The 101,141-nt window shown below is 50.4% G+C and overlaps 2 protein-coding genes, 1 non-coding gene and 2 pseudogenes across 7 annotated transcripts; 3 read left to right on the forward strand and 2 right to left on the reverse strand.

Annotated features, from left to right (window-relative positions):
• Positions 1 to 7,173: 7,173 nt before the first annotated feature.
• Positions 7,174 to 7,235, reverse strand: LOC120367983 (U7 small nuclear RNA). Its single transcript, XR_005582215.1, has one exon. It is a non-coding gene; the product is annotated as a U7 small nuclear RNA (small nuclear RNA).
• Positions 7,236 to 16,007: 8,772 nt separating this feature from the next.
• VSX1 (visual system homeobox 1) lies at positions 16,008 to 22,632 on the forward strand. Its single transcript, XM_039479639.2, has 5 exons — positions 16,008 to 16,472; positions 18,647 to 18,725; positions 19,214 to 19,337; positions 20,278 to 20,458; positions 21,581 to 22,632. The coding sequence occupies exons 1-5, from the start codon at positions 16,052 to 16,054 to the stop codon at positions 21,868 to 21,870; spliced, it is 1,095 nt and encodes a 364-aa protein (XP_039335573.1). The 5' UTR covers positions 16,008 to 16,051; the 3' UTR covers positions 21,871 to 22,632.
• A 2,244-nt stretch (positions 22,633 to 24,876) lies between these two features.
• LOC120367918 (mitochondrial import inner membrane translocase subunit TIM14 pseudogene) lies at positions 24,877 to 25,391 on the forward strand (annotated as a pseudogene).
• A 2,136-nt stretch (positions 25,392 to 27,527) lies between these two features.
• On the reverse strand, positions 27,528 to 29,081 carry LOC101032823 (eukaryotic translation initiation factor 5-like; annotated as a pseudogene).
• An 11,482-nt stretch (positions 29,082 to 40,563) lies between these two features.
• Positions 40,564 to 97,715, forward strand: ACSS1 (acyl-CoA synthetase short chain family member 1). Of its 5 annotated transcripts, XR_012519280.1 has the most exons (16): positions 40,565 to 40,997; positions 51,232 to 51,328; positions 73,011 to 73,210; positions 74,163 to 74,338; positions 74,714 to 74,866; positions 76,135 to 76,282; positions 77,482 to 77,619; positions 82,458 to 82,550; positions 83,295 to 83,407; positions 83,690 to 83,816; positions 84,528 to 84,655; positions 84,802 to 84,865; positions 88,089 to 88,207; positions 89,737 to 89,912; positions 96,915 to 97,080; positions 97,212 to 97,300. XR_012519280.1 is itself a non-coding variant. In XM_074406160.1 (15 exons), the coding sequence occupies exons 1-15, from the start codon at positions 40,667 to 40,669 to the stop codon at positions 97,354 to 97,356; spliced, it is 2,208 nt and encodes a 735-aa protein (XP_074262261.1). In that variant the 5' UTR covers positions 40,564 to 40,666; the 3' UTR covers positions 97,357 to 97,715. The 5 variants fall into 5 exon arrangements, 4 of the variants coding, with proteins under 4 accessions (XP_074262261.1, XP_074262262.1, XP_003942966.1 ...); XM_074406160.1 differs by lacking the exon at positions 96,915 to 97,080 and having other exon boundaries at positions 40,564 to 40,997; positions 97,212 to 97,715; XM_003942917.4 differs by lacking the exons at positions 96,915 to 97,080; positions 97,212 to 97,300 and having other exon boundaries at positions 40,567 to 40,997; positions 89,737 to 91,436.
• The last annotated feature ends 3,426 nt before the right edge of the window (positions 97,716 to 101,141 follow it).

Below are 101,141 nucleotides of genomic sequence, written 5' to 3' on the forward strand. Positions count from 1 at the left end.
GCCTCCCAAGTAGCTGGGACTATAGACGTGCACCACCACACCTGGCTGATTTTTGTGTTTTTAGTAGAGATGGGGTTTCACCATGTTGGCCAAACAGACTGGTCTCGAACTCCTGACCTCAGATGATCTACCCACCTCAACCTCTTAAAGTGCTGGGATTACAGGTGTGAGCCACTGCACCCAGCCCTTCCTTCTTTTCCTAGTAAATGAATTTAATGTTCTAAACTTTCCTCTAAGCACTGTTTTCACTGCATTCCACACATTTGTTAAGTTGTATTTTCATTTTCATTCATTTAAAGGTACATTTTAAGTTTTCTTGAGACTTCTTTTTTGATCCTTATATGAAATAGAAGTACATTGCTTAATCTCCAAATATTTGGGGATCTTTTCAGCTTCTGGTAGATTTTTGTTTTTGACTTCTCGTTTAATTCCACTGTGCTCTGAGAACATATTTTGTATAATTTCTATTCTTTTAAATTTGTTAAGCTATGCTTTATGGCCTCGAATACGGCCTATTAGATGAATGTTCCATGTGATCGTGAGAATAACACGTATTCCGCTGTTGTTGGATGAAGGAGTCTATAGATGTCAGTTAGATCCAGTGATGAATGGTGCTGTTCCTGATGACAGACTTACTGATTTTATGCCCACTAGATCTATCAGTTACTGATAGAGGAGTGTTGAAGTCTCCAGCTATTAATGTAGTAAAGAATTTTTTATAGCTCATATTTTCCTTGCTGTTTTATCAGTTTTTCCTTCCTGTGTTTTGATACTCTGTTGTTAGGTGCATGCATCTTAAGTATTATATAAACCAAAAATAAACTTCGAAGGCCCCGCCTCCCTACGACCATCTGAATGGGCTTCCTCCTTGTCCAGGGCACTCTCAAATTTAACCTCCTACTTGGAAGCTTCATCCGCATGATAAAACCTTGGTGTCCACAACCCCTTATCTCAACCGACACATTTCTTTCCACTGATAACAACTCTTTCAATCAATTGCCAATCAGAATATGTTTAAGTCTACCTATGACCTGGAAGCCACCAACCCTTTGAGCTGTCCCACCCTTCCAGATAGAACCCGGGTAAACCTTACATGTATTGATTGATGTATTATGTCTCCCTAAAGTGTGTAAGAGCAAACTGTACCCCAACCACCTTGGGCACATGTTGTTGGGACATCCTGAGGCTGTGCCACTGATGTGTCCTTAACCTTGGCAAGATAAGCTTTCTAAATTGACTGAGATCTGTCTCAGATATTTCAAGTTCACAATTATTATGTCTTCTTGGATGGGCCCTTTTGTCATTGTGTAATACCTTCTGTATTCCTGATAATTTTTCTTGTTCTGATATTTGTTTTGTCTAAAAACTACTTTCTTTTGACTAATGTTAGCATGGTATATCTTCTTCCACCTTTTTATGTTGAATCTGTATCTTTATATTTAAACCGTTATTTTGTAGAAATACTCCTGGAAAGAGGTCCAAGAGAGGGTTCTTGGATTCCATGCAAAAAGGAATTTGGGACAAGTCCATAAAGTGAAAGCAAGTTTATTAAGAAATTAAAGAAATAAAAAATGACTGTTCCATAGGCAGAGCAGCCCCAATGGCTGCTGGCTGTCTATTTTTATGGTTAATTTCTTGATTATATGATGAACGGAAGGTAGACTATTCATGAGTTTTCCTGGAAAGGGGTGGGCAATTCCCCAAACTGAGGCTTCCTCCCCATTTTAGACCATATAGGGTAACTTCCTGATGTTGCCATGGCATTTGTAAACTGTCATGGCACAGGTGGGAGTGACTTTTAGCATGCTAATGCGTTATCATTAGCATATAACAGGCAGTGAGGAGGACCAGAGGTCACTCTATTGGCCATTTTGGTTTTGGTGGGTTTTAGCCAGCTTCTTTACTGCAATATGTTTTACCGGCAAGATCTTTTTGACCTGTATCTTGTGCCAACCTCCTACAGAAGGGCTGGGCTCCCGGCTACCCCCCCACTTAAGTCTGAAACCGCAGCCTTAAGTAAAAACAGCTGACTTATTTTTCTGCCCAAATGTTGCCGTTTTGGCCTGCCCCGCCCCTATCCTGTGCCCATAAAAGACTTCAGCTGGCACAGCAACCCAAGCGGCTGAGCAGCGCCGCAGAGAAGCAACTGAGTGTCAGAGACGACGGCTAGACGTGGCTAACCTCAGACATTTGTGTGACCAGATTTTTCCTGGATGCCAGACAAGGACCTGGGTGCTGAGAGGGCAGGGGCTGCCACCCTGACCCTCCACTGAGCGGGTTGGCACTTGGCCATCACCAGATGGCAGAGCTGAAAGAGCTTTGGTTGTAACATACACGGACACTCCCACCAGAGAGGAGCGACTGCCAGTCCAGTGTTCATTCAGTCTGGTTCCCACACTCACGTGCCTACATGCACCCTTTCTTGAGGAGTGGCCAGTAGCGGACTGAATAAAATGAGCCACGCCAGGTCCCACCTCGAAGTGGGTCTGGGGGACTATCCCATCTCACTGTGACTTGGAATGCCCAACCTCCTAGGAATGCAGCCCAGTAGGTCTCAGCCTCATTTTACCCAGCCCCTGTTCAAGGTGAAGTTGCTTTGGTTTAAACTCCTCTGTCAGAAACATATAGTGGAGTCTTGTGTTTTGTTTTTTTTCCTTACTCTGATAGTTGATGTCCTTGACATAATGACTCATGCCTGTAGTCCCAGCACTTTGGGAGGCTGAGGTGGGCAGATCAGTTGAGGTCAGGAGTTTGATACCAGCCTGGCCAATACAGTGAACCTCTGCCTCTATTAAAAATACAAAAACTGGCTGGGTGTGGTGGCAGGTGCCTGTAATCCCAGCTACTGGGAAGGCTGAGGCAGAATTGCTTGAACCTGGGAGGTGGAGTTTTTGGTAAGCTGAGATCATGCCACTGTCCTCTGGCCTGGGTGACAGAGTGAGACTCTGTTTCAAAAACAAAACAAAACAAAACAAAACAAAAACAAGAAACAAAAGAAGTCGATGCCCTTGAAAGCCCACTCTCTGAAAGGCTATGAGCAAAGGGAGTTCCTAGAAGGATTCTTTTTCCTGGCCTTGGCTCTGGGTTGGAAAGTGATTAAGTCATGAGGGTTCTGCTCTTGAGAATGGGATTAGTGCCCTTTTAAAAGAGGTTGAGGGGAGCTGCCTTGTCCCTTCTGCCCCTGTGAGGACACAGCAAGAAGCACCATCTGTGGAGAAGAGAGCAAGCATTCACCAGACACCAGATCTGCTGGTGCCTTGATCTTGGACTGCCCAGTCTCTGGAACAGTGAGAAACAAATTTATATTATTTATAAATTACCCCAACTGAAGTATTTTGTTATAGCACCCCAGGCAAACTAAGACACCAATAAGCTGTAACCACAGCCTGCCATCATGTGGGGCCTGGGTTCTGATTTACACTAACTGATTGCTCCAGGAGCTTCCAAGCCAAAATGAACATGAAACTCAGTCTCCTGTCTACGTGACATCTTCTTGTCATCTAGAAGACGTAAACACAAATGGAGGGTCGGAAACTGAGACACACTTCTGTAAGACGACCACAGATGAAGTCCCCTGGAACATGAGGGCTGTGTTTCATCACCATGGAGCACCAGGAAACACTTCTGTGAGCAGGAGGCAGCAGGAAAGTGGCAGCATTTGACCTCGCAGCCAAATTCTGAGAACTAAAATTGTTTGATGTAGACTCTAAATGAGTGCGTTCAAATCAAACACAATTAAAAATATAGCCACTAAACTTAAAAATACAGTAGATGGTTTATAAAGCAGATTAGGCACAGCATAAGAGAGAATTAGCAACTGTGAAGTTAGATCTGCAGCACAAAGAGATTTTTAAAAACCCTAGAAATACGGAAAATTTGAAAGAGAGGTTTAAGAGACATGGAGGATAGGATAAGAAAGTCCAATCTAAGAATAATCAAAGTTCAATAAGGAAGAATACAAGGAACAGGGAAGTGCTAATGTTAAAAAAGAGAGAATCTGATGATTTCTCAGAAACAAAAGACAGGAACCCTCAGGACTAGAACCTACGATGTGCTCTCAGCAATATGGGGAGTGTGTACTCGGAGTTTCTCTAAGTGTGAGAGGACGAAGAGCATAAATCACTGCAGAATACTTTCCCCTTTGGCAGACAAAAGACTTGATTATAATTGTAGTTTAGGAATAAAATGTCTCAGAATTTGCTATTTCCTGCTCTCTAGGGAGCTGAGCTTTGGATAGTGGCATCTTTGTTGTGTCCAGGAAGGGCTGATTTAATGCATATGGTGGCCAGTGTCTGTGATGGATGGGTCTTCTTCACTGTGGTGCCTTCTCCTTTCTGATTCCTCCTCCTCTTCCTCCACTCTTTCATGAGCATTTCCCTGACCAATCTGAGGATGTCGGTTATTTGTGTGTTTGGGGGGAGCTAGAAGAAATAAGTGTCAGTAATCGGACAAGCACTCTGCAGCGCCCCACTCAGGGTGATGAGTCCACACAGGTGGCTGCTGCAGCCCGCCCTGCCAGAGTCCCCAACCTGCCCCAGCCGTGCTGCCACTTCTGCTAGCCTTCATCAGTGAAAACCTAACACAAACAAAGCAGTGTCAGGGGGGCAGCTCGGTGACATTATTTTCCACACCTTTGTTGAAACCAGTGAACAAAACAGCTTTGTAAATTCCTCAGCCTCTTCCTGTAATATTTTGTAAATTCCTCAGCCTCTCCCTGCAGGAGGTCAGTCCCAGGGCTAGGCTGTGAGAGTATGATGTTGGGGTTCCTTTCTTTACTTTTTTTTTTTTTTTTGAGACAGAGTCTTGCTGTGTCACCCAGGCTGGAGTGCAATGGCGCGATCTTGGCTCACTGCACCCTCTGCCTTCTGGGTTTAAGCAATTCTCTGCCTCAGCCTCCTGAGTAGCTGGGATTGCAGGTGCCTGCCACCACACCCAGCTAATTTTTGTATTTTTAGTAGAGACTGGGTTTCACCATCTTGGCCAGGCTGGTCTTGAACTCCTGACCTCGTTATCTACCCTCCTCAGCCTCCCAAAGTGCTGGGATTACAGGTGAGCCACTGCACCCGGCTGGCTCCTTTCTTTCCTGTTGAGCACTCAGGTCATGGTGGGTGACATGCTCCCAGCCAGTCTTCCTTGGACCAGGCCTTGAACATGAGCACAGGACTGGGGAGAGAACTCCAGATCTAATGTGGAGTGAATGGGGAAGAGCTAAGATTCTCCCAGGAGATGCTGTCAGGCAACAGGCAGATGGTTCAGACTTCTCCATCTTAGGGCCTGTTCCCCTTTGCAGACCTTCGCCAAACACTGACCCTGCACCAGGAGTGTGCGGGACCCTGACACACAGCAGCCCCAGCCCTGTTCTGGAGCTGATAAACAGTCTAGGTTTGCGTTCTCCACAGCAGACTCTGAGACAGGGACTTGAGTGAAGTAAGTAATGTGGGAAGAACCCAGGGAGTCCTGGTAGGGGAGTGGGCAAGGACACAGAGCAGCCGTGACGGTGGTGGGATTTCCCAAGGCTCAATCGCACCAGGACCGCGGTGTCTATTCAGGGTGATTTCTCCTTGGGATTTTCTCAGTCACACCAGGACACGGTGTCTATTCAGGGTGATTTCTCCTTGGGATTTTCCCTACCACAGGATCACTGCACCACTTGGCAAGGATGCCAGGTATACATCAACGTCTGTCATCTGTCAAGAGTGGCTGCTGGAAACATCTCCCTCTGCACCCAGGACTTCAGCCCTAACTGGTGCACTCCTGGGTTTGGGGCATCCTCTGGTCGAGTGATAGGTGCTGCAGGAAGGAATCTGTGGTGTGTGAAGGAACTGTCTATAGAGGCCACAGGTGACCCGGCGAGCAGGCGACCAGCACTGTCAGGCACAGCATCCGGGAGGGTGAACAGGTAAAGCAGTAAACCAGCAGGTGAGTGAACAGTAGCAATTGTGGCAGGTGCCTTGGAGGAAGCTGAGCACAGAGGGAGGAGCAAAAGTCTTTCTGCCAATAGGGTCACAGCTGGTGCCTGCGTCCTCAGAGTCGGTAGGCCCCCAGCAAGCAGAGGCAGGAACCCACAGTCATGCTGCCCTGGCACTGGGAGAGTTGTTCTGACCTTTGCCTAGAGCCTCAGTGCTACCTGTGAGCTGGGATAGGGATCACATTCACTTCTAACTGAGCTGGTTAAAAGCACGTTATCATTGGCCAGGTAGGTTTCTCAATTGCCAAGAGATGACCTAGTGCTTGCTTAACTGGAAATGAAGCTAGCAGCAGCTCCTGGGCTGCCCTTCAGTGGCCCCTGGCATGCCTAGGTGTGCCTCTCCGGTTGGCGTGGCCTGCGTCACCTCCCTCTTACTCTCTTGAGGGCCACACCTGCTTTTGTCTGCCATAGGGGAGAGGAGGAGAGGCAGATCCTTCTGTGCCCTCTGCTCATGACCTTTTCTGCTATGGGGTTGGGGGATGGTCTTAGCTCAGGGGCTAGACGCGGTGTCCTCTCCTGAGCTGAACTTGGCCCTGGGTTCCTTTGTCTTACAGATGGAACTTAACAAGGAGAGGCTAAGGAAGAGAATGGAATAGAGGAGAGAAAGTGAAGAGGCTGGAAAAGGAGGAAGAGAAAATGTTCTTTGTAATTAAAATACTACCTGGATTCTTAACCAGGATTTCCCAATTGTCTCAGGACCTAAAGGGAAAAGACCAGCTGTGGAGCATGTGAGCCTCTGGGAAATCTGCCTCAAGCTCATAACACCATCCACCGACAGCAGCTGGAGCAGCACAAGAGTCAGACCTCCCAGGTCCCAAGTGCTGCAACATGGAGAACAGAACCAAGGTTGAGCCACAGACCAGGCTGTGACGGATGGCTGACCACTGCTTGGCCCTGGCCCTGCAGGTGCGATGTCGTGGGTCCTGTGTCCCACCTTGGATCTGTGTCCTTCCCTGGAATCTGGTGGCTCATGGCTGCTTAGACTGTTCAGCAGGGCCAGTACGCACTAGTGCCTGGGGTACACTGCCCAGGACCTATGCGTCTAATCCCCTTGAATATATTTTAAAGTCAGAAGGAAACACGAATACAGTAAAGAAGAACACACAATAATGAATCTAGACTGGATGATATTCACCTTTCTACCAACCTAGGCACAAAATATCACTTTTTTGTTTGTTTGTTTCTTTCTTTCTTTCTTTTTTTAAAGGGGCTTTCTGGCAAAACCCGGAAAGCGTGCTAGACAAAATTTAAAAGAGCTGTAACACTAAAATATCACTTTTTTTTTTTTTTTTTTTTGAGACGGAGTTTCGCTCTTGTTACCCAGGCTGGAGTGCAATGGCGTGATCTCGGCTCACCGCAACCTCCGCCTCCTGGGTTCAGGCAATTCTCCTGCCTCAGCCTCCTGAGTAGCTGGGATTACAGGCACGTGCCACCATGCCCAGCTAAGTTTTTGTATTTTTAGTAGAGACGGGGTTTCACCATGTTGACCAGGATGGTCTTGATCTCTCGACGTCGTGATCCACCCGCCTCGGCCTCCCAAAGTGCTGGGATGACAGGCTTGAGCCACCGCGCCCGGCAATATCACTTTTAATACTTCTATGGAAGAAGGGGCCCATGAAAGAAAAGTGCCGAGGTTCCCCCAAAGTCATGCTATGGCCCTGCTGATTGAGCATGATGGAATTAATGCTCTGACTTCTGCGGGAGGCCCACAAAGGCTGTGCGGTCTCCGTCTGGTTCCTGTGGGATGCTCTCAACTCCCCTGAGAGCCCACGAGACCTGTCAGCCTGGGCCATGTGAATGAGCCGCCTTGAGCACCCAGCCCGGTTGAGCCCTCAGACAACTGCAGCCCCAGACAGCAACTGCGGGAGGGTTCTAAGTGAGAACGGCTAGCTGAGCTCTCCTCAAATTTCTGAGCCACAAAACCTGTGACCAAAATAAAATGGTTTAAGTAGCTAAGTTTTGGAATAATGTGTTACCTTAAAATAGTAACCAGAACATCCAGCCAAGAAAGGGAACTCGGGGCTGGTGTTCTCATGGGAGTGATGAGAGGATGGACAGCCCTGATCCCAGCACCCTGGGTCGGTTTTATAGGATATACTGGATTGCTGACTCTCAAGAGCCCACTTGTTCACTGACGATGATGTGATTCTGTAGCTTCTTCAGTCACTAGCAGGAAGTTAGGAATTAGCACTACCAGCATGGCAAGTGGAAGCCACTGAGGAATTTGCAGCAAGGAGCAATAGGCTATGCTCAGGTAAGGATCACTGTGGCTGTGGAATAAAGATGGCAGTGGTGGGGCATGGGGAGGGGCATGAAGGAGGTAGGAAGAGACTCCAGAGCCCTGGCCATACCAGCCTAGACAGGATTCTTGGTTGCAAACCACAGAAGTGTCATCTGGTCAATTTACACAGAAAATAACCTTGCTGGCAGAGAGATCCAAGATGGCTGATCCCTAGCAGCTCTGGATTGTAGCTCCCACTGAAAACGCAAAGAACGAGAGGACGCCACACCTTCACATGAATTCTTGTTGCTCACGCACCAGGAGATTCCCAGCGGAGGAGCCCCACGGGTCACCAGCGCGACTCTTGTGACCGGCGAGGCGGTTTTGCCGGCGCCTCGGAGCATCGGTTCTTGGTGCAGAGTCAGAAAGGCACCATCCATCTTAACGTCGCTGATTTGGTCGGCGCAGTGGGTTGCTCAGATTTCGGCGCTGAGAATCAATAAGTTGGACGTCCACTCAGAAACCCAATTACAAAGACGGTAATTATAAAGACCACAGATGGATAAATCTACAACGAAGGGAAGAAAACAGCCAAAAAAGGCTGAGAATACCCAAGATCAGAACGCCTCTCCCTCAGCAGGGGATCCCAGTTCCTCATCAGCAACGAAACAAGGCTTGATGGAGAACAAGTGTGTTCCAATTACAGAAGCAGGCTTCAAAACGTGGATAATAAGAAACTCCTGTGAATTAAAAGAACTTGTGCTAACACAATCTAAAGAAACTAAGAACTTTGAAAAAAGGTTTGACGAAATGTCAACAAGAATACAAAATTTAGAGAGGAAAATAAGTGAATTGATGGAACTGAAAAACGCATTACGAGAACTACGTGAAGTATGCACAAGTTTTAACAGCCGAATTGATCAAGCAGAAGAAAGGATATCAGAGGTCGAAGACCAACTCAATGAAATAAAACAAGAAGACAAGATTAGAGAAAAAAGGATAAAAAGGAACGAGCAAAGTCTCCAAGAAATATGGGACTATGTGAAAAGACCTAATCTACGCTTGATAGGTGTACCTGAATGTGACGAAGAGAATGAATCCAAGCTGGAAAATATGCTTCAGGATATTATTCAGGAAAATTTTCCCAACTTAGTAAGGCAGGATAATATTCAGCTCCAGGTAATACAGAGAACACCACAAAGATATTCCTCAAGAAGAGCAACTCCAAGGCACATAATCGTCAGATTCATCAGGGTTGAAATGAAGGAGAAAATACTAAGGGCAGCCAGAGAGAAAGGTCAGGTTACCCACAAAGGGAAGCCTATCAGACTCACAGCAGATCTCTCAGCAGAAACCCTACAAGCCAGAAGAGAGTGGGGACCAATATTCAACATCCTTAAAGAAAAGAACTTTCAACCAAGAATTTTACATCCAGCCAAACTAAGCTTCATAAGTGAAGGAAAAATAAAGTTTTTTGTGAACAAGCAAGCACTCAGAGAATTCATCACCACCAGGCCTGCTTTACAAGAGCTTCTGAAAGAACCACTACACATAGAAAGGAACAAACAACAGTATCAGCATTTCTAAAAAATACCAAAAAGTAAAAAACATCAATATAATGAAGAATTTACATCAACTAATGGGCAAAATAGCCAGCTAATATTAAATGACAGTATTAAACTCACATATAGCATTATCAATTCTAAATTTAAATTGACTAAATTCCTCAATTCAAAGACAGGCAATTTGGACAAAAAACTAAAACTGTATGCTGCATCCAGACCCATCTCACATTCAAGGATACACAAAGACTCAAAACAAAGGATGGGGGGAGACTTGCCAACCAACCGGAGAGCAAAAATGAATGGATGGAAGGCAGAGGTTGCAGTTTTTGCCTCTGATGGAATAGTATTTGGAGTGGCGGGGATCGGGGGAAGCAGGGAGGGACGTTGTATGGGGATGGAGGAATTAGTGCAGCAGCAGGAGGAGTTGGGGGTCCTGAATATGCGCGCACCCAGTGCAGGAGTGCCCGGACATGCAAGACTTATAAGGAGACTTGGACTCCCACGCGGTAGTGGTGGGAGACTTCAGCATTGATGTTGGACGGATCTATGAGACAGAGAATTGACAGCGTTGTCCGGGACTTGGGCTCAGATCTGGAACAGGTGGATGTGATTAACATTTGTAGAACTCTCCACTTTGCACGGAATATGCACTTTTATCGGTACCACATCATATCAACTTGGAGGTTTAGGCGAAATGTTGGTTGGCTCCTTGTTTGTTGCTCTCTTCCCTCATTTTCTTCCATGTCTCCATTGTTGGGGACAATTGTAGGCATGCCCGTGTTTGGACTGCATTCTGGCCCGGGCGGCAGGGCGATGCCCCCATTCTCTCTCCCTCTTCTTCTTTCTCTTTCTTCCTCTTCTTTGTTCTTTTTCTTATTCTTTTTCTCAAAAAAAAAGAAAAGAAAAGAAAAAAAAGAAAATAACCTTGCTGAATTGCTTCGTTTCTCCCCCATATGTCCCCTCCCCAGACTGATAGACAGTTGGAGAGGAAAGGCAGGGATGTGCAACCCAGGACCCTGGGAACAAGACCAAATCACAACACAGCACAGTAGTGAGCATGCCACAGCATGCAGGGTAGCCACGGGACACCCACCATTGCTGCTGCAGAAAACCCTGCCTCTCCCTTTGTCACTGGGTCAAGGTCACAGAACGGCCAAGGAATGGGACAAGGAAGCCTTTACCGGCTGTTTTTTGTAGAAGCCACTTCTTTAGGGTGCTCGAAAACTCATTTGTATACTTAGTAGCCCTAGACTAAAAACTAAGTTCCACTCTAGCAAGTGAGCAATTTGTCTGAGCCACGCTGTGGCAATGGGTAGTGTCACGGTCTGTTCTGTGCTGCTGTAACGGAATACCACAGACTGTGTAATTCATAAACACTAGATGTTTATTTGGCTGGTGATTTGGAGACTGGCAAGATCAAGGTCAAGGGACCACATCAGGTGAGGGCTTTCAGCTGCCGCATCACATGGTGGAAGGTGTCACACAGCAAGAGAGGAAGAGAGAGCAGAAGAAGGTGCAGGAAGGGGCCGAACTCATGCACCCACTCACACAGTCACTAACCCACTCCCACAACCACAGTGTTGATCCACTCCTCAGGGCAGAGCCCTCCTGGCCTAATCACCTCCTAAAGCCTCTATGTAGCTCTCAACTCTGTTGGATTCACGATTAAGTTGCAATGCATGAACTTCTGGGCACGCAGTCAAATCAGAGCAGGCAAAGGAGAGAAGACCCCTCTTTAGAGGATTTGAAGAGGGATGCAAGGCAGCAAGTGGCCCAGAATCAGTTAGGCCTTGAGCTCACACTGCTTGTATTCAGATCCTGTCTGCCACTGGACAGTGAGTGACCTTGGGCAATTTCTGCAATTATTTGATCAGTTGAAATCTTCATTTCCTCATCTGAGTAGAGGATGATAATCATCTCTACGGGTAGATAATATCTACCCATAGAGCTGTGGTCAGGATGAAATGTGGCCATTGTGATAAGGTGTTTATAATAATAGTTGCCCACAGTAAGAAGCCAAGAGGGGTCGGCCATTGTCATCACTTTCAGTCGTGGGAGGTGAGCCTGTGAGGACAGTGAGGGACTAAGGATGGCACTCGGGATTCTGTGTGGGCCCCGAGGTGGAGGAAGAAGAGACCTGGGGAGGTGCAGGCTGCAGGGGAGGCTGCTGAGTTCAGCTCTGGGTGTGCTGCATTTCAGCACCGTGGGTGACTGGGTCAGATGTGCAGGAGTCCATTGAGATAGCAGCCTGGGCTTCGGGAGTGGGGCACGGACGGGAGAAGATTCCAAAAGCCTAGGCAAGGAGATGGGGATTGCCACCTGAGGAGAAAGAAGGGCTCTGTAGACTCGAAGCCAAGCATTCCAGGAGCACCTGGGGGAAAGTGAGATGGAGACAGGAAGTGTCTGAGCGCAGGTCCCTAGAAGCAGAGCCAGGGACAGGGTCTGGGCGCCTGAGAGATAGTGAGACAAGGTCTCAGGAATGAGAAGCTGAGAGGGGAAGGGAACAAGCTGAGCAAGGAGCTGACTTGGTCTGATCTATGAGGGGAGAGGGGCTTGGAGCAGAAATGCCTCTGCAGGGCTATCCTTTGAAACAAGAGGAGAGACCTTCTATCATTCCTCTGTCAGTGGATGTCACAGTTTGTGTGTCTGGAGGGCGGGGGGCTCTGGATTAAGGGGCCTTTGTCAGCCCAGGGCACTTCTTCCTATTTGAGGTTCCCATACTCACAGCAGCTGGGAGAAGGTGTGACCGTTCCGGAAAGGGGGTCTGGGTAGGCACAACAGCATTTAGACAGGAGACAATACGGAATGCAACCATCAGCAAGTAACTAAAGCTCCTCCTGCTCGGATCCCTGGGAAGCAGAGTAGAAGGTTCTTCTAAGAGTCACTCTGCGCAGGAACGTGTGTGGAGAGGAGCGGGGTGGAGGGGGGTGCTTACACTGCAACTCCCGTCAGTGTTTGACCTCTTACTTCTCCACGTGGTAATTCTTGGCACCTTTGGCTAGTGTGCAGAGTGAGCTCTGAAGGTCACAAAAAGTCCGCAGGTAAAGATGTGCGGGGGCGGGCACTGGAGACTGGGCAGGTATGCAGACGGAGGGGTCAGGCTGGAGGTGGGCAGGAAGAAACAGCGTCTGCTACAACTTTTAACTGAAGACACAAAAGCATCCGAGATGGAGCCGCCAGAAGGGGGAGGAAAATCAGAGGAAGGGAGCCGTGGGGCTCATTTTCGCAGACGCAATGGGAGATCCCTTTCACCCTCTCCGACCATCCCACCTCGTTGTATCTAAGCACTTTATCCCGCCAGCCCCGGCAGCTGCGGCTCTGAGAAGCCTAGGAGGGGTGTTTGCTGAGCCTCCCACAGCCGGTCCAACTTCAGCTTGGCGCGATCAAGGCACATTCGAGCTTGGCGACAGAGGGGCTGGAGACCTTCCTTAGAAAATAATGAGCGGAGAAACCTTTACTGATTAGTTAAATCCCGCCTAATCCTGACTGATGAAGACAGATTCGGAACCCTTAACGGATTTAGGGACCCAAAACGACTCCTGGGGACCGCCCGGGGCGGGGACGCTCGTGGGGGCTGCTTCCCTGGCCATAGACTTGCGGGTGATATCTGGGAGGGCGAAGCTAGAAGGAGCCCTTTCGCGGAGGCGTCCCTTAAACGCGGTAGGTAGATTTGGCAACTGCGAGAGCACCCCAGGGACAGGCGGAGTGTGGGTGAATCAGGGGCCAGCTCTTTGTCTCTTGCAGACCTCTCCTAAACTGCAAGAAGCGCTTCTCTGGTCTTGGCCGACGCCGAGCGGATCCCCGCAACGTAGGGTGCGCCAGTAGATCTCAGAGCCCCGGCAGCAGCTGGGGGTGGAGGCGGGGACACATTAGCGCAGCGTCTGATGGGGGCGTTTCTCATTGCAGGAGGGTGAAGTGAAAGCGTCCTCCTGCGCTGCGCTCCCACAACCGCCACGCTGCGAAACACAAGGTGCCCCAAGACCCAACTTATCCACTGCTGGGATCTTGCCGGCCCCTCCCTGCAAGATCCCTGGCACTGGGGTCCTGAGACGTTAGGAACGTCTCAGTCCAGGAATTGCAAGACCCCTTAGAAGTTCGCCTCTTCGCCATCTCTGAGTCCCCTTAGAGCCCCAACACCGGCTCCTTTGATCGGGTCTCTTGATCGGTTTCGCTCTCCCCACGTCTTTCTCTGTGTTCGATGTGACTGGATTAGTAGTAAGTCTCAGTTGCTCTCACCTGCAAAATGAGTTTAAGACGATTCTTCCCGAGGGTTTGGAAATGGGGATGTTTTTGGCATTGCGCCGCGTAAGTAGTGGTCGAGGCTGGGCTCCTGCCGCCTGGCCTTTTGGTGTCTTTGGATCACTGGCTATCTACTCGGGGTCTGTCACTCCGGTGATCGCGAACCTTCCAGGCGACCTAGGGGAGGGAGATCCCAAGCCCTGGCCCAGGTGAGGCCACTCGGTCGCCACCGGCGCTGCACGTGCGGCACCCGAGTCCGTCCCTGTCTCAGGCTTTCCACTGGCGGGCGACCCCGGTCGGGCCACCTTAGAATCTACTGCCCTGCCTGCCTGACCTGTCGCGAGCTACAAACTGTGTGGAATCGTAGGTATCTCCCTTAATTGCGACCCCAAATTCGGATTTACAAACGACTACGCAGCTGCACTAAGAGTCAGAGCACTTCGTTCGGACCCTGTGTCCCCAACGCCTACTTTAAACCCAGAGATAAATCTGGGGGAATATTGCTCCGGGAGCCGAAAACAATTCTGGCATCTAAAGCGTCCCCCGCTTCCCACCCCGGAGCTGGAGCAATTCAAAAGACAATTATCGCAAAGGAAAGTTATTGTTTTGCTAATCCCGGGAACAGCTTGCAAGGAAAGATTTGGGTCTTCCTTTAGTAATGGAAAGTTAATGCGTAGCCTCCTGTAATTATCCTTATCGGAAGCCCCTTGTTTAATCTGCATGTTTAGCAGAGGCCCTACTCGAACGCCCAGAGAGCGGGAGACCCACTTTTCAGGGCCAGGACTCGGGCTCCAGCCCGGCAGGAGCGCAGGCAGCCGCGCCGGGTTCTCCTGGGGCTCAGGCATTCGTTCCTCTGTCGCTGAGGGACCTCGGACTGTAGGGCCCTCAGAGAGTGGGATTTAAGAGAGATGCTTCCGGAGCTCTGGGATTGGGAAGGGTGGACTCAGGCATCCCAGCGATGAGGGTTGGTTGGGTTCAAAGCGCGAACCAGGAGTGGCTTACCCACGTGCTTTGTGGTCAACTTTAGCTAATAGGAAAATTTCACTGATTATTCAAAGAATCAGGGTTTCTTTGAATAATCGGGAAACCGCACAATAATTTGTAAGCCCCGATGAAAAGATGTGCTTCCCCGTAGACAGACCCACTTTTATTCCAAATTTACCTCCCTCTACTCCTCCCCAATTTAGGGTTGCTGAATAAAATACTGATACTCCTCCAAAAAAAAAAAAAACAAAAAAAAAAAAAGCCTCCTTGTTTATCCGAAATTCACATTTTACTGAGCCTATTGTGTTTTGTTGGTTAAATCTGGTACCCTGCCCGTCACAGCCCGGGGCAGTTCACTCCTGCCTCTACTTCTCTCGCTTTTCCCAGCTCGTGTGAGTCTGTGACCCCCTACAGCTCAGCCCGTGGAGTGGTAGGGACGGGCCTGGGGGTGGATTTGGATGGTGGAAGAATGACCGAAGATTAAGTACACTATTTTCATTCCTTTCCCTTTGGGGATTTTCGGAGAAGACCTTACGGGAAGGCCTTCTTGGCACCGGAGGCGGAAGTGGAGGGCTGGTTGGTGGCTTACTGGTGGTAGCCATGGAAGTGTGGTTGGGAATGGGGTGCTAGGTCTTAATGGGCAGTTGGGTTGCATCAAAGAAGCTTCAGGGCAGCTGGGAGTGGGACCTTCACCCAGAGTTTGGAAGAAAGGAGAAGACCGCGGCAGGACGTAGAACTTGCGGCTTTTCCAGGGACAGGGAGACAGCGGAGTCACTGTCCCTTCCCTTTTTCCCTCTCCTCTTTCCTAGAATGGGGGGTGGGGTGGGCTGGAGAGAAGAGAGGAGAAGGACGTGACTGAGAGGACTGCAGCTGGGAGGGCGGTAACCGAGGGGAGGAGAACTGGTGGCGTCCCCAACTCGCGGGGTCCTGAACGGCGACGCGCCCGCGCCCAGCTGATTGGAGCCCTTCAGGCCTCCCGCGCCCGACCGGCAGCCCAATCGTATAAAGCTTCCTCTAAGCTGGGCCCTCCGCAAACGGGATCCATAGAGGCTCGCGCCTTTTTGCTAAGGAACCATGACTGGCCGGGACGCGCTTTCCGACGGCCGCACCAGGAGCAGGGCGCTGGTGCCTGGCGGTTCTCCCCGGGGCTCAAGACCCCGGGGCTTCGCCATCACGGACCTGCTGGGCTTGGAGGCCGACCTGCCGGCGCCCGCCGGCCCGGGGCAAGGATCTGGCTGCGAGGGTCCGGCGGCCGCGCCGTGCCCTGGCCCAGGGCTAGACAGCTCCAGCCTGGCGCGTGGGGCCCTTCCGCTGGGGCTCGGCCTCCTCTGTGGCTTCGGCGCGCAGCCTCCCGCAGCCGCTCGAGCTCCCTGCCTGCTCCTAACTGACGTGCCGTTCCTGCAGCCCAGGGGCCCCGAGCCCGTTGCCCCGAAGGCCCCCAGTCGTCCGCCTGCGCTCGGCCGCCAGAAGCGCAGCGAGAGCGTCTCGACGTCCGGTAATCAGGCCCGCGATTCCCGCTCCTGCCCCGGCCCCCTAGGCTCCGAGCCGCGCAGGGGTCATACACCATCGCCCCACTACGCCCCGGCCCCAGCAGCGCAGATCTAAGGGAAATGGGGAGCCCAGAGCTAGGCCGGGTCGGGGGAGGAGCATTCGCGGAGCTGCGCCCCCTGCCCCTTGCTGCATCCCAAACCCCTGCCTCTCATCCGGGATCCTGTTCCCTCAGCAATGCCTGACCGCCACCACCTGGTGCCAGGTGGAATCCTTTTATGAGACCCTGGGGTCTTGGCACCCCAACAACCATCCCCAGAAGGCCTTTTTTATCCTCAGCGCCAGGCGCCAGTCTCGGCCTCTGGCAGCCGCGTGGGTCGGGAAGGCCTGGGGCCTGTGGTGTTCACCAGCAGCACTGAACCTGGTACCAAGTGGAAACGCGGGCGGGACTGATCGAATGATTGACGGCTCCTTGAAGAGCGCCGGGCCTCGAGCCCAGGAACTGTCCGTCCCTCAGGGTGCTGAAAAGAGAGTCTCGGTTACCTTGCTCCTCTGCTGGCACCACGAGCAGGAGAAAGAAGCAACCTCGGGGATTCATTACGCCAAGAGTTATGTAGTTAGCCTAGCGATGTGTTCTCTGCCTACGCATTTCCTCAAAGAAATCCAGGCAGGTGGCAGGGAAAGAGAAGGAAGCAATGAAATTCTGTAAAGGACAAGGGCTAAGAAATCGAGTGGGTTGGGGTGTGGGAGAGAAAAGAAACAATTACGAAAGAAAGGGTGGACTAGCGAAGGTACGTGGTAGAACCTAGAGCTGAGCATCCAGGCAGCCAAGGAAAAAAGAGTTACATTGGGTGTCCTGATATTAAAAGGAAGCTTATCAGATCAGCAGGCAGGCTCCACTCTAAAAGGACTTAATTTCATGAGCTTCTACGTAAGACAAAATGAAACTTCCTATCAGTGTCACTAAAAATGCAAAAACTGTCTTCATGGGATGAGTTCATTCTTCTATGAGCATGGACAAAATGAAAGGCAGCTAAATCCTATTCTGCGGGCGTTTCTGAAGATCTGGAGCAGAGCTGTCCAAGTGAGATGTGATGTGATTATATGTTTGACGGAAATTTCTCACAGTCGCATTAAAAGTGAAATGAATCTAAATACTGCATTTTAAACCGACAATAGTTGTAAATATTATCATTTTACACATAATCAACACAAAAACACCTTTTACTTTTTAGGAGCACTAAGTCTTCTAACTCCATTGACTGATTTATGTCTACAGCAGGTCTTGATCTGATTGGCCACATTTCATGTGCTCAATAACCTTATGTGTCTCATGGCTATCAGTTTGGACAGCCCAATACAGAATGTTTTAATCCAAGTCAGGTTTCTGGTGGACTAATTGATGTAGGATGTAATTGATGTAATAAAACTATTATTATTTAGTTATTTTTACCTTTACTCACTTAAAAAATATTTTGAGGAAATTATTCTTTCTTGCAATGAATCTCACCATAGTTTGGTCCTCTAACTTTCTTTTCCATCTAGACTTTTTGATATAATGAGTATAAAAAGTTAAAACAGAGCAGAGTGGTTCTCAAACTTTTAAGGGCAGCTACAAATCATCTGAACACACTTGTCAAGAAGGAGCCTCCTAAACCCCACCTCTAGAGATTCTAATTTGGTGCATCAGGGCAGGGGTGCAGTTCTGGCATGGGTTCAGATGTCACAAGCCCTGGACTTCCTTTGGGAAATGTTGATGTAGAGGTTAAGATGATAAGGCTGTGTTTGGAAGCAGTGTGGGGATAGAAAATGTAATCAGTGGCCGAGTAGCTTTGGCTTCAGATGATCTGGGACTTGAATCCCAACTTCACCATTTACTACCTGTGTGCTCTTGGGCAAATTACTTAACCATTCTGTGCCTCAGTTTTCTCATCTGTAAAAATTGAATGGTAATAAAATAGCAGCCATTTTGTGTTTTAGTATTTTATTAAGAATACTCGAGATAACACATGGACAATATTAAGCACAGAGCCTGGGATCTAGTAGGTGCTAAAAATGCTAGCTCTTATTGTTAACTAATACCTGAGAGGTTCAGAACTTCAGTCCTTACATTAAAATCCAGGAAATAAAGGGGAGAATATGATCACCTTTAAACCCATCTTCTTCTTTTTGTGCCAGCAGATGAGGACAGCCCATCTGAAGACAGGAATGACCTAAAGGCGTCCCCCACCCTGGGCAAGAGGAAGAAGCGAAGGCACAGGTACAGGGCCAGGCAGTCCTCTCTGCCTGCCTTTCCTTGGGACACAGCCCAAGGTGTCTGGCACTTGCGTCTGAGAATTTATGGCCCTGCATGATGGCAGGCCTGATGGCCTCCTGGTTGGCAGTGGGAAGAGCACAGAAGCCATTTGGGAAGATAATTCTGTAGTCTCAGGAGGTTGGGAAAATGCTACAGTCTTGGTAGTATATTTTTTGATAGCATTTTAAAGACACAATTTTGTGGGTCTGTCAAATAGATTTTGTCAGAATGAATGGATGGAATTCATTAAGAAAGAGCTAAAGGACTGTTTTTGTTTGAATCAAACTTCGGGACTACATCAGCTAATCATTCAGAGATGGGGTGTTCTGTTATCATGAGATGGCTTCTGAGGTGTTGACAGCAGGGGAGGCAGGCACAGTGGTCCTTAAGGTCAGGGAGGCTGCTTTCCCCAGGGGACACGTGCCTACGTATGTGTTTTGGGGTCCTTGCAGGACAGTTTTCACTGCTCACCAGCTGGAAGAGCTGGAGAAGGCATTCAGCGAGGCCCACTACCCTGATGTGTATGCCCGAGAAATGCTGGCTGTGAAAACCGAGCTCCCTGAAGACCGGATACAGGTGTTGGGGTCCCTTTTCTCCTTTTCAAAGACACATAGAGAACATGTCATTCCCACAGTCAGCCAGCCAATCAGTAGTCCCTTCTTTACGGCTTCCTTCGCACAGAAACTGAGGGTCCCTTAGCTGAAGGCACCACAAGAGCATGTCCCTGTGACCCTCATGCCTTTTTTTCTTTTATTATTATTGATATCAAATTATTCTTTAAAATCACGCAACAATGTGTGTTGCAACTAGAAACTATATAAAGATATGCCATGGCGGGGGGTGGGGGGCGGGGGGTGGGGGAGGAAGACTGCCTCTCCATCTCAAACCCTGAAAGAAATCAACATAAATGCCCGAGGAGACCTTTCCGCACTTTGTAGAGTATATTACCTGCCCCTGCATATGTATGCGCATACACATATCTACCTGCATATATATACGCTCACATGCATAGGTAGAAGTTTGCTTTTGTTTTTGTCAGAAGATATGTCACTAACTCTTTTTTTAACAGCTACACAGTATTTCACGATAGTCTTTTACTAACATAATGTTTTTAACGAGAAATATCACCAGCAATCCAATAGCCTAAGCTTGGAGGGAGCGATTGCCCCCGTGAACTCTTTCTAATCAATGAGAAAGAACAGAAACACTGTAGTTGACCTCTTCACACAGTGTGGGAAAAGGGAGTTTGATTCTTTAGTTTTTTCATTCCTGACTCTATGGAAACTTCAGCGGATGTGGTCACTCGTGTCCCTACCGCGCTGAGTGCCCGTGGGTCGGGAGCGCACGTGGGCGCCCCTGGGGGCTCCTGGGTGCGCTCCCTGGGGGCTGCTGGTTGGCCCTCAGGAGCATTTCCTTCAGAAATAGCATGGGATCGTGCTCGAGAGGGGAGCCCAGGGGCGCTCCTCTTCACTGTCTCTTCTGTGTGCCCTCTGCTTTTCCTCCTGCCTCCAATCAGGTCTGGTTTCAAAACCGCAGGGCCAAATGGCGCAAGCGGGAGAAGCGCTGGGGCGGCAGCAGTGTGATGGCCGAGTACGGGCTGTATGGGGCCATGGTGCGCCACTGTATCCCGCTGCCCGACTCCGTTCTCAACTCCGCCGAGGGCGGCCTGCTTGGCTCCTGCGCGCCCTGGCTCTTGGGTAAGAAAGGGCCCCCGGGAGCGTGCGGTTCCTGGTGTTGGGGGAGGAAGGGGGATCCCCGGGGGTTCCCACTGAGGCAACCATTTCCAAAGCAAGGCAACGTCAATTTACTGAGATTCAGGCCCAGAACCTCACTTTTTATTTTTAATTAATAACAAAGCTTGCAGCATCTGGACGGTTGCCTCATTTTTTACAGAGACTGTCTAGGCTCTGTGAAAAAGTCTCACTGGGCAACGTATGCTAAATATGTATTTGGGATTTAAGGGTGAAATTACATCATTGCATTATGTGAAATATGTTTCCCAAGTCTTGAATGCTGTTAGAATTTTTAGACCATACAATTTAGGGCAGTTGGTAATAGGAAGTAGGGCGGTGCCGAGCAGCGACCCAGGGAGACAGTGAGCCCCTCCATCTGAGTAACGGGGGCTGGCTGCGGGCTTGGTTCTGCCATGAACAACCTGCTGTGTGGCTTTTATGTCCCTTAGATGTTTGGTGCTTCAACAGTCTCGCTGCTGAGGTCCAGACTTTGGGGTCGGGCACTCTCAAGAGGCTCCACCCTTGTTGCTCTGTTTGCTGTTGCCAGAAACTAACAGGCAGGGATGACAGATTGTGGGAATGAGTCACAGATGAGTACCTCCGCGAGGATTAGTTATGAGGATCATGCTGGCGTTTTAGGTTTGGATGGAGGAAGGTTTTTGCTCAGCGAACAGTTTTGGAATGAGCAGCCCTATCCTGGGCACTGGAGCTCCCAATCATAAATATGTCTTGACTTTGCTCTCAAGAATTGAGAGGGCATTGTGGGCAGCGACCCAAGCCAGCTCATCTGAAATTGCACAAGCAGGTTGGGGAGGGCACATACTGGCATCCGCAGGACCGCAGCCTTGGGGGAATTAGACCCAATGCCAATCACCGTGTCATCCAAAGCACCTTTGCTGGATGTGACCCAGAGGCAGACTCCTGCTTTCAACCTCTAAGGTGGGAGTTACCTACCTGCCTCTCCTGTAGGCTCCAGAGACAGGCGCTGACAAGGATAATTCTAATGGGATTTAGAGAAGAATAACAATAAGAAAATTTACTTCATTGGTGAATTTAAATTTTTATTTTTTCCTTTTTTGTTGCAAGGGATGCATAAAAAATCCATGGGGATGATAAAGAAGCCAGGAAGTGAAGATAAGTTGGCAGGACTCTGGGACTCTGACCACCTCAAAGAAGGTTCTAGCCAGAGTCAGGCAGGACCACAGAGAGGCTCAGATAAAGTGAGCCCTGAGAATGCCTTGGAAGATGTGGCGATGGACCTCTCCAGCTCTGCCCGGCAGGAGACCAAGAAAGTGCATCCAGGGGCTGGTGCTCAAGGAGACTCCAGCTCCACGGCGCCGGAGGGGTCCCAGCCAGGGAAGGTGGGAGCCATATGAGACCAACAGATTTCACCGTCAAAGGCTGCAAATGTGCATATTCCTCACTGGCATTTTCAAAAAGACAAAAATGGTCCAAGGCATATACTCTCAATTCGATTTTCTTCTTACAATGTCAAGGTAAAATGCAATGCCACTTGCTCTAAGAGGACAGATGAGTGACCTGAGGAAAATTCTATTTCATTCTAGAATGGAAACGGTTTCTTAATGCAGAACTTTTGATTCTTTTTTGTAACTTGAGCAGGGAGGAACTGAAGTTTAAAAAGCATTTCACTGCCGGGCATCATTTGAGATGTGTGTTTCAATGTACTGTGTAGATGAGTAGGTCAGGCCATTCTCAATTAGAAAATATAAAATTCTTTAACCTCCAGAAAAATCTGATATTATTGTAGTGAAGACTCCATGCAGACACATGAATGAATTATATTGTCTTTACCTTGAACTTGGCCTTGGGCATTTCAATTTTCATGTTAGGCAGCAATTTTGTGTTTTCCTGAATGTCACTTGATAGGCTATGCATCTTGGGACTCAAAGAAAGCCGTACTCCGGGCGTTTCTGCATTTCCTTCCGAAATAGCATGAGATCATATTTAAACAATTGTTGGATATCTGGAAACAGTGTTTTAAGTCAGACCAGGCTTTTGGTCTTTTAAAATTTATGATTGAAAGCACTTTAGTGACTTGGATTTTGTGAATGTTTCCTTTCCTGAACTTCCTTTGCCATTTATTTACTATTTAAAAATAAACGTTTTGTGGTGTGTTTGTTTCTCAAGGCACTCCCTGTATTACACATGTGCACATCTCCACTATTTCTAATTTCAGCCAGGCTCTCCCCTCACCCCTTCCCAATCTGGGCATGTGTGGCCTCTGTTATACATGTGCACATCTCCACTATCTCTGATCCTGGCCAGCCTCTCCCCTCACCCCTCCCAATCTGGGGGCATGTGGTGCATTTTATTCATTCTTCAGGCTGCAGCTCTTACCATGTATTGCTTTGTCAACTCCTCTGGGGCAGCAGCTGTGTCTGATTCACTCTTTGGAGTTTAGAATCCAGAGAGATATCTTCTAGTTGACAGGAAAATATGGCGCTTCATGAAGACGATAGGGCAGTGCAAGGAAAGTTGGAACTGCTACTTGTGAGGGCTTTCTCCGGAAACTGGCACGGTGATCTGTCAGGCGAAGCTCGATGCTCCCGTCTCTGCTGGTGAGAAAACAGAAGCTCCCTCCCTTTGGTCTATGCTAGTACCATACTCTTGTGAAAATTAAAAATCACCAATTCCTTCCTGTAGCAACAGAAAATGATGAGCCCTATGCTCTTGTATTCATTCTGGGTAATACAGATCATAACAGGCCTGAGACTGCACCAATAATGAACAGTTGGTATGAACTCTAGAATTTCTGTCTTTCCTGTGTAGGGACAGCAGCCCTGGCTCTGGGCTCTGTGGCCACACTGATTCTGCCTCCCAGAGGGTTCTCAATACATTTCCTCTTGTTTACTCCTCAGCTGTTGCATTCATCCCTCTTCCTTAGCTCACCCGGGATTGAGTTTGGCAGAGGGAACCAGTAAGCTTTGCAACTTATAAACAACATCACACTTAGGCAATCCAGGCAGCCACTAAAATTGTAACATAAGGCATATTTATTAATGTGGAATCATGCCCACAAAATGTTGCGGAGTAAAAAAATCCCTAAATAAAAGAAAAAAAGATAGAATTAGAAGTAAACACACTTGTAAAGCAGAATGAAAATGAAATAATAACCTTAACAACTGGTTTTGCATACAAAATATACAAGTGGTGGACAAATCTCTGTAATATTACAAAGAGAAAGGAGAAATAGGAAGTGGCACAAGAGAAAGGGGCTAGCAGCACTGAAGTAAAAATGGAAGGATGCTTTCTTAACATAAGGAACTCTCTTCAATGCGGCAGATTAATATTTTATAATGTGTACATACATATGAGTGTATATGTACATATATGATATGAGAGCGTTGTCTTTGAGGGGGCTTTGCCACCTCTAGCCATGTGACCTTAGATGAATTACACCACCTCTCTGATCTCTCGGTTTTTCAACTGTAAAATGGGGATGACAGCAGAATACTCATTTTTTCTGAAGATTAAATGAGATGACATGAGTAATGTATTTAGCTCAGGTTCTGGTGTAACCGAGGAAGGAGCAAATTTATATATTAGCTATTTTTACTGTAATTATTGGCATTTCTATTAATATCAAAAACCACATGAGAAAGTTTGACAATATGGGACTAACAAAGTAAATCATGGAATAATAGCTTGCTGGAATGGTCTGAGTCAGTAACTCCAGAAGAACTCTAGGAGTACTTCACACAGCAAAACGTCATCCTAAGAGCAGAGCCCGGTGTATCCTTGGGCTGCTCTCTCCCTGGCTGTGCAAGGACCGCGAGCCAGGAGCTCAACTGGCCACGCCCCACAGAGGACAACCACTGTCCTGTGTGACTGGAGGCTGGAGGTAAGAACTCTGAGCTGCTGCAGATCATCATCAGGAACCCAGGTGATTTCTGTCCTTCTGCCTCCATCCTTAGACTTTTCTTCTCAAGCTTGTCCCTGCAAGGTCACTGGAGGCTCCCGAAGTCCAGACACTGCAATGGAGATGACTTATGGCCACACTTTATCGAGGAGTAAACCCCCACCTGCAAGCAGGCTCCCTCTTACTCCTCATTGGTCAGCACCGCATATCACGCTCAGGCCTAAGCCAATCATCATCAGCCAGGTGGGCAGAATTCCTTGCTTGGTTTAGTCCAATCAAAATTCACCTCTGGTGCTGAGGTTGCGGCCAGCCTCCCCTACACTCTTTTTTCCCATTAACTAATGTAATTGGGCCCCTTCCAACAAAAAAGAAAGGGGTATGACTGCTGATCAGCCAGCAATAGGTCATCCCTATGGAGGAGGTAAAGTAGTGTGTGTGATATTAAAAGAGAAAACAACAAACATGTGCATAAAGAAGACAAAAGACAAAAATTCTGGTGCGGTCGCGGGGGTGTCGCTCTGCTCCCGGCGTGCGGGCGGCGGCCGCGGCCTCTGCGCGGGAATGAGCCGGGCTCGCGGCGGAGGCCATGGCCAGTACAATGGTAGCAGTTGGACTGACCATTGCAGCTGCAGGATTTGCAGGCCGTTATGTTTTGCAAGCCATGAAGCATATGGAGCCTCAAGTAAAACAAGTTTTTCAAAGTCTACCAAAATCTGCCTTCAGTGGTGGCTATTACAGAGGTGGGTTTGAACCCAAAATGACAAAACGGGAAGCAGCATTAATACTAGGTGTAAGCCCTACTGCCAATAAATGGAAAATAAGAGATGCTCATCGACGAATTATGCTTTTAAATCATGCTGACAAAGGAGGATCTCCTTATATAGCAGCCAAAATAAATGAAGCTAAGGATCTACTAGAAGGTCAAGCTAAAAAATGAAGTAAATGTATCATGAATTTTAAGTACATATTACTTTATGTATATGAGTATTAACTTTTTATAATAAAATGCCTTAGAGTTACAGTTAAAAAAAAAAAGACAAAAATTCTTTAAAAAGTCATAATATTTTTCAGATAATGGACAAATGGATACTTTCAATTTTTAAAATATGTTCTAAGTTTTGTAAAATTAGTATGTAAAAATAAAATAATAATATTATAAAACATTAACACCACTTTCCCAATATAGGGTTAAATTCACATGAAACAAAAATACTTTAAAAAATATCATGTGGGCTGGGCACGGTGGCTCATGCCTGAAATCTCAGCACTTTGTGGGGCTGAGGTGGCCTAATCACCTGAGGTTGGGAGTTTGAGACCAGGCTGACTAACACAAAGAAACCCGTTCCAGTTAATGAAAGCAAATCGGCCTCGAGGCAAAGAATTTTAAACCTAGGCAACATTGAGTTTGAAGAAAAAAAATCCTCTTTGGTGTGACAAAGCACATTCCCTCCACATATATGACTCCTGCTCCACTCACACCACAATCTATCAAAGGCAGCTGGAGGCCTGTTCTTGTCTCTCCCGTAAGATTGCTAGGTTTCAATTCCTCAAAATATCAAGCCAACAAGGGTTTATCACATCAAATGTTTGTATCATTTCAGTTTTTTACATCTATTTGTTATTAAGGGCTCATCTGTGAGATGTCACAGAAAAACAAAGAGGTAAATGATATAAGCCACTGCTCCAAAATTAACCCTATTGATTCTCAATTCCCACCGTGCACCTTCGTGAAAACTGCCAACAAGTTTAACCTTGAAGATGATTACTCAAACACAGTCAAAACCCGTGTTGAGTTCAGATCAGGCAAGGCGTTCACAAGCAAGTTATTGACTCGTGTGTGTTCGGATCTAAAGCCTTGCGTGGGCTCTGTCAGGTCCCTGTCACCTGCACTCAGGTGGCCATCAGACTTCTTGGGTGCCTGGTTATATTCAATGTGAAGTAATAAATATCCCAAGGCTTACACCAAAACAGAGACTCTGACTTAGAAGTATACTTTTAGCTTTCTTTTTACATAAGACATTCTGGAAAAAAAAAAAAAAAAAAGAAAAAGAAAAAGAAAAAGTAAGAGAAGTCAGAAACGCAGTAACACTTATATTTGGCAAGATAGTAACCAAAATCTACAAAGCATAAGCTGTGTGTCCATATGTAAAAGGCATTAAAGAACAAACGATAAGGGGGAAAAAGCTATACTGAACAAGAAGATATAGTATGTCTAATATTTTGGAATTGTAATTTAAACCCTAAGGGCAAAAGCTGAAAAATTATGCTTAGGTTGCTAGTAAGTGTACCCTTCCCTGCGTCTTCCAAATAACATCAATTTATTGTTTCATTGCACCCCAAAGCAAGTTCTCTCAATACAAAGTAACTACTACATACACACAAAACGCTTGTTAACGTAATAATTTCCCTGGCTCATCCAACGTGCAATGTGTATGACTTCAAAGACTATGATTTGAGGCAAGTGTACATGAAATGAGAAAACAACTCTCCACGTTTCTAAACCAGCTCTTAATTTATAGGACACTCAGGTCATATTTACTTCTTGGTAAGATGTTTCATTGTTATTTATCAGTCTACCTCACAATGTACATTACCAGATGCCAATTTGAGGGACTCGACATAAAACTTTAGTGGGACTAGAGATAAAACTTTAGTACTGTATTTCTTAATGTGCTGAATAAGGTAATTACAAGTAAGTTTGCTTTACATTCTGTTGAAGACTTCTTTACAGCCTCAGCACCTAACAGTAGCCAGCAGGCTCCAAGAATGCTCATCAGGAGGAATGATGGCACAGCATTTCAAAACGGAGCCAGTTGCTTCCACTTAAGTTATTCAAAGCCAAACCTCTGTAGAATGACCAATATCAAATTTTTATTTGATATTGGTAAGTGTATAACGGTGATTCAAATGTGTCCACCACTAGTTCTTCAAAAAGAAACATGCTATAAATAAGCAAACTACATCTGCTCACTGATGTGTACCGACTCCCTAGATGTCTCACTGGGCTTAGAGACTACTCAGAGTAGTAATTTTTAGTGTAAAGTGTAGCATGACATTAAGCTATTTCAGCTTTGTACATACATGTTGCACTTCTGGCTGATAATGGAAAAAAGTTTGCAGCGTTACACGGTTAAGTTAGGTTGCATCCATCCCTTAAATGGCATCAATATGAGTGTCATCCTTGCTGTTGGACATTATGGTTTCAACTTTCAGCACACTTGCACTCTTTGAATATACCACCTCCATGTTCTCATCTTCATCTTCTTCTCCACCACCAGAGGATTCTTCCTGTGCCTCTTTTAACCATTTCCTAAATGGTTCTGCTTTGACACGAGTCTCTCTGGCAAGGTCTTTGGAGACATATTTCTTAGAGGTCTTTTCCGACCAGCTGATGCTGACCTCTTCTTTTAAAAGGTCTGCATCGTACATCTCTTTCAAGATACATGGAATCTTGGAGATACGCTGAGCTTGATGCATTGCTACCGCACATTCCAAACCATGAAGAAGGTACTGTTGAGCTCTTTTGTTGTGACAAAATAGTAGGAAATGGCGCCTATATTTCTTAATTTGTTCTCTAATCTCATTAAAAGGAACTTCAGTCAGAACAAGAGAGCCCATGGCTTTCACATCCAGTCTTTCTGCTTCAGTAACAATGTCTTTGTCAGATGAATCAATAATACCCTCTTCTTTCTTCTTAGCAAAATCAAAGATGATATTGACCCGCTCCGTAACTGTTCTCTCCAAACTATCACCGAGAGTCAGAACTTCTGAGCTTTCTCAGTTGTATCTTCTCCCCAGGCATCATCCTCCTCTGCTTCCACTGTACATGGAGAAGGACTAATTCCATTTGGTGGTGGTGGTGGCGGCGTCTCACTGTTGGATATGGAGTCATTTTCCTTGTCTTTGTCCTTTCTGTTTTTCTTTTCTTTTTCTTTCTTTCCTGCACCACCGTCACTATTCTCCGGCGGGCTTTTGAGAATGAATGTGCAGAGTTTATGATGTGTGTCAAGCATGCCTCGATAGGCACAGACTTTACAAGAATTGTTTCCTTCTTTGGATTGACATGCATATCTGTTTCAGAATTCTCACATTCAGGACAGAGAACAATTTTTTTTTTTTTTTTTTTTTTTTTTTTTTTTGAGACGGAGTTTCACTCGTTACCCAGGCTGGAGTGCAATGGCGCGATCTCGGCTCACCGCAACCTCCACCTCCTGGGTTCAGGCAATTCTCCTGCCTCAACTTCCTGAGTAGCTGGGATTACAGGCACGTGCCACCATGCCCAGCTAATGTTTTGTATTTTTAGTAGAGACGGGGTTTCACCATGCTGACCAGGATGGTCTCGATCTCTTGACCTCGTGATCCGCCCGCCTCGGCCTCCCAAAGTGCTGGGATTACAGGCTTGAGCCACCACGCCCGGCACAGAACAAATTTTTTTAATGAATCCATCCAACATGTCTTATTCACCTCATGAGATCAATGGACAATGTAACCATCATTCTTAACATCAAACTGGGTCTGTGCTCCCAGATCACAACCAAAATATTTGGTGGGATATGTTGGAGACCGATTAAGCACCTTTGCAATGTCAACCATGTTAGCTATAACTGTCTTGATTCCATTTCCTTTGCACTCAACCTTGGCAATCAGGCAGGGCATCTTGTAGTGATAGAACTGGTCTGACATGCTGCGGTTGACGTTGACAGACATTTTGGCTTATTAGTGGCTTTATCAATAAGGTGAAGAGATCTTTGACTGCAACTTTTTGGTATCTTCTGTCTGGAGAAGAAGGGATGAGATAAAGACTACAAGAGTTCTCGGTCTCTGACATGAAAAAATTTTTGCCATTGAGGCTGTAAACTTCTCGCTTGTATGCTATGTTTCTCCAATATAGGCACCAATAGCTTGTTTCCATCAAATAAAGACATAAACCCAACACTGCTCGCCCGGGACTGGGATAAAGTGAGGCGGATACAAACCTGAGTCCAAGTTTGAGGAGGCGGAGGTGGAGCGTAGCGAGGAGTGGCAGGGCCAGGTGGCACCTCTGAGTAGCGGGGAGGGGCTGTCCCAGTGACCTCTGCGGTCCACACCTGGTGACCTCTGGAATGTTCTCCCTCTGACTCAGGTTTTTCTTTTAACACTGCCCTGGAGCTTCTCTTACTTTGTGTTGTGGACGCCTTAGGTACCCTTGCCTGGTACTCCCACCGGTGGACCCTGAAGGACTTCCTGGAAGAAGTCCATAGCAGGCAAGGCAGCCCAGGACCAGTCAGGGGAGTCCTTGTGATAAATGCTCCTCTTCTGTGTCTGTGATGGAGACCTCTGAAGTCATTCTATGCAGCAACGTGAAGATTCCGGTGGCACTCAGCCTGGCTGCCCTTGGCGTGACAGACTGGAGAAGGGACGCTTGCTGGGCATTCTGTCTGTCCCCTCTCCCACTCCTCAGTCCTGCATCCTCTTCCATGTCGAGCCACCTGCCCACGAGCCCACAAGACTGGGAGGGAGTGGGAAGGATGCCAGGGACAAACCCCAGCCATGAGTGAATGCATCACAGGATCTCAAAGAACTAATATGACCTAAAATTCCATCTACACCCATGAACTGGTTTTACTGAGTTTAATTTGAGGATCAAATTTTCAGTTTCCCCTTGTATTTCCACAACTTTTGCACATATTTTTGGAGTTGTATTATTAGGTATCTGCAAGTTAAGAACTTCTTGATCTTCCTGGTGAACATTTATCATACAGTTTCCCCCTTTAACTCTTCCTTTTCATTTTGTCTTACTATGCTTTTTGTCTGATATTCATTTCATATTGATTTGGTAAACATTTTCTATACTTTTACTATCAATATTTCTAAGTATGTTTAAGGTTTAGATTTGTCTCTTGAGGAGGATATAGTTGAGATTTTGAAAATCCATTCCAAAAATCTTTGTTTTTAACTGAGCATTTACTCCATTTACATCAGTTATAATTGTTGACATTTAATTTTTATTTTAATGAGTTTTTTTTTGTGTATTTGCAAATGTTTTTGTTATATGTAAATTTTTTGTGCTGCAAAAGAAGTAGCACTTGAATATAAATTTTCTCAGCAAGGCAATTTTACTTTCTGCAGAAAGGGTGCTACTTGTCAGCAATCTTGCCAGGGGAGAGCACTGAACAAAAGAGATGCACGATTATTTATTCCTTATGCACTGGGTTCTTACTGCAGTGTCTTATCTCCATTGGTTGGATCTGGACCTCACAGTCTAAGCTAAATCTGATTGGCCAACAGCTTAAAACTTTCTTAAATAGATAAAAGCAATGAAGAACAATGGAAAAGAGGAAGTTGCTTGTGAAAGGACTTAGAAAAGTAATAACATTTTCAAATAAGGAAGGGGCATGGGCTGTGAGCTGGGACATGCCTGAGAATGTCCAGAACAACTATCTTGGTTAAAGTACAAGGACACAGTATGTACTCATTCCTTTATAGCTAACAACTACATAGGACAGTGCTTAACAAAGAGTTATTAGCAAAAAGCAAGAAGGCTTTGGAAGAAGTTAGTCTGTCTTTAAAAGAAACTATTATTTGTAACATTTATTGTTTATTTATTTATTTATTTATTTTATTATTTATTTTTTTTTTTTTTGAGACAGAGTTTCGCTCTTGTTGCCCAGTCTGGAGTGCAATGGCACAATCTCGGCTCACCGCAACCTCCGCCTCCTGGGTTCAGGCAATTCTCCTGCCTCAGCCTCCTGAGTAGCTGGGATTACAGGCACACGCCACCATGCCCAACTAATTTTTTTTTTTTAGTATTTTTAGTAGAGACGGGGTTTCACCATGTTGACCAGGATGGTCTCGATCTCTTGACCTCGTGATCCACCCGCCTCAGCCTCCCAAAGTGCTGGGATTACAGGCTTGAGCCACCGCGCCCGGCTATTGTTTATTTTTTAACAAGAAGGGAAACTTTGAAGAGGAACTTTCTACTTTCCACAGTTTTCTATGCTTTCTTTTAAATCTATTTCTCCTTTTTTCATCTTTCAAACTACTCACTGTTCTTACCCCATTTCTCCCTCTACTAGATTAGAAGGTTTATATTCTGCTTCCATGTGTGGTTAATCTAGAAAATTTGACACGCATATTGATGTAAACGTAAAACTATCCTGAACATTCAAGAAATTATAGGATGCTACTTTTGATTTCTTAATCACTTTCTACACTCTTGTTCAGAATTTTTCTTTTATCCTGTTTCTTTTTCCCATGATGCAGGTGTTATTGCTACACTTTCATATCACTAGCGTTTCTTAGATTTACCCACAAGTGAAACACTTTCCTTTCTTATTGTCTTTCCGTTGCAGGCACACCACCCTTATTACCCTCATTTGGGGCACAATTTTTCTTCTTCTGGAAGTAATCCTGAAGTAATAGGGTGAAAAGCCTATTAGTTTTTGTATGTCTGAAAATGTGTTTTGTACTTGTTCTTGAAAGATGATTTCACTAACTACACTATTCAAAGATGACAATTATTTTCCTGAAATACTTTAAAGATTTTACTCAACTGTCAGCTGTCAGTCTAAACACCATTCCTGTGTAGGTAATCTGTTTTCACTCTCTGACTTTTTAAAGACTTGCTGCTTATCTTTGGTTTGTAACAGTTTCACAATCATGTGTACAGGTGCTGCTTTCATTTTTATTTAGCTTGACTGGAATTTGTGTACTTCCTGAGCCCGAGTATTGTGTTTCATTAATTCTAGAAGTGTCGCAGCTTTTAATTTATTGAATATTTCCTCTACCTATTCTCTCCTTCTAAAACTCTAAATGTGTGTGTCTGTGTCTGTGTGTGTGGTGTGTGTGTGCATGCATGTATGTATGTGGTGCATGTGTTTTGTGTGTGTGGTGTGTGTGTGCACATGTGTGGTGTGTGGACACATATGGTGTGTATGTGAGCAGGTGGGTATGTGTGCACATGTGTCTGCATGTGTGTGTGCTTATGAGTGTGCATGCACGTGTGGTGTATTTGGTGTGTGTGCATACATGTGACATGTGGTGTGTGTACATATGTATGTGTGACTGTGAGTGTGGTATGTGTGGGGGCCTGTGTGTGGGTGTGTGCATATGTGGTGTGTGTGGCATGTGCATATGCTTTGTGTGGTGTGTGAGCCATTGATGTGGTTGTGTGGGGGTCTGTGGTGTGCACATATGCGTGTGTGGTATATGTGTGGGCACACGTGTGGTGTGTATATGCAATATGTGTGGTGGGTGTGAGGTGTGTGTGGTATGTGTAATGTGTGTGTGGTGTGTGTGCATGTGGTGTGTATGTGTTTGTGGTGTGTGTGTGCAGGTGTGTGTGTATTGGTGCGCACATGCGTGCTGTATAGTGTGTGTGGTGTGTGCATGGGTGTGTGGAGTGTGGTGTGTGTTTGTGGTGGGTGTGTGGTGTGTGCATGTGTGTGGTGTCTGGTGTGTGTGTTCAAGTGTGTGTGTGATGTGTGTGTGTGGTGTGTGTGGTAGGTGTGTCTGTGTGTGGTGTGTGTTTTTGTGTTATGTGTCTGTGTGGTGTGTATGCATCTGTGGTCTGTGGTGTGTGTGTGTGGTGTGTGTCTGTGTGTATGTCTGTGTATGTGTGTCTGTGTGTGTGGTGTGTGTCTCTGTGTGTGTGTCTGTGTGTGTGTGATGTGTCTATGTGTGTGTGGTGTGTGTATGTGTGTCTTTCCCATGCCCCATGTCTTGCATCAACCTTTCTAAATTTTCTTTCTTTTTTACTCTATGCTACAATTTCTATTTAATGGGAACATTTAATTAATTCAGTTATTACTGATATGATGTATAGACATGTCACTTGATCTTATTTTGTATTTCCCAACTTGGCATCCTTGCTTATTCCTTTCCTACTCCACCTTTTCCTGTTTTGTTTTTAAAAAATTGACCAACTTTTGTTCCATTTCTTTCACCAATGGTTTGGAAATCACATACTCTTTTTAGTTTTCTAAGAATTACACATAAAAATTAAGCATACCTAGCCGGGCGCAGTGGCTCAAGCCTGTAATCCCAGCACTTTGGGAGGCTGAGGCAGGTGGATCACGAGGTCAAGAGATCGAGACCATCTTGGTCAACATGGTGAAACCCCATCTCTACTAAGAATACAAAACATTAGCTGGGCATGGTGGCGCGTGCCTGTAATCCCAGCTACTCAGGAGGCTGAGGCAGGAGAATTGCCTGAACCCAGGAGGCAGAGGTTGTGGTGAGCCGAGATTGCGCCATTGCACTCCAGCCTGGGTAACAAGAGTGAAACTCCATCTCAAAAAAAAAAAAAAAAAAAAAAAAAAAAAAAAAAATTTAAGCATACCTAAGAAACATATGTTTCTATCACTATCTAGAGTTAGCCAGATTTCTATCATTTCTCCATCCAGACAAAAACTTTTGCATGGCTTTACTTCACTTCTACTTCTCCCTGGTCCACAGCCAAAACACCTGATGGTTTCCCCAGAGCACCTTCCCAAAGCTCCCAGCTGCCCTCTAAGCCACTGTCCAGGTCTGGCCGCCATTCTCAGAAGCTATGGACAGGAAATCTATCAAAATGTCAATGCCTGCTTGCACGTGAGTTCAGGATAAAGTTAATTCTAGTTGAACTAATGTGAAAAGAAAACCACAGAGGGTGTTCCTGACTATATCCCTCAGCTACAGTTTCTGCCTTGAATTCCAATCCATGGCTGGCTACCTGCCAGAGCCACCTCCTCAGAATTTCTCTTTCACCAAGGGATTCATGTTTTCCCAATTTATTATTATTGTTTTTGAGACAGAGTCTTGCTCTGTTGCCAGGCTGGAGTGCAGGGGCACGATCTTGGCTCACTGCAACCTCTGCCTCTGGGGTTCAAGCAATTCTCCTGCCTCAGCCTCCTGAGTAGCTGGGACTACAGGCCATGCCCAGCTAATTTTTGTATTTCAAGTAGAGATGGAGTTTCACCATGTTAGCCAGGATGGTCTTGATCTCTTGACCTCATGATCAGCCTGCCTTGGCCTCCCAAAGTGCTGGGATTACAGGCGTAAGCCACTGCGCCCGGCCTATCTATTTATCAATGTACTTACTGCACCCAATCTGCCATCTTGTTGGAATATGTATCTTTGCCAGGACAAATAAATTTCTCATGTCCTCACCCAGAGTTCCCTGAGTTCAGGACTATCACACTGCCCTGGCCATAGTCAGTCTGCGTTGATTGATTTACTAAGGAGACAAAGGCCTCATTATTAGGGAAATGCTCCTGGGCTTCCTTTGATGGGGATATGATCTTCAGGAATGCGTTGAATTCTTCTGGTTGGCTTCTCCTGTAGAAGACTTGACTAATTGCTTAGACAGGCTGGAAAGTAGCATCAGTTGCAGCGCCAGGGGGCAGTGTTGGCCAGCTTTACAATTTCTCAGTATTCAGCTCGTTAAGAAATTTAACTAATGCTATTAGCTCTTCATCGATAGATACCCATCCTCTTGGGTTCCCCGCTGGTGTTTTCAAAGATGAGGCCATGTTTAATCTCTCTTCGGGACCCACAAAAACTGATCCCAGAGAAAGCCATGTCCAGCCCTGGTGATCAGCACCTTTGCGGACTAATTCCTCTCCTGCCTGTGGCTGACTGTGGTCTCTGCTCAAAGCTGTTCCTGGATTATAAACCCTCACATTTGAGTTTGAGCTGAGAGGCTGGGAAGCCCAAGAAGTTCCTGAGGCCACAGGCAGAGATGCGATAGCAGTTTCGGTGGCTTTTGCCTCCTCAGGACAGAGCAAAGGGGCCGACAGCTCAGATTAAAAGGCTGTTCCCTGGCTTCCCTCTCCCTCTTGTAGCCTCTTATCATGCAGGAGCCAAGAGACCTGGTGATTGCTGCAAAACAAGCACCTGAGCAACAGCTGCATGACCGCTCAAGCAGTACGTTGGGCTCATCTGGCTCCAAGACCCTCAGGGGACTGCGTGGGCCACCAGCGGGCATTGGGACCCCTGGCCCTGCGTGTGTGGGGGAGCTGATTCAGGTTTCTGCTGGATGATGAAACCACAGGACAAAGCCATGAGGGCAGGTGGCCCCTGGTCTTTCAGGTGCAGTGGGAACCCTGCTGCTGCTGACATCTTTGCCTAGGTGTGGGAGTCTGTTTCTCTGAGCACAGTGTTGAACTTGGCACTCCATCCTTTTTGTCCCCTCCTCCTCTGAGCTCCACACTCTAGTTGTCACTCAAATTCAAACTAAAGCAAACATCGAGTTCTAGCTGCGGGTACCTTTCCTAGCTTCACCTCTAAATTTTTCGTTGTATGCAAGTCAAAATCCAAACCTTCCCAGCCAGAGCTCAGAAGCTACTGGACTGGAAATCTACTAAAATGTCAATGCCTGCTTGCACTTAAGTCCAGGATCACGTTAATTCTAACCACAAAGGGTGTTCCTGACTATATCCCCCAGACATGAGCTTGGATGGCTATGTCTCTGCTCCAGCCCTAAAGTAGTATGAGAAACAGCGGCTGTCCCTTGCCCAGAGTGACAGCTCCCCTTGATGGGGGTGGGGAAGTTGTGAGCAAAAGAAGGCACGGAACCGAAGGAAGGGGGGCAGGAGATCTCCAGAGAGTCCAGTGGTCCTTAGGTAAATCTGCAGAGGGCCCCACACTGGCAGAGACTGTCATTTCGGGAAAGGAGAAGAACCTCTGGCTACTAAGTTTGGCACGTCCTAATTGGGACTCACACACCTCTTGGAATTTTAAAGCTCAAGGATTCAGACTTTGGATCACATTGGTTCATTTTCCAGATGAGAAAACTGAGGCCTAGAGACGTCAGGGGACTTGCCACATGGCAGGTTGGAGGCAGAACTGAGGGCAGAAGCCAGGAGGGGTTCTAGGCCTCTCTCCTGGCTCCTTGTCCAGTCCTGTCTGTACACTCGGGGGCTCCACGAAGGAGGAAGCCACTTTTGAACCACACAGGAGGCAAGATGGTGGCCACAGCTCAAAGTTCTCCACGCTTCACCCTCGGAGGGACTCCAAGGTATCCCTGTGATCTGAGACTTACAGCTCTTAAGTACCTCCAGGCAACTCCAGCAGCAGGAAGTGTATTTCTACGTCACCTAGTTGGTTCTGAAATGTTTGGTTCTGAAATGATCACTTCTTATCTAACCAGAAGGAACTGGTTAGTATTTATTTCAAAATGGAGTTACTTCTATGAACTTTTTTCATTGCTATAGTAGAAGATCTTAGAAATGAAGGTAGTGCGAAGAAGGAGCCGGCCCCGTGCGCTCTCTGCAGGTGGCTGCCGGTGCCAGGCCCAGCCTGTCACAGGTATCAGTGAAGAGAAGTGTGTGTGTGGGGTCACAGGGACGAATGAAGAGAACCGGAAGAGGGAGTGATGGAGGAAAGAAGCAGAAGGGAGGACTTAACCAGCTCCTTGGAGACCACTGAGTGCACAGAGCATGGTGGGGATCCGTTATCAGCCAAGACTGTTTCTTGAGCATCTGAGCACCACAACTTTGGAGTAGCGGGTGAGGCAGGAGCTATGAAGGCAGGTGGCGAAGGCAGTGTTGGTGGGCTCCATCCCTAAAGCTGTCACAAGCAGCGTAGCTGCTGTCGCTTCTGTCACAGAGCTCCCTCCTTCCCCGGACAGAGAAGATAGACACAGAGCTAATAAGTAAGAGCCACGGGAAAAAATTAAGTCAGGGATTGGGACTAGGGAATGAGGGTAGAGGTATGACTTTATGTAGGTGACAGGGAAGGCCTCTTGGGTGAAGGGATGTTTGGAGACACCTGAGGGAGGCGAGAGGGAGTCTCTGTGGACATCTGAGAGGAGCATTCCAGCCAGAAGGGACAGCACGTGTTGGTCCCGAGGTGGGAGCACATCTTGTGGTGGGAAGGACAGGAGCAGGCCCATGTGCTGGAGACCCAGTGAGTGAGGGAGAGTGGAGGAAGAGGGGCCGCTGGATCAGGGAGAGCAGCACTTCTCTAACTTGGATGCGCACCCAGCTCACCCCAGGCTTACGATGCGGATTCTGAGGCAGCAGGCCTGAGACGGAGCCTGGAATTCTGCATTTCTACAAAGTCCCCAAGTGATGCTCCTGGGCCATGGACCACATGTTGAGTAGTGAGGCTGTGGCCTGTGGGCCAGGGAAGGATGCCGCCTTTGCTTTGAGGAGTCAGGAGACTTTGGATTGTTCTAAGCTGCAGAACAAGTTCCTCTAACTTCTGTTTTAAAGGAATTGCACTGGCTGCTGGTTAAGCTGTGAGGGACAAGGGGGAAAGCAACTTGGAGCCTACTGAATAATCCTAAAAAGAGATGGGTGTGGTTGGGATGGTGGCGGGAGGGGATGGTGATGGGGGAAGAGGTCAGTGCTGCAGGAGTTCTGAAGGCGAGCCACAGGATTTGCTGGCAGGCTGTATGTGGAGTGTGAGGGTCAGGAATCTAGGATGACAGGTTATAAGCCCAAACAACAGGAAAATGCCATTTCCATTCACTGACACGGAAGGTCCATGTCAGGGGAAGAATCCCAGGACTTGGTATATTTCAGATGTGAACAAGACATTTGAATACAGGACTGAGATTAGGAGGAAAGGTCTGGGGGGAGGTCCAATGTCTAGTCAGAGACTAGAGAGCCAGCTGTGTTTCCTAGTGGGCAGGGGAGAAAGGCAGATTTGAGGGCTGAGCTCCTGGGAACTTCAACACTTGGAGGACAGAGAGAGGAAAGGCACCCAGTACAAGGCACTGAGAGGCAGAGGTCAGTGAGTGAAAGAACCATGTGTTTTCCAGCCTCAATTGTCGTATCAGTTACCTACTGCCGAGTTACAAACCATTCACAACTCAGTGGCTTAAAACAACGCTGTTTTCCTTCTCACAATTCTGTGAGTGGACTGGGAGTTTCCTTTGCATCCGGGAGTTATCTGGGATCACTCATGAGGCTGCCTTGGCTGGGTCAGGAGCCTCCACGGTGGCCTCATTCCTGTCTGGGAGTTGGTCCTGGCCGTGCAGGGGGCGACTTCGTCCTCACCCTGTGCCCTTTCCTCTGCAGTTGGTCCTGGCCGTGCGTGGGGCGGCTTTGTCCTCACCCTGTGCCCTTTCCTCTGGAAGGCCAGCGCTGCTTCCTCACAGCTTGCAGCCGGTTCTATGAGAGGACAAACTGGGGCTGCAGGGACTCTCTGGGCCTCGACATGAAGCTGTCAGAGCATCCCTCCCACCGGGTTGTACTGGCCAAAGCAATACGGCTGGCCAGGGTCCTCCCCTGGACAGAGCAGCACGCCATCACCTTCAGGCGTGGGAAGGAAGAGTTGGTGGCTGTCTTTGGGACTCCCTGCCCCAATTAGGAGCCTTCTCAATTTACAATTTTATTGACCTGTACCCCTCAGTGCCCTGTACTGGGTGGCTTTAATATTCTATCAAAAGGGGAACTTGCCGGGTGCGGTGGCTCAAGCCTGTAATCCCAGCACTTTGGGAGGCTGAGGTGGGTGGATCACAAGGTCGAGAGATCGAGACCATCCTGGTTAACATGGTGAAACCCCGTCTCTACTAAAAATACAAAACATTAGCTGGGCATGGTGGCGCGTGCCTGTAATCCCAGCTACTCAAGAGGCTGAGGCAGGAGAATTGCCTGAACCCAGGAGGCGGAGGTTGCGGTGAGCTGAGATGGCGCCATTGCACTCCAACCTGGGTAACAAGAGCGAAACTCTGTCTCAAAAAAAAAAAAAAAAAAAAAAAAAAAGGGGGAACTTAGGCCAATGAGTTCCCCACTGGGGGCACTGGTTGCCAGTCTTGCTCTTCCCTTAGCCAATCGCATGCTTTTTAGTAAGTCCTTATTTGTTTGGGCTCAGTTTCCTCATTTGTTCCACCTGGAGTTTGACAGTCGGTGGGAGTGGACAGCATTAGATAACTTTTAAATTAAGTAGACTAGCTGGGTGCCGTGGCACACGCCTGTGGTCCCAGCTACTCTGGAGGCTGGGTCAGGAGGATTGCCTGAGTCCAGGAGTTCCAGGCTGTAGTGAGCTGTGATGGGAACCACTGCACTCCAGCCTGGGCTACACACCCTATCTCTAAAAAGATATCGTAAATAAACAAAGGAGAAAATGCAGGTCAAGTGCCAGCCCTTGGTACACTCCTGCCTTCCCTGGCAGACAAGCGGCATTCCGCCGGCAGGGGCTGGTGGCTGGCCCACGCGGAGGCTCCTCCGACCGCAGGCTCCTCCTCTCTGCAAGCCCTGCAGCTCAAGGGAAAGAACCTCTCCCATCACAAAGAGCTCAACGAACCAGTTTTCCAAAACCTCTCTTTCCCTGTGTTTACCCCTTTGTTATGTATTTACTTCTTGGGTGTCGACATGTTTAAGAACTGGTGCATTTCCTTCGGTCCTTCCTGGCTCCACAGCTGCAAAAGCATCACCCCACCACTGAGCTTGCTCTGGGGCCATGCAAGGGCAGACTTTTGACAGACATTGTCTAATGTGTTCCTTACTGCAGCTTCTCCCCTGCCGTCCCCGCACCCCAGGGAGGCATTACTTCCGTTGTCCCCAAAAGGAAAATGAGGCACCGAGAAGTTAGGGAATTTACTCAAGGTCACAGAGGTAGAAATGCCAGAGTTTGAACTCAGGCCACAGATGCTGGAGCAACTGAAGAAAGGCCTAGTCGCAGCTTATCACCAGCCCATGGAACACCGGACCACGGACTCAGGCCTGCGCATCCTCTTGGCTTCTGGGCTTCCCGCCAGCCCCCTTCTTGTGCCGCCGAGAGGCCAGGGGAGGGGTTCCTTCTCAGGGGCGCACAAAGGCATGAAAACCTTGGCTTCAGCCTCTGAGATGCGGAACTGACCGACCCATTGTCTTGGGATCCACCAGTGCGCCTGGCTGCACCAGCCCCTTTACGTCGGTGCCGGCCCCCTCCCAGCTCCTTCCGCTCCCAGAGGGTCCCCGCGCCCCTCTGCCCCTGTGCTCCGAGCCTGCGTCCTGGGCCGCACGTGCCTCTGGCAGCTCCGCGAAACTGTCGGGGCTTGCAGGAGAGCGCGCAAACTGAAACCAAAACAGGCCGACGCGAGGAGCGTCCAGATGTGACCGCAGACCCGCGGGAGCGCAGCGGCTTGGCCAGCGCCTGGGACCCCGCTCCGCCCCGCGCTCCCCTGCACCCCAGTCACACTGGTCCCCTCCTCCTTAGCTGCCCCCCTTCTCCTGGGCCGGAGAAGAAGGGGTGGGACCGGGGCTGGCTCCGGGAAGGGGCCCGGGAGGAGTGGGTTGTGGCCGAAGGGCGGAGCAGGGGCGGGGCGGACGGAGACTCGAACGGGCGCCGCAGGCTTGAGGCACCCACTCTGGGCGCACAGAGAACTCGGGAAGTCGGGCTAGATGGCGGTGCATAGCTTGGGCCGCGGCGTCGGTCGGCTGCTGGGTAGCCTGCGAGGGCACTTGGGGCAGCCAGTGCGGCCGCCGTGCGGGGTAAGCGCGCCACGCAGGGCGGCCTCGGGTCCCCCAGGCAGCGCCCCTGCCGCCGCCGCCGCAGCGCAGCCGGGCTCGTACCAGGCGCTGAGCTTGCTGGCAGCTCAGGAGCCGGCCGCCTTCTGGGGGCCGCTGGCGCGGGACACGCTCGTGTGGGACAGCCCCTACCACACCGTCTGGGACTGCGACTTCAGCAGTGGCAAGATCGGCTGGTTCCTGGGAGGCCAGTTGAATGTGTCTGGTGAGTGGGCGTCGGGGGTCCCAGGACGCCCCCAACTCTTGCGTCCCAAGGGGACTCGGAGCCTCTCGCCAGCGGCAGCAGTCCCCGGGCGGCGCGGATCGAAGCCCTGCAGGGGCCCCTCCTCCGGTTTTCCGCCGGCTCTAAGCTGTGGCTCCACGTCACCCCGTCCCTTATCCCATGCAGCCCCGTAGGGGCCCCTCCTCCGGTATTCCGTCCGCCCCGCCCGCCCTAAGCCGTGCCTCCACGTCACCCCGTCCCTCATCCCATCGGGCCCCGATACACGTGCCCAGCTCCGGCCGGCGCCCGTGGGAACCCGGTGTCTGCTTGGGACTCCCGGGCTGCTGGCCTTGCCCCGGGCGGCTCCTGGCTCTGCCGTCTCCAGAGTTGCGTTACTGGGTGCACAGCGCGGTGGAGCAAGAACCGGATGGGAGCCGCGGGCTGCACTCCAGCGCCCCGGAGTCGGGACTTTCCCGTTCCAGTACCCGGGCGGAGGGAAAAACTAAGCCGCGGTGGTTGTCACTGCGGGCTGCAGTGCCCGGGGATCTGTCTGGGGACAAGCCCTGCCCACGTAAACAAACAGAGCTGTGGCGGGCGGCCTGGGGAGGAGGAAACTCTGCGTGGCGGCTGGAACCAGCTGTGTCCTCGCTGCGGGCTTGGGGCCTGTGGGCGGGGAGGAAGTAACAGCGGCCTCCCGGTTCTCGTTCTTGGCCTCAGAGAACTGCACCCCAGCGACCTAGGGCTTGCCTTCGACCCGTGGGGCCTGCGGTCCCGGGAAACCCGCCCCAGCAGCCCCTGGTGGTCGGTTGTCTGGAACTTGCTGAGCAGAGGCCACTACTGCTCTGCTAAGATTTGGGGCTGGGAGGAGTACACTGCACCCTCTCTCCCACCTAAGGCGCTGACTGAGCAGCCAGGGGAAGGCCCGGAACTGCAGGCAGGGCTGGCTATGCAGGGTGGGTGCCAAGTGCAGGGCGGCCGCAGGTGCAGGGCAAGCCTGGGTGTGGGGCCTGCGGGGAGGGGCTGGCAGCCACATTTGATCAAAGGCCTGAAGGGTGGGGATAACCAGCTTGCTGGCTTGGGGAGTGTTTAAGAAAGGACCTGAGAGTCTTTATGGCAGGGTCACCTCCCACCCAGGGCCGCGTTTTCCATGTGGCGGCTCTCCAACCCCTGGGTCAGTTGTCTGTGCTCTGTTCCTTTAGGCCTCCGTCTCCGCCTTGTGAGCATGGGGGCAGTGACGCTCAGAGGCTAGACTGAGTGCTGCAAAGGACTAATTTCAGAACTAGCCATACAATTATGGGCAGTGTATTGCAGTGATTTTTCAAAGAAATTGAAAGGAACTTTGGACCTCCCCTCCCCCATACTGTATATTACTTTGCTGGTTAAATTAAAATGAGTCACTTACTAGATAAGTGTTTTCTTTAATATTGAGTCAGCAGCAAATGCACTTGAACTACTGGGAACAACAATAACAACAACAACAACAACAACAACAACAACAAACCAAATCCTTTGGTTTGCAGAGTTGTGCAGTGTGCCCTTGCAGGGGACTCGAGCAGCTGGCCCAAGGACACAGGTGGAAAGTGACCTGCTCTGGACTTGTGAGGCCAAGGTCATGGGGAGCAGCCACAGTTGGCTTGTGCACAGCTGCAGGCTCACTCAGATAAGACAGTGGGGCTGACCTCCTGGGGCCAACAGGAAGGACCTTCTGAACCCCACTCCGTCAGGATCAGGGTGTGGTCCGCAAGCATTCTTCTGCCTCCTTTCCTTCTCTTATTTCTTCTGATAATATGGCATTTATGGCTACCTTCGCCAGAAACTGAGCTTCCGAAAACTTGAAAAACAACTTTTCAGCAGCTATCTCCCCGGGATGTGTGTGCCCACCTGTTCATGGGTCAGCAATATCTCTTTCCTTTGCCGCTGTCTGCAAACTATAGATGGGACAGTATGAAAAAGGGCCAGGTCAGGCCACGACTCCCCTGGGAGCCCCTAGAAAGTGGTGGGGTGGGTGAGAACACATGGGCCTGGTCTGTCTGCCGTGTGTGATAAAGTCAGATGGCTTGTTCCAAAGGAATGTCACTCTTGAAGTTTTCTTCACCCCTTCAAAAATAATGGTGGTTCTCATCACATGATCCTCAGACCAGCAGCATCAGCATTACCTGAGAACTTTTGAGAAACACAAATTCTGGGGCCCATCCTGGACATCTGGAATCAGAAACCCTGGAGTGGGACCTGATACCTGTGTTTAACAAGCCCTCCAGTGCTCCAGAGGACATCTGAGCTTGGGAACCACTGGCTTCCAGGCACTCGCTCCACTCCAGAGGACACTCAGGCTTGAGAACCACTGGCACCAGGACAGATGATGGCACTCCTAAAACAGAATTGGGATTAGTGTCCTGGTCATGGCCTTATTAACCAAACAGCAAGCAAACAACGGGCTATGGATGGCACAACAGAGTTTCATGTCTCCAGGTGTCTTTAGAATCACGACTCGAGTTGATTTCTTGCTTTCCCTTTACTGCGCTTCGCGTGTTTCCTCATCTATAAAACAAGAGCGGTGTGTAACGGAATTCTCTCTGGTTCTCAGATGTCCAGGACGGGCCCCAGAATTTGTGTTTCTCAAACATTCTCAGGTAATGGTGATGCTGCTGGTCTGAGGGCTGTGTGTTGAGAACCACTGGTATTCTTGAAGCCAACTGTTGCTGTTCCCCATGATCTTGGCCTCACAAGTCCAGAGCAGGTCACTTTCCACCTTTGTCCCTGGGCCAGCTGCTCTAGTCCCCTTCAAGGGCACACTGCACAACTCTGCAAACCAAAGGGTTTGGTGTTTTTTTCCCCCACTAGGTTCAAGGGCACCTGCTACTGACTCAATATTAAAGAAAACACTTATCTAGTAAGTGACTTGTTTTAGTTAAACCAGCAAAGTAATGTACAGTGTGGGGGCTGGGGGAGCCCAAAATTCCTTTCAATTTCTTTGAAAAATAACTGCAAGACACTACCTATAATTGTATGGCTATTTCTGATGTTAATAAACTTGGTGGTACTACTGATGTACATCAAACCATCCCTAGGCCTAGTGGCACAAGATAACAACCATTTTATTCCTTGATGAGTCTGTGGGTCAGGACTTTGGACAGGGCCTGATGGGGATGACTTGTGTCAAAGGACAAAATTTTGACAAATTTAGTTTAAAGATCTTAATTGACTTTATTTGTGATTATAGAATTGGGCAACACCCCATTCCATAAAATGGAATGAGCATTTGATGAGCTGAGCAGAGGAGGATGGTTTTATAGACAGAAAGGGCTGAAGAATGCAGACATGGAGAACAAAAAGTAGAATGGTCATTTCAAAGCTACTTTCGCTGTAAAGGTAAAAGCGGAAGGAGCTCGCTTAACATGCCAGCTTATTTGGAGATTTAGTTACCTCTTACTCTCCTTATTTCTTTTTTTTTTTTTTTTTGAGACGGAGTTTCGCTCTTGTTACCCAGGCTGGAGTGCAATGGCACGATCTCGGCTCACCGCAACCTCCGCCTCCTGGGTTCAGGCAATTCTCCTGCCTCAGCCTCCTGAGTAGCTGGGATTATAGGCACGCGCCACCATGCCCAGCTAATTTTTTATATTTTTAGTAGAGACGGGGTTTCACCATGTTGACCAGGTTGGTCTCGATCTCTCGACCTTGTGATCCACCCGCCTCGGCCTCCCAAAGTGCTGGGATTACAGGCTTGAGCCACCGCGCCCGGCCCTACTCTCCTTATTTCTTAGAAGGCCAGATAAACCAGTTAGTTTCCATTTTGTGACATGGCACTTTAACAAGAGTGACTCCATTTTTGTGTGATCTGTTGGGCCTGGTGCAGCTCAGTCCAAATCAGTGGCCTCCTACACATTTTACTTAACAGTTGCCTTTGCCCCCCACCCAGTGTCTGAGGTTGGAGTCATCTGCCTGTTTCTCACTCCTAAGTCTGGGGCCTGGTTTGGGACAACTTGCAGGCTGGCTTCAGCCAGAATTGTGGCCCAAAGCACCTCCTAGGGCTTCTCACAGCATGGTGGCTGGGCCCAGGCAGTGTCCTGCAACCACAGGTCCAAGAGATCAGCACAGATGTTATCAGGCAACTTCTGACCTGGGGAAGGGGACCTGACTGTTTGCATCTGTTTCGTTATCCATGGGAGTATCAGCACACCCATCCCGGGGCTGTTAGAGTGAAATGAGAAAAAGCTTGTAAGGCACTCAGCGCTTTCTTAACACATCATACATCCCCCATCACTGGGCATTTGTTATTTATTAATGAAGCATGTGGGGACCTTGTTCTTGGCCTTCAGCAGTGCTGCTGAGAGAGCTGAGCTTGCATCTAATTGGCCTGGGATAGATGGGGAATAAACTTCAGGGGGCATGCACATGGCTGAGGTGGCTTTCGAAACACCACAGTATCCTGCCCATCCCACAGGTGTGATAGCCAGGTGGGTTTATGGTGCCTCAGGTCCACCAGGCAGGGTAGGCAGAGTCTCTGCACCCTTCAGTGTCTTGCTTCTATTGTGTAAAACTGCCTTGCAGAAGGTTCTTTGGAGAACCAGGTTCTGAAAGGGATTCTTTCCCAACTGTGAATTTGGCTCTGTCCTTTGTAGGGCTCAACAGCTGTTTTTGCCCTGTGGCATATCAACTCAAGATGTCAGGAGGTTGTAAATGCAGAACCAGAGGGTAATGACATTGTGTTGCTTTCAAAACCCACAATTAAGCTCTATTTTTTAAACCCTCAATTTTAAGTGATGTTTTTCAGTGTGCGTACTCTTAAGCAAGAGTGCGGAAAAGCCTCTTTGTAACCAAGCATTGAGCCCTGGGAGATTTTTTGGATGCTTTTTGGAGCTAAATTGCAGGATTAGAAGCCCCTTTGCTGTAGTTCTTTCCTCTTGGTGGCATGCCTCCGGTAGTTCAGAAGGCAGGACCCTGATAGTGGCAAGACGCCACATGCCCGTGCTTCACTTCCCTCCCAGTGATTCCAGTGATTAAGTAACTTTTCTAAGGGTTTCCAGGGAACTCTGCATGAAAATGGAGCCCTAATCTTAGGAGGAGGATTCTCCTGAGGAACCCAAGTCCTTCCTAGCTGTCAGGGGCATGACTTACTTTAAATAACAGATGCTTTGGGAATATTGTCCAAAACAGTTTTTGTGACTGACGTAATATCTCAAAGCGTGCCAGGGAAGATTGCTATTAAAAGAAAGTTCATTGTGTGCCAGGCGCTGTGGCTCACACCTGTAATTCAGTACTTTAGGAGGCTGAGGTGGGCAGTTTGCTTAAGCCCAGGAGTTTGAGACCAGCCTGGGAAACACAGTGAGACCTGCATCTCTTAAAAACAAAAACAAAAATTAGCTGGGCATGATGGTGCACACCTGCAGTCCCAGTTACTCAGAAGGCTGAGGTCGGAGGAGTTCTTGAGCCCAGGAGGTGGAGGTTGCAGTGAGCTGAGATCACACCACTGCATTCCAGCCTGGGCAATGCAGCGAGACCCTGTCTCAAAAAAAAAAAAAAAAAAAAAAAAAAAAGGAAAAAAAACCCATCGTGAATCCTTTTGTGAATAGTAACATAGTAACTCCCTATTCAAATTGAATTTCCATATACTGGGTTCACTTTCAGTTGGGGTGTGTGCATGTAAGGGATGTATTTAAACAACTAACAAGAGTTCTTGAAAATTCCTACGTGTGTGTTAGGTTTATAATGCCAACACTCTTATGGTGCCATTTACAATGAAATGCCAAACCCCTGCCCCGGCCACAGGCATTGGCTGACTGCCTGCAACTGTGTTAGGCCCGGGGACGGGGCCCTGGGCATCTGTGAGTGGGATGGAGCATCCTGGCTGGCCGGTCCTCTGCTCTGCACAGCTGTCTCATCCTCACGGCACCAACATGAAGTGGTCCCATTGCACAGATGTGGAAATAAAGGCTCCAATTTATGTATAGCAATGAATAATCCAGAAAATGCTCAATACCACAGAGCCCACATTCTAACAAGGACATGAACCATAAGTCAGTAAATGAATAAGTCCACACTGGGATGAGAAGGGAGTTGTGATGCAATTCCCAAGCCCGATCCCCATGATAAAGGAATCTTAGGGACACAGTCCCTGCCCTTGGGGAGTGGCATTGTGTTCTGTAGGGGGACCGCTGGGCAACATGAGGCAGTGTGAGATGGTGCGGGCCACTGAGAGGGCAAGGACAGGTCATCATGTGCTGGGAAACTTGGGAAAGGCTGGAAATAGGCGGTGGAGTTTCAGCTACACCTTAAATTGCCATAGATCCTTGCCTAACTCTTCTTGGAAATGCTGAGAAATAGAATTTTCTTGTCCCACTGCCCAGTTCTTTGGGCAGAAATATTTTTTAACTTTCTTTTCTTCCTCCGTCCTTTCCCCTCTTCCTTCCTCTTTTCTGTCTTTCCTCCCCTTCTTGCCCCCTTCCTCCCCCTCCCTTCCTCCTTTTCATTCCCAAAATTGAAGCACTAACAGAACCATAACTATATGCTAAGCATTATGTGCACGTGGGGTGTTAGGGCCACTGTCCCCCCAGGCCCTACATGGAGCTTTCTCCAGGTGCTTGAGCCATCTGAGCACCAGCCGTGGTGGCCAGAACAAAGTCTGGTGGGGGGAGCGCTGTTCTGTTTGCCTTACTGGGGGACACCGTGACTCCATCTGACCCACAACCAGAAACAGTCACATGGCACCTAATCTTTCCCATCCCACCCAGACCAGGGATCATTGTACTCACTCCATGGATTAGGAAATGGGCTTGCATTAAATGATATGTGCATTGTCTGTGGTTGCTGAGTGGTTGGACAGGGGCTGGACTTTAGACTCTCAGTTCTAGTGGTGACTCCAGGCTGCCAGCCAGTGGCTCATGAGGCTGGCAAATGTATGTAATCACCCCAGTCCCAAAAGGAAAACGAAAACCCTTGGAAATCTGGCATCTGCATAGAAAGTGGATGTGCATGTAAGTCCATGTGCACACATGGTCAGAGTTGGCTCCCAGGACCAGCAGTGGCTGCAGCACTAGGATCTTATTAGAAACACAGATGCCCAGAGCAGGGGCGGAGCACACCGGCTGCAGCTTACACATCCTCTGGGGACTTCTGATGCCACTCAAGGTTGAGAAGCGCTGATTTGGGCCAAAAAAAGAACGTCTTCTACTTGAGGGATGTAGGCACAAAGACAAGAAGAGGGGTCTCTCCCAGGGAGAGTTAGTGCCTTGGGCTGTGACCCACAGCATGGCTGTGAGGAGAGCACAGCGCCCCAGGCAGGAAGGAGCCGGAGCAGAGGCCCCAGGGCAGGGGAGCTCACCAGATATGGCCCGGCCAGCAGGGAGGGGCAGGTCACTAGGGCCTTGGAGGCCACTTTTTGAGCACCTTCTGCCTGTGGGGAGGGCACCTGGGGGACACTGTACTTGGGGTTCCATTCTGATCTGCTGGACTCAGGCCACTTGTCAGCACTGGGAAGACAGGGACACGAGGCTGATGGGCCTCTCATGGGCCACCCAGCCGCCCCTGGGTGCTGTCTGTCTGGGGCTGACCTGCCCCTCTCCACCTTCCTCGGCTCTGTCTTCCTGCTTGGTATAAAACTGCAGGATGTCCTGCTGGGTTGGGAGGCTCTGCGGGCCTGTTTGAAGCTGGGCAGTCACTCTCTCTGAGAAGAGTGTCCTTGTGCCTGGTTGCTGTGGGAGTAGGTGAGGCGATGAGATGAATGCCAGGGTGAAGTGTCCAGCGTGGTTCTATCTCTTCCTGCTTCGTCCTGGCTGGGGCCTTGGACAGGTCACTCGGCCACGCGGAAGCATTTGCTCATCTACACCTGGGCAGGCCACTCTTCCGGGCAGGGGAGGAGGTGGTTGAGGATGAAATTCGGAGTGCATCAAGTGTATCGCGCAGAGCTTCCCAGGTGTGAGCATGGGTTCACATCTCCTGGGGCTTCTTACGAGGCTGGTTGGGACTCAGCAGGTCTGGGTAGGACTGAAGGTTTGCATTTGTGACCAGCTCCCGGGGGGATTGCAGCCAGTGTCCATCCTTAGCTAGGCATTCCTAGGCTTGTCATTGCTGTCCAGAGTTGCTGGAGGTGACAGGCAGGCAGCGGGGCGTAGGACCCTCGGTGGAGGGACAGGCTTCTGCTGATCGTTCAGAAGCCGAAAGTTCATGGATTTCATGTGAAAGCTCTTGATTTTTAAATATTGGACTGGATTTGCACACATACACACACACCCCTGCACACACACCTGCACACCCCTAGTCAGGGTGGGCAGCACATCTGTACGCTGGACTCAGCTTAGGGGCCAAGTTGGCTAATACCTGCTGCACCCGTGGTGAATTTTCTCCCTGGCAGCCACGTTATTTGGCATCTCCTTCAGGGTTTACATGTTCCTCTCATCTGCCTGAATTGGCCTCACTGTTCTCAAGTGTTCTGTCTCCCCCATCTGTAAGACCAAGCCTGATTCGTACCCCTCTTCCCCCACTACTGGCAAAGCTCGCCTTCTTCCCACTGTGGCATAGAGCAGGTCTTCACTGCCTGGTGAAGACCTGGACTGTTATTACTGGGTGACTTTGGAGGGTGCTGGGACAGACTGTGCAGCCAACCTGCCCGCACTGAATGCAGTTCTGTCCTATGTGACCTTGAGCGGGCCTTGGTGTTCCTGTCCGCAGTGGGAGGTACTGGTGGTGGGGGCGTGGTCCTAGTGGAAACTCTTGCAGTAATTACTGTTTCAGTCCCAGGCTGTTCTGAATTCCCAGGGTTTGCCTTCCCAGGGCGAATTCAGCTCCACTGCCCTGTTTGGACAAGTGTTATGAGCCTGCCACCGCCGACCTTGTGTGCTTGGTCACTTTTGCATGTTTTTACGTTTGCGTCTGTCTCCGGCACCCACAGCAGGGACTGCGAATCTGCCCTGGTGTTTCCCTTGGTGCTCAGCGTGGTGCCTTGATCAGAACCGGCGCCCAGGACTGGTTGAGTGAAACCATCCCAGGGTTATATGCCCCTTCTCTTTGCTTCTAAGACAATACCCAATACCCAGAAAAACATTATGGGGTTAATGCTGCACCTGCATGACCACAGTGAACAGAGGTTAGGTGGCCACACACACACACACACACACACGTCGGGTTCCTTGTATAAATTCTGGTCTGCCACTGAGCCTCTTCTTACTTTGTCTTCTTGTTTTTATTTTTTTTCTATTTTTTGGGCATTTCTTCTCTACTACTTTTCTATTAATAGTAGTTCAAAGAACTTTCTTGTGTCTGCTACCAGTATTAGTAATTTTTTCCAGACATCTGTCTTCACTTATTACATTTTTTGAGGTATAATTTACAAACAGGATACAGGAGTGACCCTGAGAGATCAGGTGGGCAGATGCAGCTGCCCCCAGAGCCACTCATGGGACTCGAGTCCCTGCATACCTGGGGAACCACTGATGGGCCAGTGAGTGAGGAGAGCTGGATTGAGGGTTGCCAGAGGGACTCGCCTCTGGAATCAAATGAGGAGTGACCAGGCTGCCAGCGGAGGAGCTGCCTGCTGCTAATCCTCAGGCTCAGGGTATGGCGCAGAGCTGACCTGTTTCTGCCGGCGGGTCATGTGATGGAAGCTTGGGTAACGGAGAGGGAGGGGAGCAGAGGACATTTCCCCATCAAGAGCCACTTCTTGGAACAATGCTGGTTTACTGGGTGCTGGGTCTTTCTTCCAAGCCACTTCTTGGAACAAAGCTGGTTTACTGGGTGAACACGTCAGGGAGTTGGGTCCTTGCCCCTTCTTGCGCCTCTAATCCTGGGGGCAGGTCAGCACTGGGCACTTGGGAACTGCAGGAGCCACGCCCTGAAACAGAAATGACCTGTTTGCCCTGAGTGTTCTCTCCAGCAGCTCAGACTGCAGTGCCTGGCCCTGGCTGCACTTCAGAACCAACCAGGGAGCTTTATAGGCCCAAGGCCCATTGGGTAGGGTCTCTGGGGATGGCACAGGAGATGCCAATGTGCAGCCAGGGTTGGGTCCACTGATGTGAAGTGACCACTTCAGAATATTTGCAGGACATTACCTTGTACCTCTGGATCATGTTTCTTTACCCTTCTCCTTGCAAAGAGGTAGAAATGCCATCACTGATGAGGACAGTGTCCTTGTCAGTGTGAGCAGAGAGAGCCATAGCAAACTAGACCCCTTCCAACCCCTGACCCTGGCTGAATTCTCACTCCCAAAGCACCACGTGTAACATCTGCAAACCCTCTTTTTGTACAGTCAACTGCTTGGATCAGCATGTTCAGAAGTCCCCCGAGAGCGTTGCTTTGATCTGGGAGCGTGACGAGCCTGGGACTGAAGTGAGGATCACCTACAGGTACTGTGGGCCTCTTGGTTTCCACGCCTGGCGGCAGCCTGGCCCTTCTCCTCTATTTGGGGACAACTTACCAAATGCCCATGCTGGGCCCATTGACAGAGCAGGGTTACCCGGCTTGGATGGAGGCCTGGCCTTTTTGTTCACTTTGGTGGCCCTTAGGGTCTTTAGATTCTCACTGAAGGAATGGGGTCTTCTGAAACTAGCATCACGAATGTTCAAGGTGTGAGGGAGGTGCCCGGCCCGGGCCTGTGTGCCGAGTCTGGCTGCCGGGGAGGGGCTGTCTGAGTCTCAGGGAGCGCATTTTGGCTTTGGAAATGCTCTCTTATCCAGGAAAAGTAAACGTGAACACAAGCAGAATGAAACACAGTAAAAGCCGGGCCAGCCTGCCTGGCCACACTATCAGCGCCTTCCGAGGGTGGGACAATAAGTAAAATCGGCCGGGCGCGGTGGCTCAAGCCTGTAATCCCAGCACTTTGGGAGGCCGAGGCGGGTGGATCACGAGGTCGAGAGATCGAGACCATCCTGGTCAACATGGTGAAACCCCGTCTCTACTAAAAGTGCAAAAAATTAGCTGGGCATGGTGGCACGTGCCTGTAATCCCAGCTACTCAGGAGGCTGAGGCAGGAGAATTGCCTGAACCCAGGAGGCGGAGGTTGCGGTGAGCCAAGATCACGCCATTGCACTCCAGCCTGGGTAACAAGAGCGAAACTGCGTCTCAAAAAAAAAAAAAAAAAAAAAAAAATAAGTAAAATCGTCTTTGGAAGAGCTTTCTGTTTTTAAGCTGATCTTTTTAGTCTTTGATTCCTTAAGCAGCTTCTAGGTGCCAAGCGTGCGTCTGAAGATGCTGTGTGCATTGGGGGTTTGTACTGGCCTTCCCCAGCCTTCCCCAGTCCGCTTCCTGTCGGGGCTGCTGTGTCGGTCAGCACCTTGGTTCTCCATGCAAGCCCCCTTTGCCTGAGGCTCACCTAACCCTTATAGAGATGCCTCAGGCCCACTGTGCCTCTAAACTGTGAGTTCCTAGGTCCCCATTGCACAGTCATCGAGGGTGATTACTCTCCTGGAGGCGGCTCCAGGATCTTCTTGTCCAGTCACTCAGCAGGTCTTCACTGGGTGCCTTCATGTCAGTATGGGCTGGGGTATGCTGCAGTAACAAACAATCCCCAAGCACATGGCAAAGCATGGCTGAGTGGCCACTGTCAGCTGAATAGTCAAGAAGGCCTCTTGGAGGAGGTGACGTTTCAGCTGAGGTCCTGTGGACCAAGACGAACAGCCCTGAGGAAACGGGCAGATCTGGGGCAGGGGTCCCGAAGCAGTGAGGAGGTGCATGTGCCTGGGAAACAGGAGTGAGGGGACGTGGAGGAGGAGCATTGTGACAGGCAGGTCCGCACTGGGCGGCCTGAGAGCAGTGGTCACTGCCCTGCCACTCGGGTGACTTGGGGGGTGACGAGGCACTTGTAGTTTCCTGTTTGTTTCTTGAACTCCAATTTTATCACAGACCAAATTCACCAAACTTGCTAAAACTGTGCTCACGTTGCCTTTTGGATGCAGATGAGTGATGCCAGTGGATCTGCTGCAGCTCCTGGTGGGCCTGTCCTGCTTATTGCTCCCCCAGACCCCCAGGAGCCCTCAGGCCCCTCATAGCCTCCACCAGCCTTGGCCACGGCTCCTTTGCTGACCCGACTCCCCCACTGGCCATACTCACAGCCTATACAGCATCCATTTCTTATGTCTAGCCCCTGGTTGCAGACGCGGTGTGGCCCAGCAGTATTCTGCTGCCTGGGAGCCTCAGGCCCCGCTGGACAACTGAGCGGGCCCCCAGGTGGCCCCTTGGCACTGGAGTGCAGGGGGCTCTGAAAACCCAGGCTGCTGCAGCCGCTCCTCGCCACAGTGGGCCCAGCTCCATTCACCTGCGAACAAACCTCCTTCTGAGAAGGAACTTGAGGCTGCTGCCTGGGGAGTTGCTCTTCAGCAAAAAATGAAAACCCTCTCTTAGCGGGTGGGGTGGAAGGAGCCAATGGGACACCTGGAGGTCCAGCAGGGAGGGCCCAGCCATGGCACTCCCCCAAGAGCCATAGCACTCCCCAAGCACCCCCATCAGTCTCTCAGGGGTGCCTGGACCCTGGGCCGGGTGGGCTGTGCGCGATGCCCCCTTGGCTGGACGCTGCCTGTGGGCATGCTGAGTGCCTGCTAAATAGCAGTTCAGTCTGTGAGCAGGGCTGGAGCCCTGTGGAGATGTGTGGTTAAACATAAACCATGTGAGAATTCTCAGGACCGCAGCCAGCCCATGGAAGTTAAGAGCAGCATCAGGTTCATGGCACTGAAATGGCCCTGGCAAAATACTTATTATTCCATCTATATAAATAAACAGGGCCAGTCGTGGTGGTTCACGCCTGTAATCCCAGCACTTTGGGACACCGTGATGGGTGGCTCACTTGAGGTCAGGAGTTCAAGACCAACCTGGCCAACATGGTGAAACCCCATCTCTACTAAAAACACAAAAATTAGCCGGGTGTGGTGATGTGTGCCTGTAGTCCCAGCTACTTGGGAAGCTGAGGCAGGAGAATCACCTTAACCTGGAGGTGGAGATTGCAGTGAGCCGGGATTGCGCCACTGCACTCCATCCTGGGTGAAAGAGGCAGACTCCATCTCAAAAATAAAAATAAACAGATGTCATCCAAAATGTTTTTGCAGACCTCAGGCAGGCTTAGTACCAGGTGACTATTTCTATTTACTGTTTGAGTGAAAAGTGTTACCTGTAATTGCAGCTTGAGGGATGTGAGTTCCTTGCCCTGGTCATGTGAGGTTTCCGATGTGAGGTTTTCTTCTTCCCTTCTCTGAGGAAAGTTCCCAGACATTGGTGCTGGTTGTCCTGCTGGCAGACACGTCACTGCCACTGAACACATGCTTTCCTGCCCACGGGCCTCATGCAGTGGCCTCTAAGGTGTCCAGGACGGTCGCAGTCCTCCTTGGCTGGAAGATCAATGTCCAGACTTGCAGCCTGTGCCCTTTAAAGAAACCCTTTGGGGCTGGTAGAGGTTGGGACGCTGGTAGCAATGCAGGAAGCTTGCAGGTGGCCGGGAAGTCTGCGTGTTACAATCCCAGCTGACCTGGCGAGGGAAACCTCGAAACTCTCATCCCCACCTTGACCTTAGGCACAGGTGACACTGGTCAGCACAGGTGACACTGGGTCAGCACAGGCAGATGCAGCCCTGGGACACCTCCCGACTCTCACCCCAGGGTTACCTTAGGCACAGGTGACGCTGGGTCAGCACAGGCAGATGCAGCCCTGGGACACCTTCTGACTCTCACCCCACCGTTACCTTAGGCACAGGTGACGCTGGGTCAGCACAGGTGACGCTGGTCAGCACAGGCAGATGCAGCCCTGGGACGGGTGCCCATGGCCTTTGCCCTGCAAGTGAAGCATTTGCAGTCCCAGCTTCCAGGTCCTCAGGGGCACAGGGTCAGCAGAAAGAGGCATGTTCTAGTTCTAGTTCAGTACCCTCCTGCTGCTGGCTGGTGACGCTGTTCAGCCCCAGAGTCTCCCAGGGTGGTTCTTTCCCATCTGTACACCCCTGGTAATTACCGCAACATAGATGACTGCAATGTCAGCCCAGGGAGATGACAGCCTGAACGCAGTAGCAAGTAAGAATAGCCATGATGATGACGTAGCTGCTATTGAGTGAGTACTCACTAGGTTCCAGAGCTGTTTTTAGCGTCATAACTGGGCAGTGACGTTGGGCCTCGTGCTGGCTGCAGGGCTTGGGAAGGAGGAGCCCCTCTCCTGCCGAGGTTTTGCCACGCTTGCTTATAAGTGCGGTGCTCACTTCCCACTGGGAGGCGAAGGCCTCAGCCTCAGACGTCTGCTCCCATCTCCCAGGGCAGTCTGCCACCCAGGGCCAGGGTCCCAGCTCCATTCCCAGCCTTCCTCTGCGGGCAGCCCTTCTCCCATGGAGAAGCAGCAGGCCACAAGCCCAGAGCAGAACAGTGCCTGCCGGAGGCTGTGGGGCTGTTGGCCCCAAGGCTGCGGGGCCAGACAGCACCCTGGGCAGGCAGTGGCTCCTGGTTATCTACCTGCGCTTCTCCAGCAGGTGCCCATTTTGCTTTATTTTAATTTATTTGTTTTTGAGACAGGGCCTCAAAAATGTCACCCAGGCTGGAGTGTTGTGGTGCTGTCAAAACTCACTGTAGCTTCAACCTCCTGGGCTCAAGTGATTCTCCTGCCTCAGTCTCCCCAGTAGCTGGGACTATAGGTGTATGCCACCAAGCCTGGCTACGTTTTTTATTTTTGTAGAGATGGAGTCTTGCTATGCTGCCCAGGTTGGTCTGGAACTCCTGGGCTGGAGTGATCTGTCCACCTTGGCCTCCCAAGTGCTGGGATTGCAGGCGTGAGCCACCACGCCTGGCCAGTGCCTGTTTTAGAAGATTATCCTCCACACTGTAGTTCACATGGGCAGGTTCTAGAGACCCTGGGGGGTGGCCCTGTGGAGATGTGTAAGTTCCTCTCTTTTGGAGAGGCAGTGGTGGCCCAGGTAGGTGAATGAGGCTCTGAGACTGCCTGGCTGGTGTGCTTCCCCCTGCCCGGAGCCTGGGGCAGGAATTTGCAGGCTGGGGTTGGACCCTGGGTGCAAGAAGCAGCCTGAGGCCCTGTGCAGGTCCAGATCTTCTCAGCCAGTGGGTGTGCCCCACACAGAGGAGAGACCAGGCTGTGGGTGCCAGGCTGTGGGTGCTTGGGGAGGCTCTGAATCAGTGAACCTCTTCTCTGAGGGTCTCTGCAGTAGGGGTGGGGCTGTGGGGGGGACTTGAACTTGAGCTTAAATGAGACCATCTTAAGCCAGAGGACCAGGTTTTAGTTCTGGCTTATTCTATGGCCTTAGACCTATCCTTCCCGGCCTTCGCGTCCTCATTTGTAAAAGGAGGGATTTGATGACCCCAGGGTTCCAGCACTGGTAGGCTGTGTGTGAAACACAGAGGAGCAAAGCTGGGTCCCGAGTATGTGTGGAAGCACAGGCATCACTCACTGGTCCGGGAGCTGTTCCCCTGTGGAAACTCCCAGGGGCGGGGGCGATTTCTGTGGCTGTTTCATCCTCCACTTTTTATTGGGTGGGGTTGCATACAGTGAGAAATCCTGATCAGAAGAGCAGAGGGGATGTCAATGTCAGGCCTCCCCCACCCCACCTGCCTCAGAGTCCTCGGGGGGAGAGAAGGCTTTCTCCCTGGGCGTGCTGGGATGGGAATGGGGCTTTGCTGCGAATCTATGTAGCCTGGCACCTGATGTGGAGGCCCGCAGGGCCGTGCAGGACGGGGCCTGGTTGTTCCCCCTAGGGAAAGGGAGCTGCCACACACTTCAGCTGTAGTGGGGCGGGGACTGAGCCTGGGGCCACCTCTCTGAGAGGCTTGTTTCTGTCCTTGGCCCTGGATGTGTTTGAACATAGCCATTAGGGAGGTCACAGAAGTGGCTGGTCCCTGGGGGAAACAGGAAGCAGGAAGTTCTGTCACAACCCTCCTCACAGCTAGAGAAAGCTTTGGGGAGGGTTGAGTTTTGAGAGGCAGAGGAAGGGGAAGTGTGGTGAAAGTAGGAGGGGCAGACCGCCGAGGATGTGGCAGGGGGAGGGGCCAGGGGCCAGGACCGGTGGTGGTGGGAGGCTGTGCCCTGCCCACTCTGACCCTGGCTGTGGACCTAGAGACCATCACTCCACCTCTCTCACCCTCCGTTTTCTCATTTGCAAAATGCAGTCACGCTTCTCCTCCACTGGTCTGCCGGGTGTGGGGAGGGACATGTGGGATGAAAGCCAGAGGTGTGTCCGGAGGATGAGGGTCCGTTTCAGCTTCGGGTCAGGGCCACGTGAGGGAAGGCCAGGTTTCAGATTTGAAGAAGGGCAGGACATGGGTGGCCCCGTGGCTGCTGGGGAGTGGGTGGGTGGTGATTTCAGGGGTGGGATGGCACTCAGAGGAACTTTGCCTGGGAGGACATGTGCATCAGCTGAAATGTGTCCCTTCCTAGTGTCCCTAGAGGGTGACCCTTGCCCTTTACTCTTCTGCTCACCCCCAAGTTAATTACCCTAGTGAGCATACTCTCTTATCAAAACATCAGGACAGCTGGGGGAGGATCCTAACTCACAGAAGGCTGTGGGGGAACAGCCCTGCTGACCCAGGCGTGACACACTGACTGTCTCAGGGGCAAGGTTGATGTGGCCTGTGGGGCTTCCAGGGTGGGGTGAGCCATGTAAATCCCGACTTAGCTGCCCCACCTGAGAGGAGGGTACCCGGGCAGCCTCTAAGTAACTCAGGCTGGGACGCTTGATCTGGAATCTGCATGCTAGCGCCAGAATCTGATACGAACCCATGTTACTTAGGAAGGGCTGGTTTTAAAGCAGCACCCACCTTGCCTCCAGCCCCAGGCTGTGGCTGCTGCTGCTGGAGTGTTTGGGGTCTTCTCATGTAGGTTGCCTGCTCTCTGTTGAATTCTCCTGGGCGCTGAGGTCCTGGCACTTCATAGTTTAGAAAGGCCCCTTCTTCAGATTGCAGCACAGTGACCCACACTAAGGGAGCTTATCTTTATGTCCACAGAGACCTCTTTGATGAGGACAGGACCTTTCTGAGAATGATCCGGGGCATGGTGCACCAAGGTTTAACTCAAGGAGCACCCACGCGAGCAAATGCCTGCCATGGGGCTGCACTCAGTTTTTGTGACTCCCTGCTGCCATGCAGGGGCTTTGGGGATGGCCCAGTTCTGGGAGGGGAGGAACAGCTGGCTAAGGGGAGGGGTGGGAGCGAGCGGGTGATGGTGAGAAGGTGGGGAGGGGCGTGGGCTGGTGGGGGAACTGGCTCCCTAGGGGGAGGGCCACGCCTGGAGATGAGTCTTCAAGGACCAGGACATGGCTTTGTTGCTCCTGTTTTGCATTTTCCCTCCTGCTTCTGCAGGCACTAGGTGGTGGGGGGCGGGTAGGTGAGTGACTCGGACCTTTGCTGTGGGCTGCACTGTGGGGTCCCTCTGCCCTGCCATGTCCAGTCCCCACCAGCACAGTGTGGGCGGCACAGAGGCCAGTAGGTGAAACCTTCTCACCTGCCCTGAAGTGCAGCTCAGCTCAGCTCAGCTCACCCCCATCCCTTCTCCATGGGGGAGCTCCATCTTCATTCCCGAGTTCCTGCCCTTGACACTGCCTCCTCCTCGAGTAGGCAGACACAGAGTGAGGGTGTCACCGTGGCTTAGATGTGGGGTCCAGTGCATGGAATGGAAACCAAAGCCCATTGAGCAGTGAGTGTGCCCCTGTGGCAGGGTGCCCAGTGCAGCCTCGGGCGGGGGATGGCAGTGGGCTGAGGATGGACCAGACCTCCTAGCTGGCCCAGGAACCACTGATTCCTGGTAGCAGGCCTGCATGCGATGCCTGGGATGGATGGGCAGCAGCCTTCCGTCCTCCTCAAGTCACTTGGTGTCTCCTCGGTGTCCAGTCTGGCCTTGCCCCCCTTACCCTGCCTCCGTGGGTCTGCCCTTGGTCAGAAGCTGACACCAAAGATCTAAGTTTATATTGATATTTGCCTGGGACCCTGGCTTTTAAATCCGGGGACTTTGGTATCCCCAGAGCTTTAGGAACTTGGGAGTTCACGCAGCTGGAAAGGTCCCGCAGCTCTGGCTCTGGTGGATGTATTGAGGAGTCTCTGGTCCCATCAGAAGTGAGGTTCAGGTGTGAACGGGACCCCTGGGCTCTGCAGCTGAGGCTTCTGGCCTTCCCCAAACTTCTAAATAAACATCGTCCTGGTGTGCCCAGGTTCAACTCTACTGCGTGCAGACAGGATGCTCTGTTGCTGGCCAGGGCCATGTCTTCCAGACATCTGGGGCCCCAGAGGACCAGCAGACACTCATCAGGCACTGTTACCAGCTGGGGAGGAAGGAGCTCATGGTGCCAGAGGACTCCAGTACCCCTTGTTCAGGGTTCAGGGACTGAGAGTCACCTGCCAAAGGCTGTGGAGTTACTGGTGCCAGACAGGGGGTGATGGCATGGTGCTGGCGGCCTCTCAAAATGGGCCTTCCCGTCATTCTTTCTCCTGCCCCTCCCCATGGCTGTCTTTACTTCATCTGAATGTGGTGGCAGTAGGGGGTTGGGATGGGTGGGGTCTTGATAAGAGGTTTCAGGATCATGGGCAGAAATGGCAGGTGTGTCTGTGCCCTGCTGGGGCCAGCACAGTTCCACTCTTCTTGCTGGTTTTGCATGGACAAAGCCTTTAAGGGAACAGCCTCGATCAAGGGAGGGAGGCCACATGGACGGGGAATTCAGAAGTGGTCACGCAGGATCTTCTTAGACACGAACATCTTCAGGAATTCCTCGTGTCTCCAAACACGCCGGGGAAATTGCCAGGCAGCTTTAGTGACTGTGTCACTCTGCTTGGAATTGACAGCAGTGATCTCCAGCTGCAGGCCGCACCTCAGACTCCCCTGGGGAGGGTTCCTAGTGAAACAGCACTCAGGCCCTGCTTGGTCTGTTCCGAGTTTCTGGGAAGGCCCTCGGAATCTGTATTTGAAAATGCATCCCCGGGAATGCCACTGCAATGACTTGTCGGAAATCTGTCAGGATTCAGTTGCAGGAAAGGGAAGTCACCGCTGTTCTTTTAAGCAGAAAGGGAGTTTAGGCAGGGTGCTCCCAAATCACTGGGAGGTGGGAGGAGCAGCCTCTGGGTGGACCCTCAGCCCCGACCTCTGGCACAATCAGAAGGGCCTCCAGAGACCTCACTGGCACTGCCGAGTTTCCAAACACACGGCTGCAGCTTCGGTCCAGGGCTCAGGATACCACCATTGCTGCTGGTTCCCAGTGAGTGGGACTGCCCCAGGAAATCCAGCATCCTCCAGACGCTCTGCACAGCAGCAGAGCAGCAGCACGCCTCCCATGCGCAGCTGTCTGATGCAAGCTGATTCACAGGCAGAATCTCGGGGGCAAGGGTGTTTCCTGTGGAGGATGCCAGGCTGGCGTGGATGCGGAGGGAGAAGACACTGTGGTGAGTACAGGCAGTGCCTGGCCAGCGGGTGGGTTGTGGAGCCTGACTGGGCTGATGCCTAGACTCTATCACCCACTGTTGGGCAGAGGACCCTACCTGTGCCTTCTCAGATCCCAGGCTGCTCGAATGGAGCCTGGCGGTCATTCATCTTCACGCAGGTGACCAAACCCTCAAAGTCATTCCAGTGTGCAAAGGCCACCACAGCTGTTCAAGGTCTGCTGTAACTAACAGGCTCTGGTCTTTACCCTGGTGTATTCATTTCACTCCCGGTGGCTTGTCTCACGTGGGCCAACCTGTTTTCAACAAGAATAGTCTTCTGTCTTCACATTAGAAACCCATTAGCTTTTCGGACTTGACAACTAAATTGTGGGACAGTTTTCCAGGCTCACATTCAGTATAGTTTCTGGCATGTTTTCCCCAGTGAATAGGGCTGCTTTTGTGGAAGGGCACCCATCCCGAAGGGGTGTGCAGCCTGGTGTGGATTCCAGCATCCCTGGGGTAGTGCCTTTGAACAGCAATGAGCTGCAAGGCCATGTGCGGTGGCCCAGGGACAAGGATGCCATGGGAGTATGTGGGTGTGCTCTCAGGATTGGCACTGTACCTGAATTGCAGACCCTCCATGCCATCTTAAACCCAGGGTCAGCGGAAACTGTGGCCTGGAGGTCACATGGGGTAGACGAAAAAAGATGCATGCCCTTGCTCCTCTCCTTCCTTCCAAATTAACAGTTTAAGTTTTTATTAGCAATTACCATAAAATGAATAATTATTAAATAAAAGGATTGAAATAATAAATTTTTAGCAATAATTGTTAATAATACAATTTCCAAGATGGCTGATCACTAACAGCTCGGGATTGTAGCTCCCACTGAAAGCGCAAAGAATGAGAGGACGCCACACCTTCACATGAATTCTTGTTGCTCACGCACCAGGAGATTCCCAGCGGAGGAGCCCCACGGGTCGCCAGCGCGACTCTTGTGACCAGCGAGGCGGTTTTGCCGGCGCCTTGGAGCGACGGTTCTTGGTGCAGAGTTGGAAAAGCACCATCAATCTTAACGCCGCTGATTTGGTCGGCGCAGTGGGTTGCTCAGATTTCGGCGCTGAGAATCAGTAAGTTGGACGTCCACTCAGAAACCTAATTACAAAGACGGTGAATTCAAAGACCACAGATGGATAAATTTATAACGAAGGGAGGAAAACGGCCAAAAAAGGCTGAGAATGCCCAAGATCAGAACGCCTCTCCCTCAGCGGGGGATCACAGTTCCTCATCAGCAACGGAACAAGGCTTGATGGAGAACGAGTGTGTTCCAATTACAGAAGCAGGCTTCAAAATGTGGATAATGAGAAACTTCTGTGAATTAAAAGAACTTGTTTTAACCCAATCTAAAGCAACTAAGAACTTCGAAAAAAGATTTGACGAAATGTTAATAAGAATACACAATTTAGAGAGGAATATAAGTGAATTGATGGAGCTGAAAAACACAATAGGAGAACTTCGTGAAGTATGCACAAGTTTTAACAGCCGAATTGATCAAGCAGAAGAAAGGATATCAGAGGTCGAAGACCAACTCAATGAAATAAAACAAGAAGACAAGATTAGAGGAAAAAGGATAAAAAGGAACAAGCAAAGTCTCCAAGAAATATGGGACTATGTGAAAAGACCTAATCTACGCTTGATAGGTGTACCTGAATGTGACGAAGAGAATGAATCCAAGCTGGAAAATACGCTTCAGGACATTATTCAGGAAAATTTTCCCAGCCTAGTAAGGCAGGATAATATTCAACTCCAGGTAATACAGCGAACACCACAGAGATATTCCTCAAGAAGAGCAACTCCAAGGCACATAATCGTCAGATTCAACAGGGTTGAAATGAAGGAGAAAATACTAAGGGCAGCCAGAGAGAAAGGTCAGGTTACCCACAAAGGGAAGCCTATCAGACTTACAGCAGATCTCTCAGCAGAAACCCTACAAGCCAGAAGAGAGTGGGGGCCAATATTCAACATCCTTAAAGAAAAGAACTTTCAACCCAGAATTTCACATCCAGCCAAACTAAGCTTCACAAGTGAAGGAAAAATAAAGTTTTTTGTGAATAAGCAAGCACTCAGAGATTTCATCAGCACCAGGCCTGCTTTACAAGAGCTTCTGAAAGAACCACTACACATATGAAAGGAACAAACAGTATCAGCCTTTCTAAAAAAATTATCAAAAAGAGCATCAATATAATGAAGAATATACATCAACTAATGGACAAAATAGCCAGCTAATGGCAGTATTAAACTCACATATATTATTATTAATTCTAAATTTAAATTGACTAAATCCCCCAATCCAAAGACAGGCAATTTGAATAAAAAACTAAGACCCATCAGTATGTTGCATCCAGATCCATCTCACATTCAAGGATACACAAAGACTCCAAACAAGGGATGGAGAAAGATTTACCAACCAAACAGAGAGCTAAAATAAATAAATAAAAAGCAGAAGTTACAATTAAGCAACAAAGATCAAAAGAAGCAAAGAAGGACATTATATAATGATAAAAGGATCAATGCAACAACAAGAAGAGCTAAAGATCCTAAATATATACGCACCCAATACAGGAATACGCAGACATACAAGACATAAAGAGACTTAGACTCCCACATAATAATAGTGGGAGACTTCAACATTAATATTAGATCAATGAGACAGAAAATTAACAACGATATTCAGGACTTGAACTTAGATCTGGAACAAGTAAATGTAATTAACATTTACAGAACTCTCCACTTTAAATATACACTCTTATCAGTACCACATCATATCAACTTAGAAGTTTAAAAGAAATCTTGGTTGGCTCCTTGTTTGCTATTCTCTTCCCTCATTTTCTTTCACGTCTCCATTATTAAAGACAATTATAGGCATACCCATATTTAGACTGCATTCTAGCCCGGGCAATAAAGCAATACCCCCATCCTCTCTCCCTCTTCCTCTTTCTCTTTCTTCCTCTTCTTTATTCTAAAAAAAAAAAAAATAAAAAAATAAAAAATACAATTTCCCCTTTAGTTAATTTTCGAATAATTGAAAATTAGTTCAATTTAAGGTCGGGGTGGGGGATCTGGGATGTGGCTGCAGGGAGAGAGGCGGCGGCTGCCCCGGGGCTGGGGGGTTTGCGTTTTGGGGCTGCAGGTTCCCAGGCTGGCGCTGCTGTCGAACGTTCTCCGTGGAGCAGTTGTGTGTGCACATCTCCCCACTGCCTTGTCCAGTCAGTCCTATCAGGAGCCGAAAATCAGTGGTAGAAATATTTGCACCGTGATCACTGGCAAATGTTCTAAGTCAGGGTTTCTTTTGCTGAGAAACTGGTTGTTACCCAGCACAGCACTGGGCAGCAGGAGCCTCCTGTTCTTTGTAGGATTTCGGTGCTTCTCTAGGCTGCTGCCAAGAGTCAGGAAAAGTCTCTGGGCCCGAGATGGGTACGCCAAGCGGCTGTGCTCTCTGGATTTCCACCTGTGCCACTGTGTCTACAAACTTCCAGGGCTTACTCTCCTCCAGGTGTTAGTCTGGAAGGTTCTGTGGACTCCCAGGAAAGCCTGAGACATAGAAGGACCTCCAACCCGTGTCCAGGCTCTGGAGCATTCGATATGAGGTTGGCTGCCCTGTGTTGTGCTGTGTTTGTGGCAGCTGAATGGGCTCCGGTAGAGCCATCCAGAGAAATGGAACAGAGGGCATGTGGGGCGTGGAAACCTGGAGTGGGACCTAAAAAATCTCCTGTGTTTTTTTTTTTTTTTAACCACAGGGGAAAGTGAATGTTTACAGAATGTTGAAACCTACATCCCTTTCCAAATTCCACCAGGGAAAGAACTCACTTCTGCGGCTCTCTCCTGGGAGGTAAACAAGCCTGTTCAGCAGCGGGTGAATGTTCAGCCAGGGCACCAGCTGTTCTCCGGGCTGGCTTCCAGAACTCCGGTCCCCCAGTGTGCTCTTGTCTTGGGCTGCCAGCCCGCAGGAGCCTCCAGAGTTCTTCAGCCATTGACACCTGGTTCCCGCAGTCATGTGAGCTGGGCTTTGTGTCTGGAAGGGAAAGAACTTCCTTTCTGGAGACAAGATTCGTGCCAAAGGCCAAGTGCTGAGGTCCAAGGGAAAACCAGGCGTTAACAGGAATGAGGACAGAGCTTCTCTGGAGTCTGGCCTGGTACTTTCATCCCACAAGATTTTCTTAGAAGCTGACTGCATGCTGGGCTCTGGTCAGAGGAGAAGGGAAAAACTAACCATGTGGGATTTGACTGGGTTGTGCCTGGGAGGCCTACCCAGGGGCGGGTGGCCAAACACTGAACAATGAAGGAAAATGCTGTCCCACACCCACACACCCACCCTTGGCCCCGTCCTCCATTCTGGTGACAAGAAAGGCTCTACTGAACCTCCATGAGTGTGGAGGCTTTTGGTACTTCTACCGCTAACTTTCCCTTTTGAACAGAGAATCAGCCTCAGGTTCAGAGCCTTTGGTTCATTCTTGGAATTCTAAGTCAAGAAAAATGTTACATAAATAATGATAGCACTGGCAGATGGCCGGTCCTTTGAAGTCTGGGAGCCTGTGTGGTAGGACAGGAGTGGCTCTGCTGCCGAGGAACTGGCTGACAGCAAGGCCAGTGGGGCCGGGCCTGGGTTTCTATCCTGTTCTGACTCGTTTCGCTGAACAGCCTTGAGAAAGTGGCTCAGCTTCTCTGTGCCTCAATTTCCTCAGCAGGAAACTGAAGAAGGGAACGGGAGCTCAGGGCCCACCGGCTGCTGTGAGAGTTAAGCGGGTTCTCTGTGGGAAGCACTGGGAACAGCCCTGGGAACAGGACATTCGCTTGATAGCTGTTCTGTCCTCATTCCATGGGATGGGGCTGTGAACCAGGGGCGGGGTGAGGGTGGGTGGGAGGATGCGCTTGGGGAGGAAACATCTGCTGGATGCTGAGGCGCCAGAAGGCCAGGGGCCTGGAGGGGAGTTTCCCTGTGTTCGCAGTGGGAGGCAAGCATGGCTGGAGAAGCTGGAGTAGCCAGCAGAGGCAGCTACAGGACGACAGGGGGGTTGGTGACAAGGACGACACCGGGGTTGGCGGTGGGCTGTGCAGAGCACGTGGCGGGGACTCGCCTTTCCTCTGGCCTTTTGGAAACACAGGCCTCGGGCTGAGTGCCTGGAACCCCAGGCTGGCAGCAACCCCAACTGTAAGAGGCTGGCATCCTTCTCAGATCCAATCCTGCTGTCAGCCCCTGCTCTGGGGACATGCAGCAGGCGGACTGTGCAGGGGAGGGCTTCATGCAAGGCATTTGCACAGGTGAGGCACATGTGCCCTGAGCCAGCGACACCGAGACTGAAGCTTGCATAAGGCAACCTAGCAATTTGCATCTGCCCTCCTGAGAAGGAGGCACCTGATGTGCTCACCTTTCTTAAGGGTCTATCAGTGTTCAACAATGCTCTTTTCCCATGTCTTCTCGTATTTCCTGCAGTCATTATGGCCGCTGTGTTTACAGGTCACCTTCAGAGGTGCCTGCAACTTCATATTTGGTTCTCCATGACCACCTTGGTAGTGGGCCCTATTATTACGCCATTTCACAGATGAGATAATTGAGGCCCCAGTAGTGTGGGGGGCTGCGCTGGGAACCCTGTCCTCCGATCAGCCATTGCTTGGCTTTCATTGAGACTCTCCTGACTGATAAACTTGCAGGCAGGTTCAGTACTTTCCACAGGGTCTAGCAAAACCTCAGGGACGAGACTTTCATTTTCCATAAGGAATTTAAAACACACATAGCTTTAGTGATCTCATTACTGGTTACTCAGCTTATGTCTCCTGGGGGCCCTCACCGTGCCTGAGTGAGCAGCAGCTCTGGGACTATTCATGTTCAAGTGCGGCTGCCACTTCGTTATCATTGCAGCTTCTCTTTGCTGAATGTCACGGTCATGACATCAAATAATGACATGAGAAGTTTCATACTTGGTTTATGAGCCCTGCTCACTGACTTCCTGGCCTTCTGTTCTCTCAGTGGTGGTAAGGAGCAGAGGGAACAAATGTTACCACCATTGAATGAGGGTTGCTGGCTTCAGGGCCAGAGGAGTCTGCCAGGAGGGAAGGAATCTGTTCCCCAGGCCTGGGTCTGTGAGACCCAAGTTGGCTGTCCACACCCTGCGTGGGTCTCCGCGCTCCTCCTGTGTGAGAAGGGGTCTGCCTCACCAGGCTTCCCTTCCCTCTGATGCTTTCTTCTCACCTTCATCTTTCTGACACAGCGTGCTGAAGAAAATATCAAATTCTAGAGACAGCATAGGAATGTCCTTTCAAGTTTTGCCTCCAGACCATGGAGTTGGCCTCCCCGAGTCCCCTAACTGTGCCCGGGAAATGCTTTGTGTCTGCCAGAGGCCTTCACTTACCAACACCATCACCTCGGTTTACTTCCCTTATTGGCGGAAGAAAATACAAAGTATCTAGGCTGGTTTCTCAGAGAGGTGTCCTTCCCAATTGCTTCTCAGAGCATTTGCTCAACAGATTATTTCTTGAGCACCTTATATTAGCTAGGTAGATACTAGGAAGACGGTAATAAGCAAAACCCAAATCTCTACCCAAGCAGCCCCTGTATTTGATGGATAACAAAGAAGTCTATTAGCTAATGTTTATTTCATGAATACTGAGTGCCAGAATCATTGTAAGTAACAATCATGCATGTTCAATTTGTTTGTTTGTTTGGAGACAGAGTCTTGCTCTGTCACCCAGGCTGGAGTACAGTGGTGGGATCTCAGCTCACTGCAAACTCCACCTCCTGGGTTCAAGTGATTCTCCTGCCTCAGCCTCCCAAGTAGCTGGGATTCAGATGGGCAGCACTGCACTCATCTAATTTTGGTATTTTCAGTAGATAGAGGATTTTGCTATGGTTGGCCAAGCTGGTCTTGAACTCCTGACCTCAAGTGATCTGCCCCCATCAGCCACCCAAAGTGGTGGGCTTAAAGGTGTGAGGCACTATGCCCAGCCTTAATTTGTTTCTTAAACACAACAGCGCACACAGGACTGACTTACCCTGGGCCCTCATCAGGAAATGTCTAGGAGGAAAAGATACTTTGAATATGAATCATGACAAAATGGACTCTGATTGAAAGATAGATAAATAAACAAATAACAATGTATGTCTTCCCCTTTTTTTCTCTGAACTCTGTTACTAGCTGTTTCCTGTTTTGGACTAATTTTAAATTTGGAGGGTGGGAGTGTGGGCGGGGTGCATTTGTAGGGAGTTCAGACAGTTATCATGTTGGTTACAATTACTTGCAGTCAGATGATATCTTTAGCATTAGATAAAAGTCATTTCCAGTTGATGTTAAGAGTTGACAATAAATCTTCTTCCTTCCCTAAGGCCAGTCAGCACTGTCCTAGTGTTGGCCAGGAACACGAGGCTAAATGTGTGTTTTTGTACACATCGTTTGCATTGGTCCACACCAAAAGCTTGACCCAGAAGAGTCTACATTACAGACAGACTTAAATATCCTGCTCAGTGCCTGAACAACAAGTGTTGTATTTCTTCTTGGACTTAAAAGGAAAACTCGAACTCATTTTAGTGACTCAGAAAGCTACATGTCCCCATGCTTTGGAAACCCACTGGTGCTACATAGGAGGATCCTGCGGGCGGTGAGGAAGCCACTGTTTCCTGCAACTGCAGCCTAAGGCACCATCACTGAGTGGCTGCATTAGCTCTCTGATAGAGAAACAGTAACATTTCCCTTTGTGGAAGTCTGAGGAATCATGAATATCCAAAACATGCTTTCAGTTTCTGAGAACTTGAGGGATGGCAGGATCACTTACTTGGATAATTTATTTTTCAGTGATTTGAAGACCTGAGTTTGCTGACTATTTTCCAATGATATATGTCTGGAGGATACTGCTAATGAAAACTGAGAGTTTAAACTTAAAAATCCAGGCTTCAAAATTCGGCCAGGTGTGGTGGCTCATGCCTGAAATTCTAGCACTTTGGGAGGGCCAGGCAGGTGGATCACTTGAGGTCAGGCGTTCAGGACCAGCTTGGCCAACATGGTGAAATCTGTTTCTACTAAAAATACAAAAATTAACCAGGCGTGGTAGTTCGTGCCCATAATCCCATCTACTCAGAAGGCTGAGGCAGGAGAATCCCTTGAACCTGGGAGGCAGAGGTTGCAGAAAGCCGAGATCACACCACTGCATTCCAGCCTGGGTGATAGAGCAAGACTCCATCTCAAAGAGAAAAAAAAAAGGTCAGCTGGAGAGATGCGGAGAAATTGAGATGGAATTAGATTGGGATAAATGGAAAGTCTGCTTTAAAAAAATACAAAACATTTCCATGACCATAATATGAGAAAGCCCCAGTTAAAGGGCATCTGTTATGTGTACTAGGGGTTGGGAGGTTGTAGGTTAGTGACTTCATGTTGAATTTGAGCCACCTGTCAGGTATTTAAAAATTCCATATGGTTGGCTGGGCGTGGTGGCTCACACCTGCAATCCCAGCACTTTGGGAGGTCGGGGCAGCTGGATAACTTGAGGTCAGGAGTTTGAGACCAGCCTGGCCAACATGGTGAAACCCTGTCTCTACTAAAAATACAAAATTAGCCAGGCGTGATGGCACATGCCTGTAATCCCAGCTACTTGGGAGGCTGAGGCAGGAGAATTACTTGAACCCAGGAGGCAGAGGTTTTGGTGAACTGAGATCTCGCATTGCACTCTAGCCTGGGCAACAAGAGCAAAACTCTGTCTCAAAAAAAAAAAAATCCATATGGTCTTAATTAACATGATTAAATATAGAATTGAGGTCAAGGGCCTGGGTATCCACATTCGGCTTTGGGCAGGCACCACGAGAATGTGGGGTCCATTTGATAGTGTGAGGTGTCTACTGAGACACCCCCAAAGCTTTGGTAGTTTGAGTGTGGTCATGGAGGGCTGGACCAGAGAACCTGGGGTAGGAAAGCTTCAAAGAAGATGAGGGGCAGGGAGTATTCAGGCATTTGAAAGACTGTCATTGACAAATTAGATTTATTCTGGGCAGCTTTAAAAGACTAAGGGTAGGACTGAGGTGTAGCATTTGAAGAGTTGTAAATCTTGGTCCAATTTTTGGTAGACTGTTTCCCTATTAAAGTGACAGAGAGGTGGCCCCATGAGGTGAGCTCTGGCTCTGTGATGTTTAAGCAGAGGCTGGACTGCTGTGGGGGGGAACATGGCTGCCAGATTTCAGAGCCCCAGGGAGCCTGCACCGCATGACATCCGAGGATCTTTTCCCCTTAAAGGTTTATTGATGACTTTGGCAGAGAAAACAGGAAGGGACAGAGCTCTGAGATTTACCTGGATCCAATCCTTTATCAGAAGCCTTTCCTCTAGACTCAGCAGCAAAGTGTGGGACTCACCAGACCCAGCGGCACCTCTTGGGCCCATGTTGAGGCCCCTCAGTCCTCCAGGAAACGCTGGTCTCTAGACCCTCCTTGGAGGCTGTCATTTAGCTGTCCGGCTCCAGTGACTGGGTGACTTCTGCCCTTTATGGGCAGAAGTCACCACTCTTCTTTCTGCCTCAGGCCTCCTCCCAATAGCCAATCTATCCAGAAAGTTCTTCCTGCTGCCCTTCTTTGCCACCCCCAGCGGTTGTACCACCAAGTTGAGCTGCCCAGTGCCCTGCACACCTTCACATGTGCCATCATTTCCACATGGCAGCTGCACTCCTGGAGGACACTTTCCCTGTCAATTCCTTTCCCCAGTGCAAATACCTCACTCACCCCCAAGGTACCTAAAATGGGATTTTTCACATCTTAGGAATTCACTGAAGTGAGTTAGCTGATTTTTGTCATTTTAGAAAATGATTTCAAAGATTTCTGAGTTTCCATCTTATGGGGAAGACAATACCTACTGAATGTTTGGCAGAGTTCCAAGTCATTCTTGCTTCTGATGAATACTTGTGACAGCTGTACAGGGTGGAGAGGGCTTGCTGGTTCTCAGATAGTCGCGTGGCAGCTCAGAAAGATAAGCTCCCATTCCTAGGCAGCTACTATAGAAACCTACCCTAGGCCTTTCTGTAGGGACAATCCAATGTCCTTTCTTGGCTTCAGATTGCTGCCCTCCATCTACACAACAGGGACTGCATTTCATCACCATTGACTAGTGAGCATACATTCAAGCATTCATCTCTCCTAGCAATGAGGCTTAAGCTCTCAGAACTATGAAAACGGAGTCTGGCCGAAGATGTTGAGTGGACTCTTGAGCGACTCTTGAGCCGGTCGCAGGCAACGCCAGGCTCCTCCCTGGAGTAGCAGGAGTGTTTCTGAGCCCTAGATTCTGTAGAGCTTGGTGTTGAGGGTTTTTCGGGAGAGTGTTCTCTCTCTTACCATAAACCTTGGCAAGGGGTGGGGGGTGGGGGCACCACTGAATGGCGTCTTTGTCCTCGTTCTGAAAGCCTGAAGGAGAAAGATGAAATCCTACAGAAGAGGCCGCTAGAGCCAGGCTGGGCAGGCGTGCTGGGTGCGGGGAGAACTGCGGGCTGGCCTTGCGATCCGGTTCTCATGCGGTCCCCTCTGCAGACGGCCTTGGGAAGAAACAAAGGCCTCCTTGAGGCCCCTGCCCGAGCTGCGGACCGCTCATTTTCATTCCGCTGTGGTTTCCCGGAATGTTGAGCTTCACCGTTCCTGGGAGCCCTTTCCTTGACTACCCTTTGAACAGACGGAAAGCTGTGCAAACACGCTGCCAGGGGCCTTGTGAGCCCGAGGAAGATCTGTTCTCCCGGACGCTGCAGAGGGCAGGGGTCGCCGGCTGGTGGCCTGACCCGCCCAGAGAGAAGCGGCCTTGGCTTCTCCTCATTCTTCCTTCTGTGTTAGCTGTTTTTGTTGCAAATAATTGATTAAAATCAGTACATTAAGGGTGGGAAAGTGATTAATGCAACTGCCAGGTCCGGATTCACAGGGATGAGGCGCCGGAAGGAAAAACCGCCTGGGGATCGCTTCTGCTTCCTCCACTTTCCGCTGCGCGCCCGGAAAGTTGGTGGCTCTCGAGAGCTCCCAGTCTCAGTATGGTTGACTCTGATTGCACCAGGTTGGCTCAGGTGTCAGTGCCGAGCCAATCCGCCTGCCCAGGGAGATGCCGTGCCCTGATTGGCGGGTGAACCTGGTGATAGGATCTAGAGTGGCCAGAGAGGAAGTGCACCCACGCCATGTAGATGTGGCCACGTGGCGGAGGACACGGGGGCCGCGGGGATGCCCCTCACCCATCTTGTGTCCAGTACTTTCCCTTCCCCTCGTCCATGGTCCCCTAGCTTGGGGTGAAAGCCTGGCTGCTTGCTCTACCGGCCCATGCTGTCCCGGGGCTGCAGGGAGATGTGGCTGTCCTGCATGCGGCCTTCCCTCCCTGTGGACTCACTGTGGCTTTACAGAGCTGCGGTCCACCCTATCTGGGCCTGGGGCCCTGTCCACTGAGAACGTTGCTTGGTGCCCCTGGCCTGTGTTGATTCAGAAATCTGGGACCTATCGTATCTCGACTAAATGTCTTAAGAGATCCGTCTTTCTTTTGGAGGGCAACGTTTTCAGGAGTTTTGGAACCATAATGATCTATGCTTCAGACACTTGTGGTCCCTGAGAAACTGCTGCTGGAAAAGAGGATCCCCATCCAGATCCCAAGGGAGGGTTCTTGTGTCTTGTCAGGAAGGAATCCAAGGCGGGTAGAAGGTGCAGCGAGAAGAGATGGATTATTGAAAGCTACTCAGTTCCATAGCAGGGCATCCTCAGCAGGAAGAGGAATGCCTTTGTTTTTTGTTTTTCTTATATAGAGGTCTTATTTATGTAAAAGCTGAGCTATGGTTCCCTGCAGGTAGGCTGACAAGGTGACAACATTTATTACTTTGTTGATTGAAAGAAAGTTATCCTTGGCATTTCAGTGTGTAAGTACATCAAAGCATGCCTATAATCATCTTTGTTGGCTGCTTCCGTGGCTCACACCTATAATCCCAGCACTTTGGGATGCTGACACGGGCGGATCATGAGGTCAGGAGTTCAGGACCAGCCTGGCCAATACAAAAATTACTAAATTTTTACTAAATTTTTACTCTTTACTAAAAATACAAAAATTAGCTGGGGGTGGTAGGCGCCTGTAGTCCCAACTACTCAGGAGGCTGAGGCAGGAGAATCGCTTGAACCCAGGCGGTGGAGGTTGCAGTGAGCTGAGATTATGCCACTGCCCTCCAGCCTGGGTGACTGAGTGAGACTCCGTATCAAAAACAACAGCAACAACAACAAAAAAAAGCGTATGTGACGTAGTATGTAATATTGGGACATCTGGACATTCTGTTGTTGCAAGAGTTTGTCTTTGCAGGTTTTAAGTTGCTTCCTCATCTGCAAACGTCTTAAGACTGTGGCTCGTGACTGGCAAGGAACGTGCCTTGCTAGTTTTAAGATGGAATTAATTCTAAATGGTGTCACTGTGGCTCCCCCATGCTCCTGTTTGCCTTAAGTAGACTTAAGGAGAGCCTTATCAGCCTAGCAATGTGGCAGTGAATCTCTGCCAATAGAGATCTACGAGTGTTAAAAACTTTGCTTTTTCTGGAAAAGTGCGTTCTATGCAGTAAGTATTCAAGTGCTTGTCATCCTGGCACTGGGCCGGGTGTATACAACATACAATTTGCCGTCTTGTTCCACCCCAAACTGTTCTGCGTTTTGGCCCTCCTCCATCTCTGATGGCTTTCTCTTCCCTGTGCTGCAGGGAACTGCTGGAGACCACATGCCGCCTGGCCAACACACTGAAGAGGTACGGAGTCCATCGTGGGGACCGTGTTGCTATCTACATGCCGGTGTCCCCATTGGCTGTGGCAGCAATGCTGGCCTGTGCCAGGATCGGAGCTGTCCACACAGTCGTCTTTGCTGGCTTCAGTGCGGAGTCCTTAGCTGGGAGGATCAATGATGGTGAGGAGGTGGGCCTCGGGAGGGAGAAACCCTGGAATTCCTTGATCCTTGTTCCTGGGGGCCTGGTCACAAGTGTGGAGACCATCAAAGTACAGATGTTAATAAAATGTCACTCAGACAAATGACAGATGCTACTAGGGAGAGGCACATGGCTGAAGGAGAATTTGTTCTGTGGGCTGAGATCTGAGTGCATTGAATTTAGTCAGGTTTAAAGAGAGAGTTCCAGGTGGAGGGAAAGGCAGAGGCACAGGCTGAGTGAGGAGGAGTGCAGCATGAGGGCCTAGTGGAGGCAGGTGCCCTGCAGCGGGAGGGAAATATGGAGGGTGAGATGAGGCTGGAGATGCACGGGGAGGGTCCCGCAGGTCAACAGCTGGAAGCCTTCTAGCCTGAGGAGCGAAGGGGTGGACTGTCTTTGGGGATCTGGAGCCAGATGAAGAGGGTGTGGCTTCCAATCTCTGGACAGTGAAGGCTCTTAGCCCGCACAGGTCACTCTAGACAGGGCCTGGCCACATGGGACACCTTTGCGCTTGGCCTCTGGTTGTCCAGATTTCTCTGTCTCTGCCTCTCTGTGTTTCTCTGCCACCATGATTGCTGCAGGTGGTATGATGGCCCCTCCCCTGGGGTTCACTCCTTGGCAGACGGGAGAGAAAGGTGGAAGTCTGGTTGGGAAATTATCTTTATGGTGCTGACTCAAGGAGGAAGAGTTGAGCTTCAAAGTAATTTCTCTCTGGTTCCTTCCCCTTATCCTCAGAGCTGGGCAAAGGCCTAGCGCTTCTTCATGGCACACAAGGGCTGGAGAGCAGGCGGCCCCTCACATTTTTTGTTGGTCTTTTACTCAAGATTGGACTGAGTCTGTCACACTCCTAGGCCGGGGATGTCCTGTGTGACCCAGAGCTGTAAGGATCAAAGCGGAGAGGAGACTCATCAGAAATGTCTGTGTTGTCTCTGTTAGCCAAGTGCAAGGCGGTTATCACCTTCAACCAAGGACTCAGAGGTGGGCGTGTCGTGGAGCTGAAGAAAATAGTGGACCAGGCTGTGCAGCACTGCCCCACCGTGCAGCATGTCCTGGTGGCTCACAGGACAGACAGCAAGGTCCACATGGGGGATCTGGACGTCCCGCTGGAGCAGGTGGGTTACCTCGCTTTGCACAGTGTGAGGAGGAGAGTCATTATCAAGTTAGCTGGCTTTGAGGCTTCTCGGCTTGTGGTTCTCAATTTGGGTTCCCTAGAGGTGTCCAGGGTTCCTCCGTGGTATCTGATGAGCTTGAGTACTAACTGGGAAGACAGAACTCCACCACCACAAGCATGTTGAAACACTTGCTGTAACACAAGTGATTGCACCACCCTTTGGTTTTGTGTCCTTTTCACATTTGGAATTGAACTTGGGCAGGTCAAAGCAGGTGAACTCTGAATCCCATGTGTCAAGTCCTGCCACGGAGGGGAAGTGCTACTCTCAGGGACGCTGAGTGCCCTCGGCGGGCTGTTTCTTTCTTCTCCCTTGCAGGAAATGGCCAAGGAGGACCCTGTGTGCGCCCCAGAGAGCATGGGCAGCGAGGACATGCTCTTCATGCTGTATACCTCGGGGAGCACCGGGATGCCCAAGGGCGTTGTCCATACCCAGGCGGGCTACCTGCTCTATGCCGCCCTGACCCACAAGGTACAGGCCCGTGCAGGGTGGTGCTGGGCCCTTGGCAGGACTCTGGGCAGGGGCAGGGCTGAAGTCCTCCTGCTGCAGAGCGAGGCCCGTAGGGATGAGAAGCCAGTGCTTCTTCCTGGCCTGTTTGGGGCAGGGCCCCTCGAGTCCCCCCAACCCCACAGCTCCTAGGTCCCTGGCTGCCGCAGGCCCCCACTGCCCTGTCCGGAAGCTCCCGGAGAATCTGACCATGTAACTGCAGCAGCAGGACACTGGGGGCCACTCATCCAAAGAGTTTTAAAAGTTTTTTTTAGAACAGGTACAGAAAACCACCCAACTTAAATGTGTGGCTTAATGAATTATTATGAGGCAGATGCCACTTTGATCAAGAAATGGAAGGTTGCCGGTTTCTCAGCAGCCCCTTTGAGGCCCATCTGGCCACAGCCCATTCCTCTATGTCCTGATGTGTCTCATGCCTCTGCCCTGTTTTTCTTCTGATAGTTTTGTGATCCAAATGTGTGTTCGTGGGGCTCACTGCAATCTCTGCCTCCTGGGTTCAATCGACCCTCCTGTCGCAGCTTCCTGAGTAGCTGGGATTACAGGCATGCGCCATGACACCCAGCTAATATTTTTGTATTTTTAGTAGAGCCGGGGTTTTAGCATGTTGGCCAGGCTGGTTTCGAACTCCTGACCTCAAGTTATCTGCCAGCCTTGGCCTCTCAAAGTGCTGGGATTACAGGTGTGAGCCACCGCGCCTGGCCTAAAATATTGTTGATATGTCTTTTAAATCTTTTTAAGCTGAGGCTCCCCGGTTTCCTTACACTTGGCCATTGTCACGTCCAGCCATTTTTCTTTGGTGTCCTTTGGTCTGGGGCGTGTCCATCGTCCTGCTACCCTCTGTGTTTCCGGCACATGGGAGGCTGGATCCTCAGATGGGATCAGGCTCCGGTCGGCTGCTGTGGAAGGATGAAGGGGTTTCAGAGGTCTGTCCTCTCATGCTCCTCAAAGCTGATGGTGCTTGATGCCATTCTTGGCCTTTCTGGCTTTTATTTTTTGCAATTTTTAAGGGATTTAAAAAATTGTAGCATAGGTAATGCAGAAAGGCGTCCGTGCATTAAACACACTAGACGGCTCTGCAGTGCCCTGCCTGTCCTGCTGCTGGAGGCCGTTTGAGGAGCCAGCCGCCTCTCACAGTTACGGACAGCAACGCACGCACGGCTGTTTCCTAGTGACGTGGCAAACATGGTGGGATGGGGGGACAAGCTCCTCATGCTCCCTTCCTGTCTCTGCAGCTTGTGTTCGACCACCAGCCAGGCGACATCTTCGGCTGTGTGGCCGACATCGGCTGGATTACAGGACACAGCTACGTGGTGTATGGGCCTCTCTGCAATGGTGCCACCAGCGTCCTTTTTGAGAGCACCCCAGTTTACCCCGATGCTGGTAAGGATGGTGAACTCTGCTTGACACCCTCTGCTGGTGTCAGGGGAGGGAGCCCCAGGCTCGAGGCTTGCAGAGAGGTTTTTGGAGGGGCGATGCCCGGGCTCTGGTGAGGGTGTGGCTCTCGCAGTCCTGCTCTTGAGATGCTGGGTGGGACCAGGCACTGGGTCTTCAGGAAGAGCCAGTGGGCAGCAGCAGGAAGTGTGACTTGGCACTGGAGGACATCTCCAGGCCCCCGCTCCAGCACTCCTGCCCTCTGCCTTACACTGCCGGCCTCCGCCACCACTTTGGCATCTGTCTCACCTCTAGGCCACCTGCCCAGATCCAGCCCTTTCTCGAAGCCAGGGCCAGCTGCCCACCTCCTCTGTTTCCCCAGCCCTGCCCCCTGAACCTTCAGGGCCGTCCCTCAGACATGTTATGCCTGGCCTAGAACCATCTCCATTAAACTGAGATGACTTTGAGGACAAGGTGATGTCTGGCTCCCTTGGGCATCGTCCTCCCACACACCACAGCATCTCCAAATAATTTGCTTTAATGTAAGCAGATCATAGTGGCTGTGCCCAGGGGCTGCAGCCTGAGCGTTCCATAGTGCTGACAGCTGTGTGCGTCATCACCTCCCCCGCTCCATTCCTGCCTTCGGGGGCTGGGTGTGCTCATGGAAGAAGTTACAGGGGCAAGTCCAGGGACTAAGAGCCGTGGCCCAGGTGCCATCTCAGGCCCCCACTTCAGCCCCTGGAAGCTCAGTGTCCCATGTGGAGGGAATGTGTGGTGGTGGGTTTACAGGAATCGGGTGTGCGTGCCACGCACGTGGGCCTGCTCCCTGGAACACACGAAGTGGCAGCTGTGCTGTCACCAGAAGAAGCACCAGTCTAGGGCCCATGTAAGTGTGACGGAGTAATGCTCCACAGGTTATCAAATCCATGTAGTATTGCCTTGAACTGGGCCATCCCCCTTAGCCAGGCAAAGACTGTTCCCGAATGTGCTGCTCATGGATCTGGGGAGTGCTGGGAGGAGAGCGGCTGTTGGAGACCCATCCCATGGGGCTTCTTTCCGTCTTTCACTGGTGGGGGGAATCCCTTTTGATGGACATATGCATGTCTGCACATGCCCAGCACTCAGGAAGTCTTGGCTGATCTCTAAGTTTAAAGTAGATTGTGTTTGGTGGGCTCTCCAGCTGACACTGAACTTGGGCCTTTCCATAGGTCGGTATTGGGAGACAGTAGAGAGGTTAAAGATCAATCAGTTTTATGGTGCCCCAACGGCTATCCGGCTGTTGCTGAAATACGGTGATGCCTGGGTGAAGAAGTACGATCGCTCCTCCCTGCGGACCCTGGGGTCAGGTGAGTGACCTGCCTGCTGCAGGGGAGGGTGTGCTTGCCCTAGACCCTCAGAGCCAATACGGTTCAGCAGGACGTCAGTCATGAAGCTGCCCGGCTTTGTATGTGTGAAATTCATGCAATGCCAGACCAGTTCTGGTAGAAAGCCCCTGTTGCCACCGTAAGCCCCTCCCCAGAGCTGGTAGCAGTTATGTCTGGGGAACAACATTCCAGACATTTTCTGTGCCATTGTTTCTGTACTCAATTTCTGTAGCTTAATCTTCATGAGGAATACTTACCCACTCAATAAGTTAAGGGCCAAGTCATTTCTTTAGTGGGTGCATGGGGTCTAACTGTATAACTAAGCTGGGTGTGGTGGCACAGGCTGAGGTGGGAGGATTGCTTGAGCCCGGGAGTTTGAGGCTGCACTGAGCTATGATTGCAGCACTGCACTCCAGCCTGGTGACAGAGTGAGACTCAGTCTTTGAAATAATTATAATAATAGTAATAGTATAACTACGATTTGCTCAACACTGCCAACACTGCCCGGTTGTTGGACACTTTGATCGTCTCCAAGTCCGTGGAGTGGACACCATCCTGCATTTTTGCCCTGCTGTTACTGTAGACATTTCCAGGCAGAGAGTTCAAAGCTTAGGCCTACTGGTAATGTTGGTGGATACTGCCAAGTCATGTGGAAATATTTTGGAAAGGTGACAGTAGTGTGGTTTCAACAGTACTGGGGGTGTTGTCCTTCGGGCTGGTGCTGGAAGGGACTGGTGCTGGTGACTGCTGTTCTCCTGTCCCTGCTCCATTTCATGTCTGCCTTGACATGTGTTGTCACGTGTGATCAGCCACCTGCTTGGTGTCTTTTCACTGAGGAAGCATGCAGGGCAGTGACATGGAAGAGTGTCCCGTTCTGCCACATGCATTGGGAAGGGAATGCAGTGAGCATGTGCTTCTGTTACTGCTGGGTGACCACGAGGCATGGAAGCATCTGGCCGCAGGTTAAGAGGCACTGTGGCTAGGGCTGTTCCCTGCAGAGCTCACCACTTGTTCCCAGATGTGAGATGGGGATGAGACCTACCTGCAGGGTGGTGAGGATGCCACAGAGGGTCGGATGTGAGCCTTACTGTAATGTTTAGCATGGAGAAAATGGGGATAGCTCCTGATGAATAGCAGGCATCCAGTGACTCTTCCTCCTCTTTTCCCTTAACAGTAAAAACCTGTTTCTAGAGCTTTCTAGATTAAAAAGCAGAAGGGGTTTGAATACTATTAATAAGAGCAAATATGTATTAAATGCCTTCATTTAAACATCAGTCCTGTGAGCAGAGTGCAGACGTTGCTTCACATTAAAGAGGAGGAAGAGGAGGCACAGAGAGGTCAGAGAACCTGCCGGAGATCACTCAACCTGTGTTGAACCCAGCACCTGATTCTAGAGTCAGCAAAGCTCAATCTGCCCCCCACCCCGCTCCACCTGATTTTTGGGCTCTGTGCACCCACCCTGTACCCACAACAGGTTCCTAGGGCCCTGGCTTACTCTGCTTCCCTTCCTGTACTGTCCTCTCCACCTCTCAGAAAGAGTGTTGGGCTCCTTTCTAGATGGTGTATTTTAGTTTGCTTTATGCTATTGTAACAGAATACCCTGAGACTGGGTGCTTTATAATGAACAGAAATCTTGGCTCACATTTCTGGAGGCTGGAAAGTCCACATCAAGGTGCTGGCATCTGGTGAGGGCCTCCTTGCTGCATCATCCTATGGTGGAAGGCCAAAGAGAGGGTGAGAGAGAGCAAGAGGAGGCTGAGCTCACCCTTTCGTAACAGCACCAATCCTGCTCATGAGGGTACAACCCTCTTGGCATAGTCACCTCATAAAGGATCCACCTCATAATGCTGTTACGATGGCAGTTACATTTCAACATGAGATTTGGAGGGGACAAACATTCAGACCATAGCAAGTGTTGAATTTGGGTGGTCTGTCTTGGCCTGCTGGAGCTGGGCTTGAGAGGCCCGTGTGATTCTGACTGCCCTCCACAGCTCAGGGGACCTGAGCTCTGCCCCTGTGCTCTGGGGCATGCAATGCTTGGGGACTGAGAACAAACAGTGGGGTGGTCAGGGCCATAGAAACTGCCAGATCCTCTAGGTGTTGGCAGCAGGGCCACCTGAGTGGGCCCTAGGTGTCAGGTGGGGACTGGGCATCTGGGGGGACAGGGGGTCAGGTGGGGACAGGGCCTCAGGTGGGGACAGGGCTGAAGGGCAAGATTTGGTTTTCCAGAGACACTTATGGGATTTGTCTGCTGAAGGAAGAGTCACAGAGTCCAGTGTCAAAGAGTACCACTCTGAGTGCATTTCAGGAAAGTGTGTGCTCTGGCAGCTGCGTTAGAGTGGGATGTGTATCCCAGCAGCCTCTGCCTCACCCAGGGGTCCCCACAGACCTGGAACCCCTCTGAGCCAGGGGGCCGGCCCCCAGCACAGGCTCAGCTGGGTTTTGTTTATTTAGCTGGTCTATAGGCCCATTCCTATTCCTATTACATAACTGGGTCCAGCTGCAGTGCTGTGGGAGGCCAGGTGCTAGTCACACACCTCGCTGTTCTGTTCTCGGTATGCAATGCTGGCAGGCGGCGTGGAGTCCTGTGATGTCTGGCACCTGGGGTTTCCAGCACCTGGGAGCATGCTGGGGGTCGTGCTTCACACCTTGGCCAGGGCCAGCGCTGTGCTGGCATGCCTGCTGGTGCAATTCTACAGCCTAGACCCGCCCCAGGCAGCTGGGATCACCTCTCAGGACATTTAGTCCATTGAGTTGTCAGAATCCCGCTCACTCAAGACACTCCCCCTAGATTTGTATTTCTCAAAGCTTTTTTAAACTTTTAATTTCATAAGTGATACATGGATACGCTCTCGTGAAAAGAAGAAATTGGAGCATGTAATTAAAACTGATATCCTTAGGCGTTGGGTGTGGTGGCACATGCCTCTGATCTCAGCCACTTGGGAGGCTGAGGTGGGAGGATCCTTGAACCCAGGAGGTCAAGGCTACAGTGAGCCGTGATCGTGCCACTGCACTCTAGCCTGGGCAACAGAGCGAGATCCTTGTCTCTTTAAAAAAAAGAAAAAGAAAGGAAAAAAACGCTGAGGTCTTCCTTGACCTCTGCTCCAGGGGACCTTGTTGCTCCTGTGCCTTCGGCCCCATATCCTCAGTTAAGTTCCTGTACTGTATGCAGCTCTGTTAAATGATGTTTTCTTCAACATGAAAGTTACCACACTGTGCTATTGTGCTGTAACGTTTCTCTGAAGATTGTAGAATCTGCATTGTTCCACGTGGATCTGCCCTGCTGTGGAGATTGCTCTGGCTCATGCGGTCATGTCCCTCTGGCTGGGCGCAGGCTGTCACAGTCTCCCAGCGTGTCCACAAGTGCTGTGTGGCATCTCTCTGCCCTGGTGGATGTTCTGAGTGCAGGTGTGACACGCAAGACACCCAGCCACCCACGTGACCAGCACTGATCATGCAGCACGGCTGCAGGGGCCACTGCTGGGACAGGCCTTGGGTTGTGGGTGGTCCTGGAACCAGCAGCATGAGAGTATTTCAATGTTTTAGTGACAGCACATCTAGGCTGGCGAGTTCTGGCTGAGTGCCGGTCTGGTGTGGAAATGTCATAAGGTAGACACAGAGTCCTAGGGCGAACGCATACTGTTTTCCTTTCCTTTGAGGTATAATGTATACCCAAGGGTACAGATATTAAGTGTTCAACTTGAGAGATGCTTACATGTATACGTGCTACAGAAATTCACAGTCCCCAGAAACCCCCTTATTCCTCCTCCCAGTCACAGGAGTTACCTAAGCCATGACCACAGTGTGGCCTGCATCACCACGGATGGATCTGGCTGCCCTTGAAGCTCAGCTGGGTGGGATCACACAGCACATCCCTCCTTGCTCAGCCTTGTGCCTCAGACTTGCCTGTGCAGCTGTGGGTCGTGGTGGTTTGCCATCTTCGTGTGGCATTCCTTTGCTGGAGTGTGCCAAGCTGCATTTACTCACCTGCTCCCGAGGGACGTGTGTGGTTTCTGGCATGAGCAGGACTGCTGAGGACGCCCTTTACACAGCCACTTCTGGTGGCATCTGCAGTCATTTCTGTGGGGTGGATGTCAGGGATCATGTTTTGAGGTAAAATGACACACATATGTTTAGCTATAGAAGATTCTGCCCCAAGCAGTTGCGCAAAGTAGTTGTATTGGATGTATGGAGTTTTAAATTTTAAAAGAAACATCCAGATTGCTCCCCAAAATTGCTGTACAAAACTACACTCCTATTAGTGTCTGTGGAATCCTGCTTTCCCCACATTCTTGCCGGCTTTTTTATTTTCAAGCATCTCATGGTAAAAACACCTCACTGTCATGTGCATTTCTTTGATGATCAGCAGTATGATGTGTCTCTCTGCATTTTCAGGTTTCCTTGTATGGTCTTAAAAAAGAATTACAGAGCTGTTTTCTCCTCAAAAATCTCTTCCTTTGGCTGGGCGCAGTGGCTCACACCTGTAATTCCAGCACTTTGGGAGGCCAAGGCGGGCAGATCATCTGAGGTCAGGAGTTCGAGACCAGCCTGGCCAACATAGTGAAATCCCCACTCTACTAAAAACACAAAAATTAGCCAGGTGTGGTGGCGCATGCCTGTAATCTCAGCTACTTGGGAGGCTGAGACAGGAGAATCACTTGAACCCTGGAGGCAGAGGTTGCAGTGAGCCGAGATCGCGCCATTCCACAGAGCAAGACTCTCAAAAAACAAACAAGCAAGCAAACAAACAAAAAGCCACTTCCTTTTGGCTTCAGATTTATTTGCAGTCTGTTAACATCTTCTTTCCTGTGTGGTTTCAGTGGGAGAGCCCATCAACTACGAGGCCTGGGAGTGGCTGCACAGGGTGGTGGGGGACAGCAGGTGCACGCTGGTGGACACTTGGTGGCAGACAGGTGAGGAAGCCTGGAGAACAGGTTCTGAGTCTGTCGGGTTGGGTGTGAGGCTGGGAACGGGGTCCGAGCTCTCAACACCAGGTGCGATGGAAGACACATCAACTCCTGAGGCCACGGAAATCCTGGGGCCTGAAGTGAGGGAACCAGAGGTTGCCAGGCTGCTGTTTCCTAGCTATGGGACCTGTGGTCACTACTTCTCTGAGCCTAAGTTTCCTCCTTTGTGAGGTGGGGGCACCCCTGACAGGCCTGGGTGAGGATGAGCTGAGGTGACATAGCCGAGGCGTGCTGCCCAAGGCCTGGTGCACACCCAGAGCTCAGGGGCCGCGTCCCTTCCTAGCACCCCTTTCTAAACATGGGAACATCTGATGAGACAGGCCCTATCTTCTAAGGGAGCATGAGTCTAAATTTAAATTTTAGTGGGAAAAGGAATTTTTCTGTGACATTTTGTTTGGATTTGTCCCCCCTTCTCTTGGGCATCTGACTTATGAGGATGCTTATGGCGAGAGACCACCACAGATGTGGCTGTGGGGCGCCAGAGGTCCTGGGGCTGAGGCCACTGTGGGGCCCCCTCTTATATCCGAAGTGGAGGTCACCAGACCCACGTCTGGTTTGCCTTAAAGATCCTTGTGCCCCTGAGGTGTTTCCTTACCCACAACAAGGACAGTCCCACTCACCCCCGACTCGGGATACACATGTCCCTGGGTCTGGGGACAATCATGCATTTCTTCCTTGTCCTCCCTGCAGAAACCGGTGGCATCTGTATCGCACCACGGCCCTCAGAAGAAGGGGCGGAAATCCTTCCTGGCATGGCGATGAGGCCCTTCTTTGGCATTGTCCCCATCCTCATGGATGAGAAGGTGTGTATGGGCCTACCCCGCATGGGAGCCACGTGCTCACCGGCCCTTGGTCCCCGCCTGCCCAGCCCAGCTCCCTCCTTTGCGCCCAGGTCTGTACCTAGCGGGAGGCTGCTGACCTCGAAGCATGTACTGCAGCTGGTAGCGGCCACATGGGCAGCTTGGGGCCCTCCTCAGGGAGAGGGGAGAGCTATGGACAGCTCCCTTGAGGGTGGGCCTGTCGTTTTCAGCATGCTTCTCACCCAGAGCTTGGCTTTCTCTCACACGCATGTCCTGGGTCTGCAGGGCAGCGCCATAGAAGGCGGCAACGTCTCCGGGGCCCTGTGTATCTCCCAGGCCTGGCCGGGCATGGCCAGGACCATCTATGGTGACCACCAGCGGTTTGTGGATGCCTACTTCAAGGCCTACCCAGGTGAGCAGGCCGTTGGGGACCCTCTCAGGCCTTTTCAGATCACTGCTGGAATCTTAGCTCAGAACACATTTTTAACGGGATCTGAGTGCAGCGTAGCACAGTGGCCGGGAACAGGCGCTCCCGAGGCCTGAGTTTGACTCCAGCCTCCTCTCCCTTTGCTGCACCTCCTTGGCTTTCCTTATCTTGACAGTGGGAGTGAGTCCCCGCTCCGGGATGTCCTTGGGGCTACATAGGTATGAGCGTGCTGTCCAGCAGTGCAACCAGGCCCATGGAGAGATCCTGTTAGCTGCTGGGAAGGGAGAGTGGAGAAGCACCTTGGAAGACTGTCACCAAGGCTGGGCATTTTCTTCCAGTTTATTTTTATTTTTTCCCAGTTTCCTTTTTTGTCCTTGGTTTGGAAACTTACCTGAACGCTCTCTCCTCTGTCTTGTTGGAACCAGTGCTTTTCAGTCCCAAGCTTGTAAATGAGACTCAAGTGTTTTGGAGAAGCACCCTGGATGTGCTGCTTGTATACCTTCTGCTCCCCAAAGTCTCCATGTCGTGGAGCTGCCTGCCCGTGCTCTAGAGCATACAGAAGCATCGGAGTTGCACGGAGGGCCGGTGGGTGGGACTTCGGCTGTGTGCTGGGCTGCAGAGCTTTGAGCTTAGTGAGTTGAGGACGTGGGTTCTGGATCAGGGTTCCTGGTGCTGAATTTCCCTGCTGTGGTGCAGGTTATTACTTCACTGGAGATGGGGCTTACCGAACCGAGGGTGGCTATTACCAGATCACAGGGCGGATGGACGATGTCATCAACATCAGCGGCCACCGGCTGGGGACTGCAGAGATCGAGGACGCCATGGTGAGCGCAGGCTGGGCCTCCCCACTCGCTCCTGCACCTCCATGATGACCCTGTGGGCCTCTGAGTTGGGGTGGGAGTCCCTGCCCCAGTCACCTCTAGCACCAGGGGCCGCCACATTTTGCCTTTTCGTTCTCCGTTGTACACAGGCCGACCACCCTGCAGTGCCAGAAAGTGCTGTCATTGGCTACCCCCACGACATCAAAGGAGAAGGTGAGTGTCCTGGAGAAGAGCTCCTTCCTGGTTCCTGACCCCATGCCCATTACAGCACCTCTGTACGAGGAGCAGGCTCTGGAGAGCGGGGTGATAGGGGATACTGTGGGCCAAGCTGTTGGTGGTCTTCTCTCTCAAGTGGAAACTGGAGGGGAGGAGGTCAGGTTTCTGAAACGCCCTAGCTCTGCTGTCCTTTCAGGACACACATCCACAGTGGCCATGACCCATTTGGCCTTGGCTAAGCTTGGGGAGTTTCCGCCTCTGTCCATGGTGTATCTGGTTGGGACACCGTCCAGCCCTGTTACAGAGAGTTTATGGGAAAATGTCCAGTCTTGTGTGTCCTCACGGGCTCGGTCAGAGAACTCGAGCTGGCTATGCAGCCGCCACGTGTGTTTGCCTGAAGCGCGCAGGCTGCGTGCTGCGCTGGGACTCGTTTTGGATGAATCTGACCTGTGGTTCCCACTGCACAGTGACATGCCGGGGAATGCACAATGAGGGACTAGAATGGTCTTCTTTACCAAGGCCACACTTTTGTTTTGAGTCCACGAGCTTCTAGGTGGCTGGGCCCGGGAAGGGGCGGGAGTACCTAGGTGTTGTCACTGCCTGTCCTGGCGTGACCTGGACACACACTGACCCCATGCCAGGGCACTGCTGGGCAGACCGGCCTCTCCTGCCTTGTCCAGTGGCCTGGGTCAGGCTTGCCCTCCCACTGTGTCCCAGTGTGTCCCAGATGTCACCTGCCTCCTTGCACTTCTGTGTGCCACTGTTCCATTACTACTTAAATGCTTTCTTTAAATTGACCCACTGCAAAATGGAAAATTTATTTCAGTGCTTTACAAACAGCCTTTTCAATTGCCGTGGAGAGGGCCCCACCAGCTCTCTCTCACATCCCAGCTGATAATGCTGGATCAGGTCACAGGGCGGATGGACGACGCCCTTACCAGCCTTCAGCTGCTAAGGCTGGGATGTGAGAGAGAGCTGGTGGGGCCCTTGCCCAGCGACCTGTCCAGATGTGATCAGGAGGGTCAGCGAGGATGGAGACAAGGGCAGTTCCTCAGGTGTGACTGGGGTAACTTAGAGCCCCCCTGAGGGTACCTCGCTCTGGTAGGAGTCTGGACCCCTCCTCTGGGGAATCCTGCATTTCACGTCTCTTGGCTGGGACTCCGCAGGGCACTGGTATGTCCTGGGATTTGGAAGCCCCATCTTTGTCCAAGTCTCATGGCTGAGCCAGCACTTCCCGGGGCCACTGAAATGGGCTTGTGACCGCAGGCGTGGTCCACCGTGTCTGGGGCTCAGCAGCCCCTGGATTGAACCCCACAAAGCAAGTGCAAGATCAAGGGAAGGACAATGGAAAGTGACCTTTAGACAAACGTTTGGGCATCGCAGTCCCTGTCTGTCATAGGGCAGCCTAGCCTTACGTCGGTTGGGGTGGTGTTGGGGTGTGGTCTGCTGTGGATGCTGCTGCCCGGGGCGCATGCTGTGTGTGTGGAGCTGTTGCAAGTCTCACGTTGCCAGGCCTCGTAGTGTCTGCCAGGTGTGTGGGGAGAATTTGTGTCATGCATGTGATGATGTGTCTGATTTCTAATGAATTCGAGCATCCATTCTGTGATTATGAAGAGCTGATGAACAGCTCCTGGTTGGCTGTAAAGCTGCCTGTATCGTGTATTTGTCCCCAGTCTCTTGTTTTGCACCAATGCTGAGAAAGGGCAGCCCTGGAGCTTTTCCAGGACACAGACCAGCAAGCCTCTGGTGCCGCTGGCCGGGCTCTTGTCTCTCTTGTCTCCAGTGTCCTCAGCCTTGCCTGCCTCCTCCTGGCTCTTAACTGGCTCCTCTACCCATGTGGGGGGTTTCTTCCCTCCAGCTCCATCCTCAGAACTCAACAGTCCAGGACCACTTCTGATCCCATCTCAACAGCCAAGATGAGAAAAATGGTGTTCTTTGCCTCAAAGATCTCACAACCTAGTGGGGTGGCAACAGGGGGCTGGCAGCTGTTCCTGCACAACATGTGCCATAAACTAGATTCATGGGTGGAGTCAGGAAAGGCTTCACAGAGCAGGAGGTGGCTGAATTGGGTCTTGAGGGATGAATAGGAGTTTGCCACATGGATCTGGGAAGGTCTTTCCGGCAAAGCCTCTAGGTCTTTACAGATCATAGCTTGTTCAGAAAACCATCCACTCATGCACTTAACAATCATGTGTTGAACACCCTCTGTGTTCCAGACATGGCTCTAGATGCTGGGGACACAGCAGTGAGGGAGAGGGTCTCTGCCCCCATAGAGCTAGCATGCTAGAGGGGTTGGGAGTAGAGGGGAGAGACAGAAAAAGAGCAAGAAAGATGATCACTGAGGAAACAAGACAGTCAGTTAGGTGCTACTTGTCAGGGGAAGATGGGTGAAGGTGGCATGGGGCTGGGATGAGCAGTGGGAGACCGCACATGTATAGAAGCTTCGTGGGAGAGACAGCACCTTACAGGCCAGTAGGGATGGGCAGGCTGTCAGGGATGGTGCCAGGACGAGCAACTCCACTCAAATTAGATCTCTTGTCACAGTGTGAGCCCTTCCTGGACGTGCCAGAGTACTGAAAAACCAAACCTAGTCTTTATACTGAAATGTGGGCTGGCCAGTGCTGCCCAGCGGAACTCTCAGCTGCTCCATGTCTGTGCTGGTCAGGGCGGCAGCCTCTGGCTGCGCGTGGGGCTGAATAGCACTTGAAGTGTGGCTCATGCAACCGAGGAGCTGCTGTTTTAATTGAACTGAAATAGCCACCGTGGCCCATGGCACCACGTTGCACACATGCCCCCAATGGCTGGTGGTGCTCACTTGCTGTACATCTGTGCACCTTCTCATGGAAGTACCCGGTCAGCCCACATTAGGGGTTATCTCACAGATGAGGACACAGAGAGGAGATCCCGTGTCTCAGATCACACACAGCCAGTCAGCACCAGAGCTGAGATGCCAAGCTCTCAGCCACATGTGAGCACTCACCTGGAACTTTTGTCGAGCTGTTAGAATCGCTGCCACTTTTTGCGAAACTGAAGTGGATCTTTGGGTTTGCAACTAAAGATGTTGCAAATGATGTCACTAACATATGACAGTGCTACGATGTCACTAACATATGATTCAAAAGCCCTTTGGATTTCTGGCAGTCTGTGCACAGCACTTTGCCTCGGGAGTTGGCTTGTGGTCTAGTATTTAATACATCCCCAAACTTGGCTTTATTTTCAGCTGCCTTTGCCTTCATCGTGTTGAAAGATAGTTCGGGTGACTCAGATATGGTGGTGCAGGAGATCAAGTCCATGGTGGCCACTAAGATCGCCAAATATGCTGTGCCTGATGAGATCCTGGTGAGTGCGCCTCCCACGCAGGTGGGGCTGTGTGTCTGTATGTCCCACAACTGTCAAGTGACAATGGTCTTTTCGGAGCATAGTTCTTTTTTCCAATTAGCATCAAATTGACACTAGCTATTCGGTTTTCCTGGGTGGTAGTGAGGATGGTGGATCACTGTGTTGTCATAGAGGGAGGAGACAGGGCAGGAGATGTAGCTCCAAAAGCTCACCCAGCTCACCTGTCCGAGAGGTCACCCAGGCAGGCTTCCACGCTCGCCCAGCTCACCTGTTCGGGAGGTCACCCAGGCAGGCTTCCACACTCAGACAGCTCACCTGTCCAGGAGGTCATCCAGGCAGGCTTCCACGCTCGCCCAGCTCACCTGTTCGGGAGGTCACCCAGGCAGGCTTCCACGCTCGCCCAGCTCACCTGTCCGGGAGGTCACCCAGGCAGGCTTCCACGCTCGCCCAGCTCACCTGTTCGGGAGGTCACCCAGGCAGGCTTCCACACTCAGACAGCTCACCTGTCCGGGAGGTCACCCAGGCAGGCTTCCACGCTTGCCCAGCTCACCTGCCTGGGAGGTTGCCCAGGCAGGCTTCCACATTCAGACAGCTCACCTGTCCGGGAGGTCGCCCAGGCAGGATTTGGCTCTCATATGTTGGCATGTGCAGGCTAGTCACAGAAACGGGGCTGCTGGTGAAGCACCTGAGGGATTTTCATTAGAGACATGGGGACAGCCCCAGGGATCTCCACCCCCTGTGTGGTTTCTGATCACTTACCCCGGTGCCAGTGAGGGAGAGTGCAGACCCCTACTTGAGGGGGTCAGAATCGGGGGAGGATTGGGCTACCTCTTCAGCCCTTGGCTTTTGATTCCCTCCTTTATGAACATTGCCTGCAGCGACCCCGGGCTTGGTGGCCCTTGGAGGCAGCAGGGCGCAGCTTCATTTGGTATTATGAGAGTTGACACTTTTGGCCCAGTGCCCAGTGTTTCAGGAGACGTGGACTTGCCCTATGTGAACTGAACTATATCAAAAGACAGGGTCACTGTCGAAGATCCCAAACACAGCTCTTAATGTATTGCCATTTGCAGTGGATGGGTCGTAGGGTTTGAAAATGCTCCACGTTAGCTTTTCAAACATTAAGACAAAACTTTTCTCTTAAGCAGTTCTCACCTCTTATGTAAGGCAAAACCTGCTAAGTCCCAGGCCAGGGAATGGAGATGAGGTGCTTGGACCTGTTGCCACCTGGGTGCCTGCATGTGGCACAGTGGCAGGACAGACAGGCGGCAGTGTGGGGTGAACCTGGCCCGGGTGGACCTTGCCTGGTGGAGGGTGTTGGGTTGGGTAGGTTTCAGCTTAGGTCCATATAGTAGGAGGGTAAAGCTGAGACCTTGTGCCTTGCCATTCTCTGGGGTGGAGCCTTAGACATCCATTGTGGATCCCTGGGAGGGCGTCCCCCTGAGCAGAGCCCTTCTGATCTCAGTGCAGTCCACACTGGCATGGAGGCTGGGCACCATCCATGCTCTAACACTATGCCCATTTCTTGCCAGGTGGTGAGACGTCTTCCAAAAACCAGGTCTGGAAAGGTCATGCGGCGACTCCTGAGGAAGATCATCACTGGTGAGGTCCATGACCTGGGGGACACTAGCACCCTGGAGGATCCCAGCGTCATCATGGAGGTCCTGCATGCCTACCAGAAGTCCAAGGACAAGCAGGCTGCCGCCAAGTGAGCTGGCGCCTTGTGGAGCTCTTGGGATGGGGCGAGCTCCCGAGCCCTGGCTTGTCCTGCCCAGAAGGGACCACTGAGGTTGATGTCTTCCTAAGTCCCAGAAGCAGTCCCCACCCCACACGTGATGCACACCACCCTGATGGGAAGCTGGGCTAAGATCCCTTTCTCCCGTCCATTGGAAGTCCCAGGAGTGTCACCCATGGAGAGGCTGTTGACTTGGCTCAGGCTGGTTCTGCCATCATGAGTTTGGTTTCCTGGAATGAAAAGGTGTTGCGGTCTCCATTTCCCTGCCCTCTTGAGTCAGCACAGGAAGGTGAGGCCCTGGGATAGCACACCTGCTCAGATAACACAGAGCTAGGAGCAACTGTGTTTTCTCCAGATGTTTCTAGATACAAAGTGCAGAATTTTTATTTTTATACTTTTACGTTGTGGAAGAACAGCGTGCAGCACTCACGTGTAGTATGTGAACTTACTTGAGCATGTTTTTTTTAACACGTAGTTACGAAAATCTCCTTTTTGCCTCTACTGGTGGGGAAATGTGAGGATCGGAGGCCGCACTTTTAATTATTGTTAGTGTATTTGGAAGTGTGAATTGCAGATGTTTGTACCTCTGTCTAAACAGCTCCCTGAGAACCTCCAAGCCTCCAGTTTCCTTTCCTGGTGACTGTTTCTCCTGTGCTTGGTTGTGTATAATGGAGCGGACTCCTAAGCGACGGGGTGAATGTTCCCACCTTAGTTCTAAAACTGCTCCAGTCATGTTCTGTTTCTCCACGCTGTAATCCAGAAAGATTTTTGTGTCCCCAGATTCCTCCTGGTAGGAGATGCAACACGCTCCAAATAGGTGGGCTGTTCAGGGAAGCTACTGGAAACTCAGGTGACTTGTTAGAGCACCAATTTGGTTAGAGCCAGGTCCTGGCAAATGCTGCCTGACCCTCACTCTCTGGCTGGGGCAGTGAGAACCACTGAAGTCCAATGATGAGACCTGGAGGTCTGGATCCAGCCTCTCTCTGTTTTAATGTGCCTTAGGTGCTGCCAACATTAGCAAGATAATGGAAATCATGAGGCTAGTGGGTGCTTACCTCCCAGCGAGGCATGCAGGGGCTGGTGCTTGGCAGGGGAAGGAGGCCCAGTGAGCCGGGTCCCTTAGGGCAGGGAGAGTTTGTCCTATTTGCCCCACAGTCTACCCCTCAGGGCCTGCGGCAGTGCTGGTGTTCGAGGGTGTCTGCGCTACTGAGTACCCAGTTGGCCGTGGTTGTGCTGGTCTCTTGGGTGAGTGTGCCCATGATGCCCAGGAGGTGGCATTGGCCCCAGCACACACAAATCCTGAGTGGGGGTCTTTTGTTACAGGCTTAGCGACAAAGAGCTGTGCCCTGGGCGTGGGGGTCTGTAGTTGTGGGTATGGCTGTGTGTTTGTGAAATGGCTTAGCTTTCCGTGTTGCTGCGAGGAACCTGGACATGGTCCCAGGCCTTTGAATGATCTGTAGGGGAGGGAGTTCAAATAAAGCTTTATTTTGTTCATTTTCTGTTTGTGGTGTGTGTGTGTGTGTGTGTGTGTGTGTGTGTGTGTTTGGTCCAATAATGCTACTCTTTTTTTAAAAAAATTTTTCCTGAATATAATTCTACCAACAAAATTGGAAGGGGCCTTTTCTCCTGGGGGGTTCACATCGCAGCCCTGACTGCTTCTCGGTGAGCTCACCTGCTGACTGTGCCGATGTATCAGCCACATGTGGCCATTTAGCTGTAACTTAAACAGAATAGAAATTCAGTTCCCAGGCTGCGGTAGCCGCATTTCAAGTGCCTACATGCACGCACAGCAGGTCAAATAGGAGCACTGCCACCATCACTTGCAGGTTTGCAGATGGCACTGGGCTAGAGCACAGGTGAGAGCGAGGGGGCAGACCGGCTCTGGGCGGCATGCATGAGGAGCATGGCCTGGTCCCTGGGTCATCCCTGTGCTATGGTGGGCCAGTTCTTTAGCAGGACACACTGGATTGGTGCCACAGAGGCAGAATCTCAGTGGCCTGGGTCTGCTCCTGCAAGGCCTGGGCCAGCTGCGGCCTCCAGAGTAGGAGCTAGGAAGGGCTGTCCTCAGGGGCTATGTCCTCCTGCACCCCTGACTCGGATGGGCACAGGGATGTGGATGGGGAGTCTGGGGACCCAGGTGCCCATCTGAGTGGACTCTGAATGCATGAAGGGCAGCTCTCTGCATGGAGGTAGTGAGGTGAAATCGGCCCCCTCAGCAGGAGGATGTGTGGCCACGTGCTTCCCAGGGCCCGCACCCTGTGAGTGGGCCAGATGGAGCATCCCAACAAGCCACACTGTCCTGCCCTGCCTCTCCTGGGAGGGCCATCCTCATCCTCTCCAGCTGCAAGGGTGGCTTTGTGATGGTCCTTCCCAGCATCATAGTCCCCAGCCTAAATGACAGGTACAGGCCTGGCCAGAGGGCACTGTTGCGGACTCCGAGGAACAGCACATCTTTGGGAAAAGGACTGCTGCCCTCCACCTGCTGGGCAAGACAGGAGGTGGCCACTGCAGGGAGGCCTGGTCTGAGAACAGAACAGCATAGAAGCAGCGGAGCCCGGGGGAACCCGCTGAGGCCCAGTCCCGCCACCCAATCCTGCGCGGCCCCTGGACTGTGCTTCTCCTTCTCAGTTTTCTATCATAACTGAAATGTCCTGACAGAGACCCCACAGTGCCACCGAGAGAGGAGCAGTGGCCGCAGGGGTGAGGCGTCTGAGAGCTGAGAGCGGGACACAGGAACCCCCAGACTGGGGCTCAAAGATGGCCACAGGCCAGGCTGACAGATGACGTGTGTAGTGACCACAGTCATGAAGGCAAATGACGTCCAGATACAGAAGGCAGCCGCGTGCAGTACCTTCTAAGAGTGATTTCCACTTAAAGTGGCTACAACAAAAGTTGTCGTGCTCAAAGGGAAATGATTAATTCCCAAAGGGAAATATGTCTCTTAAATATTAAATATAAAGACGAAATCATGGCTAGCGTTCATGAGCTGACCGCACACGTCTGTCTGAAGGTAGATCATGTGCTGCCATTGGGCATGCGTGCACTCCGCCCACCCACAGCTGCCAGCCTACGGTGCTGAAAAGGCACCGTGAATCCCCTGCCCCCATTTCCTCTGCCCAGCTGAAGGATGGAGACTCAGCTGTGGAACGTGGTGAGGCCAGCTCAAGGTGTGGGAGTGTGTACAGAGCACATTCACACGCATCCCCCCCAACCCACAACACCCAATACCAGGGAACAATGGCAGAGACCCACATTTATGGGGCACTGCACACAAGAAAGGCCCTGTGGCAGGTTCCAGATTCCATGACCCCATTGTAGCCTGACGTTGCCTTCTGACACAGACACTATTCTTCCCACTTGGCAGAAGAGGTGGGGATTGGCAGAGCTGGGGCTTGGACGGAGTTTGTCTGACTCAGAGCCTGCACTCTTGACCTCTGTGCTCAGCCAGATGTGCTGCCCCTTCCTGGAAGAGCTTCGGAGGAATACTGGCAGTGCTTTATTTTTTTTAAGGTATCTTCCTGCTGAACTTTGTGTACCTCTACTAATTGGTATCTTGAATAGGGGAAAGAAGATACCTAGATCCAGGCCAGGAAGAAGTTTTCCTGGAGGGAAGATCGTGATTTTTTTTTTCAAGGGGGGTGTGCCAGTGTGCATTTTAGTGACCTCTACTCTGAGTTACATAACTTTCCCTTTTTTCATTGTTGGGGAATTTTGCTACATAACAGGATTAAACCAAACAAGTATATCATTTCTGGGGCCGTGAATACCGATTGGTTTTTTTCTATGGTGTCAAACAGAAACTAATTTTGCGTGGTCTCAGTGTTTGCACCCCTTTACCCCCCAAATTCATATGTTGAAATCCTAACCTATAAGGAGATGGTGTTAGGAGATGAGGCTTTTGGGAGGTGATTAGGCCATGAGAGTGGAGCTGTTATAAGTGGAGCTAGTGCCCTTATAAATGACAGAAGAGAGCTTGTTTCCTCTCTCTCTGCTCTCCTCCTCCAGGTGAGGACAGTGAAGATGGTCATCTGCACAGCAGCAAGAGGGCCCTCCCCGACACCCATCTGCACAGCAGCAAGAGGGCCCTCCCCAGACACCCATCTGCCAGCCCCTTGATCTTGTACTACCCGGCCTCCATAGAAACAGATTTCTGTGGTTTAAGCCACCCAGCCTATAATATTTAGTTATAGCAGCAAATGAATACAAATGAATACAACTTTCCTACTTTGTATTGTGCAGAGGGTGTGAAAAAGAAAGAAAGGGATTCTGGACTGTGCTGCATGATACCCTACTAGCAGAGTTCCCAGAGCAAGCTGCCTCCCTCAAACTGCAAATTCGGGAAGAAAAACAAAAACACTGTTAAAAACTGTCTGCCAGCTACTTGCCTACTTTGATGCTGACTTGTGGTTACTCTGTAGGGTGCTCACCAATGTTCCCTTGGTTACTACAAAAATAATTAACAAACAGAGCTACTCCAGAGCTTCTGGGCAAGGCTTCCTCCTTCTCTAGCTTCTAGGATTCCTGTTCTGTGTTTACTTGGCATCGCTGCAATACCCTTCTGCTGTTCCACAAAGAAATTTCTTTTTTTTTTGAGATGGAGTTTCGCTCTTGTTACCCAGGCTGGAGTGCAATGGTGCGATCTCGGCTCACTGCAACGTCTGCCTCCTGGGTTCAGGCAATTCTCCTGCCTCAGCCTCCTGAGTAGCTGGGATTACAGGCACACACCACCATGCCCAGCTGATTTTTTGTATTTTTAGTAGAGACGGGGTTTCACCTTGTTGACCAGGATGGTCTCGATCTCTCGACCTCGTGATCCACCCGCCTCGGCCTCCCAAAGTGCTGGGATTACAGGCTTCAGCCACCGCGCCCGGCCTAAGAAATTTCTGTAGAGCAAACAGACCGGCTATCCAACCTCCTCCTAGCTATCCTGTGGGAGGGCCAGGTCTGCAGAGGCATCTGCCCTTTTGGGAGTGCAGTTCTGGCTTTTCTACTTGACATTGTGACTTCTTTTCATCGTGGATTGTTTAGAAAAACATGTATTTCTAAAATTTCTTTTTCTTTTGAGATGGAGTCTCGGTCTGTCACCCAGTCTCGAGTGTAGTGGCACGATCTTGGCTCACTGAAACCTCCACCTCCTGGGTTCAAGTGATTCTCCTCCCTCAGTCCCCCGAGTAGCTGGAACTACAGGTGCATGCCACCACACCCATGTAATTTTTGTATTTTTAGTAGAGACCAGGTTTCACCTCACTGGCCAGGGTGGTCTTGAACTCTTGCCCTCAGGTGATCTCCCTGCCTCAGGTGTTGAGATTACAGGTGTGAGCCACCACACCTGGCCTATTTCTAAAATTTCTAAACATTTAGTTTTTGCTGTTTTCTAGTTTTTGTTATTGATGTTTAGCTTATTTGCACTGTGGTCAGAGAGGATGTTCTGTTATGACTTCAAGTGCTCTGAAGTTTGGCAGAGTTCCAGCCCAGGCGAGAGGAGGGGTGTTTCCTCAGCATTTCACCTGCCTCCCTGCACCTGCCTCCCTGCAGCTGCCTCCCAACCCAGAGCTGCCTCTCAGGTGTCTCCTGCAGGCGGGCAGCCCCTCAGCCCCAGTGCAAAGTGGTGGTGGCAGTTATTCTTCAAGGTCTCCAGTCTTAGAGATACGGGACTCAGGTTCCCCAAACTGGAATGCTGTATGTATTTCTTTATTTTCTGTTTGCTTTTGAAGTGCTAGTCTATTTCAAATTTAGCTTCTAACAGTATTTTAAAACTCCCAATGCACAAGCCATCCCCAGACTAGGGACACCAGAATTTCTGAGGTGGGACACAGGTATCTTTCCAGATGATTCCAACATGCAGCCAAAGTTGAGAGCCACTGTCTTAAGGTTCAGCCCCTCTCGGGTGACACAAGCATAGTCAATGCATGAGGCCCATCTGAAGCCTTTGCCTCTGCTGCCTAGCATACGCAGCTCTTCCCTGCTTCCATGGAATGCCTCTGAGTCCAGTTGCTGCCATTGGGAAGGTGCCCACACTTTCATTATGGAGCCCAACACTGCCATGGCCTCCTGGCACGGGACTTGAAGGAAGGAAACCAGAGAAGCAGGATCTGAGCCGTGAGAAGGGAAGGAGAAGGTGCTCATCTCCTTAGGTTCGCCTGTGTGTGTGTGCATGTAAACAGAGTGGAGCAAGAAACTGGGCCCCTGAAAAAACACACATGCTTAAAGTCAGTCCCTGAGTTCAACAGACCTTCCTCCTGTGAGTTTGTAAGTGACTTGTGTTTCAGATTTGCTTCCCTATGAAGAATTAGGAGCTCCGTGGTACTTGCTGAAATGCGTGAGGGTCTGCACTCAGATACTGATAAACAAGGGGAGTAACACCAATCCCAATCCCCAGTGCCTACAGCAGTGTCCGGCACATGCCCATGCCCAGTGATATCTGTAGAATGAAGAGTGAACAGGTGTCACACTGACCTAGACGATGAGTGGGAAGGACGGAGCTCTGCTCTGCCTGGTGGAGAAAGGCAGGGATGGAGGTGCCAGCTCAGGCTCTGGAGTTCTCCGATGGCGCGAGGGGAATGAACTGCTCTGAAGGCACAGGGCAGGCCTATGAAGAAGGCAAGCCCTATGTGGCACGTGAAAGCCCTCCTGCCTGCTGCTTTGGCTCACAAGCAGCAGAGCGAGGAAATCAGGGTATCCTCACCCACCTTGCTCTCTGGAGGGCAGAAAGGGAAGAAACAGAGAAGATAGGCCCAGTTTCTTTGTCTGGGTAGGCAGAAGGGTCATGCTTTTGCTCAGCTGTCCAGCTAGCTCTTCTCCATCTATTAAGGCCATGGGAGAGTGAAGGCACCCCTGACAACTTGCTCCCTACCAGCCATGCTAGAGGAATGCCATCACGCCCCACACTTTCCACTTGTGGGTGTCTGAGTTTGCACTTGGTTCTGTTCTGGTGGCTGTTGCTAACAGCTAAACTGAGGCCCCCACCTGTGCCAGTCTTCATTCCAGATACAAGAAAAGTTGTTGGTCAGTGCCCCTGGAACTGGACCACAGGGAGCCATCCCTGGCCAGAGAGGTGACAACCCAGAGGGCAAGAAGCCTACCCTAAACAAACCCAGAAGTAGAAGTCAGAAGACAGCTGGGTGTCCCATACACATTACCAGTAAGCACCTGAGTTTGGAAACCTGTTGTGATAACTAACATTTCCAACTTCTTTTGAAACAGAGTGGAACTTTTCCGGTAAGTGCCACCAGTTGGGTAATCTGGGGTTTTCTATTCTCTCTGTTACTGTAGATCCAAACTTCTGCCACAGAGCCTTCTGGATGAACAAACACATTGGGCAATTTCTTTCCTGAAGAAGGACATTACCTCACCCAAACCACACATCTCTTCATTACTGAGAACCAAAGAAACATTGAACTCTTACAAATATGCATAAGTTTTTTCAACCAACAGAAAAAAGGCAGAACAGTCATCATCAAAATGGAAATGATTACAGTTGACCCTTGAACAAAGTGGAGGTTGGGGGGTGCCAACCCCTAGTGTGGCTGAAAATCCACATATAACATTTGACTCCCCCAAAACTTAACTACGAATAGCCTATTGTTGGCTGGAAGCCTTACTGATAGCTGTGAATAGTGGATTAACTCATATATTGTATGTCCTATGTATTATATACTGTATTCTTACAGTGAACTAAGCTAGAGAATAAAAACACCATTAAAAATCATAAGGAAGAGAAAGTATCTTTACTACTCATGAAGGGAAAGTGGATCATCATGAGGGTCTTCATCTTCATTGTCTTCACGTTGAGTAAGCTGGGAGGAGGAGGGAGGGGGTTTTTTGCTGTCTCGGGGTGGCAGCAGCAGAAGAGGTGGAGGAGGTGGAAGGGGAGGCCGGTGTAACTTTTATTGAAAAAGCATTCTCCAATGAGTGCACCCGTGTAGTTCAAACCTGTGTTGTTCAAGGGTCAAGTGTAGTTACTTTCAAGAGGTTAAGTTTCTGTGTGTAATAAAACATGATTAATGAGTGCTCTGTGCCAATCATGAAGTGTCGGTGTTAAGATTCCAAAGGGAATGAGGGGGTTGGCGGTTCACTTTTCAGTAACAGACAAATACGAATGTCCACGCCCGGAGGTAACTACTGAACGTCTTTGCTTTGAGCACTTTTCCTGCCAAGTCTAGGTCGACCTTAAGAATCCTCTTCACGGGCAATCAGGCCAATTTTCCTGGCCAGCCTCTTTTCAGTGCTCACTGCTCCTCCCTCTCACAGGGTGACCACACATTCAGTGAGCCTGTTCTGCCCTTCAACGGGGGGCTGCTGTGCCGTTCCCACGGAATGGTCAATGGGCCACAGGGTCCTGTCCTCTAAACATGGATCATCAACCTCACCAAAGTTGAAACCTCAGATTCTCACTCCAGGAATCTAGACTTGGAGAAGGAGACCACAGTTTGTTGGTGTGGGATACTTGAAATGGGAGAGCCAGAGAGAGCTGGGTTTAGGCGATGCTTTTTCACCATGCGCCTATCCAGGCAGAAAATGTTAGCCTGTTGGCCCTGAGGGGCAGTGCAAATTGCTCCTCAATGCGTAAAGGACTGCTCCTCTCATGTGACAGGCATCCCAGAGGTAGGTAGGTGCTGGCTGAGGTGAACAGCTCAGGGGCACCATTAAGGACCTAGGCTCTTCTGTCCTGGCCGTGTTTTTTAGACATTAAGGTGTCTTCCTGTGGTGTTAAGATGCTACTGCTCCGTGCTTAAATCTTGGGTTCCAGCAGGAGAATGGGCAGCACTAGTCCCATTTATTCCTTTTATCAGAAATGCAAAAACTTTCCTAAAGGTCAAAAGAATCCCCAGATTTCTATTTTTATCTTGCAGCAAAATACTGCCTGTGGCTGCCTTAGTTTTAAGAGCTGCATGAGTAACAGCTGATTTTTTCCAGCTTTCCAGGGGAGGTGGTAAAAGAGAAGGGGCCAGCCCAGCAGGGTGTGCCTTGTGAGCATGCAGGGGTGCAGAGACAGGACAGTGTGAGGCACCTGGAGGCGGAGGGTCTTTGTTCCAGTCCCTGCAAGGCCTGGCGGTACTTTCTGAGCCTGAGATCCATAAGGTAGACTCTTTCAATGTATCCCCTTATCCTATGCTGGTTTCAGCGGGTGTCTGTTTCTGGTAGCTGTATGATCTCTAGGGTGCTTTTCCTGCCATGAACAAACTAATCTACACTACCTAACTGTACTGTGTCCAATGTCCCACCTGAATTAAAACTAGAGCTTCCCACCACGGCAGAATAACTTCCCTTGCAGCCCTTTTCCGAGTCAGTGGTGCCCTCTGCATTCTCCTGGACTTGTGGGCAAGAAGGGGCTCACCTACTTCCTGCCCTGCTTTGCCCTTTTCAGATTATTCTTTCTTTTTTTAAAAAAATTTATTTTTCTTTTTTGTGGGTACATACAGGTGTATATATTTGTGGCTATTCTTCCTTATCACTCAGTAACCCTAATGTCTATCCCTGAACATCACCCTCTTGTTTAACAATCCCTGGGTACCCCACTCTTCCCTCTTAGCCTCTTTCTTGTCCTTCTCTATCCATCCAACCCACTTATGATAATCTTACTTATCTAAGTCCTGGTGCAAGGCCCCTTCCTCCAAGAAGCCATTTCTGGTCACTCCCATCTGATAGCACTCGTTCCTTCTTGCAGCCCCAGGCACGCTGCAGCTCTTCTGGGGCAGTGCTTGATCGTGGTCATTGTTAAGCTTCCTCTGTCCCCTCCCAGGTGATAACGCCTGTGCAGGCTGCCTCCCTGTATTTCACCCCTGTTTTGTCACCGCACTTGGCGCCTGGCAGGCTTTCAGGAAATCTCTGCGGAAGGAGTGGAAACAGCATGGGACTGGGAAAAAGCACTGGACTAGAAGTAGGGTTTGCTTCTGGTTTGAGCTGTGAGGCACAATGTGGGTGGGCCTGCATCACACGGCTGCCAGCATCACATGCCTCTTCTCCCATGCTGGCAGAGCCTGCTTTTGTTGAGATAAACACTCTCCACATGGGTCAGTGTTATCATGGAAGCAGGCCCCATTCCCAGGGCCGGGGGTGGGTTCTGGTTGGTCTAACCCAATACTTCTCAAGCAAGGGCTGTTTTGTTTCCCAGGGGCTATTTGTCCAAGTCTGGCAACGTTTTTTATGATCATGACTAGGTGGGATGCTACTGCCATCTAGTGGGGGAGGCCAGGGATGCTGCTGAAACACCAGGGCACAGGAGAGGCCCCCCCTCCACTTCCCAACAAAGAATGATGTAGCACAAAATGTCAGTGCTGCCAAGAAACCTGATCGAACTAATCACAGTGGTTCCATTCCTCTGCCAACAACTGGTTTCAGCACGATGAGAAATGAAGTCAGTCTGGTTGGCAGCTGGGTTGGAAGGTGGAGTGGGAGGCCTGAGAAACTGAAACAAATACAACAAGCAAAGCGGGCTTCACCGTGAGTCAAAAAGAGGAAAACTGTACCGAACCCGTGCTGTGCAGCACAAATGATCCAGTTCAGACCTCTGTAACACCAGCTACCTACGTGCTTCATAATAAGACGTATGTGCTTCACAATATGCCCAAGAGCTGACCTTCCAGTGACTCCGAATGGGCTTACATGTCCCAGAGATAAAGCCACTGGTTCCTCCGGTAGCTCCTCTTTTTAAGGAATTCTGTCCAATTCCCCCACAAGACTATCTATGGACTAACAACTCCAGTCCCCAAGCCCCACAAGGACTCTCTCATGACTCCCCCATTTTGTGGAGCCTCACAGATCCTCTGGTGCCTTTCTTTGCTGCAGCAAGTTCAGTAAACCCAACTTACTGCCATTATTTTTCTTATGAATGTGTCCCTGGCTGTTTGCAGTGTATGGGCTTTAAGACTAGGCATGGAACACAATGCAATGGGCTCACTGTTACAGCTGGGGCATGTTTAAAGTGCCTTGAAGACAAAGAGGAATTTCTGCTTGGGAAACTGGGAGAAGAATTTTCAGCAAGGATACTTGAAGTGGGTCCTGAATGATAAAAATAATTAGCCAAGTGTTGGTGAAGGAGAGTGTATCTCAGGAAGAAGAAACCTCAAGGACAAAGGCAGCCAGGCCTGAAATTAGACACCATCAACAATCCTGAGTGTTTGAAATGGGGGATACAGGGCAAGAAGGATAGCCCAGACAGGCAGGAAAGCGTCAGACCATACAGCACGTTGGTAACACTAT

This window comes from Saimiri boliviensis, chromosome 9 (assembly GCF_048565385.1).
Source record: "Saimiri boliviensis isolate mSaiBol1 chromosome 9, mSaiBol1.pri, whole genome shotgun sequence".
In the NCBI taxonomy this organism is placed as follows: Eukaryota; Metazoa; Chordata; class Mammalia; order Primates; family Cebidae; genus Saimiri; species Saimiri boliviensis.

Bases quoted from the DNA above. Each gene is read 5' to 3' on its own strand.
- VSX1 (XM_039479639.2), top strand. From the start codon at position 16,052: ATGACTGGCCGGGACGCGCTTTCCGACGGCCGCACCAGGAGCAGGGCG. The intron at 16,473-18,646 runs GTAATCAGGCCC...TTGTGCCAGCAG, and splicing joins CGAGAGCGTCTCGACGTCCG to ATGAGGACAGCCCATCTGAA. The intron at 19,338-20,277 runs GTGTTGGGGTCC...GCCTCCAATCAG, and splicing joins TCCCTGAAGACCGGATACAG to GTCTGGTTTCAAAACCGCAG.
- ACSS1 (XM_074406160.1), top strand. From the start codon at position 40,667: ATGGCGGTGCATAGCTTGGGCCGCGGCGTCGGTCGGCTGCTGGGTAGC. The intron at 51,329-73,010 runs GTACTGTGGGCC...CCTGTGCTGCAG, and splicing joins GAAGTGAGGATCACCTACAG to GGAACTGCTGGAGACCACAT. The intron at 83,408-83,689 runs GTGTGTATGGGC...CTGGGTCTGCAG, and splicing joins CCATCCTCATGGATGAGAAG to GGCAGCGCCATAGAAGGCGG.